The sequence below is a fragment of the Peromyscus eremicus genome, chromosome 19 (assembly GCF_949786415.1).
Source record: "Peromyscus eremicus chromosome 19, PerEre_H2_v1, whole genome shotgun sequence".
Lineage (NCBI taxonomy): Eukaryota > Metazoa > Chordata > Mammalia > Rodentia > Cricetidae > Peromyscus > Peromyscus eremicus.
In genome coordinates this window covers 22,543,812-22,687,990 of record NC_081435.1, presented here as the reverse complement: position 1 = coordinate 22,687,990, position 144,179 = coordinate 22,543,812, and the positions used below count along the sequence as shown (strand labels likewise).

The 144,179-nt window shown below is 41.3% G+C and overlaps 2 long non-coding RNA genes and 1 pseudogene across 2 annotated transcripts; 1 reads left to right on the top strand and 2 right to left on the bottom strand.

Moving 5' to 3' along the window:
* Positions 1-43,304: 43,304 nt before the first annotated feature.
* LOC131895697 (uncharacterized) lies at positions 43,305-80,713 on the bottom strand. The gene is made up of 2 exons (XR_009375243.1): positions 80,648-80,713; positions 43,305-43,551 (listed from the first exon to the last, which is right to left on the bottom strand). It is a non-coding gene; the product is annotated as an uncharacterized LOC131895697 (long non-coding RNA).
* On the top strand, positions 53,497-118,669 carry LOC131895695 (uncharacterized). Its single transcript, XR_009375242.1, has 4 exons — positions 53,497-53,640; positions 112,031-112,187; positions 116,288-116,380; positions 117,885-118,669. It is a non-coding gene; the product is annotated as an uncharacterized LOC131895695 (long non-coding RNA).
* Positions 118,670-121,118: 2,449 nt separating this feature from the next.
* Positions 121,119-138,551, bottom strand: LOC131896130 (elongin-B-like; annotated as a pseudogene).
* Between the last annotated feature and the right edge of the window lie 5,628 nt (positions 138,552-144,179).

Genomic DNA, 144,179 nt, shown 5'->3' with positions numbered 1-144,179 from the left:
GACGGAAATATCACTAAAATGATTATAGATCAATATCCCTAAAAATATAGAGGCTAAGTCATACAGTACATAAATATTACTGATCAAGATGAAGCCTGACTTTTAGGGATGTAACATTAAAACAGTAATAAACATCTAGGTATGGTGGCACACACCTTTAATCCTAGCACTTGGAAGGCAGAGGCAGGTGGATCTCTTAGTTTGAGACCAACCTGGTCTACAGAGCGAGTTCCAGGATGGTCAGAGCTACATAATAGAGAGACTGTCTCAAAAAAACAAACAAAACAAAAAAGTGCAATAAACTGTATCATCACAACCAAACATTTAGTAAAATCCAATTCACCTTCATGAACACTTTGAACAAATAAGGTCTAGAAGGAATGTCTGTCATCATCATAAAGGGTATGTATGACAAATAATAGCCAGCAACATAGTGAATCGAGAATAATGGAAGTCTGTACCTCCTTTGTAATATCTTAATGCATAAATGTATTTCATCCCTTGTGTATTATTTATACCATTCAGGACCACAGTCTTGAGACTGCCTCACAGTCATTGTTGAGCCCGGGAAAGGAGCCAGACTTCTGCAAGTCTTGGGTCCCTCCTCTGCAAGTGAACGGTGAAGTAGGCCCAGGGGTGTTGCTAATCCTTTCCAGTTCTAACAACTCACGAAAGTCGGTACCTCCTTAAATGGGGGATTTTTGTTTCTCTCCCTTTCCTCCTTAGGATGTAAGCTAATTTCTCACTAGCACATTCCCCACCATGCCTGTTAAAATCCCACATGATTTCAAAAGCCATGACAAACCAACCAGTTGGCAACAATTCTCTTTCTTGTAACAAGTGTTCATTCCAAGTAGTGATTTCATGAGTTTGTTATTGCTCAGTCCCTACAAGCATTATGTTGGTAATTTTTGGTTTACAAATCAGGAGAAAATTAGGGAATTATCAGTATTCTTTGACTTCAAGTACAGTATTTACAGCAGGAAGAAACTACATGCAAGAACTAGAACAGGACTGCTTGAATCTCCTTGGAGTAAATAAAAGCATATATTACTCACTGTGAAAAATAATGGAGCCTGCAACCCTAAAATACTGCCTAGAAAGTTATTCCAGTTAAATTAAATGAGCAGAAAGTACTATGGATGACACTGGGCATCTTCAGAACATTTTTCTCCATTTGAAGCAAACCCAAGGGAGAATAATTGTATCATATCAAATCTAATTTCTTTCTGCTGTCAGATTAAGAAAGGCAGAGTGAGTGAGCTTTCCATCTTTCATATTTAGTGCTTCTTGTTTTGTTTCCTGCTCTCTACCCTTCTTCATCTTTCTATATTCTCCACCTTCTGAATTCCTTAATATGGTTTATGAACTAAGGAGAAAATGTTTTTCCCTACTATGACCTTGGGCACTTTGATGCATATGGAAGTTACTATTTGTTACAGCAAGTCACTTTAATGGTGCTACAATTCATCTATTAGGAATTCTATAAAAGTGCTACTCTTTGAAAAAAAAAAACACCACACATGTATTTTCTATCAACTTTTACAGAATTTCCTACATGCATACAATGTGTTTTGATCATATTCACCCCCTTCTCCTCTCCCAATTTCTCCAAGATCTACCTCCATTTCCCACTCCATCCTAACTTCATGATCTTTTGCTTTTTAATGACCTGCTGAGTCCAATTTGTGCTGCCTGTATTGTTCATGAGTATGGGGCCGTCCAATGGAGCATGCTCACCTACTGGGGCCACATTCCTGGAGAAAGTTGATGCTCCCTTCTCTGGTAGCCATCAACCGTCTGTAGTCCCTGGCTAGGGCTAGGGGCTGCTGGGCCCCCCTCCATGCTAGAATATTGACTGGTTTCATTTCTTCCAGGTCTTGTGCAGGCAACCACAGCTGCTATGAGAACATGCTCATGGCAGAAAAATACTACTTGGAAGGTCAAAAGAAAAAGCAACTCAAAAAAATCACCAGTTAATCGCTGCCAAGCCAAGTTTAGGAACGCGTTGAGACATTTCCTTTTCATATTAATTCCGTTATTAGGCACTACCTAGAATTTGTTTTCTTGTGAAGAGCGGTAATATGTTTCTTGGTAACTTTCACTTACTGGCCCCAGCTCTTCCTCTAGGTATGGATATGAAATTCAAAGTCCTTCTTCTATTTGAGAAGTCTTCCAGCATGTAAAGATGAGCGTCTATCTCATGTGCTGCCATCAAACCTATGTTCTCAGCCAAAAAGTCTCATGAAAGACATAATAATGTGCTGAAAGCAACATGCCAGCTTCCTTTAACTCTAACTCCGTGTGATGTGGAGGCTCTAGGAATCAGGCCACAGTTTCTCAGCAAGCATATCCTTCTCTCCCTGGCTCCAACCCATTCCGTACATGCTGATACAGTGATGCGGTTCATGTCCTGATACTCTGAGGACATGAGGATGAAATTTACTCTTCCTAGGAATTATTTCAAGATGTTTCTTTTGAAACCCCACAATACGCAACATTGTTATTTACTTCTTTGTATGTGGTGACCAGTCAACTGAAACTATCATTTTCCCTTTCCACCATTATTTTTCAAAATTCAGATCAAGAGCAATCTTCTGAAAACTTTGCCTTGACTTCCCAGGGCATAGCTCATTTGTCCCCTCCTCCACCCTCCACAGGTTCTGTCCTTCATTCTTTCTACCCTATAAGGTAACTTAAGGGTGTGGGATTTTTGAGGACAAGGACCATGCCTTTTAAATTTTGTATATCACTACTCGAACTCTCAGAGTTGGCCCTTAACCAATATTAGTTGATTACATGATGCCTAAAGAATGAAGACATGCCCAGATAAACTTGAGAAGACAATGTTTTGGAAGACAGTTAGTCCCACAGGGAAAACAGAGAATGACAGGAGAAGATGTGGTTACCAGGGATGCAGAAGAAAATCTTTGGAAAAAGGAACTTACCATCTCAGATGATTCTGCTCCCAAGCAAAAAGTATTCAAAAGGGAACTTACGGAATGAGTGAAAGGTATTCCATGGCCATGGCATGTATATTGCGGAGTGGGGGTCAGCACACAACATCAGACATACTTTGTCTCTCCAGGAAGCCTACATTTGACAGAGGCTAGAATTCAGGCTTCATGGTTGTAAGCATGAGGACACGCACCTGTACAATTAGACCAGTTCAACCTATACTTCGCCATGGTTGGAACTGCACTCATTATTTTCATATCTTCTACTCAAAGCCTTCCTTTCAACCTTCTCTCACATCATTTTTCTTCTCATCATGGCAATCTCTCTTCTTTCAACCTGTGTCCCATCCTTCCATCTTTCTGCTTGCAGAGATCACTCAGGTCAGTAGATTTTACCGTAAACCCGAGGTATAAGTTGGGATTTCAGTGCACTGGCTATGTTCTAATAGCTGCCGTCCATGAGATTCTTCACCTGTCTTTCCCTGTCGCCCAGCTTCAGTCTCTCTTCAACCCACTTGCCTACTCAAGTTACAGAAATATCAATGAAGAACAGAAATCTTACCTTCGAGTCATTGGCTGCCCCCGAACAATATCATAGAGTCTGGGAAGATAAAGAAGAACTAAAAAGCCAGTGTCCTTCCATCAAAGAGAATCATCAGAACCAAATGGTTTTTGGGTTTGCAGCATCTCTCTTGGAGCAGCCAAAGCACAGATGTCTCCCCTGGTTTACTGAACTATGACTCCTCCATCGCTGGAGGGCTTTATCGAGGGGCAGGAAATGCCCTTTGCTGATGTTGTGAGGAAGCTACGTGTCCCATATTGGAAAACAGATCTTCTCTCCTGGTGTTGGTACAATTAGTTATACAGTTTGTTGGCAAGAGGATTACAGAGCTCTATGTGGAAGGCAGGAAACTAAAAAGTATAGGTAAACTTGATTCATGTGATTCAGACAAACATATCCTCAGTGATAGTATGCCTGGGGTAGGGCTGCCACGAAAGAGACCTGGCTGTAGGGTTGGGGAGGAGGGGATCTAAGGGGAAGCAAAAGAGAAGGGATCAGCATATGTAGCTCGTCCTGGAGTTATATGATAGCGCTACTGTTTCTGAGTGATGTGATGCAGTTTAAGTCTGAAATGTGGCACTCCCCACCCCCACCCCCTACCCTGCTCCCTGCCTCTTGCTTCTTGAAATTTTGGTTCCCAGATGATTGTTCTGCCTTGGTAGTTTGTAGAGCCTTTAGAAAGCAGAGTCTTGCTGGAGGAGGCAGGTCTCTGGAGGAAGACCTTGAGGGTTAATAGCTCAGCTCTGCTTTCTGCCCGCCCACCCTCACCATGTGCAATGTGACCAGCTCCCTCTGCCATGCCTTCCTCACCATGTTGGGTTATATCTCCTCCAAACTGTAAGCCAAAATGAATCCTTCCTTCCTTGAAGTGTTTCTCATTAGGAATTTTCTCACTGCAGGAAGGAAAGAAACTAATACAATGTGGTCTATATCACACATGTGGAAATGAGCCATTGTAATATGCATGCTATGGAATAATGTAGTGGGGTACAGAGTTCTCTTTATTATCACAAATATTACAAATGAGTTGAATGAAAAAGCAGCAAGGGTACCTAAAATGCGATACAATTTATTTACAGTTATAGAGTACACCAAACAATTACACGTACTGCTTTGAGATTTAGACATATATAGTAAAAGTATAAAAGACTTTACAGGGAAGACAAATACCAAATTAATGGTAGTGTTTATCTACAGCAGAGAGTAAGGATCATAGCCTTGGGAAGGAAACACACAGAGGACATTTAAACTTTGCTGTTGATCTTTTATTTCTTATATTCATGGAGGAGACATAAATAGTGGGTAAATAGTATTTCCTATATCTCAAATAGTTTATAATGGAAAATCTTTAGAGTTTGAATTTTGAATATCTTTGCCTTTGTATTGGACTGAATTTTTATCAGCACGTAGGCATTATATAAGAATGATATGCTTCATTACAGCTTTTCAAACACGTGCTTTGGTCATGTGACTGGATTCTAGTTTGGTCATATGACTGATTGTTAATACAAGTTGCAGTCACCTTGAACCCTTCAATACTGTGGCCAACATATGCCATTCATCTGGCTATTTCTCTCCAGCACTTAGCACCACAGCATTTGTTAAAAGAACGGGCAATGCTTTTATTGCCTTGGGTGGCTAGTGGTGCTCTTCTGATTAGAACAGGTTGCTGTGTGAAGGAGAGAATGATTTCAGAATTTTCTTTTTTCTTTTTCTCTTATTTGTCTTTCTTGCCCAGGCCCCACAGTTTCATTGTTCCCCACGTTTTCCCTTTGAGCATTCTGGGAAAAGATTCATCAAGTCTTTGGCCCTTGTTACATATCTTAACTGGATGAGTTTAGATCATCAAGCAATAGGTGATTTTCTCCAGAGAGGATGAGAAAAGTTGGAAATGCCTTCTACATAGGGAATTGATTAAGTTCAGATTTTTTCCCACACTGAGACGATGCTGATTTAGGTTCATAGTCATTGTATGAGTCAGACACAGCTGGGAACATATTGTCCAGCCACACTGAGCTGCTCTGTGCTTGGGAAAGGTGACAGACTGATGGTCAGGAAAGAGAAAGATTGGATCTGTCTAAGTGTTTAGACACTTTTTCCATGAAGGCACTCTTTGGACTACCAACTCACTTTTACATGACCTGCAGGCACAGCTGTCTGGGAAGGGCTCACATTTTGTCTCTGTTAGTCACAAAACACAAATGGTCTTTAAACTTGATAGGTCTGAAATATCCAGGGTAGATGCTAAACCATAGATAGTTGAACTAAAGGCCACGAGGGTACCTGATAAGAGCAGGTACCAGAAAGACCTGACGCTCACAATTTGCACTGTTCTAAAACGATGGGAATACATTTCATGAGACTTGGCTAGCATTTATCCAGCACACTACACTCTGTTTTCTCCACAGCTGCTCACTGCCATACATTTCTGATCCAAAATAAAAGTCATCCAAAAGTGTGGAACACATTGACCTGATCTTTCCACTGGGGAAATAGCATTACAGGAAAGATGAAATTAGTATAGTGAGAATTATGTGGGAAATTAAATATTTCTAGATCCATAGGGAAAATCCTTTTGCTATCTCTGTCAACAGAATTTTATTTTCATTATTTAAAATTGAGGACTGGCAAGCAGATTTTCCAAAACATGTAACTTTGATACTCAAAGAGTTTATATGGCGCTTGAAAACAGGTGGCAGGAAGTGTTGTCTTAGACAGGATGAGTCATCTGAGCCATGGGACAGACATGGGACAGAGCATGTGGCATACTAAGGGGCACTAAGCTGAGAAGTCTGGCAGTGCCAGCAGCTCATTGGAAGGCATGCTTGTAGGAACTCAAGAAAGAATGGGTTTAAATACTTTCAAATGCACATGCTATCCAAAGTATGCCATTAAATGTCGCTTGTTAATACATCATACTTTAAGGCATGTGTAAAAATCATTTGAACTGGATTGAGACCGTAGCTCGAGTTGGCAGAATGCTTGTCCAGCATCCACGAAGCTCTGTGTTCAATCTCCAGTCCTGCCTGCAATTCCAGGAAGGCAGAGACAGGAGAATCAGAATTTCAAGGTCATCTTCAGTTACATAGTGAGTCTGAGGCCAGCTTGAGCTATCTGAGAACACATCTAATAAAAAAAAAAAGAAAGAAAGGAAATGATTGCATGAATGCATCCTTCTGAAGAAGACAGATGTAGCCAACCACTCTTCATCTTAGAGGAGGGAGGATGTGCTGTGCTGTGTGTTAAGAGCCTAATGCTTCAGTCTAGTGCAGAATCTGTAGATTCCACCCCGGTGGTTTCTGTCTGAAAGTTCACTTTTGTATCTCTAGAACAAAGCTTAACAACCTTATAGGTTTATAGTGGGGATCAATAAGGTAATGTGACACACTTAGCATAATTCCTTGAACTCCTTCAGCACTCAGCAAACTTTTTTTTACAATGACATTGTGTACTTGATACAAAACAGATAAATCCAATCTATACAAACATCAATAAATTTCCGTCTATGCCATGAAGTGCTGTATGTCACTTACCATCCATGTGTGTTGTTAACAGTATCACGCTAGACAAACATCTCCGCTGTTAGTTGAAAGAGCACAGAGCCTGAATTAGTGAAATTTGAATTAAAGATGTTTTTCCCTAGCAGGTGTGATATTTGGAATTTCTAAAGACCATGTTTTAATTAGTTTTAAGAAGGCAAGTTGGAGTGGTTACTCTGCACATTCAACAATTGTACGAGTATTATGGAGGAGTGAGTGTATGCAAAAATAGGGATTTCTATACTGATGAGTTGTATCTTTGAATTTATATGTTTTAAATGTCAAAGTTATTCTTGCTGAGAACATGTAAAGTGTAGCCTGTGCTTCTGAATCTTACAAACACAGGAACGTTAAAGCTAAATTATACTATAGAAAAAAGAGATGGAGTAGTAAAGAGAAGACCAGTGCATCCCTGTTTTTCTTGTTTGTAAGTCTTGTGTTTCCTAGTAGGCTGATTGGCTTTAGTCTCATTTTTCCCATTGGTGGTGTAAAAATTGGAAAGGAGAGTAAGATAATTGATGGCAAAGATCTGACTGTTCTGGGGTAGGGTCAATAAGAACCTGTGTCCTGGTGAGGAAGGAAAGTAAAGAAGAAATTCTGACTACTCATATGTTAACCTTCTAACCAATGGGCCCTGGGAGAGGCAATACTGAGGGATATTTTCCTTTTAATTAAATTTTTTTCATACAATATATTTTGATCATTCTTTCCCCTCTCCCAACTCCTCCCAGATCTTTCCCACCCACTCAACTCTGTGTGCCTGCTTTATCTCTACTGAGGGATCCTCAAAGTGACTTTGTTAGGAAGTACCCTTAGGTAGGAGGGAGAAAATGACCAACCCTATGTGACATCATGCACCATATAAGACATGAAAAACTCAGTATTATTCTTCCTTTCAAATACAATTTAACATGAAAATTCTTTTAAATCAAGAGCTCTGAAGATATATGAATAAACACTGGTGAACTTCAGTATTAGGATCATCTGTGATACATTGGCCATTTGGGATGCTGGCACTGTATCATTAAGGTTCATCTAAGGACTAGTGTTGAGGAAGCATATGCTGCCATCAACTCTATGTCCGCTTATTTATGTTTTTGAGGACAAAACTATATTATTTAAGTTTCTCTAGTAAAACAGAACTTATAGAATGAATCTCTCTCTCTCTCTCTCTCTCTCTCTCTCTCTCTCTCTCTCTCTCTCTCTCTCTGTGTGTGTGTGTGTGTGTGTGTGTGTGTGTGTATCTCCAACAATGGATGCCTATGAACAGAAAGTCCAAGAATCCCGAAGTTGTTCAGTCTATGAGGCCAGATGTCTCAGCTGGTCTTCAGTAAACCCTGGAATTCCAAAGAAGTAGGCTCTAATATCAGTGAAGGAATGGACTTGCTAGAAAGGCAAGAGGAAACATGCAAAGAGCAAAAGTTTCGTCTTCCATGTCCTTCTATAGTCTTCCAGCAGTAGGTGTGGCCTTGATTAAAGGCTTGTGTCTTCCCACCTCAAGATCTGGATCAGAAGTGGATCTTCCTACTGGATTTCATAAAAATCCCTCACAGGTGTGCCCTCACTTTTGGATTTAGTTAATTCTAGATGTAGTGAAATTGACAACCAAGGATAGACATCATAGAAATGAAAGCAGAAATGACACTAAATTAACTTGACAAGATTTCACTAGGGATCTTTTAGCCTAACTGGCAATTCCAGACTAGCAGGTTGTCCTGCTCACTAGGTTGTTCAAATTTAGTTCATTTTTAAATGCTTGGTTTTGGTGGGTTTTTTTTTATTGTTGTTGTTTTGAGACAGGGCTTCTCTGTGTAGCTTTGTGCCTTTCCTGGAACTCACTCTGTAGCCCAGGCTGGCCTTGAACTCACAGAGATCCGCCTGCCTCTGCCTCCCAAGTGCTGGGATTAAAGGTGTGCGCCACCACCGCCCTGCTCTGTTTTTGGTGTTTTGAGATAGGATTTTATGCAGCCAAGGTTAGCCTTGAACTAGCTATGTACCTGAGGATGACTTTGAATTCTTGATATTCCTGCCTTTATCTTCCCAACGTTGGTATTACAGGAGTGTGCCACCACACACGTCACATTTAGTTCTTCTTAAACAAGTATGTGTGTTACTGTGTCAGGGTCTCTTTGCAGAGTCCTTTCCCTTATGTCCGGCCTTCAGTCGATTGCTTGCAGGTGGACCCTAGAGTACTGTGTGTACCTCTTAGGCAGGGAGATGTGTCCCAGGCCTTAATAAGTTTACAAAATGTGTCCTTGGCTATACACACTGTTTTATAGTTGAGTACAAGCTCCAAATGCAGTGGACATTCATAGAAACTTCAGACGCTGTTGAGTAGGCTTGCTAAACTGGCACCCATCTTCCATCTTCTTACTCTGATTCAGAGTGAAGCATAGTAGGAAAAACAGGGCTATGAAGATAAGACAGAGTGTCCTAAGGACATCATGTAAAACCCTGGACACAACTGTTCCAAAGCTGGATGCAGTGCCCACATTCACACTGTATGTGCCAACAATGCCAGTTTTGTGGTTCATCTGAGACTGGAGTCTGTCTCTTCAGAATAAATTTTTTTCTTAGCTTCCTCTCCCTCCCATATCATGCTCTACCTTTGGGCTTCTTTCCTGTCCTTTTTATACTAGTTTCTCTTTTTTCCCCCTCTTGCTTTAAAGGTTGATGTAAGAAATCACAGCAACTAAGGTGAAGTGCAGGGCTTTGAAAAACGATAGGAAGGGGATGGAGAGATTGCTCAATAGTTACGGGTAATAGCTGCTCTTCCAGAGGACCCGGGTTCAATACCAAGCACCCACATGGCAGCTCACAGCTGACTGTAACTCAAGTTCCAGGGTATCAGACAGTCTCACACAGAAACACATGCAGGCAAAACACCAATACACATTAAAAAAAAGAGAGAGAGAAAATAATAGGTAAATGCATTATTATTCATTCTGTAGTCTGTTTTTATTTTTAATTTAGAAACAGCATAAGACTTGTGCATTGGGATGCTGACTCTGGTAGAAGTGTATGATGGACGAGAGTGCCTATCTATCTATCTATCTATCTATCTATCTATCTATCTATCTATCTATCTATCTATCTATCTATTTATCTATCCACACACAGAGAACAGCATAGGTGCTGTCCAAACGTACATGAGTGTTCTTAGGCTAGAATGTTTATGTATTAGGACAGAGACACAGGGGCAGACACAATTAAGAGCAAAACCACTCCAGAGAAGCATGGCACTTATTAACTCATTGTAACATAAAACTTGATGGTGAGGTAGGGCTGTAAGTACAAGGCCAGCTTGAGCAATGTAGCAAGACCCTTTAACTCAAAAATAAAATATCTTGGGGGGAAAAAAGGAAAGAGAAAAATTGTGAATGAATCAAATGCAAAATGTAAAGATGATACTGTTTTGAGTACATTGGACTGACATGCTGATAAACAAAAGTCATTATCAATAGAAAAATGAGGGCCGGGCGGTGGTGGCGCACGCCTTTAATCCCAGCACTCGGGAGACAGAGCCAGGCGGATCTCTGTGAGTTTGAGGCCAGCCTGGGCTACCAAGTGAGTTCCAGGAAAGGCGCAAAGCTACACAGAGAAACCCTGTCTCGAAAAACCAAAAAAAAAAAAAAAGAAAGAAAAAGAAAAAAAAAAAAGAACAATGAGGAGAGGAGAATGAATGAGTTCAAGGATGCGGGGGATTCTACGCTGAGTTTTGTTCTTGATAAACTTGAGTAGGGAGGGCTTTATGAAGCAGGGCTGGAACTCAGAGACGTCATGCTAAAAGGAGCAATCTGGCAGCCATCTTTTCTTGCTGTCGTTTTGTTTTTAGAGACAGGGTTTCTCTCTGTAGCCCTAGCTGTCCTGGATCTCGCTCTGTAGACCAGGCTGGCCTTGAACTCACAGAGATCCGCCTGTCTCTGCCTCCTGAGTGCTGGGATTAAAGGCATGTATGACCACCAGCAGGCTGGAAGTCATCTCCAAGTGGATTCTGATGTTGCAGGACAGCATTTAGTCAAAGAACACAAACTAAGTAAGAACAGAGGTTGAACATTTTAGCTATGGGGAAAATACAACTTGGAAATGTGAGTAATGAGAAAATAGAAGAGTGATGTCAATGTTCAAAAAGTAGCAAGAAACTGTGGCCAAACCAGGAAGATTTAAATTGCTAGACAGAAAATCAGTAGTTTCGAATATTAAAGCAAAGAGTGACGTGCATGACCGTCTCATCCAATATGTTAAGAACACTTGTAAAAATGTCATGAAATGAAAACTCACTGGTATTAGAGTAAACCCTGGGGTCCTAGAAAGAGATATAAACAAATAGAAAAATTCAAGGACAGTACTGAAAATTCCCTGGTCCTCCTGGAGGAGATCTGGAAACTGCCAGGCTGGTTGCTCTTACAGCCACAGTGTTGAGGGTTGGGTGGGGGGCGGGTAATGGCTGCTCCCTCTGGAAGATATGCAAGAAGAGAGGCAGGTTTGCTATGAATGTGGCCCCTGGTCACCTACACTGGCTCTATAGACCAGTTGTGATGACCACTGCCCATCTGGAAGTTCTGGAGCTCAGGGAAGAAGCTCACCCTGTTGATCCCAGTTTGAGGATCATCAGTATTCAGTTTGCAATTCAGTACACAGGTTTTCTCCAACTGGTGAAGTGCATAGAGTGAGAAAGGGCCAGTCAAAGGGAGGTCAGCATCTAAGGGCTGCGCAGAAGTGGCAAAGACATCTGTGTGGTGTGTTCTTCTAAGAGCTTAGGGAGGAACGTATTTTGAGAAGCAGATGTTTCACAAAAGGAGCCATGACTAAAACATAATGAATGTTTAAGAACGTTTTAAAAGTGAGTTGTGACAGACTGCATGATTAATATGATATGGAATTTACCTAGGGACAGAGTAGAGTTGGAAGAAGGAAGCTGATTGTCAGTGACTCTTACGAAGCTGAACATGAGAATGGGATGTCCTTGGGGAAACGGGGAGCTGGATACATGCACAAGGTCAAAGGAGGGATGGAGGTGGGTGATACTTCAGCCCTTCCTGCTGATGAGCTGCTTTCGGTGAGGAATGGATCCGATTTTTCAATGGTCCTGTGCGGAAAGCCCTGTTCTTATGTACTTAGCTGAAGAGGCTGATGAACAGTCCGGAAGCCTGCCTGATGTTCACTGCCATGAAGACGGGAACACCAAATTTAACTTCAGCCGTTCTGACTCCGAAGTTCATACACTTAATTTCTTTTGTGCTGTTTCTTAATTATATGGGGAATGATAGCAAAATATTCCTTTTTTAAAAAACTGAATCTGGAGCACAGAGTCTGTTTCCAAGGTTTACTTAGTACCACAATCTGATGCTGTTTTTCTTTAAAGCTAGTACTTCATAAGTCTTTATAAACAAGAACATCAACTACTGTATGATTTCTGGTTTCTTTTGCAATGGTCGTGCACACTGTCCCTGGTGCCCAAGCTCGATGCACACCTGCTGTTCTTAGTTGAGAGCAAAAATTGCTTTGCGGTGAAGAAAAGACATCTGCAGAGATGCAGCTGTGGTACGAGGCAGCCAAGACCCGGGAGAAGCTGTGGAGCCCGCTTTAGAAAGTCGCACCAGGGAACTGAAGCAATGGCTGTCTAACATGTGACCACGACTCCCACTTATCAGACGGCAAGACAAACCTACTGAGCTTGTTTAAGTGAGAAAGCTCAGAATACCCACACGTGCGGTAAACATGAATCATTTTTATTTTACTGTTGCTTGATGTCCTTTTCACCAGAACATTAAATGACATTGAACATTGATGGTGAGCAGCAGAATAATTTTTTTTTTAACAAGTAGCTGTTAAATCCTGGCAATTTTTCTTGAAATGCTTATCATAAGAGAATAGACAAAATGTCTTCTATGAGGTTAAGTTGGTATAACTATTTTTATGAGAATAAAGTAATCTATTCTGGAATACATCATTGAGACAGGAATTCTTATTGCAAAAGCAAGAGAAAAAACAAAAATTAGTTTTGATATCCTATAAATATATAAATGTTAAACTAGACTGACCAAGATCTGTCTTCTAAGTCCTCCCATGTTCTGGGAATGCAGACTCGGTAGCAATAAGTCTGTGCAGGGAGGAAGACACAGCTGGAAGAATGCAATCTATGCAGAATAACAGCACTTAAAATTTTATCTTTTTCTGATTGGATTTTGATAAGGCAAACTTTAATATATATCATTATTAATATTGTTGTTAATATTATTAATTATTCTGAATGTATATATATATATATAACTCTGAGAGTTTCTTTCATGTATATAATGTATTTTGATCATATTCACCCTTCACTCCTTCCCATAATTCCTTCTATATCTATAACGTATTCACCTACCCCCCTCAATTTCATGTTCTCTTATTATTATTTTTAATAACCTACTGAGGCTATTTTGTGTCGCTCATATGCTCAGGGGTGTGAGGCCACCCCCTAGAACATGGTCAGCCTGTTACTCTCCCTTCCCTAGAAGCCACCAACTGTTGGTAGCTCCTCAGCTAGGCATGGGTGCTTGTGGACTTCCCAACTCCTTGCTGGAGTGTTGGTTGGCTTGGTTTTGTGGAGGTCTTGAGTGGCTGTTCTGAGTTCATAAGTGCGATGGTCCTATGATGTCCAGATGACGCTGTTTTTCTCTGGCATTCTCCTACCTCTGGCTTTTCCCAGTCTTTCTGCTTCCTCTTCCACATTGGTCTGTGAGCCTTCAGGAAGGAGGGTGACACAGATGTCACGTTTGTGACTGAGCATCCCACAGACATTTGTTCTCTACGTTTTGATCAGTTCTGAGCTTCTGCATTAACTGCTGTCCATTAAGGCAAACTCTTAAATTAGGTGGCGTGTGTGTGTGTGTGTGTGTGTGTGTGTGTGTGTGTGTGTGTGTAGTGTGTGAGTCAGAATCTGACAGTGTTTTTCTCTATTACTCTCCACCACGTTTTTGAGGTAGGGTCACTCTCTGAAACTCAAGCCAGATAGATTGACTATCAAGCTTCAGGGATCTTACTACTTCTGTGCAGCACGCTCTCCCCAGGGCTTGGGGTACAGAAACTAACTGATAGCTATTGTGCCTGTTGGAGATCTGAGCTCTAGTTGTCAGCCTTGAGCATCAAGCACTTTACAGACTGAGACATCTCCTCAGCCCCGTAAATTAAGTTTAACACACGTATGCCAAGACCCAGGTGAGAATCAATGAAGCTATTAGCTCTGAATCCCATTTCCAGATGTTCCATTTTAAATGCTAATACCTGCCTTTTGTTATGAGCGGAATTATACCGCCGATTACATATGTTACAGTTCTAGCCCCTAGATCCTCAGAATGTGAGTGTATTTGGATAGGGGGATAGTTCTTAATTAACCAAGTTAAAATGATGTCATTAAGTTGGACCTTAATCCAACACGACCAATATCTTTATAACAAGGAGTTGGGACACAGACATGCACAGGGGTAAGACCATGTGAAGTTCAGGGAATGAGCATTTACAAATGCTCATTTACTGACAGGAGAGGAACCAGAAGAATCTAATCCTGCTAGCACCTTAGCTTTGGACATCTAGCCTGGAGCATGAGAAATAATGTCTGTTATTTAAACACCTAAACTATGGTACTTTGGTCAGGCAATCCTAGCAAACTATTACAAAAAGATGCAATATTGGGGTTTTACGCAGCTATATGCAAGTTATAACAAGATGCTTATCCAGAAAATAGGACTGATAAATTCTCAGATGATCTTTATAATTTTATTTCACAATTGACTGTCTATTGTAATTGCTTGAAGAAAGAAAAGGAAAAATGGTATCCATATATTGGCTTGTAACTCAGATGTTTCTTGAACTCTATAGTCATTCTGTGGTTTCTTTTGAGTGGGAATCAGTTTGGTGATATCCTTCCAAAGCAATCCAATCCACAGAACATAAATGTATATTGCAGATTTTATTAAAATTTTATCAACAATGAAGTCTGAAACACACACACACCAGGAACTCTTATCTCCACATTCAGGATATTGTGAATAATGCAGCCATAAACACAGCTGTGCATGTATTTCTGGAACACGTTGACTTAGAGGTAGTCAAGGATGGAGTAGGTGGATCATATAGTGGTTTTATTCTTACTTTTGGAGAAACTTCTACATTGATTTCCACAGTCCCACAAGGGGCTGCCCAAGTTGGCCTTCTTACTAGAAGCATCTCAGGTTTCTCCTTCCTTTAACATGCTCTTCTTCCATCTTAGGAGTCATGGGGGATCTGTGATCTGGCTACTGCTGCAGACTAAGCCATCATCAGAAAACAGTAACAGTTGCCAGTGTTGGCTGCAGACTTTCTATTCTTCACATTTTACAGGTGTGAAGCTGAGTCTTTCTGATTGACAGGTGTGAAAGTGTTTAAGCCGCCCGGTGGACCTTTGCTGGCAGAATGCATACCACGTCCAGTTTGTGGATGATTAAACAGGCTAGGCTGCTTCTCTAGAGTTCATACATACTACAAGTGACAGATTTAGGACTCAACAAAAAAGTAGTCATATGCCTGTAGAGTTCACAGTCCTAGCTCTTAGACATTATACCTTACTATTCTTTCTCAAGGAAGAAGTGGGTCTTGAAATTTAATTAATATTTGTGTCTGGATGCAGTAATTAATTAAAAATTTTTCATCATAGGTATTCCTTGTACAAGATAATGTGTTACATAAGGACATTTTCATACAAGTATATATTATACATTGGGCACATTTTCCCACATTTCTTATCTTTCCCTCATCTCTTCCTATTATTCACCTTTGTTTCCCCAGACAGATGTTTTTACTTTGATGTCATAAATAAAATAATGTATATATGTAGATGTAACCAACCATCTTATTAAATAAGTAACACAGAGCCGATTCAGAGAAGAAAGCCAAGAAGTCAGAGCTAAGAACCTTACTCTTCCTGCTTCAGCCAAGAGAGCTCTCTGAAAGAGGGGCCTACTTCCTGTGTGTATGTCTTTAAATAGTCTTTCTGTTCTGTCTTCTCATTGGTTGTAAACCCAAACACGTGATTGCCTCGTCACTGCCTATATGTACAGCCCTCCAGGTCCTCTATGGTATTGAGATTAAAGGCGTGTATCTCCAATGTTGGCTGTATCCTTGAACACACAGAGATCTACCTAGCTCTGTCTACCAAGTGCTGGGATTAAAGGCGTGCGCCACCACTGCAACACTCTTGCTATGGCTCTAATAGCTCTGACCCCTGGGCAACTTTATTTATTAATATACAATTAAAATCACATTTCAGTACAAGTAAAATACCACCACATATATATGTTCCTATGATCCATATATAAGAGATAGCCCATGGCATTTGTTATTTGTAGACAGCCCTAGTTCACTTGATACAATTATCTAATATACCCATAACTTCATTCTTCTTTGCACCTGAAAAAATCCATTGTGTATACACACCACATTTTCTTGGCCAGTCCCTCTGTTCTAGATTGGTTCTGTAACTTAGCAGTTGTCAACAGTGCTGAGGTAAACACTGGTGTGCCAGTGTCTCTGCGATAGACTTGGAGTCTAGAATGGCATAGCTGGGTATAACCTCCATACTGATTTCCACAGCAGCTGGAAAAATTTACATTCTCACCAAGAACACATAAGAATTCTTGTTCTTTATACATTCTAGACATTTGTCTTGCATCATATAATATATCCAGAAAAACTTCCTTCTATTCTGTAGACTGGCTGCTTTTTGTTTGTTTGTTTGTTTATACCAGTGTCTAATATGTCCTCTTTGCAAATTATCAAGTGTTTATAGCGTAATGGATTTTTATCTGGGTTCTCCTATTCTATTCTATTCTATTCTATTCTATTCTATTCTATTCTATTCTATTCTATTCTATTCCATTCCATTCCATTCTATTGGTCAACATTCCTATTCCTGTGTCAGTACTATGATGTTTTTGTTACTTAGGCTCTGGAGTATAACTTAAATGTTGATTTCTCCATCGATGTTCCTTTTGTTTAGGGTTGCTTTGGCTATTGAAGGTCTTTTCAAATGAATTTTTTTTCGCTTCCAAATGAATTTTAAGATTTATTTTTCTGTTTCCATGAAGACTGGTATTGAAATTTTGATGGAAATTTCAGTGAACCTGTATATTGCTCTTGGTACTAGAGCTATTTACATGATGTTAATTTTTCTAGTCCAGGAGTATGGAAGGTCTATCTAATGTTTTTCTCCAATTTCTTTCTTTCTTTCTTTCTTTCTTTCTTTCTTTCTTTCTTTCTTTCTTTCTTTCTTTCTTTCTTTCTTTCTTCCTTTCTTCCTTTCTTTCTTTCTTCCTTTCTTTCTTTCTTCCTTTTTTTTTTAGATTTCAGTGTGGAAGTCTTTCACTTTCTTGGTTAGATTTATTTTTTTAGGCAATTGTGAATGAGATTATTTTCCTAATTTCTTTCTCAGTGTGTTTGTTATTATATATAGAAAGGTGATTGATTTTTTTTGTGTGTAGATTTTGTATCCTGCCCCTTCCCTGAAAGCATTTATCAGTTCTAACAGCTTTACAAGTGGAGTCTTTAGGGTTTTGTATACAGAGAATAAAAAAGATATTTGAACTTCTTCCTTTTCTATTTGTATCTCTTTTATTTACTTCTTGTCTTATTGTTATAAGACCTCAAACACTGTACTGAATAAGAGTAGATAAAGTAGGTAGTCTTGTTTCAATACAAATTTTAGTGAAAATATTTTGGACTTTTTCCTATTTAGTATAATGTAGACTATAGGTTTGTGGCATAGGGCTTTTATTATGTAGAGACATCCCCCTTCCAGTCTTTTTAGAGCTTTTATTGTGAAAAAATGTTAGAATTTTGTCAAAAGCCTTTTCTGGAACAGTAGGAAAGCTAAATGGCTAAAACTGCTTGCCTTGCAAGCCTAATGCCCTGAGTTCAATACCTGGGAAATGCCCCCCACCCCTCTATACACACCAAAAGAAAACCTCCAAATGCAGAGGTATGCATCTGTAATTGCAGAATTGCTACAGCTATAGTGACATAAGAGGCAGAGACAAGTAAATTGCCTGAAAGTTTGTAGGTCAGCCAGCCTGGACTACACCACACAGAGAAACAGTAGATAGAGACTTTACCCCATCAGAGTGGGAAGAGAGAACTGACTGTGAGCATTTTTCTTTCTTCTCCATATGCACATAATGGGTTGTATGCATCTGCACACACACACACACACACACACACACACACAATTTTAAAAGCTTTTTTTCTGACTCTACTAGGATGGTCATGTGATTTCTTTTCATGAGTCCATTAACATGATGCATTATACTTAATTACTTACATAAGGTATACCATCTCTGCACCTCTGGAATGAAGCCAACGTGATAATGATGAATGATCTTTTTGATGTATTATTGAATTTGGGTTGCAAGTATTTTATTAAGAATTTGTACATCTGTGTTCATCAGGAAGATTTGGCTTGTAATTTTCTTTTATTGTTGTATGCTTATTTGGTTTCTGTATCTGGGTAATAATGGCTTCATAAAAAAGTTTTTAGCATCCCTTCACTTTCTATGCTATGAAATAATTAGATAAATATCCATGTTATTTCTTGTTTGAAGGTTTGGTGGAATTCAGCAGTATCAGAAACTTTTGGGGTCCAGTCTCTGTAGTCTCCTTCCCATGGGTCCAGAAGAGATGCTACTAATGGTGAGAATGATCTGAGGGAAAAAATAAATCTAAGTGCACCAAGCTCTTTCATCCATCCACTTTATTCCTTTGAGATAAAATTCTATCTACACAGCTTTAATCCTGTTCTCATGCTTTAACTCCTCTCTGTCCCTTCACCTCCTTTCATAGTCCTAGTTCTAACTAAGCTCTTTCCATCTCGACCTCATCTTCATCTCTATCCATTCCTCCATCTATCTTCATTCTCCTCCACCTCTTGGGGAACTGACCTATGTCCTAACAGCAATAACTCTTACCATCCCCAAGGCCAGGTCTTCAAGATTCCCTTCAGAGCTATGTTTGTCAGCTTCATTTACAACTCAAAAGGGAAGTGAATAAAGGAGGTGGGGTCAGATACGGGCTGGAATAAGTCAGAAAGGGAATTTATATGCTCAAAAGATATTCATATAAGTAGTTAGGTGAAAAGTTATGAGTCTATCATAAATGTGCTCAAACTACAATCTTACAGGTGGTTATGTAAAAGAGTCTATAAGTCACTGAAATGTAACTGCCTCTCTATTTCTATGTTGCCATATACTGGCAGTGTGGGAAACCTGCCTCATAGCTACACTGCAACTGGTATGCAAAAATCCCTTTTGTTCTGAGTCAATTGCTCTGGAATACCACTTGGGCTGTAAGAGAAACGAGGGTCTGAGCTTCATTTGCACAAGAAACAAAGCTATGCACCTAAGGTTTGCCTCTCTCCTAAGGGTGTTTACCTTAATTCAGGAGACTCAGAGGTTGGTCTGAAATGCTTTGTCCTGTCTGCCATTTGGCTTTGGATGCTAGAGAAGTATGTCAGATAAAATACACTGTTAGAGGTTCTTGGGGAAGGTATGCACAAGAAATTCATAGCAGGAAACAGCTGATATATTAAAAGCCAAATGACATCAAATATTCCTTGAGATTTGGGTTCCTCTGGAAGAATTCCTTGATTCTTCCAGGTATAGCTTTACCATATTCAGCTGAATTCTTACTACATTCCTGCAGCCTGTAGCACAGCAGTGAATTCATGTGCACCTCGACCTCAGTTGCTTGAATTTTATTTCTCATCAGATCTGTAAATTGTTTGAATTTTGGTTGGTCATATATATATTTAGAAATGCACCTATGTAGTTGAGATTTTTCAAATTTAGTGGTATATAACTCTTTGAGGTGTGTCTTTAGGGTTTTCTGATTTTCACTGGTTCTAATGTCAGTCTTTTTGTATCTAATTTTTATTAATTTAGATCTTTTCTCTCTCCTATTTAGTTTGGCCAAAGATGTGTTGATATTGTTTATCTTTTCAAGGAACTGATTCTGTTTCATGAGAGTATTTTTGTTGCCAATTCACTCATTTCTGACATGGTCTTATTTATCTCCATTTAGTGCTTCAGAGCTTGTTTGCTCTTGTTTTTCCAAGACCCAATGTTATTTACTTGAGATCTCTTTCAGGAATCATTTTTATAGCTCATTATTTGAGATAATGCTCTTGTTGTTGTTGGGTTTTTTGTTTGTTTGTTTTTGTTTTTGTTTTAAATGAGGACCCTTGTATCTCTGAAGTTCCCTTTTAGGATTGTTTTCATTGCATCCCAAAGGTTTTGGTATACTATGTTTTCATTTTCCTTTGACTCTAGAAAATTTAAAACTTTCCATAATGACCTAATCGTTATTTAATAGTATATATTCCAGTCTCTGTAAGCTTGCTTGTGTTCAGCAGTTTCCATTGCTGTTGATTTTTAGTGTTATACCACTGTGGTTAGATAGAATACAAAGAATTATTCAAATTGGCCTATATTCATTAAGCCTTGCTTTGTGTTCCAATAGACTATCTGTTTTAGGGAATATTCCATGGGCTACTGAGAAGAAAGCATGTTTAGATGGCATATTCTATAGATGCCATGGTTAGTATTCTGAAGTTTTCTAGCAGGTGTAAAATCTATCATAAAATAAAATGAGAATAGGATGCTGTTATTGATGTTAATATTGTCTCATAATGCTGACTTGAGTAGTCTGGGCTAATGAAATGCTTATCTGATAGAGTTGAGTAGTTTGGTGACCTGTCCACTAACTTTATTGAAGAGTATCATAAAAACTGGGGGGGGGGGGGGAGAGAGGAGGGGGAAGCAAGGATCAGGTTGCAAAGTCTTTGCATCACAGCCAGGTCTGTGATCAAGGAAGCAGAGAGCTAATGCTGAGTATAGTAAGGGGAGAAGGCCGTGACCTAGCTGATAATGGCTGTGAGAGCATGGCCATGTGAATTCCGAGACTAAAGCCAGGGTCCAGAAGAGCAAATGGATACCCAGGCTGGGAACCTTGAAGGGAGTTAAAGGCAGAGGCAGGAAGCACTGAATGCAGATTATGAGAGTAAGAGGAGGATCCAGAGATGTGTGCTAATGGAACGCAAAGAGAACATTAAGAGACAAAGCAGGTGGAGGTCAAGGTGTCAGCTTTGAGTAAGCAAAGTCTGAAGCTGAGAGTAGACAAAATAGAGCATGGGACTTTCCGGAACAGGATGGGATGTAGAGAGTCCAGGCGTGTGTGTGCCCTCTAAACAAACTGTAAAGGAGTCAAGGACTTGGGGACCACTACTCCTTTGGGGAAAATAGACGATTGTTTAGCTTCTTAAGATTTCCATGTTTTTCCATGTTTGTTTTGTGATTTAACTAGGCCCCTATCTCCTAAAACTTTGGCCCATCAGTGGGAGGGGAGATATTTAATGTCCTTTCTTCTGTGTGCTATTCAATAGAGTGCCTTTAGCTCATACTCTCTGGGGTACTATATGATTTGGGGGAAGAGATGAGGTAGGTGTTGAGAACTTTATATAGGAAATTTGAAAAAGAAGGCATGAGTAATCCATGCCTTCATCCTGGGGGTAAGATCATAGAAAACATTTCACTGTGGTTTGTCTACTCAGTGGATCGTGCTTGGACACTTGCCATGCATGAATTCTCTGCTAACCCTGTTCAGAGGAGCTACGACACTGAAAAAGATAGTGTAGCCCACCCCACAACACTTGGAGGCTCCACTTGAGTCTGCTAAGTTTGTTTAGCAGATTCCTCTTATTTTTGGTGTCATTTAAAATGAAAAACTTCAAAATGTACTGAAGTTTTACTTTTCAGACCTCCGCATTTTATGGATTACTTATTCCAGCCTTTCTCTGGAGAGTAAAGTTCACTGTTCTCATACTAAACCAGCATAATCCCTAACTGCATTCCATTTGTTTTTATAACCACAAATCAGTGTAGGATTCATTCCTCATCAATAAAGCGTCTCTTCACAACAGAGGTCATTACAGAAAACCATAAATGATCAAAGTGCAGGTGGAGCCCAGTCCCAGTGGACACATCTATAAAACAGATCCCACATGGAAGGCTCAGGAAAGACTAAGTGAGATGGGGCAGAAAGACTGTAAGAGCCAGAGGACAGGGAATTTGCTGTAAGATTGTGTCAATGTAATTATAATCTCAAAAAATAAAATGTTTTTAAAAATCACAAAACCCACATTCTCTTATAGAGTGGATGTTCTTATGGTTGATGGCTTTGTAAAGAAATTGATTCCAGAGCACAAAAAGAAGACAGAGAGTGATGTCCCTTTGTTCCTGGCTCTTCATATTCTCTGCTAAGTATAAGCCTCACTGGAAATGGCAGTCTCTGGGAGCATTCCTTAAGGTCCTATTTTCCTCCATCCAACACAGAACTAATCACTGTGTTCAGAGATTGACTGAAATAATTCTTCTTTCTCTTCTGCTTTCTGCTGTTAATTCCCTCCCATATGCTCCTGAGTCTGGCTGCTTTGTGTGTTATATAGAGCAGAGAAGGTAGGAAACACCAAGAGGGAAGGGATTGTTTAGTTTTAAAAGACAATGGGCATTTTATCTTCCTGAAAAATAACACAAACTATTTTTATTTATTTATTTATTTTTTTGGTTTTTCGAGACAGGGTTTCTCTGTGTAGCTTTGCGCCTTTCCTGGAACTCACTTGTTAGCCCAGGCTGGCCTCGAACTCACAGAGATCCGCCTGGCTCTGCCTCCCGAGTGCTGGGATTAAAGGCGTGCGCCACCACCGCCCGGCTTTTATTTTTAAACTCCTCTAGAATGACTCTGTCTTTTCTAGTCTTCCCTCTCCCTTCTAGTTATCCACCTTGCCAACTCCACTAGGATCTGGATCTCCATCTAAAAATGTGTTTTTCCAGGACAGTAACTCCCACATGCAAAGCACCTCATGATTGTGATGGCTCTCTAAAGTTGTGTAGGTAAGTCTGGCTGAAGTGACAGCCTTACCAAGGTAGACTCTCTATCGTGCCATGATGGTTCTACTGTCTTTACGTTGTTCAGGCTTTGTGCAAGAGCTTCCTACCTGAGGCAAATCTCTGTTGAGTCTCACATCCCAGGCACTAAACAACTCATAATTCAAGGCAGCAATAACATGGGTTGGTTCTCAGTGTGAAATTACAGTCAAGCATTTCCCTTGAGAGGCAAGGAAAAATCTCCAAGAAGTTCATGCAAAACTTGAGGAAGGAAATGGGGGTCTTTCCAGGTCCATGTGACTCTACTTGGTGGACCTTTTGTGGGTTTTGAGATCATGACAAGTTCTCTTTAGCTCCAGGATTCATAGCTGTGGGTTGTCTTGATGGGTTCAGTCTGCCTCACAGTGCCTTTTGCACCTCATACCCATGTAACATCCTTAAATAAGAGAGAGAGAATGGGTCAGTTACTCTTAAGCTCTTAGAAATTCTGGGAATCATAACTTGCTGCGAATTACTTCTGGGAATTATTGACCTTTTGAACACTTGGCTATGGGAAATTTGGAAAGCTGTAGATAGGATTCTCTCATTTTGAGAACTATGGGAACTTGGAAGGTTGAGAAGTGATGGATATGGTCATTCTGTCTTTGACTGTGATGCAATAGTCTCTGTTAACAAAGGAGTATGGATTCTTGGTGAAGGCAGAACCAACCATAAGGAAGTACGGACAGGTTTACTAGCCACTAGGGCCAAGGTAATGTTGTGGCATTAGAATCCTGTCTTTTTAATGCTTTGACACTTAAGGATTATTCCATAATTATTCCACTAGTTTTCTTTTGGGAGATTTCTTTGTAGATACTGAATATTTGGAAGACAGCATGTCTCATTTGTGCTAAGAAAACTAAGTACCCTGGATTGAACAAGAGTTATAAAATGAGCTTCCCTCCATGGGTCCTGAGTATAGTAAAAGCAGCAAGCATGGGAAAGTCTTGGGCATCGAGGAGAAACGGGCTACTCATGATCCTTCGCGTCTTTGGCTTCCATACGTCACATTTCCAGCCAAGTCTTAAAGCACTGGGTAGTTTGGTTTTAAGTTTTAAAAATCACTCATAATTATAATAATAGGAAAAAGTCAGAGACCTTGGCACTAGGCAATCTTTTATTCTGGGTATGTCAGATTCACCCCAGCTTCAAGGGAGCACTGTTTACCTTGTGGGACCTTGTCCTGCCAAGATTTTAAGTCAGCTTTCTATCCACTCCAGGTATGTGAAACTTCATCTACATTGGAGCTAAACTGAATAGTTCAAGATGTCTGCTGTGAAGGCAGCATCACAGGAGGCCTTGGACTTCCCTGGCAAGTGGCAGAATCAGGGGAATTAATTACTTGACTTCCTATTTGATAAGCCGTTTCTGATGCAGTGACTTTTCTATGAAATACTAATATTACAGAAACATCTCTAAGAAGTTATTTGCCTATAACAAATACTTTAGAGGAAATACTTTACTGAAATGTCAGAATAATTTTCTCAAAGACAAAAATATTATTCTTTAATAGGAAAAAAGAAAATATTCATGAAGTTTTTTATTTTGGGTAACAAGTCCTCATCTTTTTAATAAGCTGCTCATGGCACCTATTTTGTTACTAAGTGTGAATGTTCATCATCCTTCACTTATGCTATCTCTGACTTTAAATCTAGGTCTAAACTTGGACACTGGATTACTCAGATAAGGAGTGTGACTGAACCACTGTAGGATGGCTGTGTTATTTTGAGTATGGTGTTTTAGATGAGTTTAATCATTGTGTGACACCATCCCATTCAGTATATATTGCTATAAGCTCTTTGTTGCTTAAACCCATGTTTTTATGTGTCCTGTCAAGTGTTTCTGCCCTCTAATAGGTATCTGTTGGAGGGAGAGACCCTACAGGAGAAGTCTACAGTCTTCTGCAATTGAGAAATTCTGGGCCAAACAACAACTCAACAGAACTCTTTGCAGAAAGACTTTGCCATGATCTTTAAGGTGTTATGTGTATATTTTGAATTTCAATCCTTCATTTTCTGGTAGGTTATCAGTTTGTATCATCTAGAATACTTTTCCTGTAAGGAGTTTAGGGAGCACTATTCTAAGGATGCAATGAGATGCAATTGAATAAAACATAACCAGAGTGATTTCAGCCTCTTACCAGATGGTTGTTCAAAGTTAAGCTTGGGGACAACTGTTACCTTCCTTTCCAGAAGGCCTTATGAGAAAGACACCCATTTGTCTAGTTGGCATTATGTAATCTTTCATGATGGAAAACGAACCAGAAGACCCACAGAAGAACCTGCTATCCTCTTGATTTAGGAGGCAAATGTTTAGAAGATTGTTACCTATGAATATAACTGTCTGAAAAGGTCGGGGAATTCAACATTAAAAGTTTAATAGTCACATACAGCCATATAACAAACACTCCCCAAACTTTGTGAATTAAAAAACAAAAGTCCCCCAAATCCAAATGTATTTTATCTTATAATTTCTGTTTCAAAGGAATTCAGGAGTGGCTTAGCTGGTCTATATTGTGTCTCTGAGGAAGAACAACCAGAGATTGGAATCATTTAAAGGACTGATTGAGGTTGGAAGATCTGTTCCAACAGGACTCACCTACATGCTTCCTAGCAAGCTTCTCTCTGTTTCTGCTTTTGTCTCTCTGTCCCTGTCTTTGTCTCTGTCTCTCTGTCTCTCTTACCATGTAGTCTTCCCCTTAGGCTGCTTGAGTGTCCTCCTGATGAGATACCGAGGCTTACTCTGCGTGACCTAGAGAGAGTGAATGATAGGAAGCTTCACTGCCTTTTAAGACTCGGGCTATGAATTTGCATATCATCACGTTATTTTATACCATTTGTTAGAAATGAGTCATTAAATAAATTTCACACTCAAATTAAGGGAATTAGCCTTCATTTATTATAGGAAAGAAAATAACAGAATTGTGGACACATTTAACAACCTCACTAGGAGCTTTAAGTAGTAATGGTATGAGAAGAAAGGGAAAAACAAGATTACGCTTGGATTTTTTTACTAAGACCAAAGTTTTCTCCTCTTCTGCCATGCACGGCTGTGTGCTGAAGCGGCTTCCCCACCTAGTTTCCAAGTGACTGCTCAAGCACCAGTGATCCTGTGCAGTCACAACTTCCAGAATGACAAATGGACCGCGTCTTCCTACAACACGTCTTTTGAACAATACAACGCTTCCCAGAAGCCCTCACTTGCTTCCTGTCTTGACTCCCTGACACATGTGTACTATGGAATCAATCATAGCCAAGAGGAGTGGGATTGTCTTGAGTAATTTACCTGGAGTAATAATGTGTTCCTGAGCTAGACTGCCACCTTGTAGCTGTGTGGTTGCTACACAAGTGTGTGGGTTCACACGGGTCCGTGGAATGAAGACACAGAGGCATCTTAAGAATGAACTTAGCCTATCATGGCTGCAGGGGGGTCCAGCCTCGAGGGACTGAAGCACTCTTCCCTTCACCTAGGGCATATTTATTTACTCTTTTTTACAGTTTAGATAATTTCCATACCTTCAAAGCAAACCAAAAGGAGCTCCCAGAGACCAAATGCCAGGTGCAAATTACTTGATTTCTCAGGTACCTCGGTTTTCCAGGTTTCCTGGACCAAGTTTTACACAGGCCTTTGATCCTTGGGGGACTCTCTGATCCTTGACTCTCAGACAAGATTCACAGAGGGCAATAAGAGAAACAAAAGGTAAGAGAAATAAAACGTGTAGTTAAACAAAGGAAGGATTAGGGCTAGGTACTGCTCTCTGGAGCCAGGCCAGGAGCTCAGCAGGAATGCCACTATACCACCTGGCCTAAAGTCACACTAAAATAGATTCGAGCCCTCTTCAAAAAATAGAGAGGAGAGTGTCCATGGGTTGGCAATTAACAAGTAGCTAGCTGGCTCCCTATGGATTCTTGACTACACTCCACAATGCTCTCTCAATTGCCTGTCATAACATCACTTTTGTAAAATAGAAAAGCTTACACTTGAGGAAGAAGATCAGGTCTAGAGAGTTCCTCAAGAGCTCTTGAAATGACACTCACTCTAAGGTGTGAAAAGGACTGTAAAATGTAATCACAAAAAATAAATCTTTAACAAAGTGTGTTATGGGTAAAGAAAATACATCAAAGACCAAGCTAAATTCTCCACTTATAAGAGTATTATTTCATCAGTAGGAGTCCCAGGAAACCTATTTTGTTTGTCCTTCTGTGTTATTAGCAGGTAGAGTACATTCATTTGTTTCTAAGAGACCCGAAACTGTGAAGGTAGGTCCGGACCTGCACAATAATTAGACTGGTTGTTTTGTGTTCCACTTCTTCTAGTTTCTGTCACTCTTCTAGTCCCTACCCCTACAGGTCTTGGTATATCGGAACATTCTGAGATGGAGGACCGTAGGCCTTGTTCGTGCCTCTCTAAGCTCCTGAGATTTGCCTAACTAGTCATGGTGATGTCAGCATTGCCAGCCCAGTCTGTCCATGAAGGGCTGGGCTAGCTCAGCTTTGTGCTGGCCCAGCCATTTTAAGGAGTTTTGAAACCGCTGAACAACTGCCCGAAGATAAACTCAGGGTAAACGAAGGGAGAGAAAAGGAAGGACCAGGCGGCTTCTTTTGGAAGAACAGATTTACTAGGTGTAAAGGCAAGGCGCTCCGTAGCGCCGAGGATCTTATTCATTATTTGTTCACAGACTCACTTCTTTAGCTTTTAGTGTAACCAACGGCTTCAGTTCCCATTATTCCGGAGGCCGGTGAAGGAAGGGATGGTGTGGCACACAAAATTACCTTGACTAATTGAGTAACACAGATGTTCCAGTTCACAGAACTAATTCTCTAAGGGTTTTTGCCAGCCCTCAAGCTGTGTGAAGGTCACTTTGTGAGATTCTCATTTCCTATAGAATAGGTATCAGTCACGCACATGCTAGCAAAAAAAAAAAAAAAAAAAAAAAAAAAAAAAAAAAAAAAAAAAAAAGCTAGCATGAAAGTATCTCAATTTTGTGACCAGCATAAGCTTCATGGAGCATGTGGTACAGTCAGGTCATTGCCTGAGCCCAGCCTTTTACACAGTGGTTTGCTGGTCCTGCCTCTGAAGCCCTGTGGCTTACCGCAGCAGCACGTGGAAAACCAAGGACTCTGGGACTCTCCGGCCCATCAGCTCTCTGTAAAATGTCTGGGTGAAATTCCTTAGTACATGAAACTTTGTTTCTCATTGAATTAAACACTCGCTCCCAGTATCACAGCACTTTATAAAATATTCATATATCAATACTAAATCCCGTGTTTTGCCAAGAGTAGTTTGGAATTGAGGGCATTCTAGAACCCTTTGAGAAGTTAAGTTATTAGGAAAAACTGGTAGAAACGTATGTCTAATTGGAACTATTAGCATCATTTGCCAAGATGTTCTTCTCCTCCTTTTGGGAGAGAGGTGGGGGGTAGCAGTGTGCGCCACCACACCATGTTAGCGCTGATTGGCATAAGCATTAACAACATTTGTACCTTTACTTCTGGAAAAACATTTTCCCTAATGGGATTATTCACATAAAAATTAAAAGAGTACCAAGGCAGATATTTCTATAGAAGAGTGTTTAAAACTTGGGCATTCTCTGGAACGGACCTACCAAGTTTCTACTTGGCACTCTGGGTTCTGTAAAGAACACCCCTATTCTTTAGACTTAAACACCTTCTTTCCTAAATTGGACACCTGCGAATGTACTCATGGTCTAGGGGTTCTTTTTACCAGTACCAGCCTAAATTTGACTCTGACACACTTCTCAGGAATTATGATGCTCAAGAGGCAGCTTGGGATGTCACAGCTTACAGGGAAGTCATCGTATGAGAGACAAGAAGGTTTCCGGCAGAAGGCTTTAGAGGAGGCAGCACATTACATCTGCGGGCCTCAGCTCATGGGAGGCTGTACCCAGCCTCCTGGGACTTCCTCAATCGGTGGTCAGAGGTCAGGTGGGTAAGACAGTCACACAGACTAACACTCACAATACATTTCAGGTCAAGACATTTTCATTTCCGGTAGAGTCTGTTTGCCCAGTTTGAATCTGGGACCCTTGCTTCCTTCTCCTTATAAAGCCAGACAAGTTTTGAAAATCAGAAAGAAAAATCAGATGCTTCAAGATTTTTGAAGGAAATATTTAAAAATCATATACAATATCATCTGTGATATAGGATTTAAAATCCCATATAATATAATAATATACCATTTACCACTTTTTCAACTATTATAATTTATGAGAAAAATTCTAGATATTCTCTTAAAATCTGTGGGATGTAAATAGTTTATAAAATCCTTTGAGGGCCTGTTTGGGCAAAAGTGTTTGAAACCAATGCTCTGGAATGTCCAGTTATCTCCGCGTGGGGAAGGCAAGTACTTGAGGCATGCTTGGTGATGGGGAGGCCATCCAATGGTCTCATCTTTATCCTCCCCTGACTCTGCTTCCTCCTAGAGTCCCCCTCATATGAATTTCTCACTGCTGGGTTTCCCTTGCCCCAAGTTCACAAAAACCCAAGCCTTACAGCTCACAATCTCTGTCCCAGTCCTTATCCTCTTGCCCTTACCATCCATCTATTGAGATTACAGGCATGTACAACCATGCTTAGCCTCATATCTATCATCATCATGTCATGTATTTCACTTAAAAGTATAGGTATAGTCAAATTTGCATCCCATGGTGTATGCAGCATGTAGCTCCTGTACGTGATATTAGACAGCAAATGTTCTTATTACTTGCAATTGAAGGCCTGATGTGAGCTTTTAGAGATGTGAGTTGGATCCTTATGTTTTCATCCTTCTTAGCTTTTAAGCAAAGCACCTGCATGGAGAAGGAGCTCAAAACACATTAGTTGCATGGATAATGAGCTGCCGCACAACAAGGGTTAGTGGATGGCAATGTCCTATAGGTGCAATTATTCTTAGCATTTATATTCAAATTCACAATGTCCCATGACGTTGCTTATAACCCATTAATGGATGCCAAAATCAACTCAGTTGGTTGAGCTAGCATTATGAGGAAGTGAGATTGACTCAATTATACAGAACACAATGGAGTTCACTGCAGATGGAAAAAATGTTAATTCATAAAATATTTGTTCGGTTGTGTTTGTTTGTGAGTGTGGGGTGAGGGGTGGGATGGTGTTACCATGGGGCTGAGGATGTTTGGTAAGCCAAAAGAGTAGATGTGACCACTGTTGCCTGAGAGTGGAGGGAAGACTTGGGAGGCGGGTTCTGAATTACCTCCATTCACTTATACCACAAACCCAAGGCTAGTGCAAGAACACAAGACTAGTTAGTTATATTGTTGAAAGGGAAAGAAAGCCACAGTTTACGTCACCCATCATCTACACTGTTTAAGGCAGGATGGATCGTTTCTCAGTCACCCATTCTAGAATATAAGATAGCTGTTTTGTGTAAAAGGCCAGCGAAACTTGTAAATTGGTGTGCCTAAGTAATCCCGCTGTCATATGGTTTTCCAAGGTACATAATATGAGTATTTTTACGTTTATTGTCTTCTCAATATCTATAACATGCCTGAGGATTGACATCTCATAAACTTACTGTTTTGCTACTTTCCATCAGTGTCATTAATTTGTATGTGTGTGTGTGTGTATGGTGTATGTGCGTACAAGTAACATGTATACCTTACTCTCAATCCCCAAGGAAAGGGCACACTTAGGTTACCAGCCATGCACTTGTGAACTCAGACACAACTGTGGGAAAGTTGTGTACAGAGAGGGCACGCCACACTGATGCTGAGATACGCAAGAATGCCAAAGCCCTTCACATGAATCTACCTGGGGAACGCAGGGAGAGAAACATCAGGACCTGCCTGCCTTTGAGAGCCCCTTCCCAAGAGGCTCCATTTGTGTCTGGCCTTGCCTCTTGCTTACAGCCTCACCCAAACTATTCCAGCCTTTTATTATTATTATTATTATTATTATTATTATTATTATTATTATTATTATAGTCATGTCTCAGATCACATTCCCTATAGGCTGGCTCTGAGATAAGAATCCACATGCAAGTAATTTATTAAAGAACTCCTCCCAGGGCACAGCATGGACATGGAGATTGTGTCCCACAGGGGGAGAGGAGTAAAGCTAGGCTTCGGGTGAAGGTCCTGGAGGATAGCTTCCTCCTCAGAGCTGTCCCTCCGGAGGCCAGGAAGCTGCATTTTCAGCATCTTGCACCATCAGTCATTGGGGATTCCAGACCCCCAGGACCTGCAGCAGTCTGCGTGCAGCTCTGCAGCTGAGGGGAGTTTTGGAAGGACAAGTTGCTAATGATGCTGTGTCAGCAGTGATGTACTGGCATCATTCGAACATCAAAGATGGCAGCACGGAGATTCGCGGATGAGGAGAAAGAGAGTCCCAAGGCCTTTAGTGGGTGTCACAGCATGTGATGAAGTTAACAGGACATTAATTTACACAATTCAAGAGACAAACTACCAGAAGCCCAAGATGTTTACAGAGCTGGAAAAGTCACTCTCTGAAGGTACCATTTGAGAGCATGCTTCCCACCCGGGAGGAAGATGTGTCTTTTAGTTTCTCAGGCCCTCTAACCACTTAAGGATGGAACTTTAAAAGCTGTTCTGCAAGCAGAGAGACGCCAAGACCTCCTGCTCACTGTGCTCCATCTGGAGATGAAAGAGACACGCCCAGCAAGTGCTCTGTGACGGCCTATGGATCTGGAGCAGGAATGTGTTCCTCCCACCTGTCACCAAGCTTGACATCCGACTGCCGTTTCTACCATGCTTTTTTTTTTTTAACCTACTAAATTGACTCAGATCTAAAAGGACTAGAGACACCAAATAATTTTAATTTGTAATGCTTGAGAGGAATTCTCTCTTTATTCCCTCACCCAAGCTGGGTGTGCTTTTACCTTTTCGGGTGTATCTGTGGTTTCTGTTTAAAATGTCCCCTCTATCATTATGTAACTTCCAAGCTGTTGCTATTTCAGGGTGAAAAATCTTCTATGTCACTTACCCTGACTACCTTATCTCTGTACCCAGAGCCAGAAATGGCAAAACAGTAGAACTGAGATTTTTTCCTCTTTTTTCTGAAAATAGATTTTTAACTTGTAAAAGTTGATTAGTTCACACAGGATCAGATATCATTATGCCAATTTCAAACGAGGTGTGTTTTGGTAGACTCTCCTCCTTGTTCTATCTCCCTGCTCCCCTCTCTCTCTCCCTGGCCTCAGCCTTAAGAAACTCGTGAACTCAGAAAGCTTGTTTTCAGCACCCACCCCTTCCTCTCTAACCCGGCTTCCTTATTTATTCCATCCTTTGCCGTCTGCTGCTAACTTTCACCTGGGTCTTTGGGGTTGTCTTGCTTCTTGGTCGATCAGGACCCCAAACTCAAGACTCACGTATCTATCAATCTTAGAAGATGTCTATGATTTGAGTAATTTCAGCTTTTAACTACTTCAAAATGTCCCTCCCTTGAGTTTCCATGATTCAGCCATTCTTTCTGCTAAAATAGCAGTGTGTGTCACATAAGCTCACGTGTAGTCATGGGTCAGTGAAACGTAATGGGCTAGTCACCATCATCTGAAAACACTTGGAAAATATAGAGGTGATATTTTTAAATTGCTGTCTTAAAAATGAAGCGGTTCCACACAGTACAGAGAGTAAAAAAGCCCTGGGGCTTAAGAAATGGCTCAGTGGTCAAAAACACATACTACTCTTGCAGTAGACCAAGATTGGTTCCCAATACCCATGGCTGAAGGCTCACAGCTGCTTATAATTCCAACTCCAGGGGATCTTATGCCCTCTTCTGGCCTCTGTAGATACCTGCACTCACAGGCACATATCTCCACACAATTATGTATACATACACATAATCTTTAAAAAAAGAGTGGAAAAAGTTCAGCACTGGGTGTTAGAGTGACATGGGATCGAACCCATGTTTCATGCTCATTTCCAGAGAGCTCCCATTAGTTACTGAACCCCCCGAATCCTTCTGACCTACCTTTATTGTAGAAAAATAATGAACAATCACTTTCAGTTTCTGTTGTGCTACTAAGACAAAAATTCTATGAGTCTGCAGGCTTGTGGCTGATGTACGGACGCTGTCCTATCTACTGTAGCTATCATGTTAACAGACTGCAGGTCAAGTGACTGACTCACAGTCAGTTATAAGCCGATGCTAGTAATATTAATGAGCAAACAAGGTTTAGACCCTGCAAAGATATGCTATACCTCTTAAACCATACTATACCTTACTTTACATTGCATTGCCAATTCTCTATCTATTCACCAAGTGACTAATTATCCATTACTCTATTGATTAAATTCTTTATGTATCTGCTAAGTGCCAAAGGTTGGTCTGTGTGGTATGAAGAATACATAGGTACAGTGTACATAGTCCAAGTTTGATTACTATTGAGTGTGACCAATAATTAGCTATATAAGAGAGACATAAAAGAAGGAATAGTATGATTCTGTCTTCAAAGATTTTTCTTGATAAGAATAGAAACTACCTGAAGAATTAAGACATAAGAAGGCTCTGAGCAGGTGTTTTGAGGAAGGTCATCATTCAGAAGTTACTCAGAGCTATCAAAGTCAACGAAGAGGGGGGAGGTTTAGTGTTCCAGGATAGTCGAAGCAGATCGTTTTCAGTGATATATAAAGAACATGATTATAACGTTCAACTGACACAGATAATACATAACATTCAACTGTCAAAGATAGGCAACAGATACGCACACAATAAAGAGCAGCAGGAGACAGTGGAGGAGAATCAGAATAGAAGAAGTGATACAGGTCAAGATGTATGTCCAGTTCTACTTGAAATGTGATGGAACAGCTCCTAGCCCAACTCCATGAAGTAGAATCAAACACTACTGGGAGCCACATCAGACCTCCAGTGAAGGAAGTGCATAATGAATACACTGTGGAAGAAAAATGCTGTGGGAAGTTGCTATAGCAACATTTACCTAGTCAAAAGTTCTGAAGATATGTTAGTGTCAAAGAAATATAAGTACTCTTCAGACTAGGTACTGGGTATTCTAGGCACAGTGTAGTATCCAGGGATACGAATGCAAGATGATATCCAGGACACTGACAGCTATCTGATAACCTGGGTGCTATCCCAGACACTGGGTAAAATCTGGTATCCAGAACACCGGCTCTAGGGTGATGTCAGGGATTAAATCTCAGACACTAAGTGGAGACTGATATCTAGAACACTGGCTGAAGAGAGATACTGGAGCACTGGATGAAGGTTGATATCCTGGACACTGACTACAGGGTGATATCCTGGACACTGGGTATAGTTATATAATATACAGTGTCAGGTCATATTCTGAACACTGGCTGCATGGTTATATGCAGAACTTGGGCTGCACTGTTATACTAGGAGCATTGAATTAGGAGCATCTTACATACACTGTAAGGGAGATCACCTAGCAGTGTATTCAAGATGCTATCCAGAACACTGGATATAGGGCTGCCTTCAAACCACCAGGTGTTATCCAGAGCACTGGCTGCAGGTGATAGCTTGGCCCCTGGGTACGGGGTCATAGTTAGAACATTATTTTCAGGGTGATATTCAGGACACTGGGTGCAAGGTGGTGTACTGGACACTGACTGCACTATTATATTCAGAGCACCGGCTTATGGTTGTTATTCAGCTGGTACCTTTGTCTTTTTTTTTTTTTTTTTTTTTTTGAACCTGCATCTCCCTACGGAGCCCTGGCCACCTGGAACTTGCTATGTGGACCAGGCTGGCCTTGAACTCACAGAGATATGCCTACCTCTGTCTTTCAGGTGCTGGGATTAAAGGTGCATGCCACCATACCCAGCCCCTGGGTAATACCTTAACAATTTTTTATATTATATATCTTGATCATATTCTTTCCCTTCCCACAACTCCTCTCAGATCCTCCCCACCTCCCTGTACACTCATGTTCTCTCTTTTTCTTTCTCCCTTAAATAAAAATAAAAAACAAATGAAAATCAAAACAGAAAAAAAACAATGAGACAGAAAACACTGAACAATGCCCAAACAAAACAAAGCAAAAAGCCCACAAAAAGGAACATGGAGCTTTGTGTTGACCAACTCTTCCTAGGTGAGGGGCTTGCCCTGGAGTGTAGTTGATATCCTGAGTAATATCTTAATCACTGTAGTAATATCCTGGATACTGGCTACAGTGTGATATGCAGGAAACTGGACATAGAGTAATACCCTGGACCTGGTTGTGGGGTAATATCCAGCACTCTGTGTGCAGGTTGATATCTAAAATACTGAGTGCTTAGTGATATTCTGGACATTGGGTTCAGTGCACTAGTCAAGAATGGCTGCAGAGTATATCCAGAACATGCCTGTAGGGCATTAGCTACAGGGTTATCTCAACATTGGTTCTAGTGTGGTATCCAGAGCATAGATGCAGGCTGATGTCCAGAACATTGGCTGCCAGGTTGTATTCAGACTGTAGAGTGTGATATTCAGCAGCCTGTGCAAGGTGTTGATACACAGTCATACCCAGAAGATGGGGTGCAAGTTGCTATGCAGGGTATTTTCTGCAGTGGTAACCAGAGCTCTGGATGTGGGGTGGGTGAGTCACATTCAGAACAGTAGCTGCAGAGCCACAACCAGGGCACAGGATGCGGAGGGCTAGCTGGTGACTTTGTATACTATTATATCCTGCATATTGGCTGAAGGGTGTTATCATGGACATTTGATGCCATGATAGCCTAGACAATGACTGTAGCATGACATCCAGAGCACTAGTAGCAGGGTGATTTATGTAGAGTTGGCTAAAGCACGACAGATTAGTCACAGGATGAGGCATCACATCCTGACCACTGGCTCCAGTGTGATATCCATAATTTTGCCTTCAGGATGGTATTTTGACTGCAGGGTAATATCCTGGACACTTTGTACACGGTGGTATCCAGAATGCTGTTCAGTATGTTATCCTCAACACTGGGTATGGTGTTGTCAGGATCACTGGGACTTATACTCAGACTCATGGCCCCAAAGCTGCTGCAGGATTCCTGACTGTCAGCATTACTAGAGGACTAGGTTGTGCCAGCATTAGTTTGGTAGTAATATTTTAGAGTTGCTTTTTTCTGTCATATATTACCCATTCAGTAGATGGCTCCCTCAGACATACAGGATTAAGTGTCTGTGTGGTAGGACTCATAATATGTGGACTATTAAGAATATTAATATTTTGAAACTTTTTTAATAATATGGGTATGTCAATGCATTTTTGGGATGACTAACATAGAAAGGGTTCTACTTTTACAAGGCTTTTCTTTTTGCAGTTACCTTCAATGCCATTAGAGGATTCATCTTCTGAAAAATCTTTGAATCTGTTACAGTCACTGAAGGCAGTTTCCTCAGTCCCATAGACCAGTGCCTTAACAGGGTCAAACTGTCATGTCTGGACCAATTCGAGCTAAACTCTTGCAATCTGAGCATTTATTGTACTTCTAATATTCCTTTTTTGTTTATTGATTTTTAAGTTAGCATACCAAGTGATAGACTTCGTTATCATATTTTCAGTATGTATATGCCATTACATTTTGTTCTTATTTATTCCATTCCCCAGCTCCCTTCTCTTCGTCCCTTTCTTTCCCCCAAATAGCCCTTTGTTAGACTTCATGTGAATTCCACATCCTTTCTTCTCTCCTTTGTTATTGCTTCCTCCTTTCTCATGGTCACCTATAATCACACACATACATACACACACACACACACACACACACACCCCTTGATTCTCCATATAAGAGAAAACATAAAGCATTTTTTTTGGTCTGGCTTATTTTGTTAAGCATATGATTTTTCAGTTCCATTCATTTTTGTGCAAATGTTATCCTTTCTTTTTTCTTTATGGCTGAAAAATTCCATTGAGAGACTCATCATATTTTGCATTTATCTCATAATGGACATCTAGGTGAACTCTACTTCTTAGCTATTGCAAATCTTGCAGCAATAAACACAAATGTGCATGTGCTCGGTGGGATGTTGGCTCAGAGTCCTTTGGGTACATACCTAAATATACATGGTATAACAGTGTGATATAGTAGTTTTATTTTGATTTTTTTTTGAGAACCCTTCTCATTGACTCCCATGCTGGCCACATCAGTTTCCACCCTAACAATGTTTAAGGGTTTCTCTTTGCCCTGTCTTTGTCAACATTCATTCTCATGTGTGTGTGTGTGTGTGTGTGTTTTTTTCTTGAATGAAAATCTTACCTTTAGATACATATGTTAATTCATTCTATGGAGACCAGTTATAAGTATGTGGATAATTTTGAGTTGCTCACCTCTTATGGTCTTTTTGGGTGTAAGGACACCGTGCTAAGAGTCCATCACAATAATCCTAAGAGCCAATTAATTTCTACGTATTGACTCTTTATGATGTTCCCTGTGAGAATTCTTATTACAGAAACAAAACAAAGATTCATCTCACATTTATAGAGAGGCAACTCACAAGTTTGTCAGTAAGTCTACATTTATAAAAATTTAAAATGCTTCTGTGTCAAAGATGAATGTGCTTTGCTTTGGAACTGAAGTGACTGAGCTGTGTGGGAAAGCCGAAGTACAGGCGCTTCCTCCATTATAACCATGATCAACTCGGCTATCTGGGGATGACTAATTAGGCGATGGAAAACACGATATTAATCTTCAACAGATTCGGTAATTCATATTCTCATAAATATGCATTATATGATAACAGTAAGTTATATTGTGCATACTGAAACAACTAACCAATTAAGTCAGCCTCCTGCATGAAACACATGGAAGAAACCACAGATAAAAACATGGCTCAGGCATTTAATCAGGACTGTCAACTCAGTCCGTGGGAGAATGATTTCGGGGTCAGAACCATGGAGTGACAATACAGTCACAGCGGTGGAGCAATCTGCATCCAATTATGCCCACATGTGTGGTAGAAAACTGTCGGGTGAATTGCTCCCGCTAGATCTGCTATCTAGATCTGATGGGAAAGGCTGTGAGAAGACGGCTTGCCACAGAGGCTCTGAGAGCCGTTTGGGTCAGCAAAGGAAAGCTGGGAGGCATAGATGGGATCCAGGTCATGTGCAAGCCATGAACCAAAGGATACATGGGGACGCACCCGAGAATACTTCCCCGCTGCAGCCTGGGTTCAAGCTCCTCTTTTCTCTTTCTGGTGGTTTAAGATCGTAGCGACTCTGAAGCACGTGGGGCTGCTTCCTATGGGGAAAGTAAAATTTTCAAAGGCCATCAGAAGCCTATAGACGCATTGACAGATATAGAAGCTGACTTAATACACAAAATAGCTCTCTCTGATAAACTAGATCCTTGGACCTACTGTACTATAAAAACGCTGTTTAGGACATTTAGGGCCGAATACTCCTCCGATGGGTGAATTAGCGCTCTAGCTTCTCTTCTGCATGTCTTTGGCCACTGAGTAAAGGAAGCTCTGAAGCCGGGCGGTGGTGGCACACACCTTTAATTCCATCACTCAAGAGGCAGAGATCTCTGTGAGTTCGAGGCCAGCCTGGTCTACAGAGCAAGATCCAGGAAAGGCGCAAAACTACACAGAGAAACCCTGTCTCAAAAAAAGAAAAAAAAAAAAAAAGGAAGCTCTGTGTTCATCTTCTTGCATTAATTGTAACATTTGTACACTGATATTATCACTTTATGCTGTTATCTTTGTGGTGGGCTTAGGGCTGGTATTAAACTGATGTTTTTGTCAGCACATAGCACAGAAACTGGCATTATAAAGACTTGCTGTTAGACAAATAACTGAAAAGCATTAACGACTAATGTTGACAACATTAGTTCAAACAGATGACTGACATTTTTGTCAGGACATAGCAGTTACTAAAGTTTGCAATATTCCTTACCAACTAGTTGTCATTCATTTACCCAAATCTGTTAATTAGCCTATTGTATATCTGGGATATATTGAGATATACATAAACAATACTCTTTTCTCAAGAAACTTGAATGTCCATGTGTACCAACATTTACTTTGGTGCTAGGGACCAATGAATACAACATGGTGATGATTCCTACAGGCATAGTGCACAAAAAATTCCATGGAAGCTTTTGGGAGGAATATCCCACTTACTCTAGGGCAGTTTCAAATAACTTCCTGAACAGTAAGTGAAGTTTGTAGATAAAAATAACCTTGCTGGCTTAAAAAAACAAACAAACAGAGCATTATAGACTTAGAGTTCTAAGAAATGGAAATAAGGCAAAGTGCAAGAGTGACTATATGTTTGGTTGTTGAGGACACTTAAAAATTATTGAAGATCTTTTTTTCTTTTTTCCTTAACAGACTTAATTCAGTTTACTTTTTAGGCATAAGAACCTTATGTGATAGCCACAGCTGGAGCCTGTGTCTTGTGAACACAAACTCTGGTGTGGATTTTCATGAGACTTACAGCACTGTTGAAATAGTCCATTTCTTATCAGCAAAAGAGTAGGCAAATAGATCAATGGAACAAAAGGAGTCCAGAAGCAGATCCAAATATTGTCAGCTGATCTTTGATGAGGACGTTTGGCCCTTTCGATGAAGAAGGAATGGTTTTCCAAATGTTCTAGGATGATGGGACATCTGATGTAAAATATGAATATACGCACTGTCCTTACATCTTCACAAAATCGGTTCAAAATGGAAAATACACTAAATGTAAATGCGTAAACAATGAAGTGACCAGAAGATAGCATGAGAAACCTTAGGTAGCCCTAAGTTTGCAGATGGGATAGTGAGAAAAATCCCAACTGCATAATCCACAAAACAAACTTTAATATTAGAGTTCATTGAAATTAAAAAATGTCCCTACTCAACAAAAGATAATATTAGTGAATATACAATCTGTGAACTAGGAGAAAAATTTTGTAAACTATATAACTTATCTAAGACTTGTAGCCAAAATATATGAAAACTCCTTAAAATATAATAGTAAGTAAATAACCTACTTTTAAAAGTGGCAAAAAATATGAATGCTTTACCAAAGAATATATATGTGGCAAATAAGTGTGTGAAAAATAAGTATGAAATGTGCGCCATGTAATAAGAGAACTGCAAATTAAAGCCACGAGGAAACTACTCACTTGGAGGAGGAGCTGAAATCAAAATGCTGATTTAAAAATGTCAGAGAGGGGGCTGCACAATATACGCTCTCACTCTTTGCTGATGGGAATACAGAGTGGTTCATCCACTTTAGAGGAGAGATTGATAAGTTTCCTACAAAGACAATACTAATAAAAGGGAACCGTGTTGGAGAAGGGACTGACTATATATTATTCTTTGAATTTTCTACAAACCCCCAATGGCACCAAAATATTCTCCTACTTACAAAACTACTTTTGAAATGTAAGTTCAGTAATAGTGGTCCAATTAAGATAGTCAGTGGGGGATGGACAGATGGTTCAGCATTTAAGAGCACTTGCTGCTCTTTCAGAGGACCAGAGTTCAATTCCAAGGACTCAAGTCATGAGGCTCATTATCACTGGTAACTCCAGCTCCAGGAGATCTGACACCCTTTTCTGATCTCTGTGTTCACTTGCATGCATGTACACACACACACACACACACACACACACACACACACACACTCACACACACACACACACCACACACACACACATAAATAATAAAATATGTCTATATAAGTTATTTTTATAAATAGGTAGAATAAATTGGAGCAGTTAAAACTTTGGAGTGTCAAGAAATAGAAATGCTGAGAATTCTTAAGATTTTTGGCTTATGATCCAATCACGGATCTGGAGATTAGAATAACTTGGATCTTGTAGGTAGAATAAACTTGGCTTTTGTGAATAATATTTCATCTGGACAAGCTAAAAATGATTTTCCACACTCATGACATATACTTTTATTTTCTGTTACTGCTCATGTATTAAGAGATGAACATGATGTTTTAAAAAAAGCATTCTTGTATTTTGTTCTCTTTAGAAGCATCCAGAAGTCTCCAGGTTCCCAAATTTACATCTTTGACCTAAATTTATCTCTGGGACTCTGAAGTAACACAGGCATCTCCAGCCATCTGGACTATCTCTTAGGACTTCAATACGAGCATATCCAAACCAGTTCCCCCCCAGCGCTCTACCTCTGGCTTTCCTTCTCAGTTGAGGGCGAATACTCAGGCCAGAAGTTCTCAGATTCTTCATTTTTCTCTTTTCCTTAGACCCTTCACCAGGCCATTGGCAAGTCTTGCTGTTGCCGCTGCTTCTGAACTGTAGTTGGAAGAACCGTAGTAAGTGCCCACTACAGAGATTCCGTTCCGTTCAGACCGTCTTTGTGTCTTTTATGAATGTCCAGTGTTTCCAGGTTCTTCACTTACCCTCTGTTTGCTTTGTACTTTCCTGTATTTTTCTCTATTTTCGACGATACTATATGTTAGATTAAAAATTAGTAATATATATATATTTTTTCAATGAAGCATGGGCATTTTAGGTTAGAACATAAGCTTCATTAATTTGGGGGGACAAAGTTAGAGAAAACCCACTGAGCATGGACAGCTTAATGAAGGCTGGGTGCTTCTTTGTTCTCTCCCTACTCCTCAGCTCTTGTAAGAGCCTCACTAGGGTCTCATTAGGACCAATTCCTGAACCTCGCTCTCCCCAGTCTCTACAGGGTGTATGGCAAGGCTTAAGAAGGTGAAAACACGTTTTGTAAATCACCCAGAACCAAAAAGCACTGATCTGTTTTTTGCTTTTGAAGTCTTGGTCAAATTGTCTTTGAATTAAAACGACCTCTTCATTAATGTCCCTAGCCCCAGAATAGCACAGCTTCAGAAGGGATGGCAGTCCAAGCTCCTTGGCGTCTTTCGCTCAGATGGTACTCAAGACTGTTTACACTTGGAATCCTCTGCTTGTCTGGACTCATGACTTTTCTTGTGATTAAATGTTTTACAATTGCTGCTGTTGTTAGGACCTGATTTCAATTTACTCTCACCACTGTGTAAACACACCGATGACTCTGCTCATGGGAACAGCCTGTCCGTCTTGGTTTTGACATTATCTCACTCTGGAAGTGATCTTCAATCACACATCCATAGTGCCCTCTCTGTTGTGTGTCAACAATCCCCATGTCACTGTTTGAAAATAAAGTCATTTGGGCAGTCTGGGTTGTCAGCACAGTATAGAGCAGTACCAAGTCCAAATTGCTTTCAATCAGTAGGTTAATTTGTCTCTGGAATGTGCTTCAATACAAATGGTTCTAGGTTGTTGGAAAGCCAGATTTCCCCATTCAACTTGATTCTAGAATCTACGGAAAATTAGGAAGATTTAGGGAAAAACATGTACCACCAAATCCTATCATATTTACTTTTGTTTCAACTTTAAAAAAAAAATCCTCCAATGTTATTTTGTCAGGAACCCTAGTTAGAAGTAACTAATTCTGAGTCTTAACCAAAAAAATGCCCATTAAGGGAAATGGTTTTCCCTTTAAAATTTCCCATCATAGATGCAGCCATTTTAAATCAATTCTTGCCAATAGTGATGATTTGAACTAAGTTAAATCATTCATTTTTATTTAGAAAGTTCATTATCACTTATGAAACAGGGTAATTCATAGTCTAAGATCAATGTATCTCTGACATCTCCCATAACCTTTAGACCCTGTGGGTCGTGACCCCTTCGGGGAGGTGGGGGTGGTTCAAAGGACCCTTTCACATGGGTCCTCTTAGATCATTGGAAAATATAGATATTTACATTGTAATTCATAACTAGCAAAGTTACAGTAGCAACAAAAATAATTTTATGGTTGGGAATCACCACAAATCGAGAAAATTATTAAAGGATCAGAGCATTAGGAAGGTTGAGAACCACTGCTTTAGGCCTTATCACAATTACAAGACAGTAAAATGAACTCAGGTTCTGGTAAAATGAACTCAGGTTCTGGGTCAATGAGAGATCAGACACTTGCCTGTAACCCCTAGAACAGATTCATTTTCGCATGTCTCATAATTAGGACCTGTGAAGATCTGATTTCAATTTACCATCGTCGCTGCATAAATAACGTGATGACTACTTCATATGACAGTCTCCCTTCCTTCAGACCACCCTACGCTGGCAATGACCTTAGGCCACACCCATGGGGTTGTTTGTGCACCCATGAAAATGGTGTAAAAACAAAATTCTTCAGGCAGTCTGTGTTAAGAGAGTGTTAAAGAGCGGGGCCACTTTTTGTCGTCTTCGTTGATGAAGCAATTGCCGTTTCTTTTTGAAGAGTCCTGAACTATTTTCTTTGCTCCATTTGGTGCACACCGGATCAGAATACTGTGTGTTACCAAATTCACATTTTCATGATGGTTCTTTATTTAGTTCTTAACTTTTGCATGATACTTGTAATGAAAGCACCAAGTCATCCTTATGACTGGTTGGAAATGATTTGCAGCTGCTGTCTTCACGATTGTTTTCTGTTGTGGGGATTTGGATGGCCTCTTCATCTGGACAGGAAGGTCTGGCTGTAAGCGTCATGTGTACAAAGCAAGCCTTCTGGTGGAACTGGACTTCCTGTGTAATATCATGAGACTTGTTGCTGTGTCAGAGGCAGAGACAGGAAATCAATAAGGAGCATTCCCATGGCACTTCCAGATTTTCTCTAGTTTAAGGCTTAGTTCAGCTAATTAGATTTTCTCTTCCCATAGTATAAAGTTCACATTGTGGTGGGCTTGGCTTTTGTTAACAAAAGACCCATTAAGGAACCCGAAGGAACCCGTATTTCCTTAGGGTGTATGGAAACATGAGTCAGCATCTCCAGAGCCTTTGCTTTTGTTTTCTGAATGATTTTGTGCATAAGCACAGAGGGAAAGGGGAAATTTTAAATGATATTAGAGTCTAGGCACACTTTATTTTAAATTTTTAACCCACATTTCTCTAAAAAAAAAAAAATAGAGCAAATAGGTCGTTTCAATGTGCGTTAAACTCACCGCCCACCCTTGTTCTCCTGCTGTTCTGTGTGTTTACTTAGCGGTCTGATATTTTCTTTCAGTGTTGTCTTGAGAAAGGCAAATGTATATCTCCACTGCAACATTTGGAGCTCAAAGCATTTCCTTCTGAATGAACTGTGGTTATCTTGCGTAGTGAGTGAGGAGGAGAGGAGAGAGACTGTGGAAAAGACGTTGATATTGATGCTACACTAGAAATAGTTAGAGTTGAGACCCATTGCCTACTGGGTGCAGTACAAACAAAATGAAATGCTGAATCTAAGCGATGGTTGGTGTCGTCGCTCATCATTACTCCATTATTTAAAGAACAGCAGACTGACTTCTAACCTTTGATCATGGCAGCATTTCTGGACCAAGACCTGTTGCCTTATCTAGCCCTCACCCCAATCCTATAAGCCATTGGTTACTGTTTTATTTAATATCTCATCTCATGGTTGCTATTTTATTTAATGCAATAACAAACAGGGCCGCATCAGTCTTGCAAAGCACGTCAACTTTAGTAGTCCATTCGATAGAGCTGTTTCCTTCCGTTTCAGATGGTTTTGTGACTATTCTAACAAGACACTTGTTGAATACATCTATGAAGTATTCAGGGTTGTATTTTCTGGACCAATCAGCTTGTTGACTGTGAGGGGCTAATGTAATATGCACTTGGGTCAAGCTTGAGCAGAATTTTATAAAAAGGTGTAAGTGCTCCTGCTGGGTCAGCCTGCATCTCAACAGCACTTTTTAAAATTAGAATTTCTTAGTACAACCAGCCAGGGATGTTTCCAGTTGGATTTAAATAAAGTTGGTGGGAAAAAGCCAAGTCAACTTCAGGCTGCAGGCCATCCTGCTGAGTTTCAAGACACTGAACTTCTTTTCTATTTTTTTATTCCAACTAAATTGGGCAAAGTGCAGGCTGTTGATTTGTATTGTGAGGTGGCTGTTCCCAGCCCAGCCTGCTTGGCCCATGCAGGCTTCAGCAGCTCACAATTGTGTCATCCTAGAGCACAGCAGGCGTCAGCATATGGAGCACGATCATCTTGGGTACTTGATCAGGAGTCACGGTTATACTTTGTGTTAACCTCATTTTTTTAAAAACTGTGACAATGTGTGCAGAGATGAGACAGTGTCCTGGCCACGTTAGAAAACTGCTGTCTGCAACAACTAAAACAATGTACCTGGGTTTAAAAGGTTCCTAATACTGTGGACTCCATTGTGGCCAATCTCCCACTGGTTTCATAAGTTGACATCTTAATCTCCATGTCCCAGAAGCTTAAAAAGAAGATTGATTCCTACTCATTTTAGGTATGTGTACGTGTGTGTTTGTGCATGGTTGTGCATAGGTGCCCTCAGAGGCCAGAGGCTTGTGATTCCCCCAGACCTGGAGTTACAGGCACTTGGGAGTCACCTGAGGTAGGTACAGAGAACTGAACCCAGTGTCTGCAAGAGCAGGACACACTCTTATCCAGGGTCATCTCTTCAGCCCCGGAGCTTCTTAAATAGTGTATTAATATCTGACTTCAGTAGACATAGCAGCAAATGATAAATAATGCACAGCCAAACTCGAACTTTATCATCAGTTTTTCACTGTTAGGAAAGGTCTCACCAGCGCAGACTCTTGGCCTTGACTCTGGTCTAGTTGTGGTCTCCAGCTTCTTATTCCCTGTTCAGGTCTCCAGTCTGAGCACTCACGACATGAACTGTCTGGCTGCTTCCCATGCCCGTGAAGCTATTCTCTGGGGTGGACATCTGCAGCTTTGTCCTCTGCTCTTGTCCCTCCTTGTGGTGAGATGTCATATTCCAGTGCCTTTGCAGGAACCCCTCACCACACTGGACTGGTCAGGATGGCTGAGAGGTCCAACTTAATCTGATCTTTGAACATCTTTGAGAGTTCAGTCAGGGTCCCTTTAAGAGTGTGAAGCTACAAAATCTACAACTTACGCTTTGGAGTGTGTGTGGTGAGAGGGACAGAGGAGTGAGGCGGAGTGTGAGAGTCCTGAGGCCCCTGGCTGTGTTCTTTGTTTGTGTTTGTTTGAGACAGGGTTTCACTGTGTAGCTCTGGCTGTCCTGGAATTCACTCTGTACACCAGGCTATGCTCAAACTCATAGAGATCTGCCTGCCTCTGTCTCCTGAGTTCTAGGATTAAAGGCGTGTACCACCATGCCCAGGTCTGGGTGCATTCTTAGGCCTGAGTTCTGTAACAACACTTGAATTGTTAGAAATAACGTTTTCCTTTTCATACGTGCAGCTGAAGTTTGTTTCTGCCACATGGTTCCAAAAGCAGCTTAACTAGCATTCCTAACACCCCGACTCCGTGCCTCTCCCTGCTAAGAGTTCCTTTCTCAACAGCAAGCCTCCTGTGACAAGGATACAGGTTCATTACAAGTGTGATTTCAAATTTTATCTCAAAGTAATAGCCACATAGTCAAAGAACGTATAGCAAACCCAGCTTTGCCAAGAAGTCTCCTTACAGCTTTGAGAGGGAAAGGATGAGCTGAGTATTCCTAGATGATGATGGTTCACCCCTTTTCACATGCACAACCTTGGACATGCAACACCATCCAAGGAGTGTTATGGGTAGGTGAAAGGTCAGCAGAAAGACTGATTGATTCTGATTAATTTGATCAGAGGTGGTTTGTTCAAAGCAGTCAGCACAGGGGAAGTCCCAAGAGCTTCTCAGGATGCAGTCCTCAGAAGATGGACAAGACGTAAAGGTGAGGCCCATGGGGTTGCGTGGTTTACGGTACGGCTGAACATTGTAGGCACTAGAGGGAGAGCCGCGGAGTACGAAAGGAGGCTGCAGTGTTATTGGTAGTGCTAGGGAAGCTGCACTGTTGTGAAAATCCAGGCACATGTGTTACATGTGTCTGTAACCCCAGTGCCTCGGTAGGGGTAGGAGTAGGAGTATCTCTGCGGCTCAGTGGCGTCAGTTTAATGCCAGAATCAGTGAGAGATCTTGTCTCAAGGGATAAGACAGAGTGATGGAGCAGGCTGCTGCCAGATGTGCTCCCCTGGTTTCTGTGTGCACACACAGGTGTGTAAACCCCCACCACACACACACACACACACACACACACACACACACACACACACAGGTGTGTAAACCCCCACCACACACACACACACACACACACACACACACACACACACACACAGGTGTGTAAACCCCCACCACACACACACACACACACACACACACACACACAGGCTGCCAGATGTCCTCCTCTGGCTTCTGTGTGTACACACGGGTGTGTAACCCTACCCCCAAAACTCACACAGGTTGCCAGATGTCCTCCTCTGGCTTCTGTGTGTACACACGGGTATGCACCCCTACACACACACACACACACACACACACACACACACACACACGGATACATACACAAGCACACCCACGCCCACACAAACATGTATTTCCAAAACAAGGCATTACAAAACAATAAACAGGAAATGAAATCTGATTCGTGTTATGGGTACAAACAGTCAAATAGGGAGTTTCTATAGTGCTTGTGACTTTGTCTTACAGCCTTTCAATAAAAATAAAATGATGGCTAGTTTATTACTTTATGTGGGTAGAATGATTTTCTTTTGTTTTGCAAAGTGGAAGAGTTGAGTGCCCACTGCCCCCAAACACCACTTTCCTCTCTTGAGACTGTCCCTGGGTACTGAACCGCTTTGGTACTCCTGGCCTAGGTGATGAGGGGGCTGACAAATTGGTACCCATGCTCTACCCTCCCCCTTTATCCCTGTCATCACTCCTGGTTGATGAAATCGGCATGTGAAGCCAAGGAAGCCATACAAGACAGAGTTCCTTTTACCAATTGAAAATCGCTTCTACTAGCCAGAAATATTGTAAGAATTAAGCTGAATGCTCCAGAAGCGACAGCTATCTTTCCTTGGCTGTTTCTGAATAGTGTTTGTGGATTGTAACATTGCTCTATCCACAACGGGAAGAGATACTGGAGGACAATGTCTAGTGGTCTGAGAACAATCTAGTGGTCTAAGGAACTTTATTTGGACATAAGTCACTATACATACTGTTGCGTAAAATTCTGTGTTATCCAAATTTGTAGCTGGAGAATTTCTCTCCAGCTCCCGCCACCAAGTCCCGCCAGTCCCAGAGCCCACTTATAAAATAAACACACAGACTCTTACATTATTTAAACTGCTTGGCCATTAGCTCAGGCCTGTTATTGTCTAGCTCTTACTCTTATATTTAGCCCATTTCTATTAATCTTTACTTTGCCACATGGCTCATGGCTTACTGGTACCTTACATCTTCCTTGTCCTGATGGCGGCTGGCAGTGTCTCTCTCTCAGCCTTCCACTTCCCAGAATTCTTTTCCTTGTCCCGCCTATACTTCCTGCCTAGCCAATGGCCAATCAGTGATTTATTTACTGACCAATCAGCAACACACTTGACATACAGACCATCCCACAGCACTTCCCCTTTTCTTTTCTTAAAAAGGAAGGTTTTAACTTTAACATAGTAAAATTACATATAACAAAACAATTATCAAGCAAGAATTATAGTTACAATATTAAAGAAGAGATCCTATCTATCTTATATTTGTAAGTTTAAGGTTTTATATCTAACTTATCTTTTATTATAACTAAGGAAAATTGTAAGTATCTAGTCTTTAACCACATCAAAGACCTCAGAAGGATATACTATTACCTGAGAAATGGAGAAGGATATAAGCAACTTTTAGGAGTCTTGTAGGGTAGACAGAGACAGCTGAGCCTGGACAGTCATCCAAAGTTTTCTTGTAAAGTTGGGGCATCTGTCTTCAGCCCACAGGCCTAGAGTCTCTTATTCACTTTTCTCTGTGTCCTGTAGAATGTCTGGCAGTTTTCTCTGCAAAGCAGGAACCTGAAGGACCATTTTGTCAAGCAAAGTTCAGTGGTCATCTTTGTATGGGTCCTGCATGTCCAGTTGATCAAGCAGTCCAGGCAAGAACAGTTTCTTGCCCAAATGGCTATTTTTGTCAAGGTGAAGATAAACTCCATATGGAGTGTCTTCGATGCCCATCCTCCTCTCTGAAGTAAATCGGTGCTGTCAGGAGCAGACACGTCTCATTGTCCAAAAAGTCTAAATTTTTAAAACATTTTAAATGCCATATTTTGTAGGTCTTTGAAGTGTTTGAAGACTACCTATCTATCTGAAATATATCTATGTATACCTAGAAGACTTAACTAATATGGCTACAAATATTATCATAGATGAATAATTATTAATCTATTTTTTAATTATCCATTACAATTTTAAATGAGTTACATAAACATAATACCTCAAACAAGAATAGAAATATATATACAGTATAACAAAATTAAGTTTAAATTTGTATCAATAAACTAAAATCTATAGCAATGTAAAACATTTTAAACAAGTTGTTATTCTTTAAAAGTAGGTTCATTAATCTACCCTTTCATCCTATCATATCTAAACTATCCCCCCCTTTTTTTTTAGAAAGAGATTGTATTTATAATCAACCTGCTTTAAATAAAAATATTGGTTTTTCTCTGTCTCACACCAGAGGGCTCTTCTGATTTGGGACATAAGAATCTCTTAACCATTATTTTTTTTTTGAGCAATATGTCTGGGTTTAGAGGGGGAGTGAGCCAATTCCATCTCTAAAGCCAGCTTGGTATATTTGGGAATTTGGGCGTAGTTTCTCTTACTACTTCCTGCTGGAGGGGGGCGCTGTATCTTATGGGGATATAAAGAAAATTTTAGAATTATGGAATAGTCCATGAGGGTATGTCGTCTGAGCCAGTTGCCTTGAAACCATTCTGGATGTTGGATCATCAGGGCCATGGTGTCATTGGAGACCTTTCAGGTGGTCTTGGCTGGTCAAACCTGATGTATCTTAATCTGGAACAAATCCATAGCCTCTGGCTTTCTGTGGAAACAAAAGAGACTCTTTTCCAAAGCAACATATCCTTATATCCAAATTTTGAAGTCAAGGTATCTTTAAAATATACATTTTGGCATAATTCTATAGCTTTTACAATCAAATGTTTTTCTGCAGTTAAAAATCCCAAAGACAACATAATCCAGATTCTCTGTGTAATATCCATTTTTACGTGGCTTATTTTTTATATTACCTTTACTGTCTCTTTAATGACTTTATTTTTTAAAACTATGTATTTGTTTCTATAACTCTATATATCACCTTTTTTGTCTCTTTCAAGCCTACGTATCTTTTACATACATTGTAAACTATTACATCTGAATCTGTCTTATTGTGAATCTCTTGCCTTAAACTGCAGCAGCTGTGGCTGCTGGCTCCGCCCACCTCAGCTTCCCAACATGGCTACATTTACCGCCAGCTCTGGGAGCTATCGTGGGTCTATGCTTTTATCCAAGCAGCGTGTAGCCCAGAAACCTCTTTTTTTGTTTTGTACCTGCAAAGGCTAAATCCACCATGCAGCTTAATGTGCCACTTGCAGAGGCCTGATTCCCGCCATACTGCAGGTTGAGCGCACACGCCAGGAACCCACCAGTAGCTCAAACCGGCAGCTGCCGCTCATTTGAGAGAGACAATTAGGAAGCTGTTTTTAGCTCCATTTTAGAATCTTTTTTTTCAGTTTTTAGGTGGAAACTCTTGCCCCACGTTGGGCGCCATTTGTAGCTGGAGAATTTCTCTCCAGCTCCCGCCACCAAGTCCCGCCAGTCCCAGAGCCCACTTATAAAATAAACACACAGACTCTTACATTATTTAAACTGCTTGGCCATTAGCTCAGGCCTGTCATTGTCTAGCTCTTACTCTTATATTTAGCCCATTTCTATTAATCTTTACTTTGCCACATGGCTCATGGCTTACTGGTACCTTACATCTTCCTTGTCCTGATGGCGGCTGGCAGTGTCTCTCTCTCAGCCTTCCACTTCCCAGAATTCTTTTCCTTGTCCCGCCTATACTTCCTGCCTAGCCAATGGCCAATCAGTGATTTATTTACTGACCAATCAGCAACACACTTGACATACAGACCATCCCACAGCACAAATTGAATTTTTTTTTAATCTAATATATTTCTGGAAAGTGATTCAGAGAAAAGTAACTAGGAGGTTTATTTATTTATTTTTTCTCTTGCTGATTGTTTAACGTCAGATTCTGGCAGAGAACATTATTTATTTTCTTTTGATATTTGTCTCAAAGGGCCTCCATTTTAAAATGCTTTTAGGGAAAGTAGTATTTTAAAATTGAATAGTGAATGGGATGTTTACGAAGAGAAAATTCTAAGGAGCTTCCTGGCAAAGGAAGTAAACAAAACAGAGTACATCATCCCTCACATTTCTTCTCTAGGACTCTTCTTGTAAGACTCTTTGGAAACGTTGTAATTAAGACATTCTCCTGTTTAGTGAGCAAGTGCCTAGTAAAGTTGTCATACCCCCACCTCCCCCACCCACCTCCACTCCCATGGCATCTGTATTTTAACAGTGTTTGGAGTTTAAAGTACAACTCTTTGGTTACCTGATTCTCCACAAGGGTGGATGGATATTATTGTTTTAGGTCTGCTGTGCCAAGTCTGACTGAGTCATCCTGCTTGAACTGCTTTACTAGTGGGGAGAGGAAAAAGGGTGTTAGAAAGCCCTCGCTCTGTGGCTCTGTGATGAGTAGCCAGAAGGAGGTAACCGAGACAGGCCTGAAAATGGGTCAGAGGGTCAGATCATCAGGCTTTACAAGATACTCCCAGACTACTCTCCCTGGAAGAAGTGTTTCTCTTCCCTCTGCCCCAAAGCCACACCATCCTGACAGTGTGTTCTCCAAAGGTCACCCCCGTCGTAAGTCAAAGAACAAGGCAGTTCAGCTCATTCTCGCAGTACCAGCTCCAAACAAGCTACCCTAAAGTCTCTCCCCAGACACACCCCAGATTCACAACATGCCCCCACGGTTGGGCATGTTTGTGCATGCCCGGCGGACCTAGACACTTCCGCCTAGCCAGTTCCAGGTCAAAATAGCCATTTCCCGGTCAAGGCGTCTCAGGTGACCAGCACCCGGTGGCTTTGCATGATTGCGTAAGAGCACGCAAGGCAACCATGTGATCTGCGCATGCGTGGAGTAGCTACATCGACCTGTGTATGCGCGTGCGCCACCCAGCCTTTATAAGCCAGCGCCATATTCCCTGCTTCCTCTTCTTCCTCTTCTCCACGCATGTGTCTCTCCGCAGGCCTGAGCACTCGTCTGTCCCTTTTATCTTAATAAAACTCTTGTTCATGGATTCTGTCGTGTTTCGTGACATTTCCTCGCAGAGTAAGAGCACCGCTAAATAACTAACATTCAGATCTCTTATAAAACACACAAAGCAAGAAAGAACTCCAATGGGGAAAAAAATGCTCCTTAGATTAAACATGTAGCTAGAGAGAAAGTCATTTAAGAATCAAAGTCCGCAGAGCTCAGAATGATTTTATACTTAAAAAAAAATGTGGACTTTTTTAAAAGTTTCTTATAGATCCAGTTTTAACACAGATGACACATACGGTGTTAATACCAGACATTCATTTTAGCATTAGGAGTGATAAGGAGAAGAATATATGGAGAGTTCAAAAATAACACGTAGCTGAACGCCTGAATGTGAATGCGTTCTACCCTGAGATTTTGTGGCACCTTGAAGAGCTGGAGGCAACCAGATCTGGCACAAGCTGGAAATGCTCTCCCCGCCCAGTACTCCTCAGCCCTGAGAACTCTCACAGCAACAATCATCCTTTCCCATCTACCTTTACTCTGCTACTGTTGTGCCCAGGTCGCAAGACCCCCAAGCAAGACCACCACAGAGCCATTATCCGAGCAAACACACAGAGGTTTTTATTAACAAAACAAGCTTGGTCCGGTGTCCAGCATCCCACACAGCGAGTGGAGGAGAATGGCCCGAGCACTCACTTTAAGGGGTTTATATAGGAAAAGTTTACATGCAGCTTGGGATTGGACGAGGGGGCTAGGGGTGAGGTAAGCATAAGGTTACTAATTGCTAACAGGATTCAGGGTATCTATAGAGACATTAATTTTTACTCCCTATGTCCTGCTTTTGTTGACACATTCAGATTTATTGGTGCAGTCCTACACTCCTCTAAGGTTAACTTCTGGTCAGTTGAGTCCATTACTCCCCCTATCTTGTTTTTGCCAAGTCCAGGATACATAGATTTATTGTCCCAGCCTTAAGTTCAACTTCGAATCACTTCTAAAACTGCTGGTCAGCAAATACCTTTGGAGGAGGGGGGCGGGGAAGCGTCTCTCAAGATGGCTGCCGATTTTTGCTTTTCGCTACTTGTTTCTGTCTCTGTTTAAACCGTTTCGACTGCCCTGGTTTGTGGAGAGAAAGCTGGTAGGGATGAAGAGGAGACACGTGGATCAGAAGAAAAGGTGTGAAGCCTGACAGAGTTAACAGGGCTCTACCTGCTCCTCTGTCGTCTTCTGTGATGGACAAAACGGTGTCCTCACAAAAGGCACCTGCTGAGCGTGTGGTATTTCCCATGCAGTTGGCCTCTAGAAGCTGGCTACAGCTCTCAGGCCGCATCCAGTAGGTAGAAGAGTGAGAGGCCTGACCCCACAACCGGGAACACCTACATTTCTCCTAATGACTTGAGGAAGCACTTGGAGAGAGATGCAGTTGGGATACCTTGATTGTAGCTAAGTGATCCCCAGCTGGATGTTCGTCCTATGCAATTATAAGACGATGAGTCTCTGCTGGTTTGGGTAAGTTGTTAGAGTGGCGACAGAAATCCAAGCCAGCCTTTCTTTCCTCTGGCTTTTCTGATTATTTATTAACTAACCCCTGCCTCAGTCATTTGTGCCAGCAAAACATCATTTAAGCCTAAAATCAAGTGTCTTTTAAAAAGTATTTTCACTTTTATAAATCTTTACTGTGATAATAGCAGTAAATGTCAATTAGTTACCACAAAACAAACAAAACCCTAAAGCTTATTTATAAACATCTTTTCCTCACCTGGACTTTTCATGAGTTCTCATGTGTCTAAGACGTTAGGATAAATATATTAGGTGTATTTTTAATTTTAACAGCTGTACTCGAGTTAAATACTCCTACTTTACCAGCTTAGGGATGTCCAAATTAACCTTATATAGGTTAATAATGCTGATAAATGTTATTAAATAGTGATGTGACCCAGATGCCAACTGGGGATGCCTTACTCCCAGATGTCAAGGGATGGTGGCTGGAACACAGACAGTTTCTGAAGCCTTTCCCAGCAGTGTGGCCATTTATCATGGAATATTAGGTGCTATACAGCTTTAATATTCAGCTGCGCCTTGCTATGAATTTCTTGTGGGCCCATACACTACTAGACCACTTGGCAAACAGTTCAGCTTCTCAGATGTGCTGAACCTCTAGGTAACTAACTCCCCCCCCCCCCCACCAACCCAAGAAGACAAACAGACTGTAGATACACAGCTTTGCTTGTTGTGCAAACGAATCTCAGACCATCCCTTGCCATCAGGCCTAGTGGCTTTCCAGAGCAACTGACTGAGAACAAAGGAGGTTTTGCATAACTGGGTGCAGTGAGGACTGTTCCAGAGGCAGACACAGAACTGTGTGGCTAGAGAGAAGAGAGGAAGACAGAGATTCTGTAGATGGGAAGGCAGAATGGCTCAGGCTGAGGAGTGAGGAGCAAGGAAAAGTTTCTTGTAGATTGTAGGTGAATCGATCAGGAGAGGAGAAGAGGAGGAAAGATGGAGGACGAAGGAACAGGGGATGAAGATGAGACCAAAAGCATAAGGGCTCAGTTATTACCAGGGCTATGGAGGAACAGAAAAAGTAGGTACAGAGAGGAACTGAGATTCGGGACAGAACTGAAGCTGTATAGATAGAATTTTGTCATAAGGGAATAAAGTAAATGGACAAAAGAGTGTAGTGCACGTAGATTCTTTTCCCTCAGATACTCCACGCCGGATGTAGCATCTTCCCTAGAACTCTGGGAGGAATTTTCTGTAGCATCTTCCCTAGGACTCTGGGAGGAATTTTCTCAGGGCTGGAACTTGGGAAAATTCCATTAGTCATCACCTCCACACATTTAAGTGTGTGTGTGTGTGTGTGTGTGTGTGTGTGTGTGTGTGTGTGTTATGGTCCTCTCAAGAATTTTATATCTTATTGTTAGTATCAAAATAGCCAACTGTCCCAAACTGAAGGTCTTAAAAACACCAAAAATTTGTCTTCTCATGTTTCTATAGCCTAGATGTCAGTTGTACGCGAAACACCTAGAACTGGGTAGAATCTGCCTGGAAGTAGTGTCCTTCTGTTGTGCCCAGATTGTGACCCCCCCCAGAGAGACCACCAAAGACGAGCATGCCGGAATGCAAAAGCAAGGTTTAATTTTGGATATCCAATACAAGCCTAGGCAGGGACTTCGTCCAATACATCCAACACAGTGGAGGCTGGAGGAAGTGCCCGCCTGTCCGCAAGCTCAGTTTTTAAAGGGAAAAATCACAAGGTTACATCGTTTAGGGGTGCTAGTACAGGTACAATTCTGATTGGCTCGCTTCTAGGGGCTTTCTAGAAATCATGGCTTAATCTTACTTCTAAGGAAGTGGTTGCCCGCCACCATTTCTCATTGGCTGCCCTCAGGTGGGGGCATTTTTATGGTCAGTTACCCTGGAAACCAGGGAGAGGACATTCCATAGTCCAGCAGGCATTACCTCATGACTATTTTGTGACTCTGTACTTTTACACTTCCTGGTTTCTGGAATCTAAACTGACTTGTTTCAGTAACTATTGGCTTATTCCTAGAAGGAGAAATCTTAGGCCTTAGTTTTTGGGTGAAGGCATTTTGGTCTTATTTCTAAGATGGCTCATTTTGGTCTCACACTTCACTACTTAGCATTCCTTGGTATGTTACTGCATAACTCCAACCTCTGTCTTCATGTAGCACTTTGTGTGTGTGTGTGTGTGTGTGTGTGTGTGTGTGTGTGTGTATGTGTGTTCTTATGAGGGGAGGGGTGGTCACTCAGAAAATGTCCCACCTTACTCAAACTGGCCATAGCTGTCCCAATAAGGCACCAGCAGTTAGGACTACAGCATATCATTTGAGGGGCAAAATACAAATACAACCTAGATTACTCATTTATATAATATTCCAACCAGTTCACACTTATTGATGCCAATTTAATTTAGCATTTTAAATGGATTTAAAATTTTTATGCTAATTAAGCCATTGATTTCATTAAAGAAAATCCACTTTTGATGTATTAACTATAAATCTCATGCTAAAGGATCTCCTCAAGTGATCGTGGAGAGATGGGGAGCTGTGACCGTAAGCTGCCCACCACTCCTGCATTATTAGTGATGTTCCAAGGGCAGTAGTCTACCTCTAGAGGTGCCACTGAAGCTCAGTGGCATGTGCATGATCTCACACATTGGCACTGGAATCTTAAGCCAGTCACAGGTACTGTAATATTGGCCCATGTTAACTCGGCTGCAGAAATACGTTTCTCCATCAAGACATTCACTCACATAGACTTGCATTTGGTCAGCATTTGGCTGCTCTTTGGACCCCTTTGCCCTCTGCTCTGGTGTATTTGAGCACACTTTGGTGACCTTACTTAAGCTAATCACATTTCTCAAAGTATATCCCTTCCAAACTAATCTATCACTCCTGACAGAGTCCTCATGATTGAGTTTGTTCTTTCTCCACCTGGCTTTAGAGCCTGAGACTTCAGCCATGGTGTTGTGTCGAATCATTCAAGCAGCTCTGTGCTTACTCTTTGGTAAATATCCTTTTCTCCTCAACTATCAGTATAGAGTCCGTATCTGTATGAGAGGCGGATATGCACATGCAAATAGATTTATACTTTTGAAATATTTGTATTGCTGGGATTATTCCCCTCTCATGGCTTTCCAGTCATTCTGACCATATTCTAAGTGAGCTCGTGTGCACTGAAGAGACCCACTATATACTGGCCGTTTGCCATGTGACTGGAAGTATCTGGATATGCTTCAAAATAATCAGACTCAGTTATTATTCACCCACTCAGAAACCTTACATTTTTTGCCCATTTGCTGGACCCTTAGGGGTAGCAGCCATTATTCATTTTGAGTGTAGAAAAATCAAGACTGCTATAAAAAAGCACTAGATGACACAATTTTTCACTTAGAGGATTTTATCTAACCATGAAGCATGGTTAGAAGGCAAACTTTTGCACACTGTCCTCAGAAGCTTATGATGTCCAGCCCTGTCAGAGGCCAGGCTACTAATTCATTAGAGAAATGAGCCAATGAAGTGCTGTGGCGTGCTCGGGTGTGTCTAACTCGTCCAAAACAGCAGATGTCTGCCATCTCTACCTGATTATTGCCAATGGCTGCAGCTTGCCACTGCCCCTCACAATTTTAAGTACAGCTAGATAGCTGTACATTTTGTGTGAAATTTGCAGTGATGTCTCACTGCTTTTGAAAAACAGAATCCATCTGTGACCTTGGTCTGTTCAGTGGGAAAAACCACAGGATGCAACTGATGTTTTATAGCAATAATAAAAAGCAAAACTCAAATACCTCCCTGCCTATATTCATCTTCAATGGTCAGCAGCAACATCTGCTAGCAGTTTACTTATGATTTTCTAAATGCACTGGGTGAGAATGTGCAACTGTGTGATCAGGGCCCCTGGGACACCACCGGACACTGAGACCCTCTGGTTTGACTCTCTGTCCTTGTGGTGAAATGGGTTGAGGATGTCAAACTCTTCTAAGTCACCATCTCTAGTGGCCCTTAAGGAAGCAAGGATGCAAGCATTTGCCGTGGAGTAGAATATTTATTTACCTATGTAAAGATGCGTTATATTTGTTTGTGTTGCAGAATAGTTGTTTACCTGTGTAAAGATGTGCTGCTTTTGTTTGTGATGCATTTGTTTAACTATGTAAAGATGTGTTGCTGTTTCACCTTGCCTGCCTAAGGCACCTGATTGGTCTAATAAAAAGCTGAATGGCCAATAGCTAGGCAGAGGGGGAATAGGCAGGGTGGAGAAAGAAGGGAAGACAGCCAGCCTGGGCGCAGTCAGCCAGACACAGAGGAAGCAGGAAAGCGGGATGGACATTACGTAGATGAGATAAATGAGCCTCAGGGCAGCACATAGATAAATAGAAATGGACTAATTTAAGCTAAAGAAAAAAGCTAGCTAGAAATAAGCCTAAGCTAAGGCTGAGCATTCATGATTAATAGTAAGTCTCTGTGTCATGATTTGGAGGCTGGCAGTCCAAGAAAGTCTGTTATAAGCACTCGTAGACTTTCCTGAACTTCAGAGGACTGGTGTCAGGGACTGAGGGTGGACAGAGTGAGGACTGACTACCTACTGTGGGCAGAGAGGGAACTGACTACCTACTGTGTGTTGAAATTCCTTCAGAAATGATGCTTGGTTCTAGAATTAGTGGTAATAACTAGGCACCAAATCCAATATACTGGAATTCACGTGATTATGTACTTCAAAATGGCTCACATGGTGACTTTTATGTTATATGAATTATAGTCAATTAACCTAAAACTAAAAAAAAATAATTTTTGTATATTTCCATAACATTACATTAAAACATTTCCATTTATTTTTATGGCTAGATAGTATTTTGTTTTATAAAACTAAGTTAATTTACTTAGTCAGGACTACAGTAAGGACATTTAGCTTATTATCAATCCTTTGTGTTCATAAAAATGTTACAATGATTAGAATTTCACATGTCAAGTATTGAGGTGTGTGGCAAATCAAGGGTGCTGTGGTTGTTCGATGGTCCTTCAAGAAGTGCAGCCTATGTCCTATTCCCTTGAAATTTCATGATATCCATGGCTGCTTGAACAATAGAATGTAGAAGAAACCATAATGTCACAGTTTCTGGACCCAGGCACTAAGAGACTCCTTGTTTCTTGGAACATACAGTTGGAGCTAACAGCCAAGGTGTGAGGAAGTCCAAACAGTCCCCATGGCAAAGAGGATCCCAGATGGCAGCCCCCACTGGGTTTCCAGGCAGCAGCCAGGACTAGCCTACTGGCCATGTGTGTGAGCCATCTTGGAGAAGAGTAGCTGATAATTGGAACAGGATGTATGCTGTTCAATTGCTCACCAGAACTTGATTATTACTCCCCAGCTTTCCCTTTTTTGGTAACTGTTCTCTCGCAGGTTTTCAGCCACTTTTTTACCCATGATCTTCCATCCTCTCAGCATGACTGCCCCGAAATGATGACACCACATTCTAGTCACTCACAGGATTGAGGCTGTCCTTACTTCTCCTCACACCTCAGAGCAAGCTGCAGCTACCATCTCTTGAATAACGAAGGTGGTAGCTACACTAGCCTGGCTTCCTTGATGTCTGACTTATGTCTTTGGTGATCCTTCAAGGACAGTCTGTTTCCTGCATCCACAAGCCCCACCGCTTATCGACTGACTTGCTATTGGGGACAAATTGATACACGTTTTATGTGAATAATTGCTGAGTCAAAGACCACAGCACTTGCCCAGGGGTTTTAGGTCTTATCTAAAATGTGGACAGCTCACCGAGTCCAATTTTCTAGTGGATCCAGATCCGATGGAGGTTTCACACAATGCACTTTGTTGGGCTGATTATTTGTGGTTAGGTTTTGATTTAATGTATTTGTACTGACAAAAATGAATTCTCTAAATCATTTTCATAATTCCTTAAAAATATGCAGTTTCTAGAACCATTTAGAATAATGGAATAAAACATATTATGCTGAAAAAGCAAATAAAATTACTGGGTACACGAATCACATAATTTATTTTATGTGATATTTGAATGGCAACAACATATATGATTATGTATATGTATATATAGTTACAGAACCATAGTAACTTTCTAGAATGTGCCTCCCATTTTTAATTAAAAGCTTTCTTTCTGTAAGATGTTTAGACTTTTGCATGGTTACATTTGGATGATCTTTCATCAGCATTTCCCATACCCGCTGTTACTGGCTATGTTCCTATATCTAAAGCGAAGTGTTTCCCAGAGTGGAGACTAAGATAACCTAGTGAAAAGCACTTCAAACTGTTCACAGTGGTAATGTAGCAGCTGCTGTAGTATCATAGTTATGAAATCTAACCATAAAATGACACAGTTATGTTTTTATGGCTCTTTCTGCCATCAAACACAGTACAATGTGATAACTGATACAAGGGAGATGTGCAGAAGATACATGGAACACAGAGCAGAATGGAGCCTAACCAGCCCTGGGGAAATAAGAAAGACTTCACTAAAAAGATGTGCCCTTAATCCCTCACGCCATGTCCTCTGTTTCTATTGGTGCTTGGCATCCACCACTCTTAAGTATCAGCATTCAGCAGTCATTACCATGACTTTCTAAGCCAGGCATCCCATGCAGGCAAAAACCTGTGCCAAGGACAGGTTTGCCATCTTCTGGGCACGACACAATTATTGTAATCATGAACTCATAGCAGCTGTGATTACTTGCACTAGGCCTGCACAAGATTTGCCCTGCCAACAGTCTGTCATTGGTGGAGCAGAGGTTCATGGGACCACACCCCTCTGTATCGATCAGGGTTCTCTATGGGAACAGGACTGATAGAATGAATATGTGTTAAAAGGGGATTTATTGGAATGGCTTACAGGCTGTGGTCCAGCTGGTTTATAAAGGGCTTCTCCTGATAGAAAGGCCAAGAACCCAGTAGCTGTTCAGGCTGGATGTCTCAGACAGTTTCCAGGTCTTCAGCCCATGTTGGAATCCCAAAGAAGTGGATTCTAGTACCGGTGAATGCACGCCTCAGCACAGGATAGATGAACTTGCCAGCGAGAGTGAGGGCAAGAAGGCAAAAAGTGAAAAGCCTCCTCCTTCCATGTCTTTTTATGTGGGCTGCCACCAGAAAGTGTGGCCTAGCTTTAAGGGGGGGGGGTCTTCCCACTTCAGATGATCCAGTCAAGAAATCCCTCACAGGGGTGCCCATCTGCTTGGGTTTTAGTTGATTCTGTAGGTAGTCAGGTGACAAACAAGATTATTCATCACACCCTTCTTGCTGAACTATTGGACACTGACAGATTCTGGGACAGGGGACCCACTGTCTTTAGTTAGGCACTCGTTGGTGTCTCCACAGGCTCCAAAGGATAGTTGCAGACATGGTTACACAGATGACCCTAAACTAAGTGGGTCATGAAACAAGAGAAAAAGACACGAATCTTGGGAAAGACCCTGTGGAAAGAAGGTTAAGTTGATATGGGAGTGATGGAGATAAATTTTAGGAGGGGTGAATGTATTCAGAATGCATTATATACATTGTCAAAGAAGAAGCTTAATAGTAATAAAAATAACAACAAAATGGGCAACCACTGCTCATATCAAGAGAATTGATGCATGGACACCAAACGCCTGGCTGTGCTAAAGCAGAGCCTACACCCACCATCATGGTCCTGGTTGAGAAAATACCTCCTCACCTCCGCCATCTTGAACACATCTCCAGTTCTCTCATTGTTGAAACTTTTTATGAGACTTGAACCATAAAATTATGCAGAAAGCATGTTACAAATGGTTCCCAAATGTTCTTTATTTTAAAAAAAATCTTTACATTGGAATAGTACTTCTGAATACAAGGCATTTTCATGTGAATTATCTATTATGTGTTAATGTAACTGGATTTTGCCTTTTTTTATATAAATGATAGTATCATATGCCAGTGGGGAGCATGAAATACAGTTAAAATGCATAAGGTATCTATCTGTACCATATTCATGATTACCCTGAAAATATGGGGAAAAGCACCTTTCACTTGAACACTGAGTTTGGATGGATTGAAGGAGGAAGAGACTGGATTCTGGGAGGCCAGCAAGATGATTTTTGAACCAGTCTAAGCATCAACCAGTGAGACGCAGGATTAAAATACAAATAGCACAGGCAAGAAGGTAGAAATGAAGGAAATAGTTCAAAGAAACACATGGCAGGTGGTGGGTGAAATGTTGACAGTGACCATGGAGACAGCGAGATCTCGGTGTCTTCTGAAGGAGATGGGGGCATCTTCTGTGGAGACAGTTCACAAGAAAGGTGTTTTCTCCTTGAGCGTCCTCATGCTAGTGCCTTCAGTCAGTTCTGATATCCCAGAATCCAGCATAAGGTGACGTCATCTTGGGCCGCACTCCGGAAACTTCATTCCTGGATTCCTAGAAGGATTTCATTACAGCATAATTTTTCCCTTCAACACGGTTGTGCAACCTCGGTGTAATAGGATCATAAGTAAACCTCCAGAGTATTTGTCTTGTCTTGAAAATTAGCACAGAGACCTGAAAGCTCAAAGAAAGTTGTGTGGACCTATAAAGTCACACTGTTGAGAAGTAAAAATGTCCATAGAATGCTCACTCTGACCCCTGTATCGATCTTCACTCAGTTGAGCTCACGTTCACTGTTCCACGAATCCACGCCATGATACTGTTTGTAGTAGAGTGACCTGATTAAAAAAGCCTGAGCAGAGAGTTGCCTGCGTGGTGGTAGATATTTTTGGACTTCTCAGTAAGGTTCCTGGAATCATTCTGTTTTCAGTGTGGCCTGGTTTGACCTCCTCTTTCAGACCTTGGAAAAATAAGAAGTCGGGACAGGTGAGGGAGGTGAGGAAAGGGGTGAGGCAGCAGGAGGCAAGGCTGTGCCTGGCTCTGAACCCGGACAGACCTCTGAGCCTATTAGCATCACCCTTTTGAAGCCCTGCCCCTCCTCCTCCACTCCCTGGGCCCGCGGCAAGTTTCTGGCTTTGATTTCCTAATTTATACAGAGATGCAATGGAGCTCAGCCACCCTGACACACTCACTCCCGACTTAGATGTTGCTTTTTACCTTGGCACTTTTTTTTTTTTTTCCTTTTGAAAGTAACTTCTTTCCAAGTCTTTTATTGGTTCCCCTCCTGTGGATAGATATTTCACTGCACACTTAAATTGTGCCTGGGATTTTCTTTAGGCAATTAGAGCTCGTGTCTGGTTAGTGTTGTGAGTGCCTGGCAGCCCAAGCCAGCTATCTTTGCTTAGAATGACTCCTTCTTGGATCGAAGGTTTCCAAGTGGCAGGCTGTCTGAACTGTGATCGGAAGTGTTAGGAATGACTTTCAGTGATTACCTTCTCAGACCCAGCAGTTCACCTCCATGTTGTAGTGGATATCTGTTCTACCTATGACCTTGAGGTACAGCCCCTCGAGATGAAGCAGGTAACTGTTCTATCTATAACCTTGAGTACCTGCCCCTCAGGGCCACTCTTAAGACCTGAGACACATGTTTGCTGCGCTTTTCTCTCAATTGTGGGCTTGGACGGTGCGGACTGACTCAGGCGGCAGCGTGGGAATGTGCCTCAGCCTTCCAGGACCCTGTGATGAGTCCCCTTTTTTGTCTGTACAAAAAGACATCCCACAGCACTATGTCACCTGATCAGAGTGTGACTCTGGAAGTCATCTATCAGAGACTCACGGGACAGAAAATCTATCCAGAAAATTCTCCTCTGGGGAGCAGAGGAGAAATGAACTGAGGAGTCATTTCTCTGTCTTCTCATGACCGTTTTTGTTTTAGTGGAATATTTTAATTAATTTGCTAAGAATTCCACACATACAATGTACTTCAATCATATTTACCCCCACTCCGCTACTTAACTCTTCCCAGACCCCAGCTAACCCCTCCCATCTTTGGGTCCCCTTTTCTCTCTCTTTAAAAAAATACCCCACAAAGTCCAGTTTGGGCTGCCCAAATACTCCCGAGTATGGGCTCATTCCCTGAAGCAACGCCAACAGATCAGAGGGCCACATCCTTAAAGAAGTATCTCTCGCAGAAGCCGTCACTTGTCAATATCTCCACAGCAAGGGATGGAGGCTTGTGAGTCTCTCTCCACTGGGGGCTGTGAGCTGACCGGCTTGATCATGTGCAGGCAACCGCAGCTGCTGTGCGTTCATGAATGCAGCAAGCAAGCCTGTCATGTCCAAACACTGCTTCACCCCAGTCCTCCCTGACCTCCAGCTCTTACAAACTTTCTGCGCCCTCTTCTAAAATGGTCCCTGAGCCTTGGAGGCAGGGGTTGCAATACAGACGTCTCCTTTTGTGCCTGAGTACTCCACAGACACTTTCCCACCCCCACTCCCTGCACGTTAGCCAGTTGTGTGCTGCTGTGTCCGCCATCATCCACTGCAGAAAGAGACTTCTCCGATGAGGTGGGAGAGCTAATCTATGGGTAGATAGGCGTGGATAGAGGGTAATTTGATGCCATGTCCATTTAGCAAAACGATAGTGGTAGGTTCATGGTTGGTAGGTTCATGGTTGGGTTTTTAACTTATCGTCTGTGTGTAATTTCCCACTTTGCTTCAGCTTTCTTGATGGGGAATATGGGAACGAAGGTAGGGATTTTAGTAAGAATCGCCGTGGAAATGCTCTGTGTACTCCTGGTGATAGTTGATGCGCTACCAATACGTATCCTAATTGAACACGGAAGGCATTTTGCAAAAACGATGGCAGAAGCTTGTCTGGAGAGATCAGATAGTTTGAGCTTTTTAACTTTTAATTGGAGTAAGGTATTTGGCTGGTTTATGCCCATTTTCCCATTTTCCACTCATAGAAAAGGAGCGAATCAACTTTCATAACTGCAGTCACCCCTTCTCGCTCTCAAAGCCTCGTGAATGTTTTCTATTTTGCCAGTGCGCCATGGAGAGAGTTTTCCTGCTCCTCTTGGGCAAAATATGGATGCAGGTGTTCCGGGGATGCACAAAACGAAACTCTCCTGGGTGACCCGGGTGTTCCGAACTTGGTGGGAGGGAACTCAGCTATATAGGCAGAGACGGGATGTTAAGGAAAACCAAGATCTACAGGGAAGAAAGGGGAGAACAGCAGTAGGAGGCAGTGAGGAGGAATTCTTTGGCCCCAAGAAAGATGATTTTGTGATCAGATTTTTTATTACTTACTCTGTCCCCAGTAGTCTTAGTCCTGGCTGAAGCCAGACTAAGAATTAAACACCCGCCATATTTAAAAAGGACCATTTACTGGGAATGCACCATTTTCCACTCAGTGCTAAGCCATATGGCACTAACACTAAGGTGAATAGTTCAGAGGCAGGAGAGTCATCTTGTGGGCTGGAGAGCCGATTTGGCTCCCAACTCTGTTCTCTTGCATGTAACGTGTGCAACTTCTGATCGCAGTAAAGCCAGTTTTATACAGCAAGCCTTACATACGGGAAGGACAGATGCTAGGTCATGCCTCCTACACTTCCTGTCCTCACTCCCTGCCCAGGTTCCCAAGAGAATGTTCAGGCCAGCTACCACTTGCAAAATGAATACAGAAGCCTTAATTTTTGCAGAGATTTTCTATTACAGCTGTGTTTTGCCATTTTGCACTGATAGTTAGCTAGCATATATCCATAAACTAAAATATGAGGCAAACGTGACAGAGAGAGTGAATTGAAGCATAAAGAAAAAAAAGCAAGTTAAAGTTGAGAAATAGTGAAAAAAAGCAATGTAAAATCAAGAAATACTGAAACTTGTATAGAACCAATCCAGCACGGAATAGATCGCAACTCCATGTTGAAAGTCTGAGTAATCGGTAGACCAGTTGGCTCATCAGTATGCTTTATTTCCTCCATTTGTCAAAAAGAAGCTGGAACAAGGTGGATCTTGAGCTTCAGTGGCTCGTTCCGTGGCTGTTGGATGTGTCACCACACCCATGAGAACTGTTTTGATATATACTAAGTTGTGATATACTAACAACAGGTAAACTTGAGTGGCTCAGTACACAGTGGGAATTACTTCCAGGACCCGTGGGTCTTGCCTACTGGTCAAGTGTTTAAGAGGAAGTTCAGAGCATAGGACTTGGAATTACATGAAGGCTAGCAGTAGTCCCAACCTTGCTCTTAACCACCAGCTATGTTGATTCAGACCTAAGCACAAAGCAACTGACTGAGAAGGAATTCATGCTGTACAAGCTTCAGTAAGGATGGGAGTCGGTTGGCTTAGTTGGTTTACTATGTATGCTAAAGAGAGAGACTTACATTTGGGAAAGACATTGGGCTGTGTCATAGGACATTGTCTATTTGTGTGACCTAAGCAGGTCATTAATCTCTCTGGGTAGCAGTGTCCTTTTCTATAAAAATTTGCTTTGCAGAATCCTTTTAAAATTTTATGACCCCCTTGAAAATAGCTAGACTTGGTAGTCTTTGAGATACTTGCCTATATAGGACACCCAGACTCTTCCCTTTGGCTGCCCCTCCTTTGGAGGCAGGGAAGTGGGAACCGGAGGCTGAGAGACTCTAAGTTGGTTTTAGGGTTAACTAAATCTGAGCCATTCCTGTCTGTTCACTTCTGAGGTCCTTTCCAGTGACAGAGGAAAGCTACATCCTGCAGCTACCATGTTCTTTCAACTTCCTTCCCCCCTCCAGGTCGTCTTTGATGTTTGTTCATTTTTACCCAGTTCCATATGCATAAAAGCATTCATTCTTGGGGAGGTTGGCTTTGTGTTGCTTGCCCTGGTCCTGGAACCCCTAGGGATGGTCTTACACCTGGGATCAGGGTGGAAGTATTTTGCTTTTTAAATATTAAACAAGTCAGTCTCTCCCAAGAATGCCTTCAAATTCCCTGAAGCTTCTCAGATGTTGTAGTTTGCACTCAGCTGTTTACATTAGCCAAGACGGTTGTACAAACAGTCACTGGTGGCCCATCACCCAGGGACCCGCTGGCTTCACATCACAGAGAAGCACAGAAGTGTGAGACAAATGAGCCCGGCAGGCATTTAATCTCTGGGTCTGGAAAAATCCTGACTCACAGAGAGGTTTGGGGGTGGAACTATGAACTCTTCTGGTTAAAAAAAAAAAAAGCTTGGAGCTCAATCAGAAGCCAGGAAAGGTGGTGTTGCTCAAACAGTGTGTTCTAGGAGTCCCCAGAACAACTTACCATGAGGAAACACCGTACTGTCATTCTGTGTTTATGGAAGCGGAGACATGAAAATGTAGTCTTGACCAAGGTCCCAGAACTAGTAAGTGTTGGCGTGCAACTTGTCTTCAGACCTTGTGCTCTGAACCATTGCTGCTTATGACCCTGTGAACATGGACTCTATACAGGCATGCAATTTGGCATGGGCACTGCCTGGAACAATTCAGTAACACCCGTTAAAACAAACACTAATTAACTAACTCAATAATTCCACTTATTAGTATCTACCTTAGAAAAATGCACCCACTTATTTGCCACGGGGCATTAGTTTTATCATTGTTTGTATTAGTGAAAAAATACAGTGATTGGAATAGCGCCTATAAGGATGTGGCTGAATAAACAACAGCTTTTCACACTGTAGGATGAGACAAACTATTATAAGGAGAATAAAACAAATAGTATAACACCATTTATGAAAAAAAAAAACCCTGCCTATTTTCTCTGGATCTATTTGAGTCTGAAAAACGTCTGAAAGAACACACGCAGAATCCTAAGAGCAGTTATTTTTGGTAGAGGGCAGAGGAGACAATAATGGGGATGTGAATCAGAAGGGCTCGGCCCTTATCTGCGGAGTGTTCATTATGTTTTCTGTTTCATTATTCACCCTCACTTTCACTTATGCAAATGAAAATAGAAATTGAGAGATGAATAGACACAAAGTAATTGAATAAAATGATTTTTTTTTCATGTAAGACTTCAGCCCTAAAGAAAACCCCAATAGGATTTTGAAGTCAGCTGGGTAATCCCAGTACTAGGGAGACAAAGGTAGGTGGCTCTCTGAGTTCGAGGCTAGCCTGGTCTACATAGTGAGTTCCAGGACAGCCAGGGGTACACAGAGAAACCCTGTCTCGAGAAACCAAACCAACAACAAGAACAACAACAACAAAAAAAAATTTGAAGTCATGAGATGCTGGGAGCTCAAAGAACCTTAGTGATCACCTAGTCAAACCTGTTGGCTTCAGGCTCTGACTCCTCAGAAGCACTCACACGCCTCACCAGGAGCTGCTCACCTCAAGGTTCACTGGCATCTAGGATCCTGCAAGATGTTGCCTCACAGAGCTGGTGAGAGGCTGGCATGTGCTGGGTGGACTTGGCATACGAACTTTAACAGCCCTTGGCATGAAGGATTGCTGAACTCCCTCCACCCTGCCCCCTCCATTAAATAGTCTATCTGAATTTTCACAGGCTTTGCGACACGTCTCTTGCATACACAGTCAGTATGAAGGACAGAGTTTCTATATTTGAAACTACATTTTTTTTTATTTGTTTTGAGTTACTGTGTGGCTTGGAGTTTTGCTTTTAATTCTCTGAGAACTGGGCAGGAGGCGGGGGTAGGGTGGTCATAAATGGCTTTCAGCGTGTGCAGCATCCCCAGAGGTGTGAGATACAAACACAGCCTGTTTCCTGTGTGGCTTTCCCAAGGGCACTGAATATGTGCTATTGAATTGGCTGTTCCGTGTCTTCAGTTCCCTGGTATACGGCAGACACAGTCATGAAAAGGGGAAGCGCGTCAGTGGCTGAATCATGGGGAAGGAGAATAGCCCAGGAGAAAAGAGAGGCTTGCACATGCAGGCCTGACCTCAGAGAGACGTGGAGGAAGACACGTACAGGCCCATAGTAATCATACAAAATACACAAGTCTGTATAGGGAGCACACACCCTTTGTCACCTTTTCCCTCCCTCCTTACCTCATACTCCAGGCTAAGTTATCTTGGCTTGTTCTTAAGAAAAAAAAGTCCTTGATTCTCATTTTCATAGGAAGAAATAGTAGTAACAGCAATCGACTTACTAAATGCTTACTTCAGTTCAAGTTTTTTTTTAATTTAATATCATGTAATAGACTATTTCTAAAGTGGTTTTAGGTTTACAGAAAACTACAATGTAAAGCCTAGAGTCTCCACGTAAAGACTCATCCCTCCAAAATTCTGCTGGTTTTGATGGCTTGTTTTAGTGTGATGCATTTGATATAATTGATGAGCTACTCTTGCTATATTATTACAACTGCAGTCTATGGTTTACACTAGGGGTCACCTTCTGTGATGCACAGCCTGTGGGTTTGGATGAGTCCATGACCTGTATCCACCATTACAGTAGCACAGGGAAGAGTTTCTCTGCCCTAAATCCACTCTACACTCCATATACTCACTCCTGCCTCCCCAACCCTGGTTCCTGGGAAACACATCCTTCTACTATCTATAGTTTTCCTTTGCATGCAGTCAGGAACTCCAGCCCATGCAGTGGTACCACCCACACTTATGTTAACCCAGTCAAGACACTCTTTCATGGATAGGTGACTTGTTTTTACAGTGTGTCTCAATCCCACTCAGCTGACAGCCAATATTGACTACCACAGAGTGTGATGGATCTTCTTGGGAAAGACTTGTCAAAATATCCACAAACCTTAGATACCAAAAAGGGCTGTTATCTCAAGAAACCTGATTTCTAAAATCATAGTATTAAATATGACATTAAATATGTGACTCTCCAAGAAAGGAGTGCAAGCATTCAGTTTTCCCTGCTTCCTGAGTGTGGATGCTATGTGACCAGCCACCTGTTCTTCTTGCTACTATCCTTTTCTAACATTACAGATGGAATGACCTGGAGCTGTTAACCACAATGAATCTTTCCTTTCTTCAGTTTCTTTCATCAGGCATTTTGTCACAGCAGAGGTGAGTAATTCATACATCCTCTTTGTATTGGGTTTTTCATATAGATTTTACTGGTTGCAGAACACCCTGGAGATGGGACTCTTCTATTTTCTTTGTAAGGATGGACGGGGCTCAGGGAGGTGCAGTGCTTTTCTCAAGGTGACAGAGTGACCAACATTTAAGCCTCAGTGTTCTGATCCTGAAGCTCACGATCTTAATATTTGTTTGAACTATTTCAGTGTCTTATTTGTACATTCAAAGGACAGTATACTGAGTCACAGAATGCCTTACCTAAGAAATAATCCTGGATTTGCTAGTAAAATACGTATGTTCCTCCCAAACCAGAAATGCTCTTCTCAGTCATTGATAGGACGAAGCTGGAACCCAGGACTCCAAACTTTAAATATGTTATCAATAGCATACTTTGAAAGATAAGGTATGTATTCCAGGCATGGTAGTATGAGCCCAGGCACAGAGGTGGAGAGGAGTGCAGTTGGTCTAACCAAAGGAACTAAACCAGCCCTGATGAGCAGAGCTCTTTACTGAGTGACCCAGACGCCAAAGTATCTATTGATACCTTCATGTGTCAGATACTGCCGTGATGGCCACTTACATTTCTGGTGTCTCGCATCGTCTTCCAGATAGGAAGCCTTATTATTCTTACATGAAACTATTTAAGTTTCAATTGGTAAAGAAATCTGCTCCAGATCACATACCTCGTGATTATGACTAGAAACCCAGGCCTTGTGCTGTTAAATTCTAAAGTCCCTGTTCTTCATACCTATCACCATCTTTCTTAGGGATCAGGCTGGAGAGCGATGTGATAAGCCACCTTTAGTCTCTAAAGCGGGGAGAAGGTTTGCAGTACCATACACAGGACAGGTAATGGAGGGAGAGAAGAAAGCAGGGCCCACTCAAAGGACTGACTCAACAATCATGGGAAGGAAGTCTTTGTTACCTAAAACAAACCCACGCAATGGAACTCAGAGAAAGGCTGAACATAAGGGAAGATGGCAGGCTGGCGGGGGGTCGGGGTGAGGCAGAGCAGCTGAAGTTTCCACGAGACTCTAGGGCTCACAGACGAGGAAGAAGTATGACACAACCTTAGAAGGAAAATAGGCTTGAGGAACCGAGTCTTGTGGGAAAGGGAAGATGGGACAAGCCATCTCGGGACATGAGTTGATGTATTGGCTGGTTCTGTGTCAACTTGACACAAGTTAGAGTCATCAGAGAGGAAGGAGCCTCAGTTGAGGAAATGCCTCCATGAGATGCAGCTGTAAGATATTTTCTCAATTAATGATCAATGGGGGAAGGGCGCAGCCCATTGTGGGTGGTGCTATCCCTGGGCTGGTGGTCCTGGGTTCTCTAAGAAAACGGGCTGAGCAAGCCAGGGGAAGCAAGCCGGTAAACAGCACCCCTCCATGGCCTCTGCATCTGGCCCTGCCTCCAGGATCCTGACCTGCTTGAATTCCCATCTTGAATTCTTTTGGTGATAAATAACAATGTGAAAGTGTAAGCCAAATAAACCCTTTCCTCCCCAACTTGGTTTTCGGTTATGGTGTTTTGTTGCAGGAATAGAAACCCTAACACAGTTGGAAATGATGGCTAGAGACACAAATGGAAATTTGCTGCAAGCATTTGAAGACATGAGTCTAGATAAAGATCAGGGTACAATGTAAAATTGGAAACCTCCTGCACTGAGTAAAGTCATGAATCTATCAAAGGCAGAAATGTAGAGCAGAGTCTTGAGTCAGATCAACAAGAATTATGAAGAGTCCAAGGAAGCATCTCTATGAGCAGTTGCTAGAGAAGAAAATTGAAGATGATATTTGGTCAATAAATTAGAGGTGGATGGAGAGATAGAAGATGGATAATAAATGGGTGATGGATAGTAGATATATAGATGATAGACTATATACAAAGAGATGGATAGATGACAAATAGATAAATATACACAAGCTACAGACAGGCGAGGAACTTGTCATGAGGAACAGACAGCTCACTGAAAAAGTGTCTAGCTGTCAAATGACCTGAGTGTATGTTATTTAGGACACTAGTACAGATGCTCTGAGAACAATGGCTATGCGAGGTGGCGTGGGGCAGATACAGTGAGTCCCAGCCACTTCAGCCTTCTTGCCCCCTCCTTACCACTGGGCTTCCTCCTTATCATCTACATCAGTTCCTTTGGTTTTGGAATGCATTCATATTCAAGGCTGTAGAAAGGGAGACAAGAGGAAGGGGAAAAGCCTGAAGTTGCACACATCCCATAACCATATCTAGCTGCAAGGGTATGTGAGAAGTGTGTATTTCAGCTGATTCTGTGCTCAGGAGTGTGTAAGAAGGGGATACACGGACAGGACAAGGGGGGATCACTGGCAGTTCCCGCAGTGGATACAAAGAGTTGCGACAACTCACAGGACCCTTGAGTTTGGCCAACTATTGGCTTTTACACAGACCTTATGAGCTTTCCTTCCTGTCTCTCTTCTTGCTTCTTCTACTTCATGGTCCACTCTGCAAATAAGTTTCTAAATTATTATTCCTCTGCTTAAAATGGCCGTTGGCTCTCCGGGATTAGCACTGTATCTGCCTGTTAAGATTTGCCTCTTGCTTCTGGCCCTCACACAGCCACACCCTATTGTTACCACCTCACCCAGGTTTGTTCAACTGACTGGAATGTGGTAGTTTTCTCTTGCACGTCTGGGATATTGAATTCCCTGCGCCCTCTCCCCTTCTGATGTGCGTTCCCCACTTGGTTTGGATTCCTCCTGTTTTCCTTCAAATGGCATATCCTCTCTACCACGTGATTTCTATATCTTTTCACGACTGTATTTTCTGTCTATGTATTCCAGAAACGTCTTGCATTCATCATATACTAGTGAGTAGTTGGCCTTACTTTGTTCCCCCCAAACTATCATTCTTTGAAGAAAAAGGATGCCTTTGTCCAGCTGTGTGATTCAGAGACCTGTCCTGGACCAGGACAGAGGAGGAATCCAAGTGTTAGTGAATGACAGAGAAGCCTAACATGAATGAGAAAAGGACTCCGGACTGTTGTCTCAGGCCCCTCTGCTGCCTAATGACAGACTCTGATGAAAACAGCAGGGCAAATGAGTTATTTTGACAAAGAATGTTAAATTGTGGCATTTCTCTCGAATTCTGAAACAGTAGTGGGTGCTATGATTCTATGCTTTGGCCTTAGTTAGATTGTTTTTAGCAATCCCCGTTTCAAGGAAAGGAAAATTGCCTATTGTAGAGGAAGTATTCACAACCCATTATTTAGCAGGGCTCTAAGAGCTTATTTGCTCATTACCATGGTAACCAACAGAGCAACACTGTGCCGTAGTATAGTTGTCTAGACAGCATCAAATTCATCAGCACCTCCTCTTTTGTATGCCTGATTTTAAACAGGCAGGTGTGTATCCAAGGTGCCACTGAGAGAGAAAAGATTATTCTCTCCATACGGCCAAATGAGTGCTGGAGGCATCCTGCAAGCATCTAAATGGCTAGCATTAAGACCTGCACTAATTTGAAAGACTTGGTGTTAGCCTGTATTTTTCTTTTTTAATAAAGAAATAGAAAAACACCCATATGGCCTGCCAATGGTGTCTAAATATAGTTGACGTGAAAGAAAGAGCTAGATTTTACATTTTATATCAAGCTGTTTTCTGATCAGATTCTTCTTGTCACTGGTGCGTGGACAAGACACCAGAAAGTCACTTAATCCCGTACACGCACATGTGTTCACTTGAAGACTACAGTGTTGTACAGTGTTGTTTTCAGTGCAGGAATTTGGGTATGACCAAACTGTCGGTGTCTAGTAAATTCGGTCCCACTGAAAAACAGGTACTTCCTCACTGAGGCCAACCACTGCCTGGGACTTTCTTGGTCTTAAGTCTCTGGCAATGCAGTAAATCCACTAGCAATACTCCTCCAAGAATGTTCTAAAATGGTCACATGGCCATGTCCCCCTGGAATTGACACAGTCATTTTAGTTGACCAGTTGAGCTGCTGAGTTGAGCAGCCTGGATATGAATAGAAACTGGTAACTCTGTCTGCAGTTTAGTCTAATTTGCTCCTAAATGACTGGAGTCAAACAGGGACATTTGGCTTAAACCTCACATTCATGGAGGCCATCAAATTTAGAAATTTGACCTTGTCTTCAAACGAGTATATACAAATAGAGACCAGCTGACAGATCGGAACCAAATGGCATTGAACTCAAGTCTGTTGTAGCATTGAAGGACATTGTAAGTTAGTATAGTCTACAAATATCATTGTTATTGCATGGAAACCGTAATTTCAACATGTTTACTTAGGTATGTAAAAGTATTCATTTGTTAAATATCTAGCATGTTTCAAACCCCCTTAAATTTTTGTCCATGTCTTAACCTTTAATACAGTGCTATTTGGAGGTGGGGTCTTTCAGAGATGATACATGTAAATTAGATTATGAGACTGAGGTGCCCTGGATAGTATTAATTTCTTTAGAACACAGGAAGAAGCATGGGGCCTTTCTCTCTGTGTGCACTATGGAAAGGACATGTGAAGACACAAGGAAGAAGAACCCTACTGTAACTGCTGTACCATGCTGGCATTCCGACCTCATCATTCTAGTCCCTGGAACAGAGGAATGAATGTTTGTTGTTTATGACACTAGTCGATGCTACACTGTAATAGTCTGAACTAAGACAACAAGTATGAGAAAATCTCATGTCTTTATTAAAAATATGTGTTGGAAATACGATGAAATGGAGCAGGCTTAGGTCTTTCTCCAAGCTGTCAAGCCTCTGGTTTAAGCAGCACCTTTCTGGGCCCCTTAAACCTTGTTATTGATTTCAGAACATCTGTTGGATGATTAATAACACCATAATTTAATTCATGCACACGTGAATGGTTGATGAACTGGAACAAAGTAAACAAATTTTGGCTCTAATCAAATTCTCTTAAATCATACACAAAGGGCTATTAGATATGCTTAGTTAAGCTAGCAAAAGAAATCTTATAGAGGAGGCAAATCCAGGCAAAACATAGATTTCAGCATTATGTCATTAAATTGTAAAGCAGGGAGCCACACAGGACACACAAGTATCACTTGTTCAGAAAAATTAAGGGGATGGTAAACTTGGACTGATGCACTGTGGGATATTTTTAAAGAGCTAAATGCCAAGGAGGGACATTATAAGAGGGCAGAAGAGAGTTTTCAATGCTCACCTCTCACAGAGACCTCAGTTAGAGCAACCATCCACTCATGAAGATGCGTTTGTGAAAGTGAAGGAATTCAGGTAAGAAATTAGAACGTTGAGGAAGAGAAGAAAGAAAAACATGCTGGGGAGGGAGTGTCGTAAGAACTGAATCATCATTGGTATCTCACCTGGATATGCTAGAAAAACTTCCTCAGCAGTCAAAGAGAATGTTGAAAGCAGCCAGAGCAAGCAATTGTCACATACAAGGGACCCTCGAAGGATTTCTCAGCAGACACTTTGCACACCCATGAGGAGAGAGTAAGATAATAAAAAGATTTGGAATACTATACCTGAAAAGCTATCCTTCAGAAATGGTGGACACATAAAACCTTTCCCCGCATAAACACAAGCTCGGGTTCGTTACTGTGAGACCTGAGTTACTAACAAAGCTAAAGTTCTTTAAGCTAAAAGGAAAGGGTATGACCAAGAGCATGAAAAAAAAAATTCAAAGTAAAATAGTCAAAAATAGTCAATTCAAAGCCCTCTACTACTGGAAGTGTGATGTATAGATGACAAGCTTTTTCGAAGTATTAAAAATAACCACAATATTTTGTTAGTGGATACATAATATAAAGGACATAAATTCTAATATGTATCATAAAATGGAACAGGAGCAATTAAAACGTGGACTTTTGTATGTGGATAAAATATAAAGAGGTAACTAAATGAAGAGTTAGTGCTGTGAAAAGATTAACAAGATTGACAAAAACTAGTAGAACTAACTGAAAGAAAGTGAGATAAGACCCACATTGAAATGACTTCTCCACCATCTTCCATTCTATTACCTGAGGTATGAACGACTCCAGAGCAACAGGGTCTTCTGGATACTACAGGACTGGCCCACACATGAACCCACAGAGACTGTGACAGCATTCACTGGGCAAAATCCCAGCATAGGAAGGAAAAGTGGACACAAATCCACCCCAACCACAAAGCTATTGCAACTGATACCTGCTGGGAGAGGGGCAATCAGTTTTCTCCAAAGGAATCTCACTATGTACTAACCACACTCCAGGGCAAGCCCGAGGCCCAGGAGCCAACACAGAACAGATGTTATGTTTTATTTGCACGTGCGTGTGTGTGTGTGTGTGTGTGTGTGTGTGTGTGTGTGTGTGTATGTGTGTGTGTGTGTGTGTTGGATATTTTTAGTTTGTTTGCTTTGATTTTTTTTGATGTAGAGATAAAAGAGAACATGAAGTTGAGTGGGTTAAGGAGGTGCGGACGAGTTTGGAGAAGGGAGGGGAAATAATATGATCAAAATACATTGTATGAAATAATTTATAAATAAAAATTTAAAGGACCCAAATCAATAAAATTAAAGATGAAGAGAATTATACTAGATACCAATATAATACAGAGGATCACCAGAACATACATAATGTTCTAGTCCAGTAAACTAGAAAAATGTAGAAAAATGGACAAATTTCTAGACACATTTTATCTACCAAAACTTAACCAAGAGGAAAATCTGTAACAAGCAGTGAAATAGAAAGGGTAAAACGCGGGAAGACACCAGGCCTGCCAGGCATCTCGGGGCCTGGGCCGGCAGACACCACTGAGATGAAGTATGTGATGGAGGAGTGAGAGATGAGGAGCAGCAGAGCCGTTCTTGTGCTGTGGAGAGAAGCAGAACTTAAGCTGTGCCGACAGTGAGGAACAGGCTGATATGGGAAGCCTATGCTGCCAGCTGGGGTCACGTGATGTCCAGGCCGTGCTGCCACTGAGAGCCACGTCTGGGTCTGTGGCCCTACTGCAGCTGGGGTCTATGTTGATGTCCATGGCCCACAGGGATACCTGTGGTCTGGGCAGCCACCTTCGATCATGTTGAAGTCCAAGGGCCATGTTGCTGCTGGGACCATACTAATCTGAGTGGCCTGTACTGCCACCCGAGGCCACATTTACCTCCAGGCCTGAGCTGTGGCTCACCACAGCTGGGTCTGTGTTGATGTCCATGGCCCACTGATGTCTGTCACCACCGGGGGCCCTGGGAGAACTGCCCCTACCTCTCTGACCTCTTCTTAGAGAGAGCTGGCCCTGCACTCAGAAGAGCTGCTCCCACCCCTCACCATGCCTAAGGGAGAGCTTGTTCTGACTCTTGCCCGAGGGGGTAGGTCCTGGTGGAGGCCCAGACCCACCAACTCAGCTACCACCCAGCCCCATATCCAGGGATTTGAATGGGCCTTCTCCAATATTAATGCTGTCTGGAGCAAGTGAAGGGACCAGTCCTGTGGAACCATAGCTGCAAGATATCTGGGAGAAGTTTCAGTGAGGGTCCAGTATGGATGGTGTACCAGAAGCCAGAGGCCTTGAACCAGACCAATGACTCATTTCAATGAACATTTGCAAGTAAAGCTGTTTGGACAAGAGGGTAGACTGCCTGACACACTGCAGCTTCCAAGGCTACTCCAAAGAATGAATATGTGATGGAGAAGCAGGAAAGACAGAGGAGTGACGTGTGTGTGTGTTTAATTATTTTTATTATTATTTTTTTATTTTTTGATAGGGGAGGCTACAAGGGTGGAGCATAGACATGCAAGGTCTGGGAAATGAGTGGGATTGGGGTGCATGATGTGAAATTCCCAAAGAATTAATAAAAAAATGTTAATTAAAAAAATGGTAAAATGTCTCCCAACTGGAAAACAAAAAGCTCATGTCTAGATGGAGTCATTGCTTAATTTAACAGACCTTTAAAGAAGAACTAGTGGGACTGGAGAGATGGCCAAGTGGTTAAGAGCACTGGCTGCTGTTCTAGAGGACCCAGCTTTATTTCCCAGCACCCACATGGCAACTCACAACTGTCTGTAATTCTAGTTCCAGAGGATCTGACATCCTCACACAGACATACATGCAGGCAAAACACCAATGCATACAAAATAAAAGAAAAGCAAATAAATCTTTAAAAAAAAAAACTAGCAACTTTAAACTATTCCATAAAGCAGGAAAGGAAAGAATTTGATGCATCTTATAAAGTCATTGGGTACCCCAATAGCCAATAATATATGTAAACAGATGTGCATGTGGGTACAGTATAAGATAAAGAAAAGAGAACAGTAGAGGCTAAGGGATGAGGATGGAGTGAATGTTGGTAGTAGACACAAATTATGAAAGAGGATATAAAATAGTTGTTTTTCTAGTTATAATTCTATAATGCAATTTTGTTTTGCATGATGGAAACGTTCATAAAATGTATTAAGTCCTGAAAGTGTAAATTTGATGGGAAGCTTCCACTTTGAAGCTGTATAGACTTTGGGGTTAGTTAATTTGGGTGTGTGGTGTTTTTATTTGTTTGCAAGTATTCTATGATAAATCTTTTTTCAAATGGATAAGAACAAAACAACAATTATGGGCTAACCACTTTGATGAGCATGAGAGCAAAAATTCTCAGTAAAATACTTGCAAACAAAATCAATACACATCAAAAGATCCTTCACCATGAACATGTTGCCTTCATTTCAGCAACACAACATACATAAATCAATACATTTAACATTTCACATAAATGGACTCAAGGACAGAAATCACGCAATTATCTCAATAAATACACAAATGGTCATTGACAAAGTCAAACAGCCTTCATGATAAAAGCTCAGAGTAAACCAGGGGTGGAATAAATGCATCTCAACATTATAAATGATGTATATAACAAATGTCTAATCAACATCAAACCAAACAGAGGAAATCCGGGAGCATTTCCTTCACAATCTGGAATAAGACAAGGATGTCCTTTCTATACTCCTACACTGTATTCCTTAAAGTCTTATCTAGAGAATTAAGACTGAGATATCAATAATGAAAGGATGCTGTGATGGTGAATATTGATCTTCAACTTGATAGGATCTGGAATCACCTAGGAGGCAAGCCTCTGGGATACCTGTAAAGAATTATCTAGATGACATCAACTCCTAGGCATGCCCTTGAGAGATCATTTAGACTAGGTTAACCTAGGTAGGAATACCTACTTTAATCTCGAGTGAAACCATATCATGAGTTGAGGTCCTGGACTGAATACAAAGGAAGAGTGAGCTGAGTGTCAGCCTTCATCACTCTTCCCTTCCCAAGTGTGACCAGCTCGCCTCACACTCCTGTTACCAGGATTTTCTCACCCTGACGGATTCCATCCCCTTTAAACACAAACGGAAGCAAACCAGCCTCCCTTGAGCTGCTTGTCGACACGTATCTGTCACACAGTGTGTCACAGTAATGAGAAAGGTAACTCATACAGATACAAATCGTAGAGGACGAGGCCAAAGTATCTCCGTTTTCAGGCAGTCTGATGACGAATGTAAAGGGCCTTAAGACTCCACTAGAACACTTAAAATTGATAAATGCTTCCCGTATGACAAAGTCCAGAAGAAAACTGCTGAGCCAATATTTTATCTTGAGGTAAGTGTGAGGGGCACATTGGCCACCATCCTTCTCCTCTTCTCCTCCTCCTCCTCCTCCTCCTTCTTCTTCCTTTCTTCCCTTCCTCCCTCCCTTCTTTTCTTCCTCCCTCCCTTCTTCCCTCTTTTCCTTCCTTCCCTTTCTCCTCCTCCTAACCCTTCCCTTCTTTTTTTAGCTATATGTTTTCAGTAACTCCAGTTCTTAAATTCACATATAAGACAGGAAATAGAATGGACAACATAAACAGCTGTGATGGTTTTTTTAAATCAAAAACAAGGAAGACACAGGAGGCGTGTGAATGGCACCTTTCTTTTACAGACACAGTGAAGACTTGGTTAGAAATGAGAATGGAAAGATGCTGTGAGTAGTTATTGGATAGGCAAGCAATAGTGTGTACCATTTTCCTGCTTACAAAATGGAGTTCATAGTACCTACCAACAACTCATAGTCTTATGAAGTTCAGAAAGGATAAATACGTGAAAGAGCTTTCTAGAATGTCATGTGCTACAGTTTGCAACTGGGACGGGCCTCAAAGATCCATATGACGAAAGCTTGGTCCCAGTCTGCTGTCATTAGGAAATGTAGAGACTTTAACAAGAAGGATCTAACAGAGAAAGCATTTAAGAAATGGCTGTGTGGCCTTAAAAGATATAGACTGTGGTGGTTTGAAAGAAAATGGCCCCCAAAGGGAGTGCCACTATTAGGAGGTGTGGATTTGTTGGAGTGGATATGGCTTTATTGGAGGAAGTGTGTCACTGTGGAGGTGGGCTTTGAAGTCGCAGATATGCTCAAGCCATACCCAGTGTCTCAGTTCACTTCCTGTTGCTTGAGAGTCAAGACGTAGGACAACTTGGCTACTTCTCCAGCACCATGTCTGCCTGCATACTGCCATGTTCCACCATGATGATAACGGACTGAACCTCTGAACTGTAAGTGAGCCACCCCAATTAAAGGTTTTCCTTTATAAGAGTTGCCATGGTCATGATATCTCTTCATAGTAATAGAAACCCTAAGACAGGGACCCTAGAATCCTTCCCCTTTCTCTTTTGCATGGCCATGAGGTAAGTGGCTATGTCTTACCACAAGACCCCTGCCATAGGCCCAAAGCAGTCAGGTCAGCTGACCATGATCCGAAACTTCTAAAAACTGGTTAAAATCAGCCTTTAGTTTTAGTTGTTTTTATTTTGTAATTTCATTTTGTGCGTATGGTGTTCTGCCTGCACATATGTCTGTTCTCCACATATGTGCAGTGCCCCCAGAGGCCAGAAGAGGAAGTGAGAGTCCCTGGGACTGGAATTAAAAATGATTGGGAGCCAGCCTGTATGTGCTGGGAATGGAACTCTGACTCTCTGTAAGAGCAGCTAGTGCTCTTAACTGCTGAGCCATCTCTACAGCCCCAGAACCTTTTATTTTTATAAGCTGATTATCTTGGGTACCTGGTACAGAGATAGAAAACAGCCTGCCATACCTCACAAGCTATTATGCATATAATATGAAAATATTACTCAATACTGCGCTAAATCACAGTAGATATAAAAATATACAGTTACCTTAGCTTCTGAGAGAGGACCTTTGATGATACGATATACTGAAGTAGTCTGATTCTTCTTCTTTTGGAATGTATAGGACTGTTGCCATAGCAATAATGGTAACCATAACAGTAGGTCATCAACACTTCATTACAATTTAATGACAGGAAGAGAAAGAAGAATATCTTGTCATTTTAGTTGTACGAGAGAATTTTGGTAAAAGAACATGCTGTGACTTGGCCAGGATCTGCACTCATAAGAAAACACTGAGAAAGCCAAACTGTCCATTTTATAGCTTATGTCAGAGCCAGTGTTCTGAGGCATGGTGTCCTCATGTGTCATGTGGAAATACGGGCTAGGCGGGAAAAATTCACACACTGAATCATCTATGTTACCACCTAAGTTTTTGCCATTGGTCTTCCACACACTGGAAACAGAAGACTGGTCCCCAGCTAGCGAGAGCTGCACATTCTCCTAAATTTTTAAAAATCAATTTGTCCTGCAGTAATGTGCTGAATGCTACTTTTAAACATTGTTAAGTATTGCTTGCCGTGCTAGAGATTATTTTGTTTATGAGAATGGATACTGAGTGCTTTATTATCTTACTGAAGGGTTACAATTTCGTGTGTGTTTGGTCAATAGAATATAAGCCAGAGACATCATCACACATCACTCAGAAATACTCCAGAAAGTATCCCTTAAAAAATATTTTCCTTGAATTCTGTGCAAGCTACCCAAGACTGGATGCAAGCACCCACATAACAATCCAGGTGTGATCCCTCTCAAGATTGTAAACCCAGCACTGAGGGGGCCAGAGACAAAAGGCTAGCTGGCTGCCAGCATAGCTAAAAACCACCAGCTCCAGGTTCACGGAGAGGCCATACTGTAAAGGAATAAGGTGGGGAGAATTACAGAGTGCACTCAATGCTCCCCTCTGTACACACCACACGTACATAAAACATTCCAATCATTTCCTGTGCACCCTTTACAGCTTATTCTTATATGCTGCCATGAACCATATAGCAATGTTTCAGTCAGTGATGAGTTATGTAATATATGTATAATAGTGGTCCTATAGGGTTAGAACGAAAGTGAATGATTCTTTTCACCCATACCAACATAACCATCACAGGGCTCAGTACAACGCATCACTCACCTGTCTGTGGTACAGCTACTATAAGTAAACATGCTGTGCAGCCAGTTATGGGAAAGTTCAGCATGTGCAACATTTGCAGTGTGGAAGAAATGAGCATGTTTCAGATTTATCAGGCTGCATTTTTTATCATTATTTTATAGTATATTTCTTTTATTTTTAATGTTTTCCTCCTGTAACGGATGTACCAATTCAATCACAACAAAAATTTAAACCATAAATCCATACAATAAATTAATTCTGTAACCTCGTGCAAACAAGTATTGCTGTGAACCCTTTAGAAACAGAAGACAGCAAAGACGTACTCATAGAAGATGCAGAGCACGTTCGAATTGCTTGGTGGTGTCAGACCTCTTATTCCAGTGAACATGTACAGGGACTGTCCTAACTCCGAATGTCTTCCAGGAGAAGACAGAGTACTCACACCCTGAAGTGCTTCTGGCAAGCGGAACGGGTCTACCGGGGGTTAAACAATCTACAGCTGTTTACTGTAAAACAAGATGCCATTTGTGCCCTCAGCAGCCTAGCCCAAACGTTCGCTCTAACCCCTCACTGCACAAAGAGACCATGGGACATGACTGACTGACCTATGATGCCCCTTGTGCTTTTGTAAATACATGCTATGATGATGAAACACCCCACACTGCATTTCTCAGAATGTATCCCTGCCATTATGGGGTGCATGACTGCAAATCATGCATCATACATAACATTGTAAATGTTGATGATTTAATTGATGAGGTTGTAAGTTTGAAGTTTGTAAGGCAGACTTGCCAACTGGAAACTCTCAGATGGGGGATGTTCCTGTGATTATGAGCCAGAATTTCCTCTCCTCAAAGAAACATCACTTTGTGCTGTTTTTCAACTGGTTGGATGCGAACTACTCATATTGTCAAATAGAATCTACTTTCTTTAGAGTTGTTATTGTAAACCTTAAGCTGTCTCTAAAGCACCTCTACAGCAATGCCTGTGTTAGTATTTGCTTGAGTAAGGAGGCAAGGTAGCCTTGCAAAGCTGACATATAGTCGACTATTACTCTATAGCTTAGTTTATCCCTCTATCCTGTGTTGTTCAATATGGTAGCTGTTACTGAGCAATTTAAACATGGCTTGTCTAAACTGAAGTGTGCTAGGACAAAATCTGTGCCAAATTTAGCAGTCATACTACAAATAAAAAAGAATGTAGAAGATCTCATTAATGTTTTATAATGGTTACATGTTAAAGTGTTTTAGGTAGGTTACATAAATTTCAATTACTAAAATATGTTCACTGTTTCATTTTACTTACATGTGCATACTAAAAAATTTTAAATATATGGTACACATTTCTTTCTTTCTTTTTGTTTGTTTTTTGAGACAGTGTTTCTCTGTGTAGCTTTGCGGCTTTCCTGGAACTCACTCTGTAGCCCGGGCTGGCCTCAAACTCACAGAGATTCGCCTGCCTCTGCCTCCCAAGTGCTGGGATTAAAGGTATGCGTCACCATCGCCGGGCACACGTTTCTTTTTTAATGTTGCCTTTCTAGCCTCTGTATATTCTGTAATCTAGAAATTAGACTCTAGAAGATGAACTAGAGCCAAACTTCCCCAGTGAGCGCTGATATTATATAGATGGTCTTCCACACCTCTTTTGACAATAGCAAGTGTTACCTGAGCGCAATCAGTTGTTTAGAGTGCCGCCACCAGCTTGGAGGATGGGCTTTTAATTTCTCTTTGATAAAATATCATTTTTGGTCCTTAGGTCAGGCAGCACTTCATATCATGTTATGTTGTTGTCATAGTTTCTCATCAATAGTTTATCTAATGAGTTCAACAGTAAATTCTAATAATCAGCATAAAGTATTTCCTGAGTGAAGTTAGCCAGCTTGCTTGGCTAACTCCCGTCTCTGTGTGCTGCACTATGCCTGGAGTTTAGATGAGTTCTGGGGGTATAAACTCTGTACGTAACTTTGTGTGACAAGCACCTCATCTGCTGAGCCATTTTCCCACCCACTAAGGGCCATTGTATTAGTGTTTGAAAGACAAACCATAGGTCAGGCAAGCTATCAATCTTGGCAGCTGCCAGGATGAAAGAGACGGAAAAAAATGGAAACAGAGTCACGCTTCTGAGTTGGGAACAGCAATGGTGTCTGTAAGCTGAAAGCCAGTGTCAGGGCAAGCGTTCTTAGGATTTTGACTGGTATTCAAAGGGACAGAAGGGGGGAGAAAGTTACACCTTTGGGTTAGAACACAGGAAAGTGGACAGACTTGGCAACGATCTGTGAGTCACTGCATCAGTGGAGGTAATTCTAGTGTGTGTAAGAACATTATCCCATCTAAGGGATAGTTATCCCTTCTATCACTTTAGCATATCTTCAAGTAGATCAGCTTGCCTGAGAGGTGATCTTCTAATCAGGAGATTGACAAGCCCGGTTGATTTAATTCTAATGGGAGGGACAATACTACGTAATGTTCTAATGTTTGGGCCAGATCAGAATGCCATGACTAGCTAGAGCCAAAGGTAGATCTCAGAATCAAACAGAAAATTAACTCTTATCAAAGTTATCTTAATTTGCTCTAGACCTTTTTGTTTGCTTGCTTAGGCTTAATTGGATTTAAATTCAAGTCTAAGTCTTTCTTCTTTCTTCCAATTCCTTCTCTCCAAAAATGGTATGGATTTGGGTGCCTTGTTCATGTGAGAATTTCCAAGTTTTGTAAATGAAAGCAGAAGACACCTCCTTTCAGTTCACCCACCACAAAATGTGCGTCTTCTAGTCAGTCACCAGGTATTTGTAGAGGATGCTGCATCAATCTTGCGGCAGAGAGGAATTGCTAGGTACAGTAATCCATAACCACTGCTGACACCTGCTGGGACACAGACAATGTAGGATGCTACTACCCTGCCCAGAGGCCCTGGAAGCTACAAGAGCATCTCTTCCCTCTTCATCTAATTTTCCCCTTAATGCTGGCTTCTCTTTGAGACATTTTATCTTCCATCCAATTCAATAAATACCACTAGTTTTTATGTACAGGGCCAAAGAAAAATTTTAAAAAATCCCCCCAAAATGAAACAAAACAAAAAACCCCACAACTTTGTGTTAATGTTTCTAAATTTATTTTGCTGAAAATGCCTCAGGAGACATTTACTACTTTGTGTCTTAGAGCCTGCCCTTTATTACCTCTGAGATTTTGCTAGTGTATTCCTTTCACACAGAGTAAACACTCTCACCCCTGCACCAGGACCTACAAAAAAAAAAAAACAAACAAAAACAACTAGAGATAAATAATTCCTTTTTCTTGTCTAACTATATTTCTTGTCTATATTTCTGTGACACTTATTCTATAAATATACATTAAGTATCTGTTACCAAAGTTTATTCTCTTTTATCTGAACTAGATTGCATACGTTTTGAAAGGAGAATCACTATATGGCTCATAATTTCGTTTTTAACAATATTTTTTATTAATTCTTTGAGAATATCACACAATATAATCTGAACAAATTCACCCCCTCCACCCACTTCTCCCATAACTACCCTTCCCGCTCCATGCTGAGCTTGTGTCTCCTTGAGTGTGCACGGGTCATGTGCACGCAGACACGATCACTGTGAGCTTGTACATGCAGCTGTCCTACTGTATCCAGAAAACTCTCCGTTTCCTAGAAGTTATGCACCACCTCTGGCTCTGACAATCTTTCTGCCTCCTCTCTCCAGACTCTTGAGCATCGGGGGAAGAAATACGATCATGTATGTCCCATTTAGGGCTGAACACTCCACGTTCTGCACCCTGACTAGTTGAGAATGGGTTGCCTTCTTTTGAGTTGTTGATTGCTTTATTTTTTCACTCAGTAAATGTTTTGGAGGGAAAATGCAAGACACAACAGGAGTAATAAACAAACTACCCGATGCCTAGATCACAAGAACCATCCTTATATCTTCCTGTATACATTCATGATGTCTAAGCACCTGGCTTCTCTCCCTTCTCTTAAAAGTTATTTTCATCTGTGTCTGTTTGTTCCTTGTATGCATTTCCACAGGAACTACAGCCAGTCTCAGCCAAGCTTTTCTATGAAGCTTCTCGTCTAAAAATAACCTCCTCTGAACTTCCCCGGGATTCTGATGCACAACGATCTCTTTCTCTCATGTCTGGTGTGTTTGCACTGGCTCTTTCAGCTCGGGTTCCAGTGTCTCGAATCTTTAAACACTCCACTCTTGGCCCTCGAATATGGCTTTATCTCACCTCTTATTAGACAAGTCTGAAGCTGTGTTCCAGCACTGCTAAACTGTCACCCCTTGGCTCAATTCTTTGTTTCAGGTGCTCTTTCTGTTTTTTTTTTTTAAAGAAAATTTAGTTTTTTGCATGAGTTCGTCATGTCTTAGCTCAAGCATTCAAGGTTCCCCGCAGCCTTGGAATTCTCTTGCAGAGGAGGGGTCACCCTCTCCCCTTTATAATTTCATCTTGAATCCACTTGTATTCTTTGGTGGAAAGTCTGTCTTTCCTAAGTTATAAGATCCTCATGGGCAACTGTGTCTTATCAGTACGGGTACTTGTATTGGCTGCCTGTGGTATTGGGTCCTAAAAACTTAAACCACATGAATGAGATGAATTATTTCTCTACCTATAGCTACTTCACTGAGCTCAGGAAAAAAAAAATCCCATGATCAGCCTAGCTGGTGTGCTCCTTCTGTAGCCAGCCTTGGAAAGGGCAGCATGACCTTGGCAAGGCTGTGTCCTGTACTAAATAGGAAATCAGCTAACTTTCCTATTTGTATAACACTCTGGCCAAAGGAAAGAGGCCTGTGTGTGGTGAAGGCAGCAAATGAAAAGACCTTCTGTGAAAGGAATGTTCCTCTCTCACATCTCATTCAGAGGTGGCGCCTCCTCGGAATGAAACACTCATCAACAGGAGGGTTAAGGCAGGTCTTGCCCACATGTGCAAAGACAAGGAGACAGTCATGGAAATCTTTATCTTATGTCTGAACCTTCTGCTAAATAGAGCTGGAAAAGCAATAAATGCATAATTGCTCATCTTGGTTACCAATTCTTTCTACTATTTATCGAGAATAAGAACCTTATTCTCAGTATGAGTTAAGATTGCTTAAACACATCTTGAAAAACCAAATCATTTTTCCCATGACAGTTCACATTTTAAGGATTACTTAGGGCAATGTAAGGTAACCCGACCAAGATCCTACAATAATAATACACAAATTGTTTTTTTTTTTCATCTTGGTAACACATTTTTTTTTACTTCATTATGTTAATTATACAAATACATTAAAAAACTGCATGGGGGACAAAAGGGGGTGGCTGAAATACTTGGACTGTGTTATGGCATCACAAACATAGGTTAACAGTGTGGATGTGCTTCCAAATATTGCTGAACTTGCTATATCTTTATATTGGTATATGGTGCAATGTTGATCTTTTCTGGCACTTAAAATACTATTAGTTTGAAAATAACTATGGCATGTCTTGGTTGTTGAGTTATAAAGCACGTGATTCTGCTTCTGGAAGGATCATGGATTAATGGCATAAGTAAGGAGAGCTGCAGCATTTGTTAATTAATCTCATGATTTGTCATGCGGGGTAGCTGTTAAGAACTGAGGAGAGTCTGGATTTTACCTCCTTGTAACCTCACAAGCAGCATCATGGATGTTGACAGAAGGAAGACATCACAGTCCTGGGCTAGCATCAAATACTTAGTTAGCAGTAGCTAGACTATAGGAATTTGTACCAGTTCCTTAAACCTCAGTTGCCATGGGGTAACCAAAGAAGACCAGTTGTTATCTGCACTCACAGTGGACTGCTGTTACGGAGGGAAGCCTCAGCTTAGGGAACTTTTCTAGTAGACATTAAGACTATCTGTCCTTTGCCCCAGAAAGAGAGACACTCCCAAAGCTGTCCACTGTACAATCATACATAAATGTCTTCAGAAATTTGAAACAAAGAGGCTTTGGCCACAAGATGTGCAGAAGCAAGAGACCTATAAAGTGTTGTTCCCCACTGATTTTTCCCCCCTTTTCCGTATTGTGGTGACTTCTGAATTCATTTGTGCATGAGTTACTTCATTACCCACCTAGTAATGTAACACAGGGGAAGAGGTCACATCGCATCTAATGAAGGCCGCTGTTACCCAAATGTCAAGCAATGTGATGGGGTCATTTTGTAGTTGTGAGGTCAACCATGCTTCTGGGGTCTCAGATGCAACTAACTGTACCCATAAGCCAGTAGTGCTTTCTGAAGGAAGTCAAGTGGGTTTTTTCCTTTGTGTTTCTTGGCCTGGGACATTAATGTAAGTTCAGTGAAGTGTCTCGGAATGTGTACAGGTTCCGCTTTGGCCAGCACAGTAAAAGTCTAAAGCTGTTGCTGAGGTCTCTCAGTACGATTCACAGAAGCGGTAACCACACCAGGTCAGGTCCATCTGGTGGTGACTGGCAGACTTGTTTTAAAATTGCATGTTGTTATAGCTACAGGGAAAGCCACATGGAGGATTTTCTTCTCATTGAGGAAAGCTCCCAGGTGGATCTGACAGATAAATATCATGAGTGTCTTTCCTTCCTCTGCGCCTACAAAGATCTAATGTGCTCCTTGTCTGAGAGCCAGGGTGGTAGCTCCCACTCCACTGCCATAATGTTGTTATGCCCTAGTTTAGGAGCAGAAACTTCACTTTCAAAAAATCAACACTTGCCCCTAGGCCTTTACCAAGAGTCCAACGTAAGATGGTGAAGAACATCTTTATAAAACTTAGACAGCTTACTCTCTTGTTATTTATCAGATACCCAGCAAGCAGACTACAGTCTTTATGATCGAGGACTAGTCCTAAAGAGAACCATGGAGTTCTGACAGAATTCAGTTTGAATTCTTCAGGCCTCTTCTGGTCTGGCTGTCACTGGAGGGTGGCCTAATCAGTGTGTCTTGAAGCTTCCTTAAGAAAGGAAGAAACTTGAGTCCAGGTATAGTGAGGATGGAATTGCAAATTTTCAAAACAGATTTATATAATCCTGGTGCTTTCAGCTGATTATTTCCCAGGATGCAGCTGAGAGATGAGTTCTTTCTAGAGACAGCCACAAGAAGAAGAAGAAGTCATTTTAAAATTATTTTTATTTTATATATGTATATTTTTCAGTGCTGGGGTTATTGAAAGCAGGGGACTGGGTATAAAAGGTAAGAATTGCTACTGGGCTTTATCCCCAACTCTAAATCCCCCTCCCCCCCCCCCCCCCCCCCCGCCGCCGCTTTTTTTTTTTTTTTTCAAGACAGCGTTTCTCTGTGTATTTTGGTGCCTATCCTGGATCTCGCTCTGTAGACCAGGCTGGCCTCGAACTCACAGAGATCCACCTGGCTCTGCCTCCCGAGTACTGGGATTAAAGGCATGTGATACCACCACACACACACCCCCGGCCCCCCATTTTACTTTTAAAACAGGATCCAAGTTGAACAGCCTGGCTCTGAATCTCCACAGTAGCCTGGGTACAGGAACATCAATCCTGTTGTCTCAGGTTCTCTTGTAGCGAGGATTTCAGGCCTGTGCCCACCAGAACCAGGTTGTCTTGGAGAAGGTTTCTCTAACTTTCCACAATGCAGAATGTTATATGTCCTCTACTAAGAGGAGGTAAAAAGCCCACTGGATACTTCAACAACCATCCCATTGTTCTGAACATCTGCAGTTGAGTGACTTTTTTAATAAAGATGACACACATTTTAAGACTCCAAAATGGATCAAAACTGAGAGGAGAAAACAGATGGATTTCAAGGACTATAATGGTATGGGTTAGAATTGGCTGATGGTCTTGTAACAGTGATATCAAAAAGTGTGTCAAGGGGGGAAAAACTGATAGAGGAGGCTGAAAGGTCCAACCCAGTCAGGCTGTGGGGAGTGGGCGGAACACACCTTGCACACACTGTAGTCACACCTATGACAAACAGGTCAACTTTGAGCAGCAGTCACAGGCATAGCCTGAAGCAGTAGTGTGGAAAACAGAAGCGGGGCTCCTTACTGCCTTCCTATTCTAGGATGGTGGACATGTTGGCATGTCTGGTAAGATCAGAGCTCTGAGCAGAAATGGTGGCAATCCGAGAGACACAGCAACTTGATTTCAGCTGATCTTGTAAAATAACAGGCTCTCGCTGTGTGTGGGCTTCTACTTGAGTAGCCCAGATGTTCAGATGAACAGCTACAATTTCTTTCCACTGTTCATATCCTTGAAGAAGAAATAGCCAATTGGCAATTTCTCAAGACTCTGAAAAAGTAAAGCAAGATGTATTAAAGGGAGTACTGGCTAAAGTGTTACAAGAATGGACTTGTGTTCTTCCAATTGAAGACAATGATTATGTCTGCTTTGGGTTCTGCATTGATAACACCGAGGCTGATGGCACTTGGTTGCAGGATAATTGAGCCATGAATGAGCCAGGCCCAGTCATTTAGAAGAACCTCTGTGAACTATGAGGATTTCATTGAGTCAACAGCTTTGCCTCAAGCAGCATACCTGGGAATAAGGTTTCCCTCATGAATTTAGCTACCACTTCATGTAAAGCCAAGATCCTGCTTGGGCAAGGATGGCATTTCCATTTGATCAGTGAGGCTAGTGGTGGAATATGACGAGCTGATTCAGAGCAGGATTGGCGGGCTGGAGAGTTGCAAGGTGTCCACTGATCAGATGCTCACTGCCGACAAGAGCCCAGTAAACCAGCAGCTGCTTCCAAAAGGTATGCCCCTGTGAGCCATCTGAGGGAAGTGGCCAATCCGATCCCAGTAGATATCCCTTTCTCCAGATACTGCAATCACAGAAGCACACAGTTCACAAGGTTAATGTGGTTGTTGGAGCTGCTGTGGGATGGTGTAGAGAGATGGTCTAGAGTTAGCCATTTACATGGTCCATTGCTCTTCTTGGCATGCAGTTTTCCCCTGGTAGGATTTCTCCTAAAACCAGTGGAACTGGGAAAAAGAAGCATAAATCATTGATTCCAGATGTCCCTTCAGATGTAGAAGTAGCAAATGCAATATACTGAATTGGTTCAAAAGGCACACTACAAAGTCACACATATAGTCCCTACTATGGACCTGGTCTAATCCTTGTTGGGATAATTCTTGTATACATTGTCCTTCAAAGAACTTCATGGGTGATGAAATGAGCACCTGGATCTAACAGAGCCAAAAAAGTTCCCTTTCAAGACATTAAAAAAGTCTCTTTTCCTCTGGGATATGTTTTGGCTTATTCCTACTATTGTAACCAGTTATCAATCATAGATTCCATCCGCGTGATGATCCCACCTTCTCGTACAGAGCATTAGGCAAGCCCCAGATGGTTCAAATTTCTTCAGTTGAGCCACAAGCCATGTCCCAACATTTATAATTGAAAGTAAATGCAAAGATACACTTAGGGTATAGATGTCTTTCAACCTCATTAGCCCCCTTGTTATTTCCCTTCCTCCCTTCCCAAATTGCCTTAAGAGTAAGAATGGTCAAGATGTGTCTGCAGTCTCCCCCTTCTCTAGTGGAAGGACACTGCTCTTAAGTAATCCATTTTAATCCAGGGAACTGAGTGCTCCTTCTCCACGATGACATCTAAGAATCCATGTGCCGGGATTAACCTTAATAATCTACCTATATTATTTTGGACACATTTTATCTAGTGAATTGCCTTCATTACTATTGTAAACCCAGCCCAGGACAGCAAAAGCTGATAGAGTATTCAACACCTAATCTATGCTTCCTCATGAGTGTTTAGCCTCTGGTACGTTATGTTAGAGATGTAGGTAAATTTAAAAAGATTTAGTAGCTAGGCATGTTATCAGGTAGTCAACATCCAAGTCCCCTGTCCTTTAGCAGAGGAACAGAAGAATGGATGGAATGTGAACTCTCACCTTGGGGACTTGGGTTCTAGTAGTCTGGGATTAGAAATAGATATCAAGTATTTACTAGGTATTTGTTTTCATTCATCCATTGTGATGTAAAAGAAGAAGGAGAATAGAAAGAAGGAGGAGGAGGAAGAGGAGCAGAGAGAGAAGGAGGAGGGGAAGGAGGAGGAGGAGGAGGAACTTGATGGTGAATTGAGCTTCAAAGTTAGAAAGAGCAAATATAGAGGAGTAAAATCCGGAGCTAAAGGTAAAAAACCTAAAATAGATGTGAGAATCTTAGTGGATTAGTAGACTGAGAAGCCAGAGCTTTGAGGCAGGCAGTCTTTACAGGCCGGTGGGTATCAAACTATCCTGGAAGAACAGGTTTAAGATAACCATCTCTCACTTGGTCTTCTGAAATCTTCTAGCTGGCTTCCCTGATTCCAAACTCCCCTGCCAATTCCTGCCTCGTGTGGCTGCCAGAGTTCCATTTATGAAATTCAAGTCTGGTTATGTCAGTACGCAGCTTGCAAACCTTTCTTTGGCCTCCCGCAGTTAAAGGACAAAGTCCAAGCTCTTTGCATGACATTCAATGTCCTTCCCAAGTGCAAAGTCTGCTTGCAGCCTCACCTCCTGTCTCCCTGCTCTGTACACAGTGTTCCTGCAACATGGAATCATAGACGTATCTTCCTTCTAGGTACACTTTCGTCTTTCAGACTTGTTTGGCTGAGTTTCCTTGCTTGGAATGTCCTTGTCTTTTTGTGCCTGGGAAAATACAAGGCTAAACTCAGTTATCTACATAACATAGTTTTCTAACCTGCACACTTTGCTTCCTTAGTATCATACGCACAGTGATTTTGATGGATTAGTGCACTTTCTATGACTACATTTTCCATCAGACTGTGACCTTGCTTAGGACTTTATTTGTTATAGGAGCCTACTAAAGTTTTTATCTGCCTCTACAATCAGCATTTGTTGAATGAATTAATATATTATGATGTACCAAATTATATCTTTAAGGTAATAAATATTTTATATTATGTTAAAAATCATACAGAGGACCCATGTGTACATAGACAGTGCAAGATTAGACTCAGTGGATTATTTACAACAATAAAGTCTTAACAACATGGCTACCTGAACATGAGCTGAACAAGGACAACAACAGACATGCCAAAGAGGACAGGGGACATCACACAGTGCCTCAACCCTTCACAAAGAACTACCAACAACTAAGGAAAGCTGAGAGTGGGAGAGATAATCTTCCCTAGAGAAGAGCTCACCAATTATTACATAGAGGTAACAGTACACAGACTGAGCCGGGTGTGTTAAAGAGTGTATATGTGCATATATGTATATGCATATATATATGTATGCATGTAACAACAATTAATAAGAAAAAGAGGCCATGAATTTAAGAGAGCAAGGAGGGGTGTATGGGAAGTCTTGGAGGGAGGAAAGGATGTAATTATAATCTTAAAAATAAAGAAATAATTAAAAATAAAGAGAACATGAAGTTGGGAAGGGGTAAGTGTTGAGTGGATCTGAGAGGTATTAGGGGTAGAAGTGGATGATGAATAAGATCAAAATACATTCTATGCATGTATGAAATTGTGAAAGAATTAATGAAAGCATTATATTAAAAATCATGTAAGAGCCCAAGAGTCTGATTACTTCATATTAGATATTCAATTTTTATTTCCAGTGTAATCAAAGATAGTGCTGTAATTATGTGATCTAATCCTGATGGCTATTGAGGTTGTTAGCAACGTTACCCAAGTGACAACAGGTGACCATTTAGGAAATGCCTTGTAAAGAAAGAAACATGGGTTACAGATACACTGGCTGCATCCTGTCTCCTGCTACTACTACTTACTCCCAAATGTAGAACATCTCATCTTTCTTTTCTCTTTGTACATACTCCAGCTTTTAATTTTTCCTGTGGGTTAGAAACCAAAAATCAAAAATCAATAGAATGTGTTGGATCAACACTTAAAAATATAACATGTTTTCATGGACACAACATTTAAAGTTCTGAAAGAACCTTTCTAAAACATATTTATTGGGCATCTGGCCATAAATCCAGTCTCTGTTAAGTGTACAGTACATTCAACCTGAATAACAACAAACATGGACATTTCATGCAAAATCACAGTAAATGAATGCCCTCATAACCTTGATGAAATGGCATGATTTCCTGGTGACTTGGGCAATGTACAGCTATTTTGTTAAAAAAAAAAATTGACAATGACCTTAACTTATTGTAGTATTGAAATGAAATTAGGGAAAATTTTTGTGTCCCTAAATCCTCTTTCTGGCCTTATACCCCCTTCCCTGGCACTAAACTGACAGCTAGGACATAAAAGGTGTGTGTATCACTCACATTGGTAGCTGTTTGCAGGAATGCCCACTCATCCACGGCAGACGCTCATCAAACATGCCTTCAAAGCAGCAAAGACTCTCACTATATGCAGAAGACATTGCTACTGAGTGTGAGAAACAACTATTAGTGAGTCCTGGAGAAAACACCCATTTTCCATTTTACTCCAGGGAATAAGGATGCACTTTCAAGTAAGAAAATACATCCCAGCTGAAGTGAAGAAAATCAAACAAATATTAATCGGGTAAGGTGATATGCTCTGTGTGCTGGCTCATTCACTGTGCTTTCTATACCTCTTCCTACCTGCTGAAGGTCGGTTGAACACCGCACTTCGACATTTCCTTTCAATTAGTGTACCGCCATGTAACTTACTTAGATCCTCCTGTCAGATGTCCCCCAGGAAGACTGGAATCTGGAGCTCTTCCTCTAGCGAGAGATCTGATGCCTCCTGGAGCCGGAAGCTGGTCCTCTGGAATTGCTGTGAAGGGAGACGTGGTGTTAATATGTAAGCACTGGGTGCTGTTTCAGACTGCAGTTGCAAGGGTCTTATCCATACATTTTGTGATGTCACTGGACATTTTTCAAATCTGCCTTGCTCGTGGCTAGGTCATAGGCAAGCCCTGTGCTCTGGCCCTTCTGGAGGTTTGTGATCTACCAAGAATCCCTCTGCTGTTTTCTGTTTGTGGCCAAGAATTCTGCCTGACTTTCTTGTACCAACCACGCAGTCTCTGTTCTAAGCAGGGAGAGAGACATTAAACACAAGTGAAACAAAAATCACTGGCTGGAATTAGCGACTGTGGCATTGAAACAACAAAGTGGTACCTTTGGAAGGGAGTAAAGTTTTCAGTTGCGGCCCTGCTTTTTCTGTTATTCACAAGTATATAACAGATGATTAAGACAGTTTAATGCGAAGAAAGCTGGAGTCTGCATGATAACTATGCATACTTCATAGGCAGACTATGACATAATTACCTGAATTCTAAGATAGGAAACACTTTTGGTCATGAGGTTTCTCATATCTCTTCTCTGGTTACAAATTAGCTCAAGGTCAACACATGTATAAAAGTAAATTATGCATGTGCCACATTTATTGAATGGTTCTTAGCACTTTACATCATATCCTTTTACAGCTTCACTGAGTTGATTCACTATAACCAATGCATTCCCTAGGCACCTTGGTACTCACAGCTCTGTTTTAAAACACTGTTTGCCAAACTAACCCAGAACTTATAAGTAGTAGACACAAAGATTAGGTGTTCAAGCCAGACAGGGTCCCAGCACTGAGAGAAGAAGTGGGTAAGAGCTCCCACCCCTAACCAAGAAACTATCTCCAATTAGCATCTATTAGTTTTCTCCAGTGGAGTCTCACTGGGAATATTAAGCAACTTAATGGCAGGCCCCATGCTTATCAGTAGATGGCCAACACTAAAGGAACTCACTGGCATTTTTGTAGACTTTTTTTTTTTATGTCTCATACTGCTTTGTTTGGACACTTTTTGTCTTACTGGTCTTTTGTTTGAATATTATGGTTTCCAATTTTGTATTTTTTATGGGTTTTGTGTGTGTGTGTGTGTGTGTGTGTGTGTGTGTGTGTGTGTGTGTGTGTGTGCTTTCTCTTTGTTGTTCATTTTTAAAATTTTTGTTGTTGTTTTGTTTTTCTTTTTGGCCTGTTTGTACAAAGAGAAAGAAAGAAGGCGTGGAGTTGGGTGGGTGGGGTGGTGTCTTAATCCGTGTTCTGTTGTTGTGAAGAGAAATCATGACCACAGCAACTCTTATAAAAGAAAGCATTTAACTGGGACTTGCTTACAGTTTCAGAGGTTTAGTCCATTATCAGCATGGTGCTAAGCATGGCAGCATGCAGGTAGATATGATGCTGGAGGAGCTGAGAGTTCTATACCCAGATCCGCAGGCAGTAGGAAGAGAGAGAGAGAGTCACTGAGCCTGGCTTGGGCTTCTGAAACACCAAAGCCCACCCCCCAAGTGACACACTTCCTCCAACAAGGCCACATCCCCTAATCCCTCTCAAGAAGAGCTACTCACTAATGACCAAGTACTCAAATCTTTCAGTCTGTGGGGGCCATTTCTATTCAAATCACCACAGGTGGGGTGGAGGATCTGGGAGGATCTGAAGGAGAGGAAACTGTGATCAGATACGCCTATAATCCCAGCACTCAGGAGGTAGAGGCAGGCGGATCTCTGTGAGTTTGAGGCCAGCCTGGTCTACAGAGCTAGTCCAGGACAGGCTCCAAAGCTAGGGAAACCCTGTCTTGAAAAACCAAAAACCAAAAAAAAAAAAAAAAAAAAAAAGAATCAATAATAAATAAATAGAAAACCAACTTGATTAAAAAAAATCTATACAACTTTGAAGCATAAAGTCCAATGTGAGTTATCTTTCTCACCATGCTCAAATTTGGAATATAATATATTTCAGATAAAAATTCTGGTATGAATGTGGTGGCATGGATGAGGGAAAGATGCCTTTCCTCCTCTCCCTCACCAACTGGGGCAGGCAGGGGAGCTGGTCCAGCTCTTCACTAACTGCAGGACTAGAGAGAGCAGGCTTAGCATCTCCATAGACAGCACAGCGGAGCTGACCCTGTAGATGGAGCTAAGGGTGAGCCAGCCCCAAGATTGAGAGTATGGGAGTTCTATCCCTGTCCCTCATCTGCCAAAAGGTGTCATGAGCAAGGAGGAGATATCCTCGCCCCCACACCCCTGCCCCTCATCACCTGTGACAGGTTGGAGAACTAGCCCTGAGGTCATGAGACTCAGCCCAGCATCTTACTGGCTCCTTCACTAGGGAGAGCAGGCTCTACACCTTGCCTGGGTATCACAGTAATGCTGATCCAACACGATCGTGCACCGGTGAGCCTGCCCTGAGGTTGTACGAGTGGGAGAGCTGGCCGTGCACCCCTTGTCTGCCATGTAGTGATGCCCATGAAAGAAAGATGCCCTCTCCCCCTCACCCCTTGCCACCTGTGGTGGACGAGAGAACTGACCATGCCCTTCATCGGCAGCACTCAGGAGAGCAGGCCCTGCACCTCACCTGGGCAATGCAGTAGAAGTGACCCTGTTGATAGGGGTGTGGAAGAGCTGGCCAGGGAACATAAGCAGGAGAGATCTGGCCCTGCCCTTCATCTGCCATTTGGTGGCATGGACAAGGGAGAGAAGCCCCCCTACTCCACACTCCTCTGAGGTCACGAGAGCTGGAGAACTAACCCTGCCTCTCACCAACTGCAGCACTCTTAAGAGTGGACCCTACACCTCACCTAGGCAACACAGCAGAGCTGGCCCTGGTGGTGTAGGTGTGGGCAAGCCAACCCTATGACACGAGAGCAGGAGAACAGGCCCCGCCCCTTGCTGCTTACTACACTGTGTAAGCTAGCCATGGCGGCGCTGGAGAGCTCACACTGGTGTTGAGGATGAGGGAGACTGGACAAGCTGAGCAACAGAGCAACCACCCAGACCTAGAACCAGGGCGATGAGTTGGCCCATCCCATTATCCACCACATCTGTGATCTGCTGGAGCGTGTGAAGGGGCTGGTCCTGCAGATCCAAAGCTGCAGGATCTCCCCGACACAGGACAACAGCAGGATATCCAAGAGGAGTCCCAGTGAGGGCCCAGGATCTATGTGTAGCAAAAACCAGAGGCTTTGAATCAGATCAATGACTCTTTGCATGCTTGCAAGTAGTTTAGATCTGTGGACTAAAGGGTTTACTGTGTGACTCACTGTGTCACACTACAGCTTCCACGATGAGGTTTTTCTTTTCTTTTAAATTTGTTTTATCCTGGGGGTGAGGGCTGCAAGGGATATGAGGAGATGAGTGGGATCAAGATGCATGATGTGAAATCCATAAAGAATCAACAACAACAAAAAATTAAATTGGAAAAATAATTCTGGTATGAATACTAATAGAATTATTTCCTCACCAATTTAAACATAAATCTTTGTATTTATTTATGGATGTATCTCTACAGTGGGAAGGCAAATTTATTTTAAATTTTAAAAGGAACTATTTGTGTCTTATTCTTTCATATATTACTTCTATGATCATGATATTGTTATTAATTTCTCTGAACATCATTTTGTAGTAAAAATCAATATCTACTCGGATTAGACTTTAGTGAATATTATTTCTTTTTGTATTATTGCTATTGGCACCTGTGGGTCCTATGAAGTTCAGTAACATAAGCATTTGTTTCATTAATTTGCTAACCAATTACAAAAATATTTATCTTTATTATGTGTTTCTATGAATGGTGACATTACATCTTGAGAACAAACATGAACACTTAAAGATACAATTGTAACTAAGAAACATTTCTAGAAACTTACTGGATAACCTCCTGTTCTTGTCTTACTTGTGGGATGATTTTATTATATCAAGTAAAAACCTGAGATAGATCCATTTTTAAAGTATTTTTCTTGATTCTTTGAGAATTTCACATAATGTGTTTTGGTCATATTCACCCTAACTCCTCCCAGGTTCACCTCCACCCCTGGCAACTTTGTGGCCTCCTTTTAAGAGAAAAATGACCTGCCAGGTCCAATTTGTGCTGCTCATAGACGGGTGTGGGCCGTCCATTGGAGCCTGGTCGGCTACCAGGGGCCACACCCTTAAAGAAAACTGACTCTCCCTCCCTGAGAAGCCATCAATTGTCAATAGCTCCTCAGCTACTCAGAGGATATATTGAATTACTCTGGACTTCTGCTAGCTAGGAAACGTTAAAAACGAAATCAATTTAGTGACATTTTGAAATTTAAAATCTTTATGACTGACTGAGGTCAGCTCAAACATTTACTAATAATGGGATTATAAAAGCCCGAGTTAATTAGTTATTTTATTAACAATAAGTTATAAATCAATCTTAAAGATTTTTACTCCTATATGTGAACCATTTTAAGCCCAAGGAAAAAACACCTAAAATAGTATGAACTAGCTATGATCAAAAGGCAACATTTTCCATCCAAAAAAAAAAAGACGAATTATTTCCTCATTTTCCTCCATCCCTTTCCAGCCTCTCTTCCCAGATGTTGTCATTGCTGAAATTGTTGTTGACCTATTATGATAGATAATTGATAATTGGAATATGTATATGTACATATAGCCGTTGTTTGTGGACTCCATACTTATAAATTTGTCTACTCATCAAGGTTTCAAGGTTGCTTGTACCACAAAATCAATAGTCACAGAGCTTTCTTCAGTCATTGGCAGACATGCACACAGTGGTGGACATTTTAAGTCCTTCTGCCTTCTGTTAGCTGCCACATTCTTCCCATGTTTGTGTTCTCTGTGGATGATTTATCCACCTAGAGTGGAATCCAAGTGGTACTAAAGTGTAGTCCAGTGCTCCTAAGTGCAAGGAGGCTGTGATGTACCTCATGGAGAAACTATGTATTAGATAAGCATTGTTAGGCACGTGTTCCCATAGTGTTCATCATAAATTCCATGGGGCACACCTACAAGTGTCTTTAAATAGAAAGCATGTAAGACAAAGCTATGTTGATCAGTTAATTGAAGTATGACCAGAGCATTTCAGGTACCCAGCCCTATTTTTCCCCTAGGAGCAATGATTCAGTATTTGCTAATTTAGTGTTCATGGAATCTTTGTAAAGCAACCACAGATAATGAGAATAAACTGTGTTTATAAATAATAAATGATGCTGTTGTTTCTATTTCAGGTTAGAATCCTACACTAAATCCTATTTATCCCTTGGAAAATTTCTTCATTCAACACTACTGTTAAGATTTATGCATGAGAGCTGGAGAGTCCAATGCCCTTTTCTGACTTCCTTGGGCACCAGGCATACAAGTGTCCACATACAGACATGTAGACAAAATATCCACATACATAAAATAATAAATTTTTTTAATTTAAAAAAGATTAAGATATGAGGAAATGAAAAATTTACATTATACTTTACATTATAAAATGACATTAAATTATCTAAGATAAATTAATCATTTCTTTCAATTTTCTATTGTACTTTTCTTTTTAATTCATCTGTTTCTTAGAAATACATTGTGTAAGGCAGAGTGGGAAAGATTTCTTAAGTTCAAGGCAGCTCTGGTCTACATAGTGAGTTCTAGGCCATCTGGAGCTGTGTAGTGAGATCTTACGTTTTAAAAAACAAAACAATAGAAACAAAATAAACAATAATTTTCAAGTATGTGGATTTTTTAATTTTTCTCTAAATTAATTTCTTGATCCAAACAAACCACACTAATAATTTCAATTTTTTTCTGAGGTTGTGTAATACTGAGGCAATTATGACAACAAATCATGTTGGCTTTATTTTCACTGATCTAAATGCCTGCTTGCTCTATTGTGATTATATATTCAGAAGCAGTGCATTGCAATCATTAGTTCCTATGTATTTCATACATTTATAAATACCATACTTGAATAACGAGTGTAAGATACTTACTTACAATTTCACAGGTGCTACCGTTTCCAAAGAGATGGGAGTGGCTTATTCTCCTTGTGTGAGAAATCAAAGATTTCAGCAGTTCAGTAGCTTGGCCACAGTAGTAGTCCTTGAACTTGTAATTTTCCTGTCTCAGCCTCCTGAGTGTTAAGATTACAGGCATATACTTTCATCTTTGTACACTTTTTAAACAATTATTTTTATCACTAATCGTCTCTTTTTTGTCTACTTTATAGAATTTTAATTATAGCAAGTATTTTGATAAAAAATGATATGTGCTATAGGCAGTTTCATATTTCTTCAGAGATTTATTTTCCTTCTTGGGGAAAATTTAGGCAAATGATGACCGGGTGTGGGGTTCTTCCCATCTTTAACACACACACAGTGGACTCTGGCGACTGTCTCAAGGGAGAGTCAGCAACTACAGCTACCACATGTCCCAGACTCCTTGTCTTCCCAGCTCTGTTGGATTTTTGAATTCCTTCATTCTTCTGTTAGTTTATCCCATTACTTTTATTCCCTCTAATAATCTTTATACTTCATTACTGACTTTAATTGCCCCTGTGACTCTCCTAAAAGCCTGTGGTCTCCAGTTCTTGGCAACTGTGAGTCAGCCCTCCAGTTCTTCCAGATCAACAAATTTCCTTCTGGAAGATTATTCTCAGATAACTTGCCTTTCCAACCCTTTACACTTACCACAATTCTTCTGGCCTTTCCAAATCTCCTTAGTGATTCTTTAAAATCTCAGTCTCTTCTACTGAACGGAGGGTTGTTTGGCATGGGCATGCCCCAGAAACCCCCAGAGCAGAAAGCACTGTGCCTGTGCATAATAAACACTGTTCTTAGATAAGGAAGTGGATGGCAGGTGGAATAAGTTTCTAGACCTGGGGAGTACTTTAATTTTTTTCTGTCTCTCAGAAGATAATCAGAAGTGAGAAACAAACTTTGAGAGACGATGAGATGCGAAGATATTTCTGCCCTTGCTTTTTCTTCAGTATAAAGTTATTCAGATGATGTATAATTATTTCCACTTTATTAGAGCCCACAATAGATCCTGGTACAGTGACAAATAAGAAGTCTTATTTGAATGCTTGTCTGTTTCGTGCACCTTGATTAAATGTTTGAAAATTTGTATAAGTGAATAGATAAGTCATAGATTTCACTCGCTTTGCATAATGTTTTCTTTCACTGATCATATCTGCAGGTGTTCAGTGTCCCAGATAAATATATCAAATAAACTCAGAGTACGGTATTTGCATAACTGAAATGTGTCCTATTTGGTTTGCACATGACAGCCAGCTCGTAGCCAAATCCTAACCAAACAAATCCTTATGCAACAAGAGAACCTGACTGAGACTTTTCTTTTCCTTTTCCATTCTCCCTCCCTCCCTCCTTCCTTCCTCCCCACCCTCTCTCCCTCCCTTCCTTCCTCCCCTCCCCCTTCCTTCTTCTGGAGCTTTTAAGGCCCCTTTTAAACATACATCCACTTTCAGTCTTGTAACTATTAATGTATTTTCAGAGCTCTTATTAACATTATTTAAAGGTCTGCACACAATGGAATAGTAAAGTCGGATGCTGTATCTATGAAATCTAGAATATACTAGATTTTCCCTCCTACTCAAAAGGATAACAGCATTTCCCATGCTCATGTCTCCTGAGAGGATGATGAGGTCCCAACAGGTGAACTGGTCACGTGATCACTCAGACCCTGGAAAGTTTCCTTGGGAAGTTGACGTGGGAGGCTCCAGACAGATGGGTCATAGTGAGACACTGTCTCAAGCATAGAAAACCAGGCAGCCCCTCCCCCCCATCAAAAAAAAGGAAAGAAAAGAAAACAAAAACAAAAAAAATTAAACACACAACCCTTTCCTTTTGAGAATTTTAATTCACAAAGCAGTTAGTAAAGATGTGACCCGAATAATCCACATAAACTTAATGAAATTACATAAGGCACACCCTGAAGAGTTTAAATTTTTTTTTTATAGAAATCAGTGTTTTAGACTGTGAAAACATTGTAAAATTAGAGGTTAAGTAAAGGAGAAAAAAATATATCAATATATCTGAAAACCCAAACAGGAGACAGTAGAACATAAATGTTCAGTCTGACTTTTAACTGTGTTGCTGAACTTTGTCTTGGAAACTATGGAGATGCTGATTTGGGAAAATGTTTTTTTTTTTTAAGGCCGTGTACTGAAACTGTAGGAACAAAGAAAATACCTCTTTGTGCCTGGCACCATGATGCCAACGCCTTGATGACTTTGGTAGGACACTCTGTATCTGGGGTTTCCCTGGAGAGGCCTCACCAGCTAGTCATTTGGAACATAGAGTTGCCTGATCTTCCTGGACCTCAGAATTTTAATTTGTAATGTGGGCATTGCAATGCCCATTTCACATGCTGATGCTCAAATTCAAAGGATATGCTTCCTGCTTATAAAAATCACAATCAGAAAAGCGCCTGTAAGATAAAATACAGTGGAAGGTCTGAAATCTGCCATTTAGGAGGCCAGGTTAGCCTAGGTTAAAATCCAACTCAATGACATAGAAACTACTACTGTGGTCAAGCTACTGAACTGCTGAAATCTTTGGTTTCTCATAAGGAGAGTAAGTCACTCCCATCTCTTTGGAAACTGTAGCACATGTGAAATTGTAGGCACGTATCTTACACTCATTACTAAAATGTGATATTTATAAATGTATGAAATACACGGTAACTAATGTCTGCAATGTACTATTATTATTGCCACTCATTTGGTACTGCCCAGAAGCCGTGTAGAAATGGCATCTTCGGGCTATACAATCTGAGAATAAGGCACAGGAGAATGCTTAGCCTCCCAAGTGCTTACATAAATGTGACGTTTTGTTAGTTTCTTCTTTTCTTTTTAGCAGAAAGATGTAAACATAAAATTTAGAAATCCTACCCTTAGGTCATAATCTTAAACTACTCAGTAATATGTTGATTACAGTCTAGAACCACACCTTGTTTACATTGACAGTAATCCTGAAGTACTTTTCCTCCATTCTCCTTTGTTTAGTTATAGTAAATGAAGAAATAACTGGATACATATAAATTTTAAAACATTTTGTTTTCAAAAGGAAATGCTTTAAGATTTTTGCTTAGATTAAAGAAAATATTAAAAATATATGGGCCATTGTACCTTCCTTCCTGAACAATTAGAGTGGAGTAATTTATAGAAAAATTTGAGGGGCCAAACTGATGAAATGAATTGAACCCCATTTCACTTATTTGAGAAACAATAGTTTCTAATTTTTAAAGTTATTTTATTATTGTATTTCATATGCATGGTTTCTCAGCTTGTATGTTTGTGCACTATGTGTATTCCTAATGCAATAGAGGCTCGAAGAGGGTGTTGGGTCCCCTGGAACTGGAGCTACAGATGGTTGTGAGCTGTAGCTCCAGTTGTGGGTGCTGAGAATTGAACCTGGGTCCTCTGAAGGAGTAGTCAGTGCTCTTAACTGCTGAGCCATATGTATAGCCTCAAGTTTCTAATCTTTAAAGGGTCAATTTTGCCTTTTGTGTATTGATTATTGTTTTGGGGGGACCAGACATTGGTGGGAAAAAGCAGAAGGAAGATCATCTCATCAACTCCTAAACTGTCGTTGAGAGGAAAACAAAATCCTTTATGATAAACCCAATAATTTAGGAACAGTAAAAACTAGATTCAGATTTGATCTCCAGCTTAGCAATAGTCTCTGAGTAAAGATTCGCTGATGTCAATAGAAGAATGAATCCCAGGAGAAGGCTTGTTCCACTCCAGAACACTTCCAGATTGTATGGGCAGCACTTGCTGGTGGACTTGATGGTGAATTTGCGCTGAGACACGTCAGCCTCTGAGACTGAAGGGAAAGCCAGAGATAGAATCAGATATCAGGAGCTCTAAGGAGATCTCTCTCTCCCTCCCTCTCTCTCTCCCCCCCCCCCGTGTGTGTGTGTGTGTGTGTGTGTGTGTGTGTGTGTGTGTGTGTGTATGTGTGTGTGTTAGGGACAACAAACTCTTCTTAGGAAAAGGTGAGGCCTCAGTTACAAGATTCAAAACAAGAATCACTTTTGATTTGTCTGAAAGGAAATCGTAGTGTGAACTGAGAACGTTCCAGAAGCTTAGATGGAACACCTATCTCACAGATCTCAGCACTTTAGAAAATTGCTCTTACGGTGTTCAATAGTAATAGAAGCGGCAAAGTCAGGATTAACCAGAGGCTGGTTTACAGAACAGCAAGCCAGCACTTAGGGAAGCAGAGATTAAGGCAAATGACAAGAGAGAGGCTGAAGTGAGGCGCTTGAAATGCAGCCTGGAGACAGAGGGAAGTCACATTTAGAGGGATCTGCCATTCAGGAGGAAAAGGGAGTGAAGCCAGGCCTAGACTCCATGGTACCGTTTCCTCAGTGTGTGGTTTTGTGTCCCACGGTTATTTCATGGGAGACTTCCCCCAGTGAACACCAGGAGTCAATTTTCTCAATTAATTTACAGAATATTGACCAGATAAGCCAAGTCATTTTCAATAAATATGCATTTCCTGTGGTACACTTGAGAGAATTATTTCAGCTAATGTTCAATTTCATTTGTCAATCATGAGCCATAAGTACAAGGCTCACATAATTTGGTAACAATTTTATACAAAAATAAAGACTCAGTGTACTCAATATGCATGGAATCTACTGAGGGAAGCAGAATGTTCATCCTCTGAAGTGATGGACATTTTGTAGAGCTCATGCTCTAGACGTGTGACACAGGAGGCCCCACTGCGGTCCTGCAGGTGAAAATTGCTTTGATTTTATGGTTCCTTCAAAAGAGATTGTATTTTAATATTTAATGGAAACAAAGTGAATCTATGAAAAGCTTTTCAGGGTTACAACGCTGAGATTCTTGGGTTACTTCAAATCAAATGTCTGGTTATTATAGTGTGTATGGAAATAAGACTGGGACTGTGGCCACACACTGCCAATTATGAAAATGCCCCTGGCGATACGGTTGATTTTGTGCAACTGGCTTGCGGTTCAGGAGCTAGGAAGTTGTTCACAGTCCAGATGGTACCCCTGACCTGATTATCTTACCACTGCCCAGCATTAATGAGGGTCATTAATGCCTGACTTGAAAATGCTCACCTCGTACTTGCCTATATTTTCTGCTTCTTCTTAGAGATCCCGTGGACTCATGAGCTCTGCTCATGTGGATAATTGTCTGCTTTGCCTGTGTGTCTGTGTATGCCTCTCCTCCCTCCACCCCTCGCCCTTCTGAACCCTGCCTCATCTGGCAATAGTGATTCAGAACCAATTAAATCATTCTCTTAGGGAAGTCTGAGAGAGTTATTAGTTAGCCTGAGAGATATCCAGAGAGAGAGAGAGAGATGTAGCCAAACCAAGGCAAAGGGATCAAGGAACAAGTAAGGAATGAGGGAGGGATAGAGGATGAGTCTCAGTTATAAGACAGAGGGTACAATGATAAATCAAAAAGGAACTGAACTCAACAGTCCTGACTCATTCACCTGCACAGAGAAAAAGAGAGGCTTAGATTTTGTTCTCAACATCAACTGTTTCCTACTGTGCAGGAAACCAAAGACACAACCCTAAGTAAGAGAGTCCTCTCTTGAGACAAGTGTCTAACAGGGAGGAAGGAGGAGGAACAATGATATCGAGGTTGGAAAAGGATTTGAGAGGATAGGCCACATGGGAGATGCTTCATGTCCCTGTGCACCACAGCAAACATCTATTTCCCTCTTACAGCCAAGGGAATGTCAAGTGTAGATAGACCTGAGAGAAGAATTTTGCTTCAGGTGGCAGAAAACCCATGTGCCCATGATCAGAGACAAGGATGAGTTCAGGGCTCCTGAGAGTCTGTAAAGCAGGAACAAAAGTCAACTGTGTTCCCTACAAAGGAAAATCACATATATGCCTCTTTTAACTAAAAGTTGAGAATGAAAAGTTGGTTTTTCTATAATTAGCCTTTTCCTGCTTTAAACATAGTCTTTTCTTTACCTAATGGTTAAGAGTTGGTGGGTGAACTATTTTGTCATTTTCTATGGAAATTTTTATAAAGTTATAAAATATGCATGCTAAAACATTTTCTAAATCTTCCCAAACTTCCTCTGAAGTCTTAAGTTGCTTTAAAACTTCTAAGCAAACAAATAATTTTCACTCAGTCTTACATTGATGTACGCTACCTAAAAAGTAAAATTTTCATTATTAGAAAATCAGCCTGGTCAGGAGACTAGAAAGGGTGTGTGTGTGTGTGTGTGTGTGTGTGTGTGTGTGTGTGTGTGTAAGACCTTAAGGAAGGAGGGATAATAGAACACAGTTGATAAGAAAGGGAAGAGGGATGACTGGAGAGGGAGATTGAAGTGGGGAGAGAGTGGGAGGGAAGGACAAAGAAAGGGGAGGAGTCACTAACACCAGGAATGTTGGGAAAGCCCTGTGGAAATCTACTATTTAATAAGCATCCTGTACACATGCACACAAGTGTACATATGAGAGAGAGAGAGAGAGAGAGAGAGAGAGAGAGAGAGAGAGAGAGAGAGAGAAGGGACAGAAACAGACAGAGAGACAGACAGGCAGACAAACAGATAAATTGGAATTACTGTACACAAGGCACTATGCTCATCCAAAACCTATAAGCTGGCAAATAAAAAGTCTACTGCCAGGTGTGGGATACCTCCTCTTGAATCATTGGTCAGAGATGTACCAGAGACACCCCAAAACAATGGTGGCTTTTTGCCATTGCTCATGATTACCTCCCAGAACTTGATGATACAGTCCTATTGCTGAAGCTACCACATACTTCAGCCAAAAACATGGAGAAATCAGCTTTTATTATCCAGAAAGGTTCTTTTATGCTGGGTATATTTTGCAGAAGATACCTCACAGGCTGCTGGGAAAGAAATACCATCATCTGTCTTATCCAGCTGTGAACCTGTAAGTTACAATGGAGACCAGCCAGGCAAAATATGCTTATGTGTGCAAGTGTCGTGAATATCATGGGGAAACTGCTTTCTGATTGGATTGAAGGTTTAGTCTACAGGGAGAAATGATTACTCTAATTCTGACCAAGGGTCTGTGGGGGAGCTCGTAGGTCCTAGGGATGAAAGGGCCGCTATTATTTTGCTAAATAGACTCCATCAATCTGTCTCGCGAGTACTTATCTCCATGCCATTAGTGAAGCTCTCATACGTGGGAGAAGCTCCTTTGTGCATTGAATGGTGAAACCTGTAACGGGTCAAAGTGCAGAGAATACATGTCTGTGGAGAGCTCAACCATGAGTGGAGCATCTGCAGCACACTCCCTTTCTTCAAGGCTCGGGGAACATCAGGGAAGAAGTAGAGACAATGTAGGAAGAGCCAGAGATGGCAGAGGCCTGGACCAAAACTGTCTTCTGGACATGGCAGGACCCAGGCACTCATGGGCCTCAGCGGTTGTGTTTGCCTGCACAAGATCTGACCAAGATCAGGCCAATCAGCACTCCAGCATGGAGGGTGGCGGGGCTCATAATTCGCAACCCCCAGCTGGGAGCTGACAGTTGATGGTCGCTGCAAGAGGGAGAGTCAGTTTTCTTTAAGGGTTGGCTCTTGGTGTGCTGACCATACTCAAGGGCATGGCCCCACACTCATGCATATATGGGCAGCACAAATGGAACTCTGTGAGTGGATTTTGTTTATTTTTATTTTATTTTTTATTTAAAAACAGTTTTTTTTTTCATTTTACATACCAACCCCAGTTTCCCCTCCCTCTCCTTCTCCCCCCACCCCTCATCCCCTGCATCCCACTCCTCATCCACTCCTCAGAGGGCTTAAGGCCTCCCATGAGTAGTCAACAAAGTCTGGCATACCAAGTTGAGGCAGGGCCTACTCCCTACCCCTGCATCAAGGCTGAGAAAGGTATCCCTCCATAGGGAATGGGCTCCAAAAGGCCAGTTTATGTACCTGGGATAAATCCTGGTCCCACAGCCAGGGGCCCCACAAACAGATCAAGCCACACAACTGTCACCCATATTCAGAAGGCCTAGTTCAGTCCCATGCAGGTTCCCCAGCTGTCAATCCAGAGTCTGTGAGCTCCCATTAGCTTGGGTCAGCTATCTCTGTGGTTTTCCCATCATGATCTTGACACCCCCCCCCCCACACCTTGCTTGTATGATCCCTCCTCTCTCTCTTCAACTGATCTCCAGGAGCTTGGCCCAGTGGTTGGCTGTGGATCTCTTCCATCAGTTACTGGATGTAGGTTCTATGATGACAATTAGAATAGTCACTAATCTGATTACAGGGGAAGGCCAGCTCAGGCATCTTCTCCACTGTTGCCAAGAGTCTGAGCTGGGGTCATCCCTGTGGATTCCTGGGGATTTCCCTAGCACCATCTTTCTTCCTTACCCCATAATGGCTCCCTCTATCAAGACATCTCTTTCATTGCTCTCCCTCTCCGTCCCTCCCCCAACTCGGCAATCTTGATCCTTCATGTTCTCCTCCCCCACCCCCTCCCTTCTAGCCATGGGTAAATTGGGAGGTGGGGGAGTGGATTGTGTTTTTTAAAAAAAGAGGGCATGAAATTGAGAAAGGGTAAGAGTGGATCTGGAAGGAGTTAGGGGAAGGAAGGGGGTGAATATGACCAAAACACATTGTATGCATGGATAAAATTCTCAAAGAATTAATAAAAATATTATGTTAAAAATCAACACGGAGATTTTTTTTTTTTTTTTTAAAAAAACCTTACATTGTAACAAGATTGGCTGAATCATTTTAAACAATATCATTGACCTAGTGTTTGGTAACTTCCAGGCCAAATTCCTTCCTGTTTCTTAGTTGTGTTTAAGAGACATCTGAAAGAAAGGTTAGGGCTTGTTATTCAGCAATGATGGAATAACCTGATGGGACAAAATCAAGTTAGTTAGTTCTTCTACTGCACAAAAACAGTTTGAATTGAAGACTCCAACTCTGTCACTCCATTTAACATGAGACAAGAAGGAAGGGGCATGGAGGTTTATTTGCAAGTTATTTTTTAAGGTGAAGTCAATATTAAGAAACATAAAGTTATTTTAAAAGATAAATTAGTTTTAATTACCTAACATGCAGGCTTGTAAAGACATCAAAATTTGCCAGCCTGGATTTTTCCTCAATAGCCTTTCCAAGTTGTGAATTCCCCAGCACAGTCTGTTCCCTCTCCACAAGCCAATAAACCACACCAGGTCGGGCTCTCCCAGGAGGTGTGAGCAGGACCCTGGCAGGATTGAAAGCAAAGCTTCCAGAGGGAGGAGGCCATTCCCAGACCTGGGGCGTGTTTTTGAAAACTACTACTCCATCACACCTATATGATTAATGAGGCCTGTGACCAGATCCACACTTCGGACAACTTCTAGGGCAGAGGCATAAGAGCCCATACAAAACAAATTAGTAATAATAATAATAATAATAATAATAATAATAATAATAATATTTTTCCTTTAGAAAAACAAGGCTAGAAAGCTCTAATAGATGCTTAACGGCCTTCTCATATTAAATCAAGAACTACTATACTATAACAAATCTACTGTGTAATTCTCAGTGAGGATTTGTTGTTTGCTCTTTTCTGTACTCCTTTTAAAAAATGCTTAATGTAACAGTATATAGATATATAATTTTAGCCTAATATTCCCTACAGAAGAGTGTTGAAGGCCCATGAGTGGAAAGAGAAGGGTTGATGCTGTGGGATGGTCTTTCTGTATGCTGTGACTATGTATTGCTATAATTGGTTAATAAAGAAGCTGCTCTGGCCTATGGAGAGTCAGGTTATAGCCGTGTGGAAAATCCAAGAGAGAGACAGGAAGAAGAAAGGCAGAGATGGAAGAGATGCCAGCCCGCCGCCCAAGGAGCAACAAGATACCAGCAGACCGATAAAGCCACAGCCATGTGGCAAAACATAGATTAATAGAAATGGGTTAATTTAAGATGAGCTACCAAGAAATGTAAGCCATTGGCCATACAGTTTGTAATTAACATAAGCCTCTGAGTGATTATTTTATAAACAGCTGCAGGACCATGGGGCTGGGTGGGACCAGAGAAACTTTCGGCCACAGGTTGAGGATTAGCGTATGCACATTTGAAAAACTGCCTGAGTCTCCCACTCTCTGCTTGGGTAGACACTCGAGGACAGCACACAACTTAGCTGGGTTGTTTTCTGCACTATCATGTCAGAAGCAACGGTGCCCGTCTGCAGGGATAGCTGTGTGGGGTACCCTTTGACCCCGGAGTAAACTGAAGAAGACAGGAACAGATGCCATCTCCATCTGTTAGGCATGTCCTTTAGGCATGTCCTTCTCTGTGGGATTTCTAACCGCCCTTTTGAAGGGTTTCAAACTTCCTGGAGAGCGATGAGGCTAGAACAGCAGCACTCGTTTGCCTCTTGTTACTTTTCTTGTGCTGTGAAAGAAAGCCTGATGTAAACAGTTGGGTGGGGGGAGGTATTTCGCTCATGGTTTCAAATATTCAGTCCATTGTGGAGAGGGGGGTGGGGGAGGGTGTTCACTTCATGGAGGACAGGAAGAAAAGCAAAGCCTGGAAAGGTCTCTTCAAAGATGTGCCTCTAGAAGCCTACTTCCTGTAGCCAGTCCTCACCAAACGCAGTTTCCACAACCTCCCAATATGCTATTCAGATTCTGAATCCCTCAATGAACTGGGCTGTTGCTGGGGTCAGCTTTGAGAACACTCTCACGGCACCCCCAGGCACGTGCTTTCCTGATTGCTTGGGCATCTCCCAAGCCAGTCAAGTTGACAAAACAAAGTTAACAACCATGAGTTTCATCTAGATTCGTCAACTGTATTTTAATTGACAAACAAAAACTATATTTTAACAATACCAAAATACACTGTTATGATTCGATTGTTAGGTATTGTGGATTTTCTTAATCAATTTAACATGTCCATTATATTACATATTTAATATTTTTATAGTGAGAAAAATTTAAAATCTCCTATCAATTTTCTAGTATTCAGAATATCATTGTTAACTATAATTAGCAGGTTGTACAACAGATCCCTGAACATACTAGCCAAGTTGAACTGAAACTTGGATTTACCAGTTGTTAACATTTTGTCTCATTTTTTTAGTACATTTTTATAACTCTTCTCTCCATGTGTAAACATTTATTTATCTATTTATTTGCCCATCTATTCATCTACTAAGATATTGGTAAACCAATTGTAATCCTTGTAATATTCTATCCTCAAACACTTCAGGATGCAGCTATCAGAAAGCCTATTTTAGGACACTTTTCACACAGACAGTGGGACCTGAGATCAATCCCTTTTGCCTACATAAAAAGCAAGACATGGCGGTATGTGCTTGTAATCTCAGTGCTGAGGAGGCAGAGAGAGGTGGATCTCAGGGGTTCTCAGGCCAACCATCCTAACCTAATTGGCGAGTTCCAAGTCCCACAGGGAGATCTTCTTTCAAAAATCAAGGTGGAAAGCTCCTGAAGAATGACACTCAAAGTTGACCTTTAACACACACACACACACACACACACACACACACACACACACACACACAGGACTACACATACACAAACTATGAGATTTAATATTTATAAAATTCTATTGTGTAACACCAGCTCGTTTTCTAATTTCCTTGCATTGTTCTTGTTTTTACTTTAGGGTAAGATGTTAATGTGGAGTTACTGATTTGAAGAATGAATGCCTTTGGAATGTGTACCTGGCAGAGCAGTTGTGGAATTCTGCACTCTCAGCAGTGAGGAGTGGGAGTCTCCTGCCTCTGTACTGTCAAGCTTCTCAAGTTCTATCGGTGTGATAGGTGGGAAACAGTATCTCCATTTAAACTGCATTTACTATGGCATGGGTGAAACTGAAACTTTTTCTGTATTTAAAAGCTTTTTATTCTAAGTGGTGGTGATGGCGCACACCTTTAATCTCAGCACTGGGGAGGCAGAGGCAGGCGGATCTCTGAGTTCAAGGCCAGACTGGTCTTAAATGAGTTCCAGGACAGCCAGGGCTACATAGAGAAACCCTTTCACCAAAAACAAAAACAAACAAACAAAAACAAAACAACAAAAAGCTTTTTATATATACTTTGCATGTTTGTTATCGGCACACGCAAATTTTTTGAATAGATTTTTTTTCCTTTTATTTCCTCCACTCAGGAATTCCATTACACAGGGGTAGTATAACTTTTATGTGATATGTCTATCCAGTGTCTCTCCCAATGTGTCTTTGATTTTTTTTGCTTCTGGTATTTTTCTTTCATAGTCTAAATTGCTTGAGATATAGTTATGACATTTTGCCCGTGAGGTAATAATGAATTCATATCTGTTGTATTCTAATGTTTAATTCACTGATCTAGTCATAGCCTGTTCTTGTGTGTGGTGTGAGGCATGGTAGCCTTTCCCACGTGGCTGTCTAGTTTCCCTGCATTCTTCTCTTTCCTCGGTGTTTTGAGATTCAGCTTCCATTAAATAATATATTTCCTTTTTATTCTGTCTGAATTTTCCATCCTACTCTATGGTTCTGATGCTCCCAGGCGAGCAGCACTCTGTCTCAGATCTAGAAGTGTGTGTTCATGTCTTTAACAGGGCAATCCACCCTTCATGTCTCTTGCTCTCAGCTCATCTTAAGCTCTTCATTAACCCTTTCCTGGCCACTCTATAAGGGTTTCACAGCAGCGTTAGAGCCAACTTCTGAGTTTCCTGGGGGGAAAGAGGTTACTAGTTCTTACTGAGTGCCATTGCCATGATGTTTATAAAGTACTCCCAGAAGAACTCACTTTTGAAAGCAGTACACTCCTGTTGACATCCATTTTTGCATCACTGAGGAGAGCTTTGTCAGCTCTCTTTCTGTTTCACCTTTCATGCTTACCTAAACTTTTTAAACTCCTCTTTCTCCAATGTAGTCCTTGTCTCTGGAGGGACACAGAACAGAAAATGACCTTGAAAACTCCTGTGGGGAAACTAGATAGACATAACACAGAGGGGTTTTCAATGGTTTGACCATCGGTCGTGTTGAGTAGTTTTATACTGTGAGATGAATAAAGATCAATAGGCATGTAAATGCAGCCTTGGCTTTCCTACTTGCATCGATATAAATACTCTAGGCAACAAAAGACAAACTTAACATCTGCTGCAAAGGGAGACCCTGAGCATAAAGTATCAGAATGAACTTGTAAGTAAAAGGAACCAACCAAAAGCATCTGGAGGAAGGACCATTGTAAAGATGCGTACAGATGTCAGACACGGTACTTCTCTGTCTGGTGAAAAATGTATTTTAGAAGAAATAGTAAGTATATTCCTATCACTTTATTTCAAGCGATATTATTGATACGTCTATGAATCAGTGTTCTCTGCCATTGATAACCACCTCCATCGGCTTTGACAAGACACCTTTTAGTAAAACCTTCTTTGGAGGATTCACACACCCACATGACTTCAGCCATTTCCTGTCTTGATAAAATAGCATCCTTAGGAGCCAGTTTCTCCCAGGAGACAAGCACTCACCTGACTGTATAGCTGCCATCACTGGTACTTGGTAGTTCCTACTGACTTTTCTACTTTTATATTAAAATGCCCTTATCTAAAACCAAGTGTATTATTTGTCTGCAATCTCAAATTTTATCTTTGGCAAAGCACTCCTCTGCTTTCCTAAGTCATTTATAGCCAAGTCATGAACAAACCCATGATTCTTTCCTCATTCATTGCTCACATTCTTTCAAAATTCTCCTCTGATCATGGCATCACCTGGTCCAGTATTGCTCCAAGCATCATTGTTACGGTGGATCCCACAGCTACTTACAATCAGCTAAATGTATTCCACAGACTAGTTGGCATTTTCAGATTAAAAAAGAAAAACAGAAAACTATGAAACAGTTTTTCATAGACATTCAGTCAATCCATCTAAAATGTAAAATTATAATTTTCAAAAGAATAACTGTTTTTAATAATCTGTACAGAAATGAGTGTTGATGGAGAGGTTTGGCTAACACTCAGTTAGTGGTGTACATTTTAGCTAACAAGTTCCATGTCATTTTCTCGATATTTCTTATGTTGGCTAAATTGTACTTTAAAAGAGAATGCTGGAGTGGGGCCCTGGGAAGATGGCCCAGCAGGTAAAGCCCTTGCCCTGCAAGTATGAGGACCTGAGTTCAGATCCCCAGGACCCATGTAAATGCCAGGCCAGTGTGATAGTCCATCTGTAATTCCACCACTGAGAAGGCAAAGTCCAAGGCTCCCCAGAGCAGGCTGGCTAGCTAGACAAGCTGGATGTGAGAGCTCTGTGTTCAGCTGAAAGACTCCACCTCAGTGAACAAGGTAGAAAGTGATAAAGACTCCCTGTATCAGCATCAAGCCTTCACACCTGCACAAGTACCTACCCCCCTGTACATGTCTGTCCACACACATATACATGTGAAAAGTTAAACAGGACAAGAGCTGTGCTGATCAAGGCCTGTTTCTCTCTCACAGGGAGCTCAGCCGTGTTGTGCTCACCGACCTCCCTGCTTGCCACCTTTCATTCTGTCTCTACTACAGAAGGCTCTGGTCCTCTCTCAGAAGTGGCCTGTGCTTGATATTTTCAAGACTGGATCCACTTTCAAAGTCTTTAACAGTCTGGGGACACCTGACTAATCAGTTGTCAATTTCTTCTGCCCAAGATGAACTGCCTCCCTGCTATCCTTTCTAGCCCTGCATTTGACAGTCTTTTATTCTCATTGAGAGCTTAGCCTTAATCCCATCTCACTTGAACTTACCCTCAGCTAAATCTTATTTCCTTTCAAGACTCTACTCAAATCCTTCAGCACACCTTTCTTGATCACTCTGAACAGTAGGCCCCTTGGCCTATAGGAATGATTGGTAAAAGTTACTCATCAGAATCCTCTATCACAAACTTAAATTTTAAAAAGCTGTCAATGTCTGGACCTTCTCTCTGGAGGTTGTGATACGATGGGCCTGAGGTATATAGTCTGATGACTTGTTTTTATAAAGTTGTAGCAGGGACTAGAGATGGCCTTGTTGTTAGTAGGGTCCCACGCAAAACAAAACTACTAGACCTTTTGTTTAAAATCAAGGGGAAAAGGTGCCAGTGAAAGTACTAAATTATAGGTGAGGGAGATGACTCAGTGGGTAGGAACACTGTTCTGCAAACATAAGCACCAGAGGTCAAATCCTCAGCAAGACCATAAAAAGCCAAGTGTGGCTGCATATGCCTGCAGCCCCAGCATTGGGGTTGGGGAGAGAAAGGTGGGTCCTTGGTGCTCCTGGGCCAGCTGTGGCCAGCTGTGGCCAGCTGTGGCCAGCTGTGGCCAGCTTTCAGTTCAGTGAGACCTGCTCTCCAAAGAATGAGGCAGAGTGAGAAAGACATCTGACCTGCTCTGACCTCTGCATGTTCCTGCACATGCATTCACACATGTGAGACACAGACATGCACATGCACACACACAAGTACACACATCCACACACATATACATGTGTGCACACATCCACACGCGTATGCAGACACACAGTACTAAAGTAGAAACCTTTTCCTCCCAATCAAAATCTTTCTTCTCAACTTGTTAAGGTGTACTACACTTGCTATGTAATATCATAAAAATTTCTAAGACTTATAATGCATGGAATTCTCAAAGAATTAATAAAATATTAAAAACAGGAAAAATTTAAAAAACACATTACTGGAGTGAATTTTTCTTTTCATTTTTATATGACAAATTTTTGTTTTTAAATGAGATTGTTAGGGAATTTAACTCACGTGTGGAATCCATGATATCCTATAGCTTGTGCATATACGTGCATTTTTCAAGTCAGGATGGCATAATGAAACTCATTATGTTGTATAATAACTTTAAAAATGAATAGAATTAGAAGTTCAGATAGGGGGAAGCCACAAACCTAACTCACTGTTTTTCTTCAGTTCTTAGCAGGTATACATTCCACGAACACTCTCTGCCATGTGCTCCCGGAAGAGGAAAAAAATAAGGGGGCGGTGCTGAGGAGAAAAGGAACGGTGAGCGGCCTTTTCATTTCTTTTTTTTTTTTTTTTTTTTTGGTTTTTCGAGACAGGGTTTCTCTGTGTAGCTTTGCGCCTTTCCTGGAACTCACTTGGTAGCCCAGGCTGGCCTCGAACTCACAGAGATCCTCCTGGCTCTGCCTCCCGAGTGCTGGGATTAAAGGCGTGCGCCACCACCGCCCGGCTCCTTTTCATTTCTTTCTGTGTCGTTTTTACCAGAAGGGATTGGTGAATACCGAGAAGTAACATGAGCAGAAAAGGGATGGCGTGGATCCGTGGTGGCCATTGCCAGCTGCATGGATTTACAGTAAGTGTTCCTTGAATGGCAGTGTGATCCCCTAACCTGTCAACACATGCTCAGACTAGAAGGTCTAAATGCATCTTAAAAGCCTTGCTTCTCTCTTGTCCAAAGTGAGGAGAGAGACACTTCTTTTTCTCATTTTGTATACTGTATAGTTTGGCAAGCTTATAAGCATATGGTTTTGGGACCATACATCCTATTATGAAGCAAATCTTAGTTTATTAAAACTGTCTTTAGTATAGAAATAAGTGTGGGCCTAACTTTTCCAGATTGAGGAGAAGAAGACACTCACGAAAAGATGCTGTACATGAAAGTATGGACATTGGCTTCTCAATATGTACTGAGCATCCTCACAATGGCACATAGAGCTCAATATGTACTGAGCATCCTAACAATAGCACATAGAGCTCAACATATACTGAAGCATCCTAACAATAGCACATAGAGCTCAATATATACTGAGCATCCTAACAATACACATAGACTCAATATGTACTGAGCATCCTAACAATAGCACATAGACTGAATATGTACTGAGCATCCTCACAATGGCACATAGAGTTCTTGTGATGTTGTGATGATGCATCTCAAAGGGTCGCTAAGGATTGCTTACTTTCCTTTTAGTAAATGAGATCACGGGATGATTTCTGAAGTGGGAGGAGCAGGATCAGAAGCCCACTGGGTGAAAACATATGCCATAAGGGGAAGCCTGTGTCAAACGATGCCTTTTACTGGTTCCACGGCCCATGGATATCTTTCTCAAGGACCAAAGAACCATTTCCTGGAAATGCAATCGAGGACTATAGGGCCCTGTCTCCTGCCTTCCTGTGGAGCCTCACTTTTGCAGGCTCTGCTTCCCAACTACCTCCTGTCCTAAAGATGTAAATGCTTATTAATTTATTTGTTGGCAAAAGATTATTATTATTACAGATGGTCAAACCTATTACCAAGTGAATGGAGATAAATTTTATGAGTTAAATTATGTTATCAAACTCTCGTTTTTATGAGACCTAGCTATTCATTTATGTTGAAGACACCCACAGAAAGTATTATCAGGTTGGTCATCCCAAAGGATGAGATTTCCGTCTCTGCAATGGAGGAGAATTACCTCTGATGTGTGTCACACTTGAGTTGAATACAGAGGCAATAATAAATTTTTCCTCCTCTCCAGTCTTTGTGCAAATATTTCTCTGGGTTTAGGTTTTCAGCTATCTTCCCCCAAATGTGCCCTTTGAAAGCTGCTCATCCCGTGAACTCCACCCAGATTCTCATCTTGAGGCTGTGGTGGAGACTATGCCCAAATGGAGAGTCCAGAAATGACAGCAGACAATCTCAAAGCAAAACTGTGGAGAATTTCAGGAAAACCACAGCAGAGCCTTCAATCAAGTGTGGGGCCTTCTCGTCACAGACTCTGGAGTACTTACCGCATTGGCAGCGTGACCATGAAATTTACCCTGTGGGTGATTAACAACTACCGGTTTACACAAACTTGTGAGTAACTAGTCATGGGATCTAGTGAAAATATTTTAAATGATGAAAACTCATAACTTCTGCTTGCTTATTTTTAAAATTATATTTCATTACATAGGACATCCCATTACCAATCATTTCTGAAAATACGTCGCCCCCAGCCCACTAAATTTCCTAACGTGTACATTCATTCCAGAGAAATGCACCACTGGCTAAGTCTTGAAAATGTCTTAGTTACAAAAAACTTCTGAAGTAAACAACACTCCCCTCTGCCTGATTCAGCTTATAGTTCTGGACTCGTAAGCCACTATGTCCACTTGGCAATTTGAAATCAGAAACAACTTGTGTTACAGCTGAGTTTTCCTTCCTTCTGAGGACGTGGAGTCAACCTCAGATGATCACGCAAACATTTGTGTGTACAGTGTTTGCCCAAGATGCAACACATGGAAGCACACAGGAAACACACAGGAATCTGGCCGTAGAAGCAGAAAGAGTGCAACAGAGGGAGAGAACAAAAATGGAGGAAATGTAAAGAAATTAAATTATTTGTGATTAATTATCCTGTGGGTGAAGGTGCTCAGCACTCATCAATCCCATGTGGGATTAGAAATGAGATTGTGGAATTAAAAATAAAAGATTAAATTATGCGTGATGTATTTCATTAACAAAGACATGGAATCATACGCCCAATTTCTGCCCTGAATTTTTAGAATGTTTGGGGCTGATGATTTTATTTTTCACTTTGCTATGACTTCATGCAAATAGCTCACACCAATCCTATTTGTTGAAATTAAATTTGACCTATGTTCTAGAATCTAGCTCTATCAAAAGAGACAAGATATTCTTGCCAAATAACCACTATCATTATAAATTTTACAACAAAATAGTCTCGTTAGGTTATGGGCTTGAAGGGAAAGTGGATAATTACCTAATTAATCTCAGTGACCTGTACTCGGTGCACAGTCCCAAACGGCCACAGTGCAGAGGCCGCGGAATAAGTGGCTCCTTTTGTAGACCTGGTGGGTGTCCCTGTGAGTTTTCACTTATTATTCTTTGTGTCTTTTCTCCTCCACTTCAACTGTACTTCTCTACTTCAGCAAATGTCTCCTATTAAGCGGTTGAAACTCTTATCTCTTGGGATATTTTCTTCTTCCGAAGAAAACCAGTTTCTCAGAAGAGGCTAAGACCCCTGCCCTCATCCCTCATCGTGGTTTTGTAGGGCTGGTCTGAGTCCGGGAGGCTGCTGTTGGCTCTCCTATGTCAGTTATAATCCACTGGTACAACTTCAGACTCATCTGACATCTGAGACTGTGGTCCAGGAGCTTTGCCCTGCTGTCCTTTCCCGTTCAGCTGAAGACCTCTACGAGCTCCTGAAGATTATCAGCTTTATATTTAGTATCAGAAAGCATATATTTAGATGTCAGGCTCCATAAATTCAGAGGAAGACAGACAGAACATGGTACTTGTAAGCTCTGTACTCCTGCTCTGAAATTGTTCTTTCGATTCTGGTATTTGGAGGCCAAATACCAGAACTCTTGTTACCTCTTACAGAGTAGCATGGGTTAGAATTCCTCCATCACGATTTTGAGTGGCAAACAACAAATACAACTGCAAAAGAATAAAATGCCACAAAGTTAAGATAAGTTAGAAACATTTCAGTGTTTTGTTTTTCCCAACACCAGCTTGTGCACGGCCTAGTGTAGAACAGATATTATCACCCATTCATCCATCTTTTTTTAAACTGTGACCACACCTACACCTTCTTGTCTTCCTGTACCGGTCCTTCTCAAGGCCCCACTGTTCTTAGATGTGTGAACTCCTTTAGTCCTCCAGGTTTTCCTCCTGTTATCTAATTTTCATGTTGAGACAGCAAGCCCTCAGATATGATTTTATCTTATTTACTAGTTTGCATTGGGCTTATAATTTCATGAAGGCTAATACCGCCTCTGCAATATGACTTTAAACTTCTTGAGAGCAGTGTAAATGCCACAGATCTTTTATATTCCCCTTGTGACTCATAAAAATAGTGGGCATTATATTACCAATGTTCCGACGACCAAGTCAAAGTGAGTCAGCTACTAGCAGGCATTCATTCACTAAATGGTTGTTAGGACAGATTGCAGGCTTGGAGCAGCAATCTCTTTAAAAATATCTTCCCTTTGCTGGGACTGCCTTTGTTACTGCTGGCTCACACTGGGGTGTAGGTAAGAATTATGTGACTGAGCAGAGACCTTAAGACTTGGCTCTGCATTATTGGCTTGGATCCTGGGACACCAATTAATATGGTGGGTTTGAGAGTAATCATCCCACAAAGACATTTGCAGCTCAGTGCCCAGAACCTTAACTATGCTATCTTACATGGCAAGAAGACACTTTACATGTAACTAAGCTGAGGAACTCAAGGTGGTCATCCTGGATGAGCCCAATGTGATCGCAGGGTCCCCAAGAGAAAGAAGATGCTATGCTGCTGATCTTGAAGATGGAGAAACTGCCATGAATCAGGGTACAGTTGACGTCCAGAAGCCGGAAAAGCTGAGAAAACAGCCTCCGTGGAAGGAATTAAAGCATACTTTCTTTCAGCATACTAAAAGAGATTTAAAAGTCCTTCTTGCCAGTACTGTACAGTGTGGTTTAAAGTCTCGTGACTTTGTGACGACAGCAACTGGAAACTAGTATGGTGGTGGAAATTCAAACTGTTCTTCTAAAGACTCAAGTTTGCCTCGGTCTCCTAGCTATAAAATGGAGATAATGAAGGCAACTGCCTTTGAGACGGTTATTTAGCTATGCTTGAGAATCAACAAATATTAATGTGTACTATGCGTTCTCGTCTAAGTTGACTTTTAAATGTAGACTATATCTTTATATATCTTGAGCCATTAGCTACTCCCAGAATTATTATTTTTTTTGACAGCCAAACGGTCTTTATTGAGAGAATGGGTCTCTAGTGGGGTGGAGCTGAGGCCCTCACTGCACAGCTTGTTCACTGGCACCGCCTCCAGGATCCGCTGGCCTCATCACATCTGGAAGCTCTGGAGGGCTGCAGAAGGGCTCACTGTGCAGGGCCTGGAAGGCATCATCGGCACCGAAGGCCAGGCCCACTGTGGCTGGGGCCTGTGGCCGTGCTGTCTGGCTAGTGAAGCCACACTCGCCCAGAGTTTTTCCATCATCAAGAACTGGTCACCCTTGTACAGCCGCTGCTCTTCTAGAGGCCGCTGGAGGATGCCTTGGACAATATGCTTTATCTGAAACACGGTACTGGACTCCCTGGCGTCCGTGAAGATCGTGGTCTTGTGGCGCCGGATCATGAGAAACACCTTCTCTGAAGGTTGTGAGTCCCACTTTGCAGAGCCAGCTCTGGTGATTTCCCTGAAGGCTTTACAGGAGCCAGGGCGGCGGTGTGTGTGTGTGTGTGTGTGTGTGTGTGTGTGTGTGTGTGTGTGTGTGTGTGTGTGTGTGTGTGTGATGAGCCATTCTTTCCTCAAAGGAAACACCTGTAATCTCAAGTGAAATGTGGTGACAGTGCACGTCTGGTCTCACTGGTGCCTCTGCTCTTCTCTGTCCCCCTGATGATGCTGAGACAGTGAGGTTCTGGTCAAATTCTAGTCTCTCATGCAAACGCAACAGTTGGGAAGATGAGGCTGGGTGGTCACCTCTGGTGCTGGCCTTTTTGATTGCAGATTCCAGATCCAGATGTCCAGACCCAGGCCCACTCAGGAATGTCACAGCTGTTGCTCACGATCCCTGCTGCACACCTCTAACTAAAGGGTCGATCTTGCTGCAGACTGTTACCTTACTCCCAGAGTTATTAAATTGTGTTTGTATATCAAAATACTTACTACTTCTAATGTATGAATATTTTATTAAACAAAAAATAAGTGACCGAATTTGATAATTAAAGGCACACATTCTCCAATTCAATCAAATCATACCATAAAATTTACCTCCTATACAAATTTAATTTGTGTAGAAATTAAATACTTTAGAAAATGAACTTAGGCTAGGGGCTGTGTACCTGAGTTCAAATCCTTATGACCCATGTACAAGGACAGATGTGGCCACAAGCACACCTATGACTCAAGAAGGGCAGAGACTGGAGGATCTCTGCAAATTAGTGGTTGCCAGCCTAGGTCGTGGTAAGAATTCCTATCTCAAGAGAATAAAGTAAAAAGTAGTAATAGGATACCCACACTCTCTTCTGGCCTCTATACATGTATATGGACACAAACACCTGCACACAAATGTGCATATACTGCTCATACACCTACATCTATGTATTTATAGATAGGTAGGTAGATAGATGGATGAATGGATAGATAGATAGATAGATAGATAGATAGATAGATAGATAGATAGATAGATAGATAGGCAGGTAAATGTGTAGTGAGGGAGAGAACGAGACAGACAGACAGACAGACAGACACACATAGAGATGGGGGAAGGAGAGAGAGACGGGTTGTAAACAGGATGTAGAGCAGAAATAAAAAGAATGATTCAGTGACTATGGAAAAAGTTTGTGAAGGGAAGTCTATCAGAGTAAGTCGAATTTCCTGACTACATAATTTGAATCTCCAAATGCAGGCCAAGTTTCCACCACCTTCTACTGTGCAGGAATGCAATGCAGAGCCAGCAAAGCCACTTCGGTACTTCCCCTAGGAATCAGAAGTCTTGAGTAGGTGATGGCCATGAGGCGGCTAGTCCGCCTCTGGATGCTGGTATCTCCATTGTATTGATTCTTGAGCATCCATCTGTAACTGATCTGCTCCCCTGTTGGTACAGTAACAACAGAAAATTGCAAACTGGACAAAATAGGAAAGAAGGTCAATGACCTTTCACGGAAGTGGCCTGAGATGTATGAACCAAAGATACTTACGTTGGTTAACTTTCTGGAGACAAAGCAATTCATTAGATTGCGTTATTTGTAAAAGTTTTAATTTTATAGAGGAATTTTAGAATCACAGGATTATACTTTCCCCATAGTTTTTTTTCCCCCAGAATGCCATACAGCTAGAATCAAACCTCAACAAAAGCATATTCAAAGTGGCTTCTTTCACTTGGCACTTTGTACGCTTCTCTATGTCTGTGCATGATTTGATAGCTCTTTTCCTTTCAGTGAGGAATACAATTCCATTGTTTGAGTTTGTTGTAGTGTACTTATTGGAACATCCTGGTTGCTGGCAAGTTTTTGCAGTTGTGAATAAAACTCCTACAAACAGCTTCATTCATAGTTGAACAAAATTATTCAAGTCTGAAAAATCTGGTTTTCAATTCTTTTGAATGAATAATGAGAAATGTAAGTGCTGAATAATATGGAATGATGTATTTAGTTTAATGAAAAAAACATCAAACTGTCTTCCAAAGGGAGTTACCATTCTGCAGTTTCACTAGCAATGAGTTCCTGCTCCTCTACAACCTTGTGGCTGTTTGATGATGTCAGTGTTTCTGATTCTGGATGTTCCAACCTTATTATTTTAAGTCACATTCCATTTTTATATTTAATTAATGAGTGGAAACAATGATAACACTGTATTACTTTTGTTTGCTAAAGATGTGTGGTGTAACGCTGGGTGTGGTGGTGCACACCTTTAATCCCAGCACTCTAGAGGCAGAGGCAGGTGGATCTCTGTGAGTTTGAAGCCAGCCTGGTCTACATAGTGAGTTATAGGTCTGCTAGGGCTACATAGTTAAGATGCAGTCTTAATGAGGAAAACAATGTACTGCATGCAGAAATTTTAGGGTTTTTGTTAGCGTGTATTCATTGTATAAAGTGATAGACGTCATAAGACATTTTATTCCAGCATGTGTGTTGACCACATTCATCACATTTCAGGATTTTTATAATAATTATTCACTTCAGCTTTTCCTGGTCTCTACTGAATGGAGACAAAGTATCTTCCCAGTACATGGGGAGGTTTGTTAAGATTAATTTCATGTTCAAACTTCTCTGAGCTATGATGTATCCATTTAGTTGGTGTCGCTGTGAGGGTGTGCATTGACTATAGACTATCCCAAGAAAATCCATCTCAGTAGAACAAAAAAGGTACAGAGAGAACTCTCCCCTCTCCTGGGAAAAGCCATCTCATCTAACCAAACATCAGGTCTTCTGTGTTCACACCAGTGCCCCCTCCCCCAGGTTCTCAGGTCTTCTGTGTTCATATCAGTGCTCCCCTCCCCCAGGTCCTCAGGTCTCTGTGTTCACACCAGTGCCCCCTCCCCCAGGTCCTCAGGTCTCTGTGTTCACACCAGTGCCCCCTCCCCCAGGTCCTCAGGTCTCTGTGTTCACACCAGTGCCCTCCTTCCCCAGGTTCTCAGGTCTTCTGTGTTCACACCAGTGCCCCCTCCCCCAGGTTCTCAGGTCTTCTGTGCTCACACCAGTGCCCCTCCCCCACGTTCTCATGTCTTCTGTGTTCACACCAGTGCCTCCTCTTCCAGGTTCTCATGTCTTCTGTGTTCACACCCAGTGCCCCCTCCCCCATATTCTCAGGTGTTCTGTGTTCACATCAGTGCCCCCTCCCCCATATTCTCAGGTCTTCTGTGTTCACACCAGTGCCCCTCCCCCAGGTTCTCAGGTGTTCTGTGTTCACACCAGTGCCCCTCCCCCAGGTTCTCAGGTGTTCTGTGTTCACACCATTGCCCCTCCCCCAGGTTCTCAGGTGTTCTGTGTTCACACCAGTGCCCCTCCCCCACATTCTCATGTCTTCTGTGTTCACACCAGTGCCCCTCTCCCAGGTTCTCAGGTGTTCTGTGTTCACACCAGTGCCCCCTCCCCCACGTTCTCAGGTGTTCTGTGTTCACACCAGTGCCCCTCCCCCACATTCTCATGTCTTCTGTGTTCACACCAGTGCCCCTCTCCCAGGTTCTCAGGTGTTATGTGTTCACACCAGTGCCCCCTCCCCCAGGTCCTCAGGTGTTATGTGCTCACACCAGTGCCTCTATGCTCACACCAGTGCCTCCCTCCCCCAGGTCCTCAGGTCTTCATTCTCCGACTGAATTCTGTCTTGAGTTTTCATGATATGTCAGTTTGTAGGTGGTATTCTGTGGGTTTTTCTCAGCCTCTGTAATCACACAAACCAATTTCCATAATAAATCTCCATTACACATCTTTCTATAACTAATCTTGTTCCTCTGGAGCATCCTGACTAATCTCTGAAGCCTGACATTTCATAAGGGGCAATACAATGAAAAATGTCCATGTTTCATCTGAATTCATAGCACCCAGTGTGCAGGGCAGCTCTGTTGTTTGATGTGCTTGGTTATAATTTTCAACTAGTAACCATGCTTTCCTTCCCTTTCGAAGGCCCATTTGTATTCCCTAATCCAGTCTGACTTTGAAGTCTGGAAAGCAAGAAATAAAAAAGAGCCCCAAATAAAAAGGAACATCAGAAAAGAATTTTCCCATTTTAATGTGGCTCCACATGTGCCCCTCAGTTCTCAGCCATGTCATAAATGGAACACACGCGACTAACTTGTGGCTGAATTACAAGCAGGATGGGTTTTGTATGCTTGTTTTATTAATCCAATTTCTTCCTCTTCATTGAAAAACCAAAATACAAACAAAAAAACTTTTCTTTTTCTCCCTTTTCTTAATTTTGAATGCTGGAAGATTACCAGTTCCCCTATGGATCCGTCACAACTGCTTATGTTCCTTTCCAGAGTACAGTAGATACTATTTCTATAAGCAGTGTGTGTTGTGTGGAAAACTGAACTTAGCTGTTGCTGTGCACCCGACTTTCAGCTATCCAATCTTTTCTTTACCATTTTAAGGCAGTCATAATGCATGTATTGAATTTCTCAAAAATAAGTATGCAGTTTAGTTGATTTTTTGAAATATGATTTGCTTTGTTATATAAGGATATTTAGAGTATTCTATCAGACTATAAATAAAATGATACAAATTTAAAATAAAAATTTCACAAGGAAAATAAAGCAAGGTGACTGGTCACTGTTCTCCCGTATAGGTTAGTAGGCCTTGTACTATTAGCTCTGTGGTAGAATTTCCTGTTATCAACAATACGTTTACATAATGTAAGGCATAACAATGCATTTCTTCAAGATAAATAAGCATATAATAATTTCTTAATGCCAAAGCTTAAAGCAAATCACGTGGATGAGAAGGGCTTTGTTAATAGTTTATAGTTACAAAATATTGACTTTGTTCTTGGCATTTTCTAACAGCTTTTCTCATTCAGTTGTTCTAATAATCATTTGAAGTAGAAACTGTTTTATCAACAAACATGTTAAAAGCTAGTAGATGCAGTCCTGTCAAACATGGTAGAGTGGGAGAATACAGGAGCGGCACAGCTTGGCCATGCTTAGGCTGTCTCAAGGAACACACAGCAGTTCTTAAATGTTAAAGTCAAAATGTCATCCTCCTCCTCTCAAAAGTGGAATCAAAGGAGTTGAACTCAAACAAGCAGAGCTGAATGGTGCTTTCTAGGGACAGAGAAAAGAAGTGGAAGGGTAGGAAGATGCTGTGGGATGATCCTTTTGTATGCTGTGACTATGTATTACTCTCATTGGTTAATAATAAAGCTGTTTGGCCTATAGCAAGGCAGGATAAAGTTAGGCAGGACAATCCAACTGGGACTGGCATGAAGAAGGGTGCAGTTGGGAATGAGCCTTCCAAGAAGCAAGATGCCAGAGGACTGGTAAAACCACAGGTCATGTGGCAATACACAGATGAACAGAAATGAGCTAATTTAAAAGTAAGAGGTAGTTAAAAATAAGCCTGAGCTATTGGCTGAGCATTTTGTAATTAATATAGGCATTTGTGTGTTTATTTGGGAGCGGGCGGTTGGGACAGAAAAACTCTGCCTCTATTTAGAGGAAGACACTGGTCACAGCACTTAACATTTCAATTTGAGAAGAGGAACGTTTCAAAATGCCTGATGATCATCGTGCATAACAACGTATTATGTGTTTGACAATTGCTATCAGAATAGAATTTAAACATTCCTACCTGGAACTGGTAGTCTATGGCTAGGATGTGTTGCCACGCTTTGTCCATCCATTCTACAATGTGCAAATGTATCAAAACACCACACTGCACATCATAAATATACAGGTGAGGAGTTCAACTTGTCAATTAAGAACAGATCATGCCATAAAACACTGCACTCCTTTGCTTTAACAATCTATCTTGAATAACTTACTTGACTGAAGAATTAGATGTTCATTTCAATGGCTGCCTCATGTTTCAGTGTATGGCTCTATTTTATTACTTTTCTATATTATACTCTTAATTTGTTTCTAGCCTCTTACGATTTAAACACTGCTCAGATAAACATTCTTGGACAAAAATCAATATTTTTTGTGATTGTCTACTTAAAACAAACACCTAGCAGTGGAATTATAGTATAAAAATCAGTGCGAAACTGTTGGCTTAGTTCATTTTCCCAAGTATTGATTGGAATACAGTTGAGCTACCTATGTACCGTGTTTAGTAAAGCACAATAGCTCAGGCAGAATTGGCCCAGTTGCTCATCATATGCTGAATGAATAAAGAAACTGTGACACATGCAGACAATAGAGTATTGTTTAGTCATTAAGAATAATGAAATAGTGTCATTTGCTGAAAAATGGATAGAAGTTGGAGATCACCATGTTAAGTGAAATAAGCCAGATTCAGGAAGTCATTTCATGTTTATTCTCAGATGTTGAATCTAAGATGTTGAACGAAAGACATAGAAGTAGAAAGAGTAAGTATAATCAAAGTTCCTATATGTGAAAGTACCATAGTGAAACTCATTATCTTTTTATAACTACTATACATTATTTTTAATTAATGTAAATGTTTAAGGCCTAGGCTTAAAAATTAATAATATAAAAATTCCTCCAGAAGGACCAGAGATACCATGTGACCAGGCCTCCTGCTCTGGTAGGAACAAAGAACAAAGCATCACTAGGCCTCCAGCTCCACCTGGAACATGGGATCACGATGGGCCCAGGCCTCCAGCTTGGAAGGTACAAGAGAACACCATGAGCGACCAAATTTCCAGTCCTAGAGGCTTTAGAGGTCAGTACGCAGGGCCAGAGTCTCAGCTCCATAGGGCCCAGAGTACTCTGCAAGACTGGGACTTTGTTTCTAGTGGTCTCAACCGTCAGTATTGGGTGGGGTTTTGCTTTCTGAGGTTCTAGTCATCACTCCAGGACCAGAAGTCTGCGTCTTAGGGTCCTAGAGGTTGTTTTGGATCAGCCACTCTACTCATGGTCTCCATCTCAGACATAGATCTCAGTGGGTTGGCTGTTGGACTCCTGCCCATAGTGGATCCACATAATCCAAAGAGTGAGCAGGGTTTTGAGTTCATCTGGTCACCTCAGTGTTCAGCTCCACTTTTGGTCATGTCAGAACATAGCCATGATGGAATCACCTCGGCAACTCCATTTGACACTCAACACCAGATTTCCTCAGTCACTGTATCAGAACTTCATGCAGACACCCCTCTAGAAAGAATCACAGAAAATAAAGCTTCTGAATAGTCTGAAAGGGGGCTAGGGGAGCTAAAATTGAAAGAAACTCACTCCAACAGATGAGCAAAACATGACAAACACAAAGAATATGACACCATGATCATGTCTTATCGCCATTGAACCATTTCCCATACAATGGAATCTAAAAGTCTTAAAGAGCTAGCCAAATGTCTGAGAAAGGATTCAGAGTGTTGCTCCTTAAAAGAATTAATGATTATATAGAAAAATAAAATAAAAAAAACAGACACATGGATTAAGGAAATCTACCCAAGACCTGGAGAAGACAGGTACCAAAGTGAATAAAACAATTAGTAAGTTGGAGGAGAAAGTTCAAAGTAAAGAAGAAACAATAAGGAAATTGAAACATTGAAAAAGAACCAAACGGAAATACTGGAAATGAAGAACACAATTAATCAAATAAAAAAGGCACCAGAAAGCACCATTAACAGAAGTCCACGTAGAAGATCAGTTTCAGGGACGGCGGACAAAGTAGAGACAGATACATACAGAGAAAAAAATTAAAGAGCATAAATGATATTTCTTAAAAATTTGAAATACATTCAGGAGGCCAAACCTGAGAGTCCATAGTGTGTAAGAAAAGGCAGAGATCAGATCAAATGCAATAGACACATTTTTTACAAAAAAATTGTTGCTAAAAATTTCCCAAACTCAGAGAACAAAGTAAACATGCCTAGAGAAGACACTCTCCACCACACCTTATATTCAGGTGTCAGAAGTACAAAGTAAAGAAACAATACTAAAGGCAGCATGAGAAAAACATCAACTCACAGACTTTCACAATCAACTATAAAAGCTAAAAGTGTATGGAATGAAATATTTGGAAAATAACCCATCAAACAAATGGAAACTTTAAGCAAGTAGGCACATCTATTCTTCTATCTGATACTGTAGTCTTCAAACCAAACTAATTAGAAGAGATAAAAGGTGTACTGCATGTTAATAAAAGGGAAAAGTCACCAAGGAGGTGTAACAATTGTGAACATTCAGGCAGCAAATGTTATAGCCGATAATTTCATAAAAACAAACACAAAAAGATCATATAGGTTCTGATACTATCAAATCCATTCTATAAAGCCAATAGATGTCAAAACCAGATAAAAACACAGCAAAGAGAAAGAGAGAAAGACAGACAGACAGACAGACAGCAAGAGATATATACACAGAGAGAGAGGGAAAACTAAAGTAAATTTCTTTGATGGGCATAGATGCAAAAATTCTCAACAAAACACTTACAAACCAAATTCAGGAGCATAAGAAGATCACACATTATGATCAAGTATGCTTCATCTTAGAGATGCAAAGTTTGTTCGACATATGCAAATCAATAAATGTAATACACCATATAAACAAATACAAGGATAGAAACCACACAATCATTTCAATTAGTGCTAAAAAGACATTTGATAGTTCAACATGCTTTCATCATAGACCTTAGGAATAGATGAAGCACACTTCAAAATAATAAAGGCTGTATGTGACAAACCTATATAGCCAACATTATACTAAATGGAGGTGATTTAAGAGTATTTCCTATAAAGTCAGGAATGAGATTCAGATGCCAAATCTCCCCTCTTTTATTCAATATAGTGCTGGGAGTCTTGACTACAGCAATTAGACAAGAGAGAGACATAAAAGGGTTTAAAATAACAAAGAAAAAGTCAAACTATCCCTATTTGATGATGATGATGATGATGATGACGACAATGTGAGTTTCTACTTAAAAGACCTCTGGAATCTACTAGAAAATGTTAGCCTAGTAAAGACAATTGCAGGATACAAAATCAATTAAAAAAATCCCAGTAACTTTCACATATCAACAATGTACTCTCAGAGAAAAATAAATCCCATTAATAATAGTTTCAAAAAGTTAAGGACATGGGAATAATCCAACCAAAGAAGAGAAAGAGCTCCTCAACTGAAACTTCAAGACAGCAAGGAAGCAAACCGAAGAAGACAAGCAAACAGAAGATAGAATTAGTATTGTAAAAACGGCAAGGGCTATGCTACCAAAATTAACCTTCAAATTTAATGTAGACTAAATTTCTATCAAAAATCAGATGCAAATTTTGAGATACATTATCTATATAATATATATATCTACATTATATATAGATATAATAGCTCAAGAATTTATATAGAATCACAAATAACCACAAACATCTTAAGCATTTCTAAGGCTAAAGGAAAAGGCCAGAGAGTCCCAACCTCAGATCACACTACAAAGGCCTGACACTGGACTAGAACAGGACAGGCAGACCAATGGGACAGACTGGAGGACCCAGAAATAAAGCAATGAAACTATGGCCACCTATGTTTTTTTATATAAAGAAGGCAAAACCATGCTGTTGGAAAAAAGCCTATTCTATAAATATAAAAAAAAATGTACAAAAATCAACTCAAAGCAGATCAAAGACCCCATTTAAAATCTGAGCTTTGGGAACTGCTAGAGGGAGGCTAGCAATGCTTTTCAAGATATCAACATGGGTAAGGACTTTGAGTGGCACAGGAACCAGCCCTATGCATCCCAGAATGAGACTACACAAAACCTCTGCAGAGTAAAAGAAACTCAGCAGAGCAGACAGACAGTCCACAGAGAGGGAGAAGATGTTTACCTGCTAAGCTTCAGACAGGGAACTAATATCTAGAGTTTACAAAGAACTGCAGAAATTAAATACCAAGGAAATAAAACTGTCAGTCAACAAATGGGCTAATAAAATGGACAGTTTTCAAAAGAAGAAACACAAATGGTCGATCACTATTTTAAAAAGTTTTCAACATAACTAGTCATCAGAGAAATGCAAATTAAAACTACTTTGAGATACCACCTCACTCCAGTCAGAATTAGTATCATCAACAAACCTGACAACAAATGTTGGAGAGGATGTGGGGACAGAGGAGCCCTTATTCACTGCTGGTGGGAGTGCAAATTAATACAGCCATATGGAAATCAGTTTGGAGGTTTCTCAAAAAAATTAAAAATAGCATTACCATATGACCCTGCTATTCCACGCCTGGCCATATACGCAAAGTATCCTATATCCTTCCATAGATATTTACATATCCACGTTTATTGCTGCTTTATTTGCAATAGCACAGAACTGAAATTAACTTGGATGTCTATTAACAGATAAATGGAAAACAAAATGTGGTACATACAGAAAATGCAGTATTCAACTGTAAAGAAAAACAAATTATGAATTTTCAGGGAAATGGATGGATTTAGAATGCATGACTAAGCTAGGTCACCCAAATCCAGAAAGAAAAAAATTTTGCCCTCATATATGGATCTCATCCTGTAATGTATACATTTTTATATTTAAATAGCTGTTAGTATTGGCATGCTTTATTTAGAAAGGAGACCAAGAAAGGACAATATTAAGTGATGAGAAAGTACAGAATGCAGGCAAGGGACATGGGTCATGAAAGAGGATGTAAAGCTAATTGTTTTTCCATTTTCAACTCTATCATGGTTCTGGGTGTGGGGCACAAATAAGTTCATAAAAGTGCACTAATAGTGAAGTGTAAAACACCACGTGAAGCTCCATGGCTTCAGAAAACTGCAGAAGCTCACTGAGCTACGTAGAGTTTGGAACTGGGCATGTGTTTGCCTGAGAGGCTTCCTAAGGCTAGCTGTGTAGTATCTTTGTAAGGGAAGCTGCAAACTCTCTCCATGTGTCGATTACTTGTATGTGGGGGACCTGCCCCCACTTTTCCCACCAGGGTACTCTTGAGCAGGGAGAAGTGAGAAATATTTAGATAGAAATATTAGGAGAAAGAGACAGAAACACAGGACAGCCTTGGGAGGGCCTGGGTCAAAACCCACCAGTCCTTTCTGTCTCTTCTAAAGGGTTACTTATAGAAATGCCAAGGGGTGGAGCAAAAGACCTCTCCCTAGCACAGCCAAGTGCAGACCCTTCTGAACACCTGGTGACCATGCATGTGGTTCAGTCCATCCCCTTATGCAGCCCTGCTATGCAAAGCAAGCTCAGCTCTCACTAGGAAACCTCTGTGGACCCCAACACTTGTAATTCTGACTTTGTGAATTATTTATGCTCTTTGATCCTTTAGTATCTATTAGTAACAGTTCTTTGTAGATGACTTACACTATTCAACAGCTGTCATATGCTGCACTTTCACAGTTAACATGTCACTTGCTTTCCATTTTGCTCGTTTTCCTCTACATGGAATTTATTTTGTTTGTAGGTATTAAACCCATCAACCCTGACATTCATGTTTTATGGTGTTTCATACCATTGCTGTAAGCCTATTGAATAACCAATAAAATAAGCTGCCAATAATCTTACATTATTAAGAGTCCTCTCAAGGTGAGAAAGGAAATATGAACCACACTACAGCACGCTAGGAAGCTGTAGTCTTCTTTGCAGGCTAGACACATGTCAGAGAAAGTACAGACTGTTTTTCAGTGAATTAACAGTTTATAATGGTGTGTCCCAGCCTGTAACCCCCAAAATTTCCTTTAAAACATGGGCTTAGAAGTGCAAACCAGGAAATTTTCAAAGCAAAATTTATTTATAAAATATACAAGTACAAGTAAATTTTAAAATAATTTCTATCTTGGAATTCTAGAAGTTCACATTTGTAGAACCTCCATTCTCAATATAAATCTACTGAAAGTAAGATGTGAAAATGGAAAATTCACCATGATTGGATGTGACCACTTGATTGCAGGCAATTCTTTTCCATAACATGTTCAATGGCATTTTTTCCTGATATTTGTCTAGAGAAAACAAAATAAAGTCCATCAGTCAGACTCCTCCATATACATAAAAACCAGTGACGGAAGGAAAGGAGAGAGGGACAGAGTAAGGGGGTGGAGAAGAGAAAAGGAATTGGCCGTTAAAGAGGCTAGCGAGGCCAAAGTCAGCAGAGGAAGCGTTCCACTGGCTTGTGAAGGCTGGAGTTCACTGTAGGGTCAGGAAGATGCGGTGGTCGAGCTTGCCACACAGGAAGAGCTGATGCTTCAGTTAGAATGGCACTGGGCAGAGGAGTTTTCTCTTACTCATGGAGGTGTCAGAGTTTGGTATAGTCAAGCTTTCAACTATGAAGAGGCCATTCTAGGGAGGGTGTTATGCTGTAGTTGGTCTGCTCACTTAAAGGGGAATCTCATCCAAACAGACACTAACAGAAACATTCAGAATAATGTTTGACAAATATTTGGATAGCCTTTGACCCAGTTGAGTTAACACATAAATTTAACCATCACAGTGTGTTTTACTCTGAAAAAAAATTATGTAGCTGTCTTATCCTTCAAGAGCCAAATAAAATCCATCCAAATTCCATCCTATGTGACTAGACAACTGGCTTTCTCTCCAGTCTTTCCAGGAATTCTGAGTGTCTGAGACTGATGAACATTCTTCCAGTTTGATGTTAAGCTCTGGCTTGAATTATCTTTCTAAAGGATGGCTCATTGTCCCACGTGTGTTTTGTCTTTTCTTCACACTGTGCCCACAAAGGCTCAACTCAGCTTCTTCCCCTGGTTTCTGCATGAGACAGGGCCAATCCTGCAGCCATCAAAGTTTGAAAACAGGACAGACCTCTCTGAGATCAACCCAAGTCTCTCGTTGCAGAAGACCACAAGCTGAATGGACATCTGTGACAGATCTTTTAGGGAAAAGTAGACAATGTGGCATGAAATCTCTTTCTCACCCTTGAGGACCAATGAAGACAATGACCTCTTCAGGACCAATGAAGACATAATGACCTCTTCATCCTTCTGTCTGGTGCTTGTTCTTGTCATCTCTGTGCATGCCTTCTTCCTCTGTCTGTCTCTTCCCTTCTCACAGCACAGGAGGGTGAACTACAAGGCCTTAGGAAGGCCTGGCAGAGCCTTGCCCCTCTTTCCTGTCCCGGCATTCCTTTCCCCTCTCTTCTGTCCTGGCATCCCCTCCTCCATCGCTCCTTTCACCCCATGCTTCTCCAATTTAATAAACACGTAAATAAAATACAACTTTTCATCCCCGATCTTTTTCCTTCCATTATTCATCACTCCCTCAGGCACTGATACATAGATGATAAAGATATAAATTCTGAATCTGCCCCAACATGCAGATATTTTTACCTACATTTGCTTCTGAAACTTAGAGTAAAAATACATATGAGACTGAGCTCAGCATCTCTATGTTTACAAAAGCTATACTTTTCAATAAAAAAAATCATGGAGGAAATTTTGTTTCAAAGATTCTATACTAAGGGAGGAAATTTAGCAGGGATTTTGGTGATGGGTTTGGAACACTTCCTCTTTTTGTGAAAATATGGGTTACACATTCTGGATTGAAAGTCTTCTACATGCCTAATTCTTCTTTTTCCTATTTTTTGAGATGGGGTCTTGCTATGTTTGCCAGAGGGCCCTAAGCATCTGGGTACAAGTGATCCCCCTGCTTGAGCCTCCGGAATAGTTGGGAACACAGTCGTGTACTACCATGCCCTCCTATACACACTCGTGTTTCAGCACATACTTGCGTGCTTGACAAATTTCCTGTCCATCCCTTCCACTATAAGAAGCAGAAGACTTCTTCCAATGGTACAAAGAATCCACAGAAAGCAGGTACTGGAGCTGGCAGTGTGCTTAAAACTGAAGACTGTTTCTCCCTCTAGATCCAAAGTAATGTAAGGTTGTCCATCCTTACTATTTCCATAGAACAGAGTTCTGGCTGTCTTATCCATTGACTTAAGGGATAAAAAAGAAGTAAAATTCATAAAGACATAAAGACCAAAACAAAATATTTTGAAATATTCCTGTTTAAAGACTTAGTTGTTCTAGAAAATTAAGAAATCTAAAAATTATTACAACTAGAAGTAGAAAGTTCAACTCATTTTGGTCTCAGGATACAGAAGTCAATGGCATATTTCTAAAGATTGCTAAAAATTCCAAAGTAAGAAAACACAGCATCTGGGAGAAAAATGGAGATTTGAACAGACTTCACAAACAATGATAAATGGACAGCTAGTGACCACCAGTGTCATCAAGGGGCAAATCCAGCAAACTGACTACAGATCGATTACATTGACTAAAGTGTTGAAAGTTCTGATGATTCCAGGTGTCAGCGAGCAGGTGGAGCAAGGACACTCTTCACTACTTCCAGCATTTTCTTAGAATTAACCATATGTCTGCACCGTATGACCCTTCTATTGCTTACTACTTACCCAAGAGGAACAAAAGCATATGTCCTCCCAGAGACTTACACACAAAGATTTACAGCAACTTTTTCTGTAGTACATCCAAATTAGAAGTGATCCTAGTACCTACGTGGTGTTTTGAATGAGAATGTCCCCCATAGACTCACACATTTGAGCACTTTGTCCCTGGTTAGTAGCACTGTTTGGGGAGGTGGAACTTGGCCAGAGGAAGTAAGTCACCGGTGGTAGGCGTTGGGAGTCTGTAGCCTCATCACACTTCCAGTTTGCTCTCCCTGCTCTGTGTTCACAGTTGAGAATGTGACCTCTCAGCTTCCTGCTGTAGCCACCTGCTGCCAGCCTTCCCTCTCCGCTACAAACTGTCACCTTTTAACCGTAAGCCAAATGAACTCATCCATGAATTGATTTTGGTTGTGGTGTTTTATCACAGCAATGAAAGAAAACTAACCTATCATAAATAAATTAATAAATCAGTCATATTTTTGTTCACACAATGGACTATTACTCACGACCACATGGAAAGACCCATTAGAGTAAGAGACAAAGCAAATGAATAAAAGAAGATGGGTAGAACACGTTCTTTAGTTAAATTATCACACCCAAATGAAATTCCTAAAAAATGAAAAACTGTCTGGCACAGCAGAAAGGAGATAACGGATGGAAATACAGGCATGGCAGCTTCAAGAGGGTCATGGAAAGCATGGAGGGGTGATGAGATATGTGTGATCTTGATTCTGGTAATGACTTTACTATATATATTATATATATAAGCACATAATTATATATTTAAAAGGATGATTTTATATATTTATACATACAATATATATTGTGTCTGTTTTATTATATATAGTATACAAACACATAATTATATATTTAAAAGGATGATTTTATTTATTTATATATACTATATATTGTGTCTATTTCATTATATATGTCAAAGTTGATCAGATTGCAGACTTTAAACACATGCAATTTGTTGTATTTTGCCATAATAGAGCTGAAAAAAAAATCAAATATAAATTGGCTGGTGACCAGTTTCCACCTTTATTTTGCGTCATGAATTTCAAAGTCAACTTGTTCAGCTCTGAGAAATCTGCTGGAGTCTGCATACAGGGAGGCATCGCTTAGGAGCGAATATTTCCACTCTCAACTGATAACCTTAGCAACTCATTCTGCTGCATTCCCTGGAAATGAAGTTAAGGCCAAAAATGCCAACTTGAACTCCTGAGCTAGATAATTTCCCAGTGCACATTTTCTCTGCACGTAGTTGATAAATACGAGGTAATACTGGGGAGACTTTCAGAGTTTTCCGTCATTTAAAGTCTCCGACTGGAAAGCAGCAGACCAGGACTTTACACAGGGTACCTGACTTGCTTCTGTTCCCCGTTCCACTTCTCACAGGGACATTTTAAGAGGACGCAATGGGCCATGCTCTGTAGTTACAAGCCTATTGAGCATGTCCCCTATAGCATGAAGGTTGTTTCCTGTTGATAGCGGGGAACAATGAGTCCTTAGTACTATGAGTTCGCTAAGAGCCTGGGAAAAAAAGCCTATTAAAAATACAATGCATTTCTTTGTCGTGCGATAGTCACTTACTTGAATTTTCCATCTATTGTGTTTTGGTGGAAAATCTCTGGCTTTTGTAGTTTACTCATCAAAATGTTAGTTTTAGAATTAATTTGGAACGATCAGATGCCCGGGAAATCTATTTTCATCTCCACTTTACAGAGAAGTCAAACATTTCGTGTGGTTAAGTACAAATAAACTCAAAATCTAAAAATGTAAGCGTCTCATGTGAAACACAGAAATCCCAACTATGACTGCTTCAAGGTTGGCAAAGGCTGTGATCACATCACTGAGGTTTGCCATGTCGACTCCAGCACACGCTGGGATGAGTCGGGGACTTTACAGGTCACCTCACAAATGGCTGTCAGGTGAGGACATGTCCCAACATCCCAGGCACACCGATACGCTGGCAACTCCACATGCTACAGAACCTTTTCTGTTCTCCATGTGGACGTTCCAGAACCCTTAGCCATGGACCTAAGAGTGTGCACATCAATGGTGTTACGGTAGTTACAGCCCACTTCGAGGCCATCACTTAGTCTGAGTACAATGCTCACATTATTAGCAACAGGTGACAGTTACGTAATGCTTGTTTTTGCCAGGTTTGCCGTTAAACTCTTTAGATGTATTTTCTGTCAAAACTTACAATAATTGGCCTTACTTTACAAATGAAGGAACTGAAGGGAAAAAAATCAGATTAGATATGCAGTCAGTGAATCATTCAGTGGGCTCTAGAAGAATTAGTTCCTTACTGACTTAAGACTCTTAAGGAGATCTCTCCTTCAGTTTCTATTTTCCTTCCTAATTTGTGTTTTTAATAATAGTGTCTATTGGTGTATATTCAGGCTATGTAATGGTGAGTTTCATACAGGCATTTTCATAAAGTTATTTTGTATTTTGACCATATATGCCCCTTCCCCAACTTTTTTTCCTCCTCTCTCCTCCTTCTATCCTACCTCAGACCCCAGATAGTCTCACTTCCATGTTTATGTCATATAAGCACATCTGCATATATATGATTTTTGTGTTCATGAAATCTAGGGTTCACAACTGAAAATAAACATAATATTTACCTTTCTGAGTCTGACTCATTTCATGTAGTATGATCTCCAGGACAATCCAGCTTCCTGCAATGACATGATCTTGTTCTTCATGGCTGAACAGAACTTCATTGTGTGTAGAGAGCATCTTACCTTTATACATTCATCTGCTGACAGATACCTAGGCTGAGGCTTCTCTGCAGAGCAACAGACACACGTGAAATGTCTCTGTGGTATGTGGACTTAGAATCTTTCTAAGTATATGCCACAAGTGTGTAACTGAGTCCTGTGATAGACAATTCTACCTTTAGTACTTTGAAGAACCTCCATATTGATTGCTTCCTTTCCTGTGAAGAAGCTTTTAATTTCGTGTAATGCCATTTGTCAATTCTTGGTTTGTTTTGTGAGTGATCAGAGACCTTTGCTGGAAGTCACTGCCTGTGCCTGAGCTTTCAAGTATGCACTTAATGTTTCAGAGTTTCTGGCCTTACATTAAGTCTTTGATCCATTTTGGTTGGTTTCTGCACAGGGTGAGAAATACGTGTCTAGTTTCATTATTCTACCCTCCCCCATTTTCTTTTCTTAGAGATGATCTAATCCAGCCCCCCTTTCCCCTGCCCTGAGAGTCTTTATCTTTCAGGGAACACAAGTCTTGAAGTACAAAGAATTGAGCTGGAGATCTAACAAATGCCATGAAAGCAGATACCATCTGACTTGTAAAACCTCAAATAGAGCTGCTCAAAAATTCAGCACCGACTCTCTCTGCCTCTGCCTGTCTATCTCTCTGTCTCTCTCTGTGTGTGTGTCTGTCTTTCTGGGGGTCCTGAGAATAGGCCATATTATCTTTTGCTGCACAATTAATTATACAAAAAAAATGTAGCAACTTAAAGCAAGGGTAATTATTTACTATTTCCCATGGCTCTGTCTTTCAAGTCAGGAATCCAGGTGTGCATAGAGATACCTGTGCTGTGTAGGGTATGGATTCTCAGCTGGAAAGTGCTATGACAAGGAGCCCGAACCACAGCAGCTGTGGTTACCTGTATTCCTAGCAGGTGATGCTGACTGGGTGCTCAGCTGGTCCTATTGGCTAGACAACATCCACCCATCCACATGCCTTTCCACATTGCATAGGCTTCCTGTCTTCACTGTGTGGTACTGTCTCACCTGCAGGCACCTCAAGAGGAAGCTGGAACCACAGGGAAACCATGCTGCCTTTCCTCCCAGTCCCCAAAGTCACACAGCCTTGCTTTTACCTTAGTCTGTCACTTGTGGCGCTTATGAAATCTGCCATTTCAATTAGAAAGACCATAGATTCTACCATTTCCTTCTCTGGTTTTATGGCATTGACTTATTTTGTATGTTTGTGCACACACGTGTGTCATGGCAAGCGTGTGGAAGTCAGGATAACTTGTTGGAGTTGGTTCTTTCCTTCCATCGTGTGGGTCCCAGGGATTGAATTCAGGGTGGCAGGCCCCTTTAATGCTGACTCATCTTGCTCCTTCATATTCTTATTTATTCTTTGAAATTTTCAATCTTGCAAACTTTTGTACTTTACATATTCAATAGAACTATTGAATTTAAAAATTTCAATCAACTATTTGATTATTTTCTTTCCCTATTACCTCCTCCTATTCCTCTACTACTTCCTCTGGATCCTTTCTTCTTTTTAGTTTTATTTAGGTTTTTTTTTTATATTATTTTTTAGGTGGCCTGCTGAATTTAATTAGGGTTGCTTGCGTGAGTGTGGATGTTGTTTCTTGGAACACAGGCGACTTACCAGTTGCTACACCACTGAAGAAAAATGGCTCCACCTCCTCTAGCAGCCCTTAAATGCCAATAGCTCCTCGGCTGGGGGTGACTTATGTGCATGCCCCTCTAGTGCATACTGGGATGTCGATGGGCTCCATCTCGTGCAGACAACCACAGCGTCTATGTGTTCATAGTGTAATGGCCGTGCCATGACCAGAAAATGGCATTTGGCAGTGCTCGGCTCCACTTCCCAGCTCCCCACGTAAACTGTGGTGGAAATGTGACCACATTCTGTTGTAAAAAGTAAACATAGGGTAACCGTAGAAGCTGCTCACTTCGCAATGTAAAGGTTGTTACGAAGGAGCAATAGTGAGGAATTCTAAATGTCGCTGGTAGCTTAGCCTCTGCTTTTCTGACGTCAGTTCAATCAATGAGCTGTCTAAGTGTTTTGCATGTTATTTCCCTCTTTCTACCACACACAAAAAACTGAAACCTGGCCTTCTTCCATCAAGATGCACAAAGAATCATTCCCCAGGCAAATACTCACAAGGAAGAGTTCCCATAGGAGAGTGCCGAGAAATAGCTCCATGTATTTACAGCTAACTGATTCTCCACAAAGGTGCCAAAAATATGCACTGGAGCAAAGATAGCCCTGCAAAACATGTCTTGTGAAAATTGTATATTCACATGCAAATTTTAGACAGTATCTGCGACCCCCCCCCAAAAAAAAAAGTCAGCTCAGAGCAAACAAAGATATTAACACAAGACCTGAAGAGGAAACATAGGCAATACTTTAAGACATTGGTACAAACAATAACTTAGAAAGAAAATGGACTCCTTAGCACAGGCAAAAATAACTTTTTGTTGCTTGTTATAAGAATGAGTGGTTTGCATGTGGGAGTGCCTCAGTTCAATCTCTCCCACCAAAAGTAAGTAAACTCATAAAGGCAGATGTTAATAAAGACTGCTTCCCATTATCTGCAGCAAAGCGGGTGGGTGGGACTAGAAAACATCTGTGCAGCAAAGCAAACCACCGGCACAGGGCCAAACTTCATGGAATGGGAATGTCTTTGCAAATTCATCAGTGACGAAGGATTAGCATCCAAAACTGATAAGGAATTAAAATGTGTAGTGCAAAAATCAGTAAGAAGGAATGCAGTTAAAAATTGGCAAGTGAGGGCTGGAGAGATGGTTCAGTGGTTAGAGCACAGTGTGTCCTTGTGGAGGCTTGGGGTTCAGTTTTTGAGCACCCCTGCTGGATGGCTCATGGCTGCCTGTTAACTCCAGCCCCAGAGGATCTGTCAGCCTCTTCTGGACTCCGCAGGCACTGCACTCGTATGCACAAGCCCACATACTGCACACACTTACAATTAAAAAGAAAATCCTTGAGAAAAGGTGTATTGGCAAATGACAACAGACAGATGATACGCCTCAAAAGAAGAGATTCAAGTGATCAGAGAGTTTAAGAAAAAAATATTCAACATCATTGGCCATCAGGGGAGTATGTCCAAACCACAGTGAGCTCTTGTGTTACCTCGGCTGGCATGGCTGATGTTAAGAACACAAAGCTAATAAGTGCTGATGAAATACAGGGGAGGGGAGCTCCCTGTAGGTGCAGGGCTCATTAGAATATCCATTACTGAGAACATTGTAGACGTTATCTCACATTCTTTATCATATACTTATATATATATATATATAGTATTAGCATAAAATACTACTTGTACAAGCATGTGTATAGCTGTACTATTTGCAATAGCTAAGATTTGAAATCAGCATAGGCCGGGCGGTGGTGGCACACGCCTTTAATCCCAGCACTCGGGGAGGCAGAGCCAGGCGGATCTCCGTGAGTTCGAGGCCAGCCTGGGCTACCAAGTGAGTCCCAGGAAAGGCGCAAAGCTACACAGAGAAACCCTGTCTCGAAAAAACCAAAAAAAAAAAAAAAAAAAAAAAAAAAATCAGCATAGAACTAGCTGATGAATACGTAAAGAGAATGTGGCATACATTCACAAAGGGACATTACTAGGCCATCAGAAGAATGCTATCCAGAAGCAGAGGGTGTCTGTCACTCGATGGAGGACTGACTGTGTGCTTACTGTGTGCAAGACTCTGGGTTCAGTCCTAAGCCATTAATAAATTTTAAGAAGAATATCTTATCACCTGTAGTAAAATGGATGGAATTAGAGGACATTTAGTGAAACAAACCGGGCAGAGAGGACAGACACTGCACCTTCTCTCTCACGGGTAGATGCTGAAACCTGTTGATCTGACTACAGAGCAGTTCTTACTAGAAGGGAAAGGTGGAGGAGGATCCCAAGGAAGATTGGATGACAGATATTAGAACACAGACAGTGGTAAGTTCTCCAGCCCAGGAGGCGACTGTGACTCACAATAACCTATTATATATTTTATAGGTAATAAAAAGAGTCTAAACATAAAGTAAAGATAAGATGGAAACCTTAGTAACTCTCTTTTGATCAGTACACATTGTAAACGTGTATTGAAACTTCACAATGGGCCTCATAAATATGTAACTATTTTATATGTTAGTCAAAATATTCCAGGGTCAAGGGAGATGAAAATGCTAACTAACTATTCTGATCTGGTCATTATGTATTGTCTACATGTAGTAAATTATCATGCTGTACCCCATAAATATGTATACTTTCCATATAATTATAAAAATTTAAAACCCTCACGAAAGGTTTTTTTTTTCCTCTGTGCTGCAGACAGCACCACTTATAGCAAAGAATAGATTTATATCATAGAAAATAAAATCCTTAAAATACAACGTTGGAAACCCTACTTGGAAATGCACTAATGAACTCTTCTCTGTGTTCCAGAGTTACCCTCTTTCCTTGCTTCTTCCTGTTAGTTGTCTTCCTGATGCCTACGAAAGCGGTCCGGTTAGACTCTGCTGCCCCTGCACACCCACCCGCAGTACAAAACCATCTCCGCATCCTGTGAAGACACAGTCCACCTGAGCCCAAACCTTGCCCTCCCTTCCTCTCCCTTTCCTCTTCTATGGGGAAGGGCGCTGATGAGATTTACTCCCCTCCTGTGTGAATCGCTCCCCTTCCTGCTCTTGTCTTCTCCACCAAAAGGGCAGACGTTGCTACATTCAGCTGTGGCTTTAAATACCATTTCCCCCTCTGCTTCCAACGAGCGTGCGTTGGCTTGGAGCCAGTGCTGGCCCCTTAAAATTTCCATCTCTCATTTCCAAAACCCTCGGGGGTTGGGGGGGCGGGGACCTCAGCCTCAGACATTGTGAACATAGCTTAAGAGCAGAGATTCTGGGGGCAAAAACTCACCACCCAGTAGAGACCTGGCTTTCAGTTCATTTTTTTCCCTTACCTGAGAGCCATTCCCCCCCTCCCCCCCTCTCTGACTGGACTCCCTTTTCTGAGCCCATCTTTCAATTTAAACTATGTACATTTTAGAAATAGGTCAACCCAGGAGAGGCTTTTATGGAAATAACTAAATATGAAAGGCACACTCTTTAAATTAGCCCCTAAACAGCCGGATTCTAGAAGGATAATGCTCCCCCACGACAGCTAGAATGTGAATTGCAGCTCTTTGCCTCAGCTGTTGCCATCGCTCTATCCTTTCCCGCCTTCTTGGTGAGGCTGCCCCGACTCTTCCCAGTCTCCACAGACGCCTGAGGAAGCCCTCCCTCCATACCTGTCCCCAGCTGAGTGTCTATTAGGTTGAATGCCTGACTCGGAATAGTACAATCAGATTGTTCTCCCAGGGCAGCGATACAAGATGAAAAGACAGTAGCCTTAAAAAACGCCCGAGCCGAGCAGAACAAAGCCACTTAAGCAGCAGAAGCAGAGAGTCTGTTAGGAGCGGTGACGTGATGGGAGCTGGTTTCTGACAGTGGCGGAGAGAAAGGCACCTCTGGAAGCCTGGTGACTCCCGCCACCGGCCTTGGGAAAGGCTGGGAGTCCCGCTGCCAAAGGCTTCGCTGAGGTTCTCCAACACTTACTGCCCCAGCTAGTTTGCAACCAATCAAAGATTATTCTGC